The 144,179-nt window shown below is 39.4% G+C and overlaps 2 protein-coding genes across 5 annotated transcripts in view; both read left to right on the top strand.

Moving 5' to 3' along the window:
* Positions 1 to 45,695: 45,695 nt before the first annotated feature.
* On the top strand, positions 45,696 to 140,985 carry EXOC6 (exocyst complex component 6; the record flags this gene model as incomplete). 4 transcript variants are annotated; one of them, XM_082002596.1, is made up of 22 exons in its annotated part: positions 45,696 to 45,778; positions 64,504 to 64,675; positions 65,953 to 66,000; positions 66,119 to 66,209; positions 67,117 to 67,162; positions 75,009 to 75,213; positions 76,453 to 76,608; positions 77,566 to 77,634; positions 81,079 to 81,162; positions 81,263 to 81,309; positions 81,695 to 81,815; positions 84,626 to 84,697; positions 85,371 to 85,468; positions 86,608 to 86,713; positions 90,258 to 90,367; positions 91,348 to 91,459; positions 93,074 to 93,208; positions 97,590 to 97,769; positions 106,666 to 106,807; positions 114,983 to 115,056; positions 139,700 to 139,812; positions 140,664 to 140,985. In XM_082002596.1, the coding sequence occupies 22 exons, from the start codon at positions 45,696 to 45,698 to the stop codon at positions 140,794 to 140,796; spliced, it is 2,397 nt and encodes a 798-aa protein (XP_081858722.1). In that variant the 3' UTR covers positions 140,797 to 140,985. The 4 variants fall into 4 exon arrangements, with proteins under 4 accessions (XP_081858722.1, XP_081858724.1, XP_081858721.1 ...); XM_082002597.1 differs by lacking the exon at positions 45,696 to 45,778 and adding an exon at positions 140,187 to 140,198 and having other exon boundaries at positions 64,544 to 64,675; XM_082002598.1 differs by lacking the exons at positions 45,696 to 45,778; positions 76,453 to 76,608 and having other exon boundaries at positions 64,529 to 64,675; positions 90,261 to 90,367.
* Positions 140,986 to 141,835: 850 nt separating this feature from the next.
* Positions 141,836 to 144,179, top strand: part of CYP26C1 (cytochrome P450 family 26 subfamily C member 1) — a gene marked incomplete at its 3' end in the record, with an annotated part of 8,240 nt that continues 5,896 nt past the window's right edge. The window contains exons 1-3 of the mRNA XM_082002410.1: positions 141,836 to 142,783; positions 142,860 to 143,084; positions 143,215 to 143,490. Coding sequence (XP_081858536.1) covers positions 142,379 to 142,783; positions 142,860 to 143,084; positions 143,215 to 143,490 — 906 coding nt within the window. The 5' untranslated portion in view covers positions 141,836 to 142,378. The remainder of the gene's footprint in view (positions 142,784 to 142,859; positions 143,085 to 143,214; positions 143,491 to 144,179) is intronic.

The following is a 144,179-nucleotide window of genomic DNA, read 5'->3' as shown; positions in this document are numbered from 1 at the left end:
TTATCCTAGTCTAGACGTACTGAAAGAGCGTACTTGTCCTGGGTTACACCACATGAGGGTACAGCCATTTTAAAATGAGTCAGGACTGTCCGCTACTGTGCAGTTGTTATCTCAATGACGTACTGCAGCTATCAGGATAAAGATCACAGGTTAAAAGGGGAAGAAGTAACTTTGCTTTATACACATCAGTTCTTCCACTTCCTTCTCTATATAAGAAGGAACCCTCTTACCCAGCCAAAAACCTCCTAATCTAGCACACAGAGTCAGAGAGCAGCTCAGACCTGTTGTAGACCTAAGGTATAGAAAGACCCAGTTCTGCAAAAGGCTGGGCCAGTGGCTGAGGTTGCTCTCCAAGGACTCGTCCACCCAGTCATCACCAGATCCCTTTGGTTCTGCCAGGGGACCCCTTTCCAAACGTACCTTGAATGAAAATAGCCCAAGTTAGTGTAAGCAGTTTAAACAATGGTAACGCTTTAAGAAAAAGGTCTGCACTGACTTGGTTCATTTTGGCTGATGGATGTCAGGGCTCTGCTGGCACATTGGAGAAGGTTTTGCTAATTGAGGGAGTTCAGCTGGTTAGTTCTGGGCTCCTTGGCTAGTAAGACGCTGGATTAAATTTCGCTCTGAGCATGTCAGTGCCAGTTAGATGTGGGCAGGAACTGTGAATGAGTTGCTCTGTTGGCTGAAAAGAAACACAGACCTGTATGATTGAGGGTGGGAACAGCTGAGGCGGAGCTGTGCTGCAGGTAGAAGAGGCTTCAGGGGCTCAGAGGCAAAGAGAGCGAGACAGGATGGTGGCTCTGCAGCCCCCCCCGACGTCCTGGTGCCGGCAGTGGAACAAACCAGGAATTTCATCTGACATTTGTCAAATGAAAAAGAGAAATTTGCCAAATTATTGTTTTGGGTAAAGTGCAGAGACTGCCCTGGCAGCAGGGACCAACTGTAGCTTTCCACCCTGGTAAGATTTTGGGATAACCTAGTGGTCAGCTCACCCTGCTAGGAGATGGATGGGCTCTGTCCTGCCAAGCTAAGCCCATTTCCCTGGCTTTGGCCCTGGAGGCTGACCCAGGCAGCGTTGGCCCAGTCACCGGTATCGTGCCTCATACAATATTGTCTCCTCGGTGCAGCAACAGCTGAGCATCTTACCCTGAGGGAAGCAGCCTGATTTTATTCAGTGGAGCAGCAGCGATAGTGGCAGCAGCAGAGACATCTGCTCTCCGCAGGCTCTGCCACCTTGATCTCACCTCTGTGAGCAGGCAGGAGACGTACAGCACTTCCCCAAAATCACACCCCTGTATGGTAACTCTTTTTGGGAAGCTGAAGATTAAACCCAATGAGATCACTAGTTACTTTTGGAAATCCTGTTCAGAACTGCATGCAGGTAGTCTTCATGTTGTTCACAGTTTCCCATACTGTGGTATGAGAAGACAATGCTGACGCTGCAAGAGAAGAATAAAAGACACCCATTTTCTGCCAGTGCTACTCTCATAATGAATGTTGTTTATGCTCAGCACTGGTTTGCTCCACCAGCCAACTCCCCCCTCCCTAAACCTTCTGGAGTGTCTGGGCGGTCAGGGTGTACTTGCCGGAAGTGCAGGTGGTGAATATCAGCATGTGTTAGAATATATTTCATAGAATCATAGAATCGTTTAGGTTGGAAAAGACCTTCAAGATCATCAAGGCCAACCATTAACCTAGCACTGCCAAGTCCACCACTAAACCACATCACTAAGCACCATGTCTACACATCTTTTAAATACCTCCAGGGATGGGGGTAATCCTTTCAGTGAAGAAATTTTTCCTAATATCCAGTCTAAACCTCCACTGGTGCAACTTGAGGCCATTTAGTGACATTTCGTCCTATCTCTTGTCACTTGGGAGAAGGGATCGACATCCACCTCGCTACAACCTCCTTTCAGGTAGTTGTAGAGAGCGATAAGGTCTCCCCTCAGCCTCCTCTTCTCCAGACTGAACAACCCCAGTTCCCCCAGCCATTGCTCATAAGACTTGTGCTCTAGACCCTTCACCAGCTTCGTTGCTCTTCTTTGGACACACTCCAGCACCTCAATGTCAATGTGAGGGGCCCAGAACTGAACACAGTATTCAAGGTGCGGGAGCACCTTATGTCTTTGTTAAAAAAAACCTTACACTGGAAACTCACTGATTTACCTGTCAACATCTCCACATGGCACTGCAGTTTTTCTCCCATTTTAACCATTGCCTGATATTTTTGCTGTAAGAAAATCTGTGCTACCTGCAGATGGAAACAAACGTTTTTGCTAGATAAGTGAATTATGCTGCGGATGCTTGTGGGTGACACGACACCAGAGCTCCTCTGAATGTACCGTGCGGTGGGATACGGCTGCTCAATTTTAGAATCGTTTGTGCTTCAAGTAGTAAATATCTTACACTCACAGTTGTGGTTGGAGAGGACAGTTTATATTTATTCATTACCAACCACTCCAAAATGAGGTTGTGTTGTGATATAGCCCTTGGAAGGGGTTTCCTGACAAAATTATTTTATGTTCTTGTGCATTTATTTTTTTTCAAATATGATACTTTTGCCTCGGGACTGTCTCCTGAACTATCAGTTGCATGATTCATTAACACAACCTGTACAATCTTATTTCCTATATATATAATCAATACATCTAGCACTGCCAACTGAAGCACACATGATTATATTTAAAAATGTAGAGTATTAAGTTATTTCTTGGCTGCACCAGAACAAATGTAGGATAAATAATGCCATTAAACAATAAATGAATTAAGGCCTTACTTTTCCTTAGTTGCTTACGGAATCTGCATTACTACATACTTTCCATTATTTGCAAATTACACCAGACTGATTGAATAAATGCTTTAAAATGGGTCCTGAACACTGGTTTAGAAGCACAGAGGAAGTGGTTTCTTAGACAACTGCTACCCACATATTGATTTGATAAGAGGGAGGTGGAGGGGCGAAGATGATTATGTTGATGTACGGAGCTGTTGATTGTTTAATTGAAGGTAAAATTTTTAGCTTCACTAGTCAATTACCTGATCTCATTAAGTTCTTAAAAATCACTAAAATACCATTCTGGCTGAAGCAGCTGCTCTTTGTTACTATATTGTCTAAAGCATTAGGAAAATCATTTGCTAATGGTGATTTACAAGTGTAAACATGTGATATTTTTAGCATCTGAATAAGCTTTCTCCATGTGAGAGATCTTGAACAACTACCATCCACCAGGTATGTAGAGACAAAGAAGGATATGAAATATGTTTTTATGTTTGCTTAAACAAACTGTAAACTTCTAAACATTTTAAGGCTTTGTCTAAATATTCAATCCTTATCAACAGAGTGGAAGATGGAAGAAAAAAAATCACGATTTCTCGCCATCAGAGCTGTTTCAAATATAAATGTAAGAAGTTGTTCAGTGCCTGGCACAAACCAGAGGTTGTTATAAAGACAAATGTAAATTAAGACGGCGTTCAGCATCCCTGCAGAGGAAGAAGCCCAGTGCCGTGAAGATGTTCTAGAGCCATCGTGGCAGCGCGAGGCCACGGTGCTCTGGGGACTGCCTTGGAAGCCGCTGCCAGCGGGTTTTGCAGAGCATCTCCCAGGCTCCAATGCCGCGGTGCGTGTGCTACTGACACAGCAGCGCTAGTAACCGGTGGCATTTTGTGTACTTCCAAACATCACACGAACACATTCTTTCAGCTTAATGCATTTTCATTTTGCAGGATGACTGTCCCAGAAAAGGTGGGTGATCAGTCAGTGGTTACACAGTAATGTGAGAAGCCCTTTCCAAAACCCACGTGGCAAGCGTTCTGCTTCCTTGCGTACTTTTGTTTGTTTGTTTTGTTTTTAGACCAGTTCATAGAAAGGCAGCTGGTTTCCTTGCAGAAAAAGGAGTCTGGGACGAATTTCTCCATTCTTGCAAGCAATGTGACTTCAGTCACAAGAACTTGATGAACTCTCAAAAGGAGCTAGACATGTTTTCCTCTCAGTGCAAAGATGTAACAAGAAGTTATGAATCAAGTTCCAGAATGAGAGATAAAGGGAGAATTACTTTTTTTTTTTCTTTTCTTTTTTTCTTTTCTCCACAACAGGGTGATGATAGATATTAGAAGTTGAGAAATAATTTAGAACAAATTCAGGAAGAGCAGGACTTCCCAGGTTTTGGGGTTATTCCCACTGATGTCTGGTTCTGGTTCCATGTCAATTCATGTACTACTTACAGTCTCTTTGGAGTCAAACATGACTGTCAAAATATGAAGAAAGAACAAAAGCACATAGCAGTGATGAAGAAAGGTGCCAGTTCCCTAGCCTTAGAGCACATGCCTCCAAACTCCTCAGGAAATACAATTATTATCTTCCAGTAGTTATATAACTTTAAGTTCCCATACATCAGTAGCTCCCAAACTACGTGTATGCTGGTTACTTAGGTTTTTGGGTACCTGAATTGAAGAGCAAAGTGCAAGGCAAGTGGAACCGCTGGTGTTGCATCTTGAGGTAACATAAATTGGCAACTGGATTCTGCACAAGGCATCGATATAAATTATGAGATCAGCCCCAAATTCTAGGGCATTCACAGGGACTCTTCCTTACCGTCATGGTAGGTGCCAGAAGGTATTTTATGTTGTAACACAAACAGTGGCATGAAAAAGATGAAAACCGTTTTTCAGTTAGACAACATTGATTTAGGTCTTTCAGACTGCAAAAGTACTCAGGGTCTGGGTTTGGGGGCTGGTTTTTTCCTGGGTTTTTTTGTGGGGTTTTTTTTTTTTGACTGGCTATTGCCTTTTTAGGGTGTGGGGAGGGAGATGTCTCCGTCCTGCACCACTCTGTATTGACTGTGGAATAAGGCAGGAAGAGTAGTAGCTGTGTAGAGCCACTCCTGACTCACTCGTACTGTCAAGCCAGACAAGTCTGTTATGGCAGTGTTACTGTCATCAGCCTGTCTGTCCAAAATGATATTGAAACCTTTAATGAGCACAAACCCATTTTCGGAAGGCGTACAGCCACTATAACTTGGTTTACCATCGCAGTTTCTGGAATTACAGCACATTTGGCTGTGATTTGTTTACAGGAACAATTAAACCATTTTAAACACTGATTCAAAGGCATTTCTTGGTGATAGCTGCTATCAACAGTGGGTTGACTTCCTACTTGGTAAGCGGGCCAGGAGAGCCATCCCGGTGGGAAGGGGAGCCTGGGAGCCCTCCTCTGAGCAGAGCCCTGTACGATAGGAAGCCCTGCGGAGAGGAGCTCTGGGAATAGCCAGCTCAGGAAAGTGCCCAGGGCCAATTATTTGCAGAACTGTTCTGAACTATCGTTCTGCTTAAGGTCTTTGTGGTTTTGAGATAAGAAACTGAGGAAACTGAATAAAGGCAACTACCCACCAAAAGAGTGAGTTGTATAAGAATATCACTTCTCTGTGCAACCTCCTCCGCCGTGCAGACCCGTGCGCTGGAGCAGGCTGCCTCGCTGCTGTTAGTAAACAACTTTTAAGGTGTTTGACGGGCATTAAAGTTCATACTGCTTCTTAAACGACAAATATCTCCAAACCTGCACCACGAAGGACGCGTGCTGATACATGGCTGTACATTTACAGAAATCCTTTGCAGCATAGAATGGCGGGGAGGAAGCTGGGTAAAATTTTCTGGAATATAACGTCTTTAATTCTGAAGTATGTTTTTTTAAGCGCTCCTTAATTTTGTGTTGGGGTTTTTTTCAGTTTTGCTTTTTTTTCCTTCTGTGTTTACATTCAGTGATTTTCAGTTTATTTCCAGAATACAAAGAACTATGTCTCTGGTACCATGAACTATGCCAAATCCCACAGGTTGCACTTAGTATTGATATACATGGAAGTCTTAGCTAGGAGTGTCAGCCTAGAGAGACATTTTTCCTAATCAATAAATCAACATATTTCCTAAAATGCAGGTGGTAGGTGATTATTTATTTTGTGTGTTTCATTCCTTTTTTATTTCAGTTGAGCTTATGCTGTCTTACAAAGCACTGGATTTAATTTAAGCTTTCTAAAAAATGTTCTCTAGAAAAGGAGCAATTACAGTGTCGTGTATTTTGAAACTACAAGAGTTTGAAGTCGTAGTATTTGACAATAAAACATATTTCTCAAACTTCTGTCTTCGAAGAATCAGCTCAAGCATAATGTTGGGAATATAATACATGATAAATGAAGATACTTTAGTGATTTGTGAGGATTTGCCTCATTCTATTTCTAGATATGCCTACGTAATTAGATAGCCTATAAACATATACATTTAAAACTAGAATTTCCTCATGCCTGTTAAGATCAGTAATATATAATACAAAAACACTAAAGTGTTTTATTTTATCTCAGCGGTAATCTTTTCTCTAATTAGGTACATCTTATTCTCAGGAAAATAAACTTTCTGACAAACCTTTTCATAGGGTCACTCAGAAATATTAAGGCTTTTAATAGCGATATCATTCAACGCTTACATTGCCTAGCCAACATTTACTGTGAATCTATTCATGTCCTGCTTTTAATTCCTAATGATACTAAAATTAAATTAGCTATGATGTGCTCTCTTACAATGCCTGTCTCCAGATCTAGAAGACTGTTTATACAAGCAATCAGGGAAGTTAGCTGCTCACTGGCAGGGCAAGTGTCTGCAAATAGTCTCTGCAATAACATATTAGCCATTGCAAATGGAGAAATATGAATTAAGCATATAGATTTTGCACTTGTTTCCCTTGTGCCTCCCCCCTTTCCTTGGCATGTTTGCTAATACATTTGTAATGTCAGAAACGGCTCCGAATGTTGAGCATTAATTAGACGAGGGAACTGGAGCATAAAATAACATCTACATTTTATCCTTTTTAATCAAGAGGAAATGCTCTAATGTTGGATTTAGATTTAATGCAAAACTAAATATTTGACTCAATATATATTATGTCAGTAGATTAGCTGGTATTTATCACAGTTTTCTAAAACTAGGGCTTTAATGCCTCATTTGACATGATTTTGTCAGTCCCCGGCAGAAAGCTGATAAACCGTCCATTTATGCCATTACAGCTGCCTCTTGTAGCACAGTGCTGCTATGGAGAGGGGTCAGTTGTCATTTCCTTAAAACCTTTGGGTTTGGTCATTTTATAACAGGTTGGTCTCTAAAGTTCATTTGGCTGTATTACAGTAGATAAGTTCCAGACTATAAATCAGGTTTTGAAGGTACAAAAATAGCTTAAATTGACCAAGTGGCCAAAAGTTATCTAAATACTGCACTCTTGCTGTCAAGGTAGCTGAAGCTGGAGTTAAAACTACTGCTGGACTTCCACTTCTTCCCTCATTTTCTGTTTCTTTGTATGGATTTTTATTTTTTCGCTTGGGCATTTTTTTGTGTGTGAACAGGTGGCAAGCAGAAAGGTTTTCCACACAAAATGGCAAAGCTGAAATGGACCAAACTATATGGTCTCTGCTGCTCAGACAAGAGGATTCCAGAGGATCCTGTAGCTCTAAACCCCTCTCCGGGCGTGTGCTATTACCCAGGTGGGGTTGTGGGAACGAGCAACACGTTACCCTGCGACCCAACTCTTGGAGACAAACGTGGATATGCCAGTGCCAAGTACCCTGGGCTCAGAAGATCTGCGTCGGGAATATCATTAGTCCTGCTGACTTCTATTCTATTACTTGCCATTTCCACTGGGAAGAGCTGATAAACGCGCAGGCCCAGCTATAGGTGTGTTTGAGATGATGAAAGCCACCGGCATCGTCTGAGGTGATGTAAGCCCAGGGACGAAACGGCTCCAGCCACTCCTCTGGTACAAGGCGGATTCTCAGGTCATGCAACTGCTGCACTACACTCCTCTAAATGGTATTTATTCTATTAATTACATATAAATAAATAAATAAATAAATTTTATTAATTACAAATTATATCAGTAATTTATAACAAGCAATAATTTATAACAAGTAATAACTTATAACAAATAATTTATAACAAGGTGTTATATAAGCTTTGTTGTAAATGCAGCAAAACTATTTAGCATTAATTACTCCCCCTCTTCTTTCTTCTTGGTTTTAGAAGTGGATACTTTATCACTCACCTACTGATGGGGCTGCAGCACCGCCAGGAGAGCTGTGACAGACGAGGAGGAAAAAGAGAGCTGGGGATTTCTGTTTTCCCAGTGATACCTTTCACTTCATCAGCCTCTGCTTACTGAATGAGAGCTTTACTAGTTTTATCAAAATTGGTGAAATAGTAATAAAAAGGCAAATGCAATCCTAGCAAGAAGTGCTGCTCGGACAGGCAGAGCTCGGTCTCTAACCTGCACTGGCAGGTGAAAGGCTTCCTGCGGGGAGTGGGCGAGCTGCACAGCGGACTCCGTGGTCAGTGTCATTACCTCCGTTAGAAATACGAAATGTGTGGCTGTTTAGGAAGTCAGTCTGGCACATTTTTACAATTATCTAAATGAAATGAATTGCAGAACTACAAGTCAAACCTGAACTTTGCCCTGTCTCCAGAAGTGCAAGGACAATCAAGCCACCGACTTGGAAAGAGCACAACTCGTCCTGCCCATTCTCTTTCCTTTTTATTCGGTTGATCCCATTGAAGCCAATATCAGCATCTGCATGAGTTAAACGAGCATTTACCTTTGGTGACTGGCTTTTGGTATGGGAAGTATGTGGAAAATCAGCTGCTCAGGAGATTGAAAACAATGCCTTTTATTTTGCAGCCATAAACTAATTTTTTCCCCACCCAAAACAGAAAGAAAAATAGCTCCAGCACTGAGAGTTTATATTCTATGGAGATGTCCAAAACCTGGGGACACAATCTGTTTTGAGAACTTCAGTTGCCACTTATCTCTGTGCCTGGCCAGTCCTGCCCTTGCTGACGGCTCAGCAGCCCAAGGGTACAATAATCCTTCGCTGCGACCAGTGGCGATTTCAGCAACAGGGCTTTAGCTTCTCCCTCGGCTTTGGGGAGAGCAGAGGGTGGGGAAATAAAACAATTTCCCTGGTAAGACCCACTAGAAGGTGGGAGGAGAGTCAAACGTATTTGTGCCTACTTGCAGTCCACCCACTCCTTCCTTCCCTGGGCCCACCCTTCCGCCCTCCTTGCTGTCCCCAGGGGCGCAGAGGCTCTGCCCTAACTGGATGTAGTGGCAGCATTGGGGGGTGGCAGAGAGCCCTTCCTCCCCGCAGGGCCTGGGAGGGGGGCAAAAGCTGCTGGGGGAGGGGGGAAGCAGTCCAGTGCTCCTCTGGCTAGGAAAAGTATTTGTCTGTGCATCTAAAAGCGATAAAAAGAGCTTGCCTCCCACCTACGCCAACTTGCGTGGTATGCGTTTGACAAGCCTAGGTAGCTGCCTTGTTCCTGTGCCCCAGGGCTACCAGTTGGAGCTACCAATTCTCTAATATAACTGGTGTTGCTGGGTCGTTACCAAGGCAAAATTACCTGCGTGGTGGGATGAGGTTAGCACTCGTGGTAGCGTAGAGATTAACATTCTCATGGGGACCTGCAGAGGTGGCATCAGCCTCTGGGACCACTGGAACAGCACCTTTTGTTTGCTGACCTGGCGTGAAGGCAGCTCGCCTGCTCACTGCTCGGCAGCGCCAGTCAGCAGAGGCCTCCGAGCTTGTGGGATCAGCACTTTATTCACATGAAAGACCTGACGCCTTTGATTCAGTACTTCTGTCTTTCCAGGATGATGACACCAAAGCAAAGGTCTCTGTGATCTCACTGTCTCAGCAGCTTTCATGTGTGAGGTTGGTACACAGACAGTCGCCCCTCTGGCATCTATTTACTCAGCGGAAAGGGAGCAAAGAGGCACAGACTTGCCCAGGGTCGCACAACAGAGGTGTCGCCAACTCTTCATAGTGCACTGTTTATTGCACCAGGTTTTAGAGTTCATTTTCAGCCTTGGTTCTTGCTGTTGTGTGATAATATGAGCTTTCATTAAAAAAAAAAAAGTCCAAAGACCCTGTAACTGTGACATCGTCAAAGAAAGATTAGAAAATGTGCAGCTAAAGGACTAAAAGATTCAGAATGCAAATAAGAACCTATGTGATATGCGGAACAAATGTGCTTTTCTCAAATTTCTAACTTTTCTGGAGCAGGGGAACTCATAGTTTTAACGCTGTTAACAGAGATGGTGAAGGCTGTGCTTTGAAGTCCTCTAACTTGCTGAAGATGCTCCTGCTCACATACACGGTTCCCAGGGTTGCCCTGGCCACAGCTTTAATGGGACAATGGTGTGGGTGGAGCTACCCAAAAAACCCATGAACCAAGGGCAGGAAGAATTCTCCTAACTCATCAAATTTAGTCTTCTGTTCTCACAGGCATCATGGTCTCCTTATATAGATCACTGGAGAAGGTAAAAGGAACTGCACTAAAGTCACACAGCTTCTTTTTCCGCTCCTTGACCTGTTTCATTTCCCACACAACCCCTGCTGGTGGTGGCATACTTAGTAGCTGGTGGGCCAGCATGTTCGTTGGCCAGTGTATTATTTATGTAACTGCCATTTAGATGGGGCAAGTGCAGTACCAAAACCCAAACTTCTATGTACTCACCTAATAGAGCATAACAGAAGTTGACATACCCTGACTAGGATGAGATCTTCAGAAGTATTTGGTGTTGTCCTAACTGCATCCACTGAATTTTGGAATAAAATGCTTCCCTGCCTCCATGGTGGGACAAAGCCATCCTACCCTGCTCCTGGAGATGTGACTGTCAGTGATGTGTCATCCCTGTTATAACACAGCTCAGTCTTACAGTCAGAAAATCAAAGGAAGGGACATTCTTAGGTTAAGTCTTAGATTAAGTTTATAAACTTAGGTAACGATTATAATCTCTGGCATACTCATAAAGAGTAAAGAAGCAACCATCAGGCTGTTTTACAGATTTAAATTTAAAAACCACGCATATTTGGTCCAAACTTTAAAGCCAATCTGTTTGAAGCAGAAGAGTTATTTTTGTTTTGCTTTTCTAGTTAGATGCTGAGAGACACTGCTCCCACATGCCTCGATCTTGTAAATGCTTACTGTTTTCCCAGGCAGATGGAAGGACTGAGAAACAGATAGGATTATGTTCTTGTAATCCTAGGCTGAAAAATAAAACACACTGTTTTTGTTACAAGGAGAGATGTAGTATGGTTGTCTGATATGGCATAAAGTACCTCAAAACACTCTAGATTAGAAATCTGCAGGTCTAATTTCTGCTGTATTTATTTTTTTAAATCTCAGATGCTACTAATTGAGACCTAGAATTAGGGTGAATAACTATGCAAGGTGTGAGAGTGATGTGAATTATGATCTTTGTACTTGAAATTTGTCATGTCTGATATAAGATGCCAAAGACTTTCATTAACCTTCCCAGCTGAAGCAGAAATATCTGTTCTACTAAACTGAATAAAATAAGCTGAATTTTAAATACTGCATATATATATTACAATGCTGGGAAAGCAATGAGCATATTTTTTTTCCATTCAATGTGAGACTCAATTAATCCTGTTCACATCCGTTGCATAACTATGTTGAATACTGGCTTGGAAGGGGAAAATGCTGTGATTTTTAACACATGATGTAAAATTCGAACTGCTAATTTTGTATTGATTTAAAATTAGAGAGACATAATGATAGCACTTGTCAATAACATATGTAAGGTCACAACCATGTACCCCAGAAAATAAAAATGTGAAATATACAGTGCAGGTGAAGTATGAGGATCTAATAATCGCCTCACGTTCCAGCATAGAGAAAGAAAAAGCTAAGCTTAATAAAGTTACAAACCCCATGATTTCTAAGGAATCATGGTCTGAATTCTGCCTCAGGAAATGACAAGCCTACTACTCACCTACCATGAACAAAAATAAGAAACACCTGTTGTCTCTGTGTTCTTACTTAATTTACTTCCTCTGGCCCTGTTTGCTCCCTTGTCTTCCTTCTGGAGACCTGGGAGGACCAGTAGTTAGGTCTTTCTTGCCCTTCAGTGTTTCTGATGAAAGAAATAGGTAAGTGTATACAGTTGTAAGCGGCTGTTTCAACTTGTTCTGTTTTTTATTGTTTTGTTCTTGCTCTCTTCCTTAATTATCCAGCGCAGTAGGTAACTGCTGGAGGATACTTGCTTATGTGGACTTTTGGTCTGGGCCACTATGGCCATGTTTATGTTCTCAAGTTCACAGAATTATTAAGGTTTGGAAAGACCTTTAAGATCATCAAGTCCAACCATCAACCCAACACCACCATGCCCTCTAAACCATGTCCCGAAAAGTTATTACTTACACGAGTATAAAGCCTAATCACTTGGAGAAACTTACCTGGTTTGTATTTTTTATCATCTTGCTGTGACAGGTATATTCCTCAGGAGTTTCTCTTCTTTTTATGCTCGAGTCAAAGAAAATCATGTAGATGCTCTATAATTTTGGGGGCAGGAAAATCAAAGCCCTGTGTCTTCAGTCCTGTGACTGAATGTGTTTCAGCTGATGATACATTGGCTTCTTCTCCTGAAAAATCTGCTCAAGGTTATGAAATAAAAAGGGGAAAGTTCTGTCCACCTCTCACCATAGGTTTTTTGTAAAATAATTCAACATCAAATTTAGAATGAGTAACACTTCCTGTTATGATACAACCAGCTTAAGGAAAATGGAGCTAGCACGTACCTGTTTGTCCTTTCTGGCTGGAAAAAAACCCCACCTAATTTGGATGCTTTTCTTTTGTCAAAGAGAGCATTCACACATCCGAGTGGTGTTCTTTATGGTCATTTAAAAGTCACTGTAGTTGTGTAAAACTATATATCCTCTAGGCAACAAGAACAAAAGCTTCTATATGCGCTAAATATTGTTTCATTCAGGAAGTTATTCTTATGTGTATGTTTCCACAATTATTATCAGTAGAATCGAAGGGTAGCAGCAATATCCACAAGTTGTCTGATTTCCTTCCCACACTATCAAAGATTGAAACAACAAAGATGGAAATGTTGGGGGAAATGCCTGTAACTATAACATAAATTGCTTTCCAGAGAAGATTTAAGGAAGTTGCCTTTAATATATTGTTTGTGGTACGGAGGAGGCACTCCTGCCTGAAAGAGTTTGGTTGTGGTGGCCTCAGGATGTTCTTCAGTGGGTTATGCTCTGCTCTTGGTGATGGAAGCACAAAGCTCCTCCGTTGTTTCTAGGATGTTTATTCTGAATCAGTGCTAATGCACCTGAAATTATGCTGTAGCAAATGTCTATAAAAATTCCGGTTCAACCAAGTCAGGAAAGTTCAGAAGCTAAAATCACATAGGAAATTATTATTCTGGCAGTGTTTATTTTATAAGGTTCCATGATTAATGCAGATTTTTTTTTTATTATTATTGTGACTTCTCTCATGATGTTTGCTAGTGCTTGTGCCTGGGGTATACGCAGTGGGAAGCTTAAAGAAAGACAGCAGCCGCTAAACCCTGTGGCCCTAGTGAGATATTGGAGCCTACATTTCCAGCTCCTATTCCTGTCTGGGAAAAACCCTCCTAACATACGTCACTTCCAATGGAAATCCATGCCCAGTGAATGGTTTTGGCTTCACTCAGCTCCCTTTTATGGCCTTATTTTGTGTAAATGTCATGGGTCAGCTTCATGCACGTCCTGGTACGGGAACTGAGGGGAAGCACTTGGCATGGCAGTTGGGTAGGAAAGGCTGTCTAGCGTTAAAATCGGACACCTGGATGCTTCCTCGATTAGGATATCTAGACTGGCGTTCCTCTGGAGTCTGGGAAGCAGTGAAGAACTGAACTGTCTGCCTAGGCCACAGGTTACCCTTCTCCAAAAAGCTTCTGTTCCGACCCTTGTCACTGCTTCCGCCCCAGGGCTTCTGCTGAGGCAGAACAAGAACGACCAGAGAGATGGGCGTCCACTGCACGCCGCTCCGAACGAGCTGAACGCAGAGACCCTGAAGCAATGCTTCTCCGGAGCCTGCGGGTCTGTCGGGTGGCAGCGTCCCTGTCCTCTGCGGCTGCCATAGCTATCGTTCTGCTGCACCGTCCTTGCAGCCAAAATACCTGATTCTGATGAGTCTCTCAACTTCCTGGCTCAATAAAACAGCTTCTCTATTAGTGGTTAGAAATGCTTCTGAGGAAGAAAAGAAAGAAGCAAGCCTTTGCATAGATCAGCTAGACAATTAGCGAGACCAGATATCCGAGATATGCTGGGGCAGGCAATAGTGCTTGTGTTGGGGAAGACCTGCCTGCTCACACGCAGCAAAGGGTAAATGCCAGAGAAATCAAATCTGCCCCTGGTATTAGGGGAAGGAGCTGGATTACACATTTTTTAGCTGCCTCAGTTTTGCCCAAGTCTTTCTTGTATGTGATCTTTTCCAAAAATGAACAGTGGATGTTGCCCAAAGTCTGGAGGAATGAAATGTGGCTTATTTGGAGCTTGCTGAAGGAAGAGGTTGGATCTCTTTTAAAATTAAGCTTATTTTATAAATAGCTGGATTGCCAGCTGGAAATTTTGGAGAGGTGAAAACAGAATTTAGTACACTCTAGGTTAAGATGACTTCTCCAAAAAGAAAAGAACACTTATAAGCACCATTATTAATATTTAAGGCAGATGAAAATGAGTCGGTACACACCAAATCTCCCTTGGTGGACCCAGCTGCTTTGTGGACATTAGCTCTTGCTACCTCTCTGATGACACCTCAAAGGCCATGCTAACTGCGATCTCCATGGTTTCAAGGGCAGAGACATCTTGTTCACTTGCTGTAGTGGAGACTATAAAACCACAAGATAAAAATACTTAACAGACAACTAGCAACTGCTTTTTGAACAGGGGAGATCTGAATATCCATTACTCCACCGTGTGTGCCATCATTCATGTCAATACAAAGTGATGTAAAAGAAAGTCAGAAGTGCAGGGTCAGAAACTATGCTAATTGGGTGTCAATCTGGTTTTTACCACTCTACAAAAGCATTTTTACCACTCTACAAAGCATTGCTTTCTCCATAAGGCTCAAAAGAACACCGGAGGCTACAATATATAATTTTGCATGGTTTCATACAGGCTCTGAAGCAATGACAAAGATCTTCCTACCCCATATAATGTGTGTTTTTAAAATGGAATAAAATGAAATATCACCACCTCCTTCAACAGCATTATAGCTGGGGTTTTTCCCAGCTGGGAGTGGTATAATTTAATAGGCACATGGGGCTATGCACACTCTTCTTGACTTGCTTGGGACAACAAAATAGTGGCTCCCTCCTGTATCTCATGGACAGCAAGATCCTGTGCAGGGTGCAGAGCACCAGCACAGACGAGACAAGGTCAAGACCAGCCAACACTCTGCACCTTCAAGAACCTGCTGTTAAAATCTGCTGGTTGTGTATCCGCGTCTAATTCCTATCTTGGGTCCTTCCCGAGTTGTCTACCCTCGTTGGCTCTCGCCAGCCTGAGGAGACGCCTGCTGCGGCAGAGCGCAGAACCCCGCAGGCGCCGGTCCTGTGCGCTCCGCTGTTCCCTGCCTGCGCAGCCGAGGCAGCCAGCGCTGGTGCGGCCACGCAGCTGCTCATCTGCCCAACTCGCTAGCAAGTGCTCGGGGGGCACTTCTGAATGTTCTGCATGTTGGTCACAATTGATTTATGAATTACCATAGCGGTGGGAAGCAAGGATCAGTGGTTTTGTTTTTCCCTTCTGTCTTCCACTAACTTGCTTTTTGCTGCAGGTAAATGATCCAAGCTCTGTCCACATCCTCATTCTTGTGAAACGGGAGGGATAATACCTACGAAGGAGCTGTTTGTGAGCTTTGCTGAGCTCTTTAGCATCCTCAGCAGGAGGCGGCATAGAAGCATATGGACAACATACGATTTCAAAACAACCCATTTGTAAGCCATTGCACAAGCCTCCTGCTAGCCCCACGGTAGCTCGCAGTCCCCTCCTGATGGTTCCACCATCGCTTTGAGAACTTGCAGCCAAAAGGGTTTTTCTGGCCCTTCTCTCCCCAGTCGTTGTTCCTATACGCTTTGTGAAAACTCATGCTAGTGAAAACTAACCACTTTATTTGTATTTTTTCAGGTTAATTTTCAGCAGAAGTTCCCTGATCTAATGGGCCACATAGTTTCATGACTGCTCAGAGAAGAGACACAGTAGGAACACACATCTGAGTAAGGGCAGGGCTGCTGCTTTCAGTCGCAGCACGCATTTAGATTAGCTTAGATTTTTTGGGAAACCCAAGTTTCAGCAAAGCTTCTCCAGGTGATGGTAGGTAACCTCAGCAAGCCCTCTGAGGCACGTAACCCCACAATGTTTCAGTTAACAAGGCATTCTAACCTTTAGCACAGATAAAAATTTGATGTTACGGGTTAGCTGAAATTCAGTGACCCACCATGTTCAGGAAACAATGATTTACAGAAATCATATAGTCAGCCTTTTCCTGGCTAGAGGTCGTAGAAGGGAAGCGTGTCTAGCTTGTGCTCCGACACAGTCGTCTTTGTATCCCGGCCGGAGCCGTGGCCTTCCAGGGGAGGAGCAAGCTTGGTATCTCAGCCCTGTGCTCTGCCTAAGCTCATTAAAAGCTACGACTCAGCTGAGGTCTTCTGTAATCCCCAGGTGAACTGGAAGATAAATGGGATATATAAGTTTGTGAAAGCCACAGAGTTAAGGCATTTCTGGGATAGTGACAGACTTCACTTAACACCTCGGAGACATAGTGAAGTAAGTTAAACAGAGTATCAAGAATGTCTCACATAGTTTTCTCTACGGTTGAGGACCCCACTCCCAGATAACAGGGTAATAGAAGCTAAGTACTTGAGTTGGCATTCCTGGCTGCTAAAGTAAAAATCTAGTAAATAGTGCCCATTACACAAAGTGGTATTTCTGCCATAAAAGATGGGAAAAGCATTAAATTGTCTCTTCTTTAAATTACTGAAGTATCTTATGCTGTCAGATCTTTTGTTTGTTTAAAGGTATGTATCCCAACAGCAACGGGCAATCTGCATCATAAAGTAATGCACCATTAAACATAAGTAAATGTGGAGAAAAAATTTAAACAAATGCTAAGAGGTTTCTGAAAATGCAACAGATGTGATGGGTTTAATAAGTAAGTGTCCCAACCCAAATAAGACGTTAATGTACATTCCCTAGTAAAGTAAGAGAGAGTGCTAAGGGGTTTTTGTTTCAAATGAGTCCCGTATCCTTTAGGTGCCTGTTTGTGTGATGCTCGCTAGCTTTTTTTCAGAACACAGCTCTGAATACGACCACCTACAATAATGGGAGCTGGAAAGAAACGGTTCCACGTCTGGTTGAAAAAACTATTGCAGATGCTGTTCCTGCTAAAACAGTTCTTGGGTAGTGATGGCTGTTTTTTCATAGTTAAGTGTGTCCATTAGTGTGCACAAGGAACAGCTAAAGACATTCAATTATGCTGTTGAGGGGCTAACCTTCTGTGACGGGACTAATGTGGTGCTTGACCAAGAATTGATTTCCTTCAGGTTCTCTTCAGGTTTCAAAAAAAGAAGTAAAACATGCTAGAAGATGCCTCTTATGGCAACAGTTGGTAGATTTTCACTGAAGTTTAAAGAAATTACACTCAACTGATCAATGTCCAGAGAATCCCAGAACTTTTCGATTAGGCATTAGAAACAAACCCTGCCACTTCTCTTGGCTTTACCAAAGTCTGTAGTAACATTATCAAAGTCACTGCTTAGGAAGTGTAGACAAATACATCGGTTTTGGAGTATGCTTTTCCACTGTGCTGAATAGTTCTCTAAAACCGCTGGAATGACATGGTCCCAGATGTCTAGCTTACTTCAAGGAAAAAGTTCAAAAATTGTGTGTTACTTTGTAGTTATCAGGAGATCCTGCCATGTCTCACAAAGTATGTGAATCTTACTCAAGCTCATTTTTATAATATTTTGTTCCCTTTTCTGTACATATCTGATGGGAAGAAAGAACACCCAACTGAAGGGTCATCTTAAAAAGACCTTTGGAAAAATGTAAAATGCTCTTGTTTCTTTGGTATGATGTAATTAGGTTAGGTTTTAGTCCTGAATGAAGATACTGGAGAGCCAGATTGTATCACAGTTGTTTGCATTATTCTTTTACGTTCTTGATTAGGAAATAGAGTGTCTCCCCTGCGAGGTTCAGACAGAAAGTGCTCTGATAGACAAATACACTGAATTCTGTAGATGGTTGTTTTTTGCCCAAGTGAGAATGTGTGGAGAGATGAATCACTAGAGCAGATGATGATTTTTTTTTTTTTTTAACAACTTGTACACAAGGCACAGGTTTTCTGGCTTTCTTTAAAGCAGCTTATTCAGCTGTAAAGATTTGGGGTTGCTGTTTAATTAGCTGTTTAGAATTGTACACTTTGCATAATCACTATTTGACTACACTGAAAAAAGGAAGTTCAGTCTATTTGTTACTCAACTAAAACAATCTAAACGGCGAATCATACTTTCCGATTTCTCTTCATTGCGCTGAAGTTTTGAGGTAACTAATTCTTCCAGGGAAAGACACTGTGATTTCTGCCTGATAAGTTGTTATTATTTCAGCCTTGTGCATAGTCTTATCTTTCAAGTAGAATTTCCCGTAGGTGAAAGTCAATATATTCCAAGATACTGGGATGCGAATAGTTTATTTGACTTGGGAGTGGTCAAAGCAGTAGGCTGCTCTGCAGTGTTGAATATAAAAAAATCAAAATGCAAACTGATACATGAGTCAGTATATGAGTTTTTTCATATCCAAGATTTTCCCATATTTATGTACAGGGAAAAAAAATATAAGCACACGCAAGTGTATGTGTGTGTATGTACATAAAAACCTCTTTAAAATGTTTTGCACCGGTTACTTTTCACACTGTAGTAGGATCTGAGCACATTTGTCGAAGTTCTTATTTTATCATACTAGACCAGAAAATGAATAAATTTTTTCCAAAAACTTTTAAATGCATACATATCTTTTGTAACCGATAGCATAGCTAGCTTTCTATTATCAGCATTTCTCTTGCATTCTCAGGGGCTCTGAAATGTGCAATTAGCATTAGCAGGCCAGATCTTGCAGTCCATTCCGAAATCCTCTGTCAGATTGTATTTGAAAGAAGAACCTTCCTAACTATAAAAGCTGACCAAAACGGGCTGGGGCGTTTCCGGGAGACATCCTAGCAGAGCTCTTCTCCTGCCGTCCTTGCACCCAGAGTCCCTCTCCGTGCTGTCCTCTCCTCCCCATCTCCCTTCGTCCTTCTGCTTCCAGACTCGCTCAGTGCCTCCTGCTCGGCCCTCGCCTCCTCCCAGAGGGGCGGCAGCGGGGGTTTGGGCCCCGCCGCCCTCTGCTTTGCTCTCGGTAAGGTTTAGGGTACCGGCACTTGCTGAAGATGTGGGCTGAGGGGGGACGCAGGGGTGGTGCTGGGGCGCAAGCACTTCCAGGTAGGTGCTCATGAAGTTTGCAGCAGTATTCCCGGATTCCTGTTTTGACTGTTGTCTATAGATATTGATGAAAAGCTCCTTTCATGACAAAGGCAGGAAGCTTTTAACATGAAAACGGTCAAACTGTTGTCACAATTCAAAGCAAATATGAGGCCTGGATAGAAACACAATATAAACATTCCCAGGAGAGCTTCTTGAGACTTGTTATGCAGAGCAAAGTTGGCACAGTGTCCCACTTGCAACACTAAAAATCAAATGGGGTTTTTGTTTGTATGTTTTTACAATATGTAAGTGACATTTTATTTGTTTTGAGAATCGGTTGCTGACGCACAAGACTTCTCTGTCCACTGAATCACATCAGATGAGCACTCTTTCTGTAGGCACAAGTATCTGCTTGGCTGACTTGTTTTTGCAATTGAAAAATCAGTAATTCATTCATAGCCAAGATAAAGAGCTCAAGCCCATTACGAGGTTACCACCACTGTGAAGACTTCCAGTTGTATTCATACTAAAAGAGGAGGAGACTGAGAGTGTTTGCTACTTATAGTTTGGTCTACTACGTATTTTCAATTTTTCCAAGGTGCCTATCACTGGGCTATCTAAGTAACAATAAATTAGTCACTCAAGTGTTATACTAAATATTACTTTCAAGATAAACTAGTATAATGAAAACAAAACTTGTTTTGACGATGATAAAAATGTTTGTTCAACAATTTCTACCATAATTCCCAAGCAGCCCTTGAGTTCATGAATTGCTATTCAATATCATCTTGCTTTTGAAGAATACAAAGTGCTGTCTAACTCATTACATTAATTTATCTGCAAGAGGAATCCTTCTAGGGGAGGGAATGTAGAAAAGCTCGGAATAAAACTAGCAAATGTGTAAGAAAGATTAAAGGGAAAGCAATCAATGCTGAATTGGATTACAAATGAGCAAGTTTCCATATTTGCAAAATATTGTAGAAACAAGGGAAATAGGCCAAAATTGACAAACATTTGTGTATTTATCATTTATTTAAAAACCCTTTACCTGTTGCTGCCACCATGGTAGTTACTGTCTCTTAAACGTAAGAAGCCTGTAGTCATCCACAGCGTTTGGTTCTTTGCCTGAGCGTGCGGCTAAGAGGCTACCAGAAAAGCGGTCATTGTTAGCTCCTGCTATGGTGAATCTACTGCGTGTGTGAAAAAACACAGTTTTAGGCCTGGGATTTTCTGCAGCCTGTTACTCTGACTGCATAGTCATCAGCGATCACCGGGCTGTGTTTCCACTTACAGTTTCTTCAGGGTCAAATCTGATTCTCTTCTCCTTCCTGCCTGACACAGAGCTTGCAGCTGTGGCTGCTCCCCCATTGCTGTGGCTCTGCTCTAACCCAGCCTTCTGAAACCATCCCGTTAAAAAGACTGCTGAAAAGGTGTTTTGTTGTTGTTGGATAAATTGGTATTTCACAGACGGGGAGCACCGTGTAGCTCTGGCTGGGTTTGCCTGGGCTCAGCACAGTTGAGTGAATGGCATCCTCAACCCTGCTCTGATCGTAGCTCACCGCATGGCTCGTGGTAAGGTTTAGGTCCGACCAGCAACGTGCAAGGTCCAAAAGGAGCCAGAAGAAATGATGATATTGGGGCTCTCTATGTGTCAAGAAACACTGTACAGGGCAAATCTCTGGGAATATCACCACAGAGCTGTCACATGTAAGGTTAGAGTAGATGTCTGCATAGTAGGTGAGCTGCTGTAGAAGTACCTGTGGAGTCTCTTCCAGGCGTCCGTGATTTGCCTGTGCTTTTGACAATGAGTAAGTCTATTTTGCAAGTGTTACTCCCTGCCCCCCTCTCCCCCCCTTAGCAACTGGTGAACAGTTTATTACGAATTCTTGATATTTTGCCTTAGAAATTGCATGTGCTTTGGACCTTTAACTTCCACGGATTTTTATTTTGTGGTCTAGTCAGTTCGTATATGAAGAAATATCTTCATATTTCAATCATTTTCTAAATTCTAGTTCAGAAAAAACCTTTTGGTGCATGCTAAGTGCTCACATTTGAAGCTCATTTCCCCCATGACTTCCAGTGTGAGGAAAACTTGGCTGCTCAAACATTCACAAAGTGAACTCAAAGTAATTATAAATATATTAAGTTTCTTGGAGTTTGAGGTGACATTGATGCAAAATCGAGAGGAAATTCCGTGAGAAGGAATTAATCATGTTTCCTATAGGATTTTTTCCCTCGTTGGAGACAATCTAGCCTTATTCTTTAAACAATCCCTCCTTATTCCTCCATTTGACCAAACTTTTTAGTTTAGCTTTCTTTAGAACTTTTTTTAAAATGTAAGTAAAAATATTAGCTGGAAGGTTTCTGAGTTGCAGGGCTCCAGCTGCAGCCCAGGAGCCTTCGGCAGAACACGGATCTGCAGCTAAGAATTAAGTGTAGTTCCTCAAAGAATCATTTCAGACATGTGTGAGTAGAACCGCTCCGCAGCGTACCGAATCTTAGTCACTTGTGCTTTGGCTTTTGCAATAGCCACGTGAAAAAGAAAGGGTTATTTATTAAGAGCAGAACAGTTCCCTTTTAGTTCTGTAGCAATCATGTCTCTTTTTTTCCAGTCCATGGAAAGTGTTATCTCAGGCAGCTTTGTGCAGGAAGTTCTGTTTATCACTTCCTCACAGTTGCAGTTTGTCTAGGACTTAAATATATGATATCAGATTGCATCAAAATGTGGGCCTTTGTGTGCTTAACTCATCAAAGGAGTGGACCCTCAGGACTTGATATCACTTTGCTGCATATGCAGTCATGTAGCAAAACAGTCTATCTAAACAGGACAGAACTATTTCTGTTGGTTGGGTAGCAAAGCTAGCCGAATCGATGTAGTTTCAGGTATCTGCACTGTTTCACTTCTTGTTTTTAAATTTATCACTTTTTAAAAAGTGACACGGTTTGCCTGTTTTTACTATGTAAACTACGACAAAAACCAAAATATTACTTGTACAATCAAAAAAACAAAAAAACCAAACCCAGCTGGGATTCACTTGGTGCGCACTGCTGCGACGCCGGCTTACGTTACGAAAACACACTAAAATTTTGAATCCCCGTGTTTTTGGCTGGCTATTGTCCCAGCAATCTGAAATGGTAGATGGTTATCTGGGCGGCTGTGTGTCAAATAAGCTTGACGAGACTCTAACAACTAAGAACAACAGTTACCGTAGGAGGTTGGCTGCAGCTTATGAACCTGCTCTCCCACCTTTGTGGTTACGTTTCTATTTTCTGTACCCTTGATAAAGGAGTTCCCTCTTCGGTATAGCAGGCTGCGTTGCCAGATGTTAGTCTTTCTGGGCAGCCACAGGAAGCCTATTTAAGCTGTGTAGCAATACTTCTCTAAGCAACAGCTCTTCTACGCTGACTCTGGTTTTTAATACCACCCTCTCTCACGCCCTTGGCAGTATCTTACTTAACTGTATTGGCCCTTTTACGTTGGTTTCGTGTTAGCTGATAAGTGTCTGGCCGTTGCAGAGCCCGATACCCGCTTGCCAGTCTGGGAAGCTGCAGCTTTGGGTCCATTTCTGCTCCTTCCCACATCTTTCTGGTGCGTGCTTTAACCGTGTGATAGGTGCAAAACAAAGAATGGAATTAAGCTGGTACCCACCCTCAGATCCATGATGTAACATGCTTTCTGTTTGCTAAAATCTGGTAGTACTATAAAAAGAAAAAAAAAAAGTTTAAAATATTCATCAGTAAAAGACAAAGTCAGTCTATTCTCTCTTGATATATCTTTTCTTATTTGTGGGGGGAAAAAAGGGTATTACGAATATGGACAGAAACTGGTTGGGGGCGTTTCTTCTCCTTTTTCTCCTTATTTTAACTGTTGTATGGCTTGATGCACATGATTAAGAGATTACTCCAAATCTCATCAAGCAACTGCTGGGGGAGCCAGTCAGCGACGTGACCTGAGCAAAGCCACCCCCCTGGAAGGAAAGGGCCCCAGAGCCCAAACCTGTAGGGATGACTCGAGCTTCTGGCAGACCCTTTCCTGTCAATCCTTGAGAGCGAGCTGGGAAGTAATCCAGTTTTCTAATTCCACTGTTTTCCGCTCTGTCTTGCTATGCCACGGAAACCCTAGGAGGCATTTTATTGTGTCTTCCTGCCTTCAACTGCTGCCTCCCACCACTTCTTCCACAGGAGGGGTGGTGTTAGCAATCACTCGGTGGAGCTAAGGAAAATTTTGAAAGGTGCAAGTCGTGCTACTCTGTGCTGCAATTTTGAGCATTGTCAGTCCTTTGTGGGGAACAAACTCTCACTGCTGGGTGGAAAACAGGAAAGTGCTTAAAACCAAGGAATTTTTTTTTTTTTTAAGAAGCTGAACTTTCCTCTCCTTCTCTTTCAGTTTGATTATATAGCAAAAGTGAAAGTCAGGATCCTACCTCAAAAAGCATCATGTTGCTCCAAAATAGTTTTACTTTGAAAATAACAACATTTTGTAGGAAGCAAATGCATGCTGTTACCTCGTGAAGAATACTTCCATTTTCACTGGAGCAGGGGGAAACCCTGCTTTTGTTAGTCAATATGGATAGTCAGTGCTGTGAATCAAGTTTACAGGTACTAATCAGCCATATAGCTTTTCGCATGCACACATTTGCACAGTGAAAACTGGAAGTTTTGTGTAGTTCTGCTTTGTGAAAACTCACACCGCCCTAAAACTGCACTCTACAACTCAACCACATTTTTTGGAGGGGATGGGGGTAACAATGAGGTGTTGGCACTTACTGTCTCGATAATGTTGACCTTGTCTTGATGTTTGTAATTGTACATGTTGCTGTTGTCTATATTGATTAATACAATATTTATGTGTCACTGAGGATGACTAGAGGGTCCACCTCTCCTGAGAGTCGATGGCTGGTGGACTCTAGTGGGCATGCAAGGTCTAATCAGCTGAATTACCAGATTCACTTTTCCAATGGAGGTGATGCTTTTTAAATAGAATTCCTTCTGTTTTGGGTTGGTTTTGGGTTTTGGTGCATTGTTTTGTTTTTATCCTCCTTCTTTGGTCCTAATTCAGGGCCCTTGTGTCCCTGCTCAGAAAAGCATGTAAGATGGTGTCAACTTTAAAGTGCTGCTTAAATCCAACCAAGGATGAAGAAGTACCAGCTTAATGATTTCTTGGCTTGGTGCTGCTGTAGGACTCCCAGGGATGCTAATGCATGTTAATTTAAACTTATCACCACACTAGCAAGACCGTTCACACATTTTCCAGAGACACCACAGGATTTAGGCTGTTGTCCTAATTGCTATTGTTCAGGCTGCTAGCTATTATATTTACCACAAGCTGTTTTCATCTTGTTGGGAGCCTGGTGCTAAACTGAAAAACAACACCTATCTTAGCAATTTGTTGCCTTCTGGAAGCTGAAGCAATTACACTGTAGTATGCAGACGAGCTTCTATAAAATGTGTGTAAATTTTTGGCTGTGGTTTGAACAAATGATAAATATAGTTTTAGGGGACCTCGTACCTGATTAGAAATGCAGGGCTTGGTGACATAAAGCACAGCACACAGTCTTCCTGCAAAAATATTTTTTAAGGTTAAACATAGCTGTTTAACCAAGTTGTATGGGATCATGGTTTTGATGCCTAATCAGGTCTGAACTTATCCTACAAGATAGTCTAATAGTGGATCCACAACCTCAGTTTGTGTCTGTTTTGCATCAATGACTGACAGAGATGGGTTTTTCTATCCCACAGAAGTTTTAGCTATTCAGAAGACTACAATATTTGTACAGTCATGGTGGTGCCAGTCTGGAAAAATACTTCAGGCAAGTAAGAGCAAAGGAGAGAGGCCCTTCTTCCTCTCGGTCCCCCAAAAATGGCTACCTTAATCTGTGACAAAATTTTCCTCACTTAATGTGGTTTGGTGTTAGATTAGCTTTGCTGTGACAGCTATTTGTTGCTGAAAAGCAGAGTCCCACTTCTCTCTCTGTGCTGTAATTTTCTGTCCCTTTTCTTGCACCAGGAGCGGTGGTTGGCTGACCTGGCAGTCAGCCAGTTAAAAGAGACAAAACAGAAGAAAGGTAATTCTATTAAGAGAACAAATTTATTTTCTGCCATTCTCTTTCCTTGGTCCAGTTTGGGGAGAGATCGGGAAACTTGTATCTTGGGCAGTAGATCCAGCCTTTTGAGCAACAATTCTCTGTAAGACTATCCTCAGTAGTAAGTTAAGATTGAACCTCAAATGTCTGACTTTCTAAATTGCTTTCGTATTTTTTAGGTACAGTCACTAGCCTGCTTTAAAAAGGAAATTCAGATCATAAGTCATAGACCTTTATTTAGAGATTGATTTGCTTTGGAAAAAAATCCTAAGATTAGTCCTCAACTTAAACCAAGTTTGAGGTTGAAAAAAAAAAAAAATCTTGTTTATGCTTGATGCTTGTATTTGTTTCATTTTTCACACTCTCCTCCACTTCCTTCTTTTGCTGGAATACTTCCACCCCCATCAGAACTTGGAAGTACCAGAAATAAACCAGAGGCACCCATTTTTGCAAAGCATGTGTCTTCTTGTGCTGAAGGTCTTGGGCTGGAATTTGGGAAATCTCGATTCAATTTTCTGCTTTGCCACTCACTGCAGTTTAACATTGGGTGAGTTATTTAGTAAAATTAGTCTATGCCTCAGACTCCCATCTGTGAAACAGCTGATATTTCCTTACCTAAAAGGATCGCAATAAGTTAATTCGTGGTTCTGCGATGCTCTGATGCTATGGTGATCGGAGCTGTTGGTGAACAGAGACTCTTTTAGAACAGCAACAAAATGCTGTCCCGTTTAAAGAAACATCGGATTTGGTTTTGTTTCCCAAATCATTATTTTCATCTTGTTTTAACCTGCGGGAGAACAAGCTATTGTGTTTATTTCTGGAGACATATTATCGCAGTCCTAAGCAGCTCTGTGTGTGTCTCTTGTGACTGTGTCACTCCCGGCCAACTAACCTGGAATGGGATGTGGTAGACTTCTTCAGTGGGGCTCTTGTAGGGCATTACTGAAGACATACTATTTTCAGTAATGCATGCATAAAATGTGTTTTCTCTTTTAAGATGTAAAGGTTAGCAAATCTTGAGCAATAAGCAGAGTCATGCTTTTATCTAGCAGTGTGACTTGTTGGGCAGTGCATGTACACAGTGTATGTCTGGCTCCGTATATAAGCAGGCAAGGAAGGACTTGACTCTAAGCTTAGGGATCCTAGCTCTATAGATCAACTTAGCATCTCACATACATACTCAGTTTCTGACGACCCACTCTGACACTTCTGCACATGCAGAACTGTATTCCCAGATGCAGAAGAGGATGGTGCATTTGAAAGATGGGACACAAATGACTTTACCTGAAGGGCAGCCACAGGTCTTATCAACCTTGGCTCCAGTTAATGATCTGAAGACTATGCTTGTTAGGCTGGGGAATGGTGAATCAATTCACTTGCCAGTTTTAATGATGGATTTTTGCTCCCTAGATCTTTTATTCACAAAAATGAATAGAATAAGTGTAGCACAGGGCCAGGTGTTGACAAGGATTCTTCAACGCTACAAGAATCCTCGGCTATTACATTGAGACCACAGGTCTCACGGTCCTTCTTCAGTCAAAAGATATTAGGAGGCAATGATGTAGCTTATCATATCATTATAGATAGTAGGTATGAGTAACAAATTACTAACACGTTACCACTTTTCATGACTTAGCACTTCAAATATGCTGCAAAATTTCGTAAGTCACATTTTTGAATGAGCTAAATAGGTATAAAAATTAAAATATTTAATCCTGGATTTGGCGTATGTGCCATTAGTTAGAAATGCAAACCATATAAACAAAACTATTTGCAGCAAACTACTCAGCAAAATACATTGCCAAAGAAAGCCTTACAAGTAATTGGATTCACAGGAAGAATTTCATCACAGCTGCCAGTTCAAAAAAGACAAGTATTGAAGTTTATTAAAACATTACTAAGTAATAGTTTACATATTGGCTTCTCCATTGTGCTTAACAGTAACCCAGACTTTTAAAATTATTTTCAAGCAAATGACTAAGCTCTTTATTAAGTAGCTGATGTACTCACTGAAAGATAGTAATTTGCCTTTGCCATTACTCAATGAGTAAGCTGTCTTTTGAATCCTAGCTTTATATCTATGTAAATATATTACCATGATACAGATACTATGTTATTCTATTTTTAATTTTTCATAGTATTCTCTGTTTTATATTAAGTGGACATTGAAAAGACTGTCTACAATCAGAAAGAACATCTGTATGCACATGTAGCCAACTGGACATCCAAAAGTAAGTATTTTTTGTTATAGATACAAAATCTGGAAAGTGGAATTTTTGCTAGCTGCTTCAAAAGTACTAAGAAATACTGAGTAAGTTGGAGTAATAAGATGTAGCTTTCAGTGCTTGGCACATTTATCGTTCTTGGATGAATGTTTGCCAAAGGCAGGTATGGTTATTGGGTACTGTGGTGTTATGACATTGTATATAATTGACACAACACTTTTGAAAACACATGCAAACTGTTTTTAGGTATGATTGGATATGTTAGGTAGGCACAGTTTTCTGGACAGTTGCATTGGATTAACAAAGTAAGTGGTGGATGAGGTTCTAAGAGTGGATTTAATATTGAATATAAACCAACTTTAAGGAGTTCAAAGTTAGTTGCACAGTTTTAAAGAGCTTGTTAGTAGTCCTTATCCAAGTAAGTTCATGTCTAAGTCCTTGCCTGGTGAACTGTGCATTTGATTTAGATAGGCCAGTTCTGCTTTAAAGGACTTGTAGAAAGGAGACCTATATCTGTATGGTAGTGTAGAATCTGATTTATGAAAATGTGGGGTTTTATGCTAAGCAAGAGTTTCTGTGGGTAACATAAAAATGTTCTTCACACAAATAATTATTTCAAAATCTTCTTGTAAAGCTGTTTTGAGGGATTGGGATGGGAGGTTGGTTTGGTTTTTGAGGGTTCTTCTCATGTTGGAGTAGATCTCTCTACTTTCAGATTGTGAGTAGGATGCTCCTGAGACTATAGGAGGAGGGACTCTGCTAAACACTCCCTTCTTTACAGCCTGCCTAGATGTCTAGAAATTGTGAGTGTCTAGTGACTTCTTAACACTTTAATAAGTGGTGGCTGAGTGTATGGCTATAGACCTTGGTTAACCGCGTAAATGCCATAGGGATAGACAACTCATGATTCTCAACTCTGAATATTCGACAGTAGTCAATGAATTATTGCACTTGTTGGTTAATCTAAGTCAATGAGGAATATCTCACCAGGTCTGCTGTACTGTGCCATTAGCGGAAGGTAAATACAAGTGTACCAGCGGGAATGATGTAATTGTCTTTTGCTATACTTCATTATATTCAGTGTAGGACTTTCTTTTTTCCCTCCAGCTATGAGATACCAGCTGTCTCCTCTTGCACAACTGTGCTCAAGTATGACATCAAAATAATCTAATTAAAATACGCTAACGGGTTACCTGTAAGGGACATAGCAGAGTGGAATAATTCTGGTCTTGTCTAAAAGATGTCAGCTCTATGTATATACCCTAGTCTGTTTGCTAAACTCCACTGCCTTCTAACCTGTAGAGTGTTAAGCATCTTAATTTTTAATGACAGGTGCTTTAATACATTTGAAAACATGCATAAACTTTAATTTTTGGAGTTTCTGATTTGTGATTCCGTATACTGCAGTGTATGAGGGGGGAAGTATTATGAAAACTCCACGTGCAGAAAGAATGATTTGATGAATCCTGAAAAACATGGGATCTCTTGGCATGACTTCACTGTTGCATGAATCACTACTAGGACATCACTGATTCAGGCAACTAGGTAGAACAACTTCTAATTTTTTTTCTAAGAAATGTTATACAAAAAAGGCAGTTAGAATAGGTAAAGAATGGTATTTGATACCAGTTATATTACTAATGCAATCTGAATGTTTTATCTCAAAATTATTTCTATATGTGCAAAATGCCCTGGATGAATTTTAACAGTTGTTCACCAGTTTTCACAAACGTCACTGCAGTGTTTTGCAGAGATCATCACAGCTACAGTCTAATACAGTTGGGATCCTCACAAGGGAGCAGAGAGGGAGTGGAGAGGAGAAATGTGACGTTTCTACTTTCTTAACCAGGCATTTCTGAATTTGACAAAGCGCTTCTATGTCACAGAAATTAATTAACCAGAACAGACCAGTGGCCTACCAATGTGAATTCCACCGTCTCAAAATCTGTAAGTTAAAATAAGGGAGAAATAGATGAGCTAATTTTACAAAAGAAGGGACATACGATGAGTACGTTCCTTTGCGTTTGGTGCCCTAATAACATTGCTGAATTCGCACATTTACTTTTGGGAACATCAGATGTGAGAAGGCACGCTTCTAAGGCACCAAGAAGTCATTTAGCAGCTTCCTGGCAGTCACACAAAATCAGAAGGCATTACATCATTGTTACTCATGATAGAAATCAGAAGTGACCAAAAATTCTTATTTTCAGTATGAAAAACAAGAACTTGTCCTAACTTCTAGGAAGAGCTCCAGCAGAGAGAGTAATTTCTCTATTGCCGAGTCCTTCAGCCTGGGGAAATCCACACGATTCCCAAACCCAGCTCGAAGGCATGCCCTGCCCAGGCCGCAGCGATGTGTCACGGGCGGCCACCTTGGAGGTTTGGCTTCCCCACCCAGCGAGGAGGGGGCTGCTGCACTTCCCTTTCCTGCCCCTGCCTCACAGGCGTCTCTCTCTGTTGGGTGGGGGGATTTTAAGTATTGTGGCAAACATTTTTTTTCTTTTTTTGCATGGCTGGATTCTGCAGTGTTTTTGAGGAAGAAGAGCCTGGTCACTTTGTACTGGGACCCTGGAAAAGTTCTTGACCCGGTGGGATATTTAGGGCCAGGGGCTGTGAGGGTGCATCCTCAGCAAATCCTTCCCGCTTCACCCTTTGGGAAATGGTGCCTGTCATTTTCTGACCCTTTGAAAATTTGTACTTGTGTGGGACAGCGGTCACACCACTATCCTGGGTGCGGTTGTGTCTCAGGGTGGATCACAGAGCCCATGGTGACCTGCCTGGCTGCATCCGTATGGGTGAACACGGGGACAGGGCACAGGCCTGTAGCGTCTGTTCCGTTTTTATTGGCAGTCGTCGCCTGTAACAACCAGCTTTCCTCCTTGCAGAGCCCGGGCATGCCCCAGGGCACGGCAGCAGCCATCACTTGGTTCCCAGCAGTCAGAAAGAACCGGGCCGTGCTGCTGCACCGGGGAGGTTGTCTGGACGCGCGGGTGGGAGCTGTGCTGTGCCATCTGCCCACAGAGCCACCGAAAAGGCTCCAGCCCCCGTCAGTGCAGCCTCTGATACCCTACCGAAATAGAAGTCAACGGTGCCCTGACAGTGAGGGAAGCCAAAGGTGCAAAAACAGGGTTCCATAATTCACTATCTGAAACCAGCAAATGTTAAAACAGCAGCATGTGTGTCCCCCCCCCCAAATGTATACCTACCCAGATGGAACGTTTGTGCTGGGAAAGCCCAGGTACGGTACGCTCATCCCGCACACGGTGCTGCGATGACCCCTGTAGCTGAGGCAGGAGAACTGAAAGGCGCAGTAAAAAGTGCTCCTGAGGCTATCTATCTCAAAGGTGTTGACTGCCTACGTCATGGGACCTTAAAAGACTCCAACAACAAGCAGGTCCGTGTTGTACTCGACTATTTAAAGTGATCTTAAAACGCTTGCTACCTTGCAACCTGTGGGAATGATGAAGTAACAGGCAGGGAGCCTGTGTCCCTCATTTTTCTGTAAGTTTTGGAATTATCTGGGCTCTGACAATGCAAATCCTGTTGCGGATCATGAGCATTCTTTAACTCTGCTTGAAATGACTCGTCCTAAAAGTGAGCAGTAATTCTGTCTCTAGCTTTCTGCTAAGGTTTGCTGTGCTTCTGTCCAGTCACACAAAAAAAAAGAAAAAAAAAGAAAAAAAAAGAAAAAACTTTATCAAACTTCTTTAAAAAACAAAACCAAAAAAACAACCAAAATGGTCAAATGACTTTTTTAAGCACTAAACTGTCTGGATTTGAACTAGCTACTTAGGGGCCAAGGGACTTTTTTTCCTTTCTCATTTTTAATCCCACTGATGCTGAATTATTTTAAGCAGTATTGGTTAATGTCTTCTTTCTTATTGAACATTAAGTAGTAATTTCCCTTCCTCTTCCCCCTCTTCACCTTATGCTTTATATTTACTGAGAGTAGCAGGTAACAAGGCAGGCCTGGCATCTGACCAAAAATGTTTTTTAGCTAGTGATTCATTAGTGTGTATAAAAATAGTTAACCTTGTTTAAAGACACTTCTTACACAACAAGAAAGGGGTTCAATTACCGTATCTCATTTAAAGAGAAGATTAAACAACTTTACCAGGACAGTGCACTAATCCCATGAATCCTATTTATGTTGAAATGTAGTGCTATTGGCAATAAACAGCAATTTGAGAAGTCATAACCCAAGAAAATAATTGTCAAGTGACTTTAGAGCTCCCTATAAATTTCTTCTTCATGACTTTGGCAGTAGTGTTCAACAGCAGAGTTAAATATTTGTATTAGGTGCTCCTGCCTTTAACAGACTAATTAAAAAGATGGAATTCTTTGATTCTATCTCAAATCATTTTAGTTCTAATCTCTCTCAGGCAAAGTCAGCTCTATAAATTGAGCTAAATGTATTTTTTTTCTGAATAGAGACTTTACAGTGTAGCAATAAATTCAAGCACTGGGAAAGTAAATGTAACTGAAGTACCCTTAATGATGCTATTGTGTAGTTGTTATGGTTATAATCCCATTACACAGACCTTTACCTTGAAGGCTATAAATTCTTTGAGAAATTATTCTAATGGGAAGGGGCATTACTTAAAGCATTGTGTTTAAATATGACAAAGAGGATGATTTAAGTTTGAAAAACCAAGTCACACAAACTGAAGTAGTGATAATGGAGGGCGATTAAATTTTTGCCTATCATGCAGACCTTCTCAATTTGTATTTCCTAAGAAACTACCCAACGTAACTATCCCTGGGGGTACTTCTTGTTATTTGCATCACAGGCATGCCTGGAACTTGCCTGTTAAGGACCCTGTTGAGGATCAGGACCCCATTCTACTCTACACCTGCAAACTTGAAAAACAGTACCTGAATAAAGAATTGTCAGTCTAAAAACCTGACCCAAAACCCAGTGAAGTCAATGGGAGACTTTCCATTGATCTTAATGATTTGGTTCAGGAGCTAAGTATTTCTAAGACAAAAATCAATATTGTCCCACAGTGGTAATGTTTTCATGTGCTTCTATTGATCGTTTTGTCATAGATTACAGGATACCTTGGCACTGTCCACACACAAGGTTTTAACAAACTGATTTGATTTATTAACACTATTTGATTAACATCTGCAGTAGCAAGTATTTATCAAATGTCAGCAAACCAAAGTTCAGCAGAAGGATCACCACAAAAAATGACTCTGCACAATGTGAGCTGAAGTTCAATAGGCACAGGCTTTTCTTAAAACAAATGTATGTCAGAGCACTACCTGATGTGCTCAGCTTAAGCTGGGTATTCAGAAACTTATTATTTTTTTTTTTTACCCAAGTATATCATCAGGTCTAAGAAAAGCTCTTACTTCTCTTGGAGTACCTTAACTTGCCTCCTCACGTGATCATGGTGAAAAGAACATTGCCGTGACAGTATGGTTATAAAAATTATGCCAAAATTCTCAAATCAAATTGAACTTGCTTAGTCTGTCGGTTATGCTTCATGATTTAATAACCCATCTTCTAAATAATTACAAGGGAAATGCATCATTCTATTTCACAAATACACTGCAATGCATTGCTGCATTTATAGCATCTGACTTGCAAATGCAAGTCCTGGGGCATCGTCAACAGGACTGCTTCTGTGGGTAATAGTTACAACGCGATCGTTCAGCCGCGGGCGGGCCCTGTCGTTTAGCTTTGCCACTTCATAAACCAACAAAATCTCCTCAGTCATTTCTCGAGAGGGATTCTTCAAAGTCTGGGCCTCTAATTCAACTTGATTTTTGCATGGTTATTTGAAAAATAAATAGTTCATATGATTTAATAATTATATAGCAGAAGTCTGGCGGTGTACCGCTTTCCTACTACCTGACCATAATCTACTATTTTAGTATGTCAAACTCTTCCGCATGATATTGTTTCTCAGTTTACTAACATCCACTAGAAAAATCTCCAAGTTTAAAATACCATTTCCTCCCTTTGAAAGAATCTTTTTTCCTGGAAGAATCCTTTCAGAATTTTCCCGATTCAAAACCAAAACTGCAAGTTATATCTGACACAGACCAGAATGGGTTACATTCATTCACGTTTTCCAAACCAATGTAAAGCTTAATTTGCTATTTGAATTTGTAATCATTTATCACATAACCCGTTACAGTATGAATATCTCTAACAATTCCATCAATCATAACAAAAATGTGGATACCATGTAAATCTTATCAGGATCACTAAAATAATGGGACTTTTGTTTACAAGGTGTCGATTGGTTTTAGAAGCTTTGATAATGAGTCCAGACAGTCAATAAATAGAGAGACTTTTACATTGCCAGTAGGAGCCGAACTAAACTATCTAATCTTTTTAAAATGACAGACAACACAATGAACTCTGAACTTAATCCCCTCCAAACATTAAGGAGACAGTTTAGTGCTTAAAGTACTATTCAAACTCAGACCCTACATTTAAAAAAAATAAAAAAAATCATTAAGTGTCTGCTTTAAACACACAGGGACATTCAGAGTCTGCAGCTGTGACGTGCTTTTCCTTCCCATTGTGCCTGGGCAGCGGTCTGTGGTGGACTCCAAGTCCACCGGTAGCTCGTCTTGAGCAAGTAAAACACCTGTGTGCCTTTTGAAAACAAGTTTGTAGTCAAAGCACTAAAAAAAAAAAAAAAAAAAAAAGAAGAGCTGAAGCCTTAATTACTTTGTGTCTCTGTTGTGCAAATTTTCCCCTAAGGTTTTGAAGAACAGATGGGGGACAATGTTATAAGCTACATTTCAGGTGACAGAATTTACACTGCTGGGCTCACAACATCTGAAAATGACACATGGCCTTTGAGAGGAAAAGGGATTTGTAAATGTAAAGCTTACATTAGCCTGAGAGATGGGGGAGAAGGGTGGCAGGCAATGGCTAACATACAAGGTTTACCTTTTTTTTTTCCCCCCTCTTGTGGGATAGCATCTCCAGGCATAATTAATCACTAAGATGATTAATCATGGAAGGCACATTTCTCCTTTACTCGAAATCTATGAAGTAAGCCAAGGCTTGTTTCAGAAAGTGATGCCCACCACAGCTGAACATTTCTCTAATGCCTCTTAATAGAGAGAAAATAATTTTTTATTATTATATTAAATCATCCTTTATTTCAGCTTGACAATATTTTAAATAATAGGACCATCTGGCTGCAGGACTGTTTCTTCTATCAGTAATAAAAGTAAGAGGAGGGAAAATAAAAATATCCATAAGTTATTCTTCTGAGTCAGACTATTTTTTGCTTTCTAACTTCATTATCATCACTACGTGCAGTGCAAATCTGAATCTTCCCCATACTGGTGAAGGTTCAGTATTATCCTATTTTCCATGATTGCATCTTGCATGTCTCTCTTATTGGCTTGTCTTGTAAAAGTACCTCTCTGGCTCATGAACAGAGGAAAATTAATCCATTCTAATCTTTTCAATACATTCCTCTTGTTGCCTAGTGTAACTCTCGATGTGACAAATGCTTTGGTTTAATTCTTAACATGGCCCAGGTATCTTTATTATCTTTCCTGGGTAACTGGAAATGAGTTGTATTAAATCTCTGCATTTGTTATTAATTATTTCCACTGAATAGAAAATATTTCCTGAGATCTTTTCAGTGCCTCTCTATATCTCGGGTAGATTGTTGTATACAATGGGAAAAATACAATTTAAATAATAATTTGGACTTTAAATCATAGATTTTCAATTATCAAAATTTATTTATATTGTTGAATACAATTTGTTGTTCTGCAATTTCGTAAATTTTATTCGCTTAAGGCATCCTCACTGTATTGGTAAGTATTTGAGTGTGAATGGGCTCAAATATTTTACGTTATTAACAACTGATTCTGAAGTCAGGAATTCCTGAGGCTCCCACTATCTGAGTTTTGCCATGATTAACTATTTAAGCTTGTCTTTCCTGCAGTGCAGCTTGGGCAGACTATAGTTACATGTTGGTTGAGTTGCCATTCGGATGAGCTACGTTACCAGGACAGACTAAATCTTGTAATGGATTGTTATTGAGAGATGTGATGTCCACGTTCTCGGGATGAGATCAACCCGCAGAGGTGACAGAGCGAGTATTTATCTGGCATCACTTTCTGATGTTTTAAACCTTTTTCTGAAGTCTGTATTTATGTTGCTTGCACAAGCTGTATTTTCATTTCAGGCTCTGGTTATGTTAATTTTGCTGATTAATTACCACAACATTTCAGGATGTTCTAATGAAAATCTCAAAATGGTTTCTTTAGAATCCTTTTTTGTATAAGTTTGACTGACAGGATTTTGATAACCTAGTGGTTGTTTGTGGTAAAATTAGGGGAATTCTTTATTTCATGACACTTTTCCTTTGCAATAGTATATTTCTATAGTTGCCTGAGTCAGAGAAAAGCTATGTGTTTTATAATGAAAAAAAGAAAGATGCTGAACCAAAATCCTGCAAGGTGCTGTGCTGAAGGAAAATCCACGACTGCTAGCTTATTTAGATTCTGTTTTTTTCCTTCTTAGTTTCATTAAGTCATGAAACTTTTATTAGTCATTCTAACAAGTTTGCTTTCTAAATCTGCCCCTGTTCAGTTAATACCCATTTAAGGACAAATATTGTATAAAATCTTGTAATAGGAAAGTTTATGTTAAAGAGCCACACCACAAGTGGTTGTGAATAACATCTAATGAGCATCCAATTAGAGCAGAAGCTACAACAAGTGCCTATAAGATGTACTGCAGCATCTTTTACTCTTCCGGACTCCTTGGTACATGCTCTCTCCCGTCCTCTTTTCTCCACCACGTGCTCCCAAAGGCGTTGTGTTTGGGCAGTCCCGTCACAGATCAAGTTATAACTAAGATTACAGGCATTTGTATTTTTTGGTCTATTTGCAATGAAAGAGTTTAAGAAAGCTGAATGACCCCGCTGGCACTGTGGGCAAAGCATCCTTGGTATGGGTCAGATGGCATGGACTTGTGGGCTAGCCACGTTCACCCACTGCGGACTAGCTACAGTGCAATATATGTAATGCAACCCCACCGACCTCTCCTCGCGCTGGCGGGGTGGCAGGGACCCGTTGGCTTGGCTCGCTGTGTTGCGGTTGTAGCTGTCTCACTTGTAGGGCCAAGCTGCCACCGTGCCGTGGTGCACGCCTTGGGAGCGTGCTGGTGGGCTTGGGGCTGGCTTGGTGACATCTGTGTCCTGGGGTGCTGGACCCATCCTGTTGTGCTGGGTCTGCCCACAGAGATTCAGCCTCAATTTCTGAAGCAGTAAGCTCCGCTGTCGGTTCCAGCAGCCTCCCGGCACGGTGCTAGCCCGCAGCGTGGCTCAGCTTTGGGCTCCATGGAGGTCTTGGACTCCTGAATGGAAACCAAGTTCTGCTTTCTGGAGGAAATCCCAGCCGTGCCACAGCAGTGAGCTTCCTACCGAGACGGCAGATAAAGGCAAAGACTTTTTTTTCCTCCGAAAAGAATAGCAGTTACCGTATCTTTAATTCCCAACTGTGCAGCAATTTCACAAGGAGTACTTACCAGCTTTCCAATTTTTTTAATTGATCAGAACCTTCCCTTACTTTGCCAGACTGCATGTGTATTTATAGCCATGTAACACTAAACCAGATCTGCCTTTGTTTTTGTAATTTATGTTTTTTTTCTTAAACAGGAAAGCATTCATTATCAAATGTTGTGAGAACAATACAGTAACTGGAGGTTATTTTATATGAAAATATTGTTGATTGTTCCTCCCCTAGAAATCTCTCTTGGCAGCTCACTTCCTGCCGAATGAATCAGCAAAAGCTGCTCATGAAAGTTGTTAATATATAATACAATCATCCAGCACCGCACTTGCTCCTTATCTATGAAGTCCTTTTGTGATCAATGATTCACATCACCTTTTGATTATAGTCTCTGAGCACAAACAGTTTCTTAATATAAATTAATGGCCTTGGAATTTCTAAATAAACATTCCCTTTTGTTCAGCATCATTTCCTATTTTCTTACCAAAACAGAGTCTTATTGTAATTGTTCAGTTTTCACTGGAAAAAGTGTTTGTGGACTGGAATGTTCTCAAAAAAACAAGCGGTTCCTTTCAGAGCTATTAATGTTGATTTACAAGGTCTAACCTGCTATGTTAATTGAATATAGATAGGAAATATTACCAAAAAGCAGCTATTATGGTGTGATACTATAAGTAACGACTCTTGCATTAACTTACTGGAAAAAAGATTTTCTCTTGAAGTATAGAACTACTTGGCAATGGTTGGGGTTTTTTTTGTTTTGTTTTGTGTTGGGTTTTTTTTCCCAATCTTTCACAGTAATAAATCCCAGGTTATCTAAGCAGGAGATATTGTCAAGATACTTCCTCTAAATTTCCTTATTGTTGTTAACACTACTAAATAGTTAGGCACGGGCTCTTCAGCAAAATTAATTCTGAAGATTACCTCTGGCCAGCTCTGAGTAGTAGGATAATTAAAATACCAGCCGTCACGCAGTGGTAAGCTAATGTTAATTATCCCCTCTTGCAAACTTCAGTGAAGCACAAGTGGAGAATGTAGCAGAAGCCTGACCTGCAGAGAACTGGTGCAAAAATCTATCTGATAATTTTCCTTCTTTTTTTTTTTTTTTAAGTCAGAGTTCTTTCACTTAAGTCAATTAAGTGGATTTCTAACTACACTGGAATAAGAACCTGAGAGACTGAAAATGCCTATGGAGACAGTCAGTTTAATTAATTGTTAGCTAAAGTGATCCAAGCTTATATTCAGACAAGGGATTTTTTTTTTCCCCCCAAGCATTTAAAGAATATAGGCCAAGATAAAAATGATCAAACTTCTGAGTGGGTTGTTCGTCGTGGCTTCAGTTAAAGCATTTTAGGTTGCAGTGAGGATAGGCTCAGGGCGGGCACGGTGTCTGTCTGTCGCCGTGGTCCAGCTGACAGAGCAACGCGCCAAGTTGGGGTCGCTTGGCCATCGCCTGTCGCCCATCATACACTCGTCCTAACCTCAAAAGTAATTTTGATTTCTGACTCGTTCATACCGTAAAGTAGAACAGGGCTGGTTTTCTCAGAAAAGTTCTCCTGGGCTATGTAAGGAATCTAAACGCTGTGGCTATCTGAGACTAGCTGCTATTAATGCGGGGAGAAAAACAGCCCTCCTGTTCCAGAAAAGCAACGTCCTCCAGAGCAGCGTCTGTACTACAGCTCCTCACTGCCTACAGGGAAGCAAAGCCTTCAGGCTGCTGGGGCACTTCCTTGACTCAGGGTTTTAATTGATACCTGTTCCTTAAAACCACTAGTAAGCAGAGAAAAAAATTTTTTATGTGTCAGTGTTTTGTTCTGGAGAACAATAAAGAAACTATGTTGTCAGCTATTATCCGAGGTTATTAAGCAGTGTCTCCTTCAAATCTGAAATTCAAACGCTGTGTTAAAATATAGTAGATGTATTTATTTAGTCTGAACTTTCCCTTACTTCTTGCATGTGCCCAGAGCTGGGCCTGAGCATTATTTCATGGTCTGTGTGTTGCAACGAAAACGAAATAGTACTTGTTCCCCAGTGGCACCAAGCACTATATGAACAAGTATGATGAGAGAGATTCTCCTCTCGTTCCCGCTGCTGTCAGACAGAAGTGTCTCTGTTCAGCCAGTAGTTTCGATGGCTCTGTTGACTTTTACAAAGATAACATCAGCACCAGCTGAGGATCTCTCCTGATATTTTTAGGCACTTGTAAGATGTCATTAAAATGTCAAAAGTAGTTAGTGATGCACTGCCCTCCTAATGGGAGATGTGTGTTGTTTTGAGTAATTTACTATAAAAATAACAGGTGTAAATGTGCAATAGAATGTTATTTCCTCAGTCTTTTGGTGAAGATTTTTATACACCCTGTCCAATTCTGAAATCCAGTGTAATTAAAGCAAAAAGCAATGTATTTACAGTTTTTTACTCCGATTCAGGAAGCATAATTCACTTAAACGCTCTAAAAAAAAAAAGTCATTTGCCTGACAGTATGTAATATACTGGCATTACGGAGTGATCCTTAAAAGAATTTTATCAGATGCTTGCTAACATGACCTTTTAGTAGCAACAAGTTGTGGAGAGACAGTAGCAATTCAGTTCTAGAAAAGTCAGGTGTTAGTCATGGTAATGCTTTTAAGCACTAAAACAATTCCTAACACATTTCCCTTGGCTTATAGTGTGTATATGTGTATGTAATACCTGACAATAAATGCTATTTTTAAATAGAAATAACAATTTTCTATGCAATAACCCAAAGCATAGTTTGTCCTGCAAACCCATGTCATAATGAAGTGCATATGGGAAAATTTAAAAAACCATCCATTTGCAGCAAATTTGTAGCAGGCTGTGAATCATACACCGAGGCCGTCTACCTAATCCAAACCAATTTATGCATGTGTCCAAGATGTACTTAATCTGAAAAAGCAGTAGATTATAAAGATCAAAGCATAAGAAATAGGTAACCACTATGCCTTTTATTAAATTATTTTAAAACTCCTAGTTCATACACAATTTCATGGTTTTATCTCAAAAAATGAAAAATTCCAAGAATAATTTTTTGTGTATAATGAATGAAGGGGCCTAGAAAGGTATCAGAAGTCCCTTTTTATAGAGAAAATATTGCTGCTAGCTCAAGCTGATACTCTCTAAGTACTCAATTCAGCCCAGCCTATGTTGTACACACGTTATACTGAATTATCTGTTCCTGTGTAGCTACTCTTGCTATACTTACTTGGGCAAAGGTGCCTGACTCCTAGCAGCCTTGAGCACCATATCAGTAGGAGCTTCTCATTCCAAACTTTAAATGGCGTATTTGAGAAAATGCATTTTGTCCTGATCAAATGGGCCAGGCTGAGCTAGATGCAGCTGTACCGTTGATGGTGAGGTACAGGTAAGTGCGTGTTGGTGACTGCAGGTATTCAGGGGGTAGAGAAAGGAGCAAGAAACAAGTTGGAGTTCCCGTATTCCTCCTGGCAGATCTCTGATGGCAGTAGTCATCAAGAAGCTCAGGTGGCTATTCAGTTTACAGGTTCAATAAAATTTCTTAAAGCACACCTGCACCAAGGCAAAAGCTGGCAGTGGTAATTCCAGCAGCTCCTTATCTGTCTGTCCCTCCCAAGAGCCATTTGACAGGGGTGTTGCTGCCATGCTTCATCCAGAGGCAGGCAGAAATGGGTCTGGCCACCAGAAAAGAAGTAGGCACAAGGGGAACAGGAGCAGCCAGTGCGGGTTCTAGGGAGAATGGGCTGGTTTGCAAGGGTCCAGTTTGGGGATGAGCCCAGGAAAGGAGGCAGCACCGGATCAGGAGATGCCAGAGAAATGACTAATGCCATTGTTGTCCTTGTGGAGGGATGTAAAGAGGAGATATCTGGGCAAGGACCAATGAAGTCATTTGTTATGGATGGCGCTGCATGCAAAAATTATCTATAGTAATTCCATCTGGGGGTTGGCATTTTCCCCCTTCCCTCTTTTCCATGAATCATTCAAAATAGATTTCAACTGGGAAGGAAAATTAAACAAGCCTCTGATGAATTGATGCCACTAATCTTGCATTGATAATTTAAAAGAAAAAGTAATCAACACTGGAATTACGTACCCAATAGCTTGACTCTGTACTACCAGTACATTCTGCTCTTTTTGTAAATGTCATGTGCGTAAACTGTGTTTTTAAAGCATTAACATGGGCAGGTTAGATAAAACCAGCAGTTCTTGGCCCCCTGGTATCCCACTGGGGCTGGGGAAGAGCAGGAATTGGGGAAGGATCCAACTTCCTTGGAGAAGGCAGTTCCCTAAACCCTTCTGAGAGGGGCCCAGAACTCAGCTGGAAAAAGTAAAAGTTCACATATGGCTGAAAGACGTTGACTTTGGGCATGTCTAATCCGCACTGGGATTATGGAAGAGGTGGGGAGGAGCAGAAGACAGAAATGGAGAGGGAGCGCAGGTTGGACAGACAGTACGGGGAAGGAGCAGGATTGGCGGCGGCAGGAAGGGCTTCTGGCATTCACAAAAGCACGCTGTATAAAGCGTCATGCTCCCACCGCTGCATCCTGTTTTTCTTGCAAGCCAGGGTGTGTGATGGCTGGGTGGAGATGTCCAAGGCGTCTCCGATTTATCTGGCCTGCCTGTGCTCTGCCACAGTGGCAGCAGATGTACTTTCTTCTACCACGGGAATAAGCTTAAGTTTCAGCTTATTCAGTGTAATAATTTTTGCGGTTTACATTCACAGTGTTTCCCTATAACTGATAAATTAATACTTAATCTGGTGCCGTTAAGATGAGAATGAATAGTTACGATATCTTTCATCTGCATTTGTGTGACATCCAGTGGCTGGATGGGTCAACCACAGGCTCCCATTTCTCACCAAAGGTGTATAGATGCCTCACAACTCAGTTTAGAACAGGAAAGCAGGAAATGTGTTGGATATTAATGCTAACAGAGCAATTGCTTAATTTTGGTTTAAAAATAAACAGGCAATTAAAGCAGATTGTTCATGGGAACCCGTTACAGAGATGTACGTGTGTAACTCATCGTAGCCTTTGGGGCTCTTTCCCACTGCTACTGACAACTCGTCCCCTCAGTGTTCCCGCTGGGCACGGAGAAGAGAATAAACAGTATATTGCTCTAGTCAGAAATGAGTAATTTCTGTTTTCCTGCATTAAGCTCTTGACTGCAACCACGTGTGTCAAGACTCTCATCAATTTTGTCAGGAGATAAGAGTAAAATTTTGATTAAAATCTTTGAAATATCAAAAATTACCAAATACAGTAAGACTATGTCACATAACATTGAATTAGGCTTCTAAAACGTTGTTTAAATAGAAGGATCTGGAACTCCAGTCTTGTGTTTGAAATAACTGCCTGAAATTAAAGTAATTGGTGGCACTTGTGCAAAGTATTTTCTTTGCCATCACCAAAATGTCAATGACTTCACAGTGTAACCACTCTCCACATCTGTAGGAGTTTATCCATGTCCTTTCCTTCCAAGATTCCACATAGGTAATGAACTAGTAACCATTTTGTTTATTGCACATGCATATAAAAATTACAGTTATTCCAGACCATTTTTTGCACTCTTATTATAAATTGCTTATACTAATGCTGAAAAGAAAAAGACGACAACATAAAAGTTTCTCTGCTTTTCCAGTCTTCTTTACAAGGTCCATAAACCTGCTTAATAAATCCAGCTAATTTCTTGTGTGTGCAGGCTTTTTATACAGCAAAAGGAAAAATACAATATTTTAAAAAACATAATATTTTTAATCTCATAAAACTTAGCAGAGAAATTGAGTATTGATGTCTAGTGTCTGAAATGACTTTAAAATTGTGTTTTCAAACTGACTAGATTTCAGGCGTAATATTTATTACTGGTGAACTATTAAAAGGATGTAGAAATATTATTTTTGCCAGTAAATTTCCTGTTAGGATAAATAAATTGGACACACAGATACACACGAAAGACTGTGCAGGCCTGGGTACTGCATACAAGGCAAATGTTACCAGCAGAGACAGGAAAACAGCAGCTGTGCACCATTCTTGGACACAAAGTCCTCAGGAGTCACGAGGTTAGCGCAGGATCTGTTTTTTCATGCCTGGTTTTGCTGACTACGGAGTCACTTAGTCAACGATAATAATCAGAATAAAAGTCCTCTCCTTAAAGTTAGACTAGTTCTATGCTAATCTATGGCAAGGAAAAGCAAGTCAAATCTGGCAGAATTGTATCTAGAAGAAAACAAAGATCAGATATATGAAAATGCCCTTGCTGAGATCCAGTCCTTTGAGCTGCCTCTTGGAACCACCTTAAGGTATGCATCGTTTCGATAATACTATATTGTTCATGATGGATTTGTTCCATTCTATAGCTGCTCTTTCAGTCAGCCCAATATATTAGAAACTTTGTTTTCCTGACCCTGAAATCTATAGGAAAGTTGAATTTCATTTCAGTGTGATTAGCCCTAAATGAAAAAATACAAAGCAAGGTCACCCACTCAGCTCGTTCTTTTCACCAGGACAAAGCTATCTGTTACTGAAGGCTGGCTGCAGATTCTCTGTGAAGAAATAAATTACCCTTAAACATAAAAACAAGGGGAAAATTGCTCTTTCGTGTAGCGGTGTTTTTAGTCTGATGTTAACAGCTACATTTTTAAACAATTAATTGCTTCTTATTCTTAGATTTTTAATAAATGCAACTTTTTTTAATCACTAAAGTCACAACTACTTAAGGTTTTACTGTTGATATTCCTAAATATCTGAAGATTTTAGTATTTTTTCATTTGCAGCTTATGGGAATTGTTTAATGGTAAAAGTGCAACTGAAAAAGATTTCCTCTGCATATTCATCCCTACAAAAAAGTAATACATAAAAAATTATGATGTTCTGTGTCTAAGTATATTGTCAGTATCTGTAGGTGGCGTTTAAAAATAGCCTGCCTGGCACTGTAGGCGTCAGGTTGCAGTGACTGTCAGGCTAAAGAAAGAAAATTTAATTTCCCTGAAAAATGTATTTGTCAATCTATTACTTCAGCAATTTGGTGACTGGAGGGGGCGGGGGGGAAGGAACATGGGAAGATTGTTACTGCATTTGAGTGATTTCTTGAAGGAAATACAGCAGTGGTAGCCTGTAGGATTTTTCCTATTTTCTTTCTGCAGCATGCACTTTGTAGGCACTTGTCTACATTTGGAATAGTCCGTGTTGATTTAGGAGGTGTCATCAATAACATAATCTGAATCAACACTGAATATGATAAAACCACAAGCATAGACAAGATGTGCAGAGTCTTCGGTGCCATTTACTAACTAGCGTCCAGGTGTAGCTGCACCAGGGCAGGAGAGATGACGAGTTTGATTACAATAACTGGAAGGGTGCCAAACACAATTGTAGCTGGCTGGTGTCTAGACTTTGATGCATTCAAGGTTGTAAACTGCTGTCAGTTCCTCACTGCAGAAGCAGCCGCACATCACCCTGAAGTTTTACACTTTCAGGCCCGTTTCTTCACGTCGGCTTCCCACTTGTTCGCAGACAACTTTGCCCAGAAAGCAGGTGTATCCTGTCTCCTGAGCATGCAAAACCGAAAGACTAGCTCGTCTTTGGCCACAAACCACAAAGTGTATAATTTGAACAGAAAATGGGCTATTCCTCCTTCATTGAAAAACGAAGCTTTGCTGTACCCATGCCCGAGGGCACCAGGAACCAATACGGCGGTTTCTAGTGAAACACAGCAAGCCAATGCACAAAAAGGTGCACTTCTGGGGTTGTTCTATTTTCACACCGACCCCCAAATTTCTACCACCTAAGGAAAGGAAGGACACACATGGCTGACCTCACTCGAATGCAGAAACCCCTGCAGAGCTTCCGGGGCCGCCGGCCGGTGCCCGCCCCGCCACCGCCTCCCCGCTGGGGCGGGCCCCGCCCGACTGTACAGCAGCGGCAGCGCCGAAAAGCAGAAGAAAACAAGTAAATAAATTAAAAGCAACCCTCCCCCCCCAAAAAAAACCCACCCCGAGAAACAAACCAGAACTAGCCTAGAGGAAAAAACGCCGGTTTTGAACCTATAAAGCTTCAAGGGGCCTTTGCAGCGAGGTGCAACGCGGCGCGGGAAGGGCAGCTGGTCCGTCCGTAGCATAGGCGGGAAAAGGGTCTGATTTTGTGTGTCCTGTCACAGGACACTGAGGGGCGCAGAGCGGGTGGCGCCAGGCAGGGGCAGCTGCCCGCGGTCTCTGCCGGACCTCAGCGCCCGGAGATGCCCAGGGGATGGAGCAGCTTTGTCGGGCTCCCAGGGCGCCCCCAGCCCAGCCCTTCCCCTTAGAAGGGCCACGGGACACCGGCGAGCTGGGGCGAACTGGGCGGGCATCGCCCGGTGCGACCTGCTCCTCCTCTCCCGCCCCCTCCCCTCCCGCTTCACCCCCGCCCGGACCACCGGCCCCGCTCCGCTCTGGGAAGCCCTCCCCGGCGGCTCCCGCTGCCCCCCGCCCGGCTCCGCGGCCGCCTCCGCCCTCGGTCCCTCCCCGGCACCTCCCGCAGCGGCGCGGCCGCCGGGTCCCTCCCATCCAAGATGGCGGATAGTCTACCCGAGCATGATCGTATCCTGCAGGAGATCGAGAGCACTGACACGGCTTGCGTGGGACCCACCCTGAGGTAAGGGGCGGTGGGGGCCGTGGCGCTGACGGTGGGCGAGGGTCCCCCGCCCCGCCCGGGCTGCCTGCCTGCCCGAGGAGCCGTGGCCCGGCCCGGCTCGGCCCGACCCGGCCCAGCCGCGCTTTCTGACAGCTCCTCCCCAGGGACGCGGCGGGGCCGCCCGCAGCGCCTCCGGCGGCAGCGGCCGCTCCGGGCCCGGGGGGGGACGCGCAGACCCCGAAGTCGCCCCGCAGAGGCCTGACGGCCCCAGCAGCCCGCGGGGTGGCGGAGAGAGAAGGGATCGGTGCGGTGCGGGCTGGGAGCGGGGCCGGCCCGGTCGCAGGCGGCTGTCACCCCCGGGCCGGCGGCGCTGACAGGGAAGGGGGGCCGAGCGGCGGCTGCGGCCGTGCCCCCGCCCCCGGGCTGGCCTCCCTCTGGCATTGTCTGCCGGGGAAGCGGGGCGCTGCCCGGCTTCCGGCGGGGGTGGGCGCGGCGAGGCCGGAGCTGGGTCTCGGGATGGGGCGCCGGGGGCGGCCGGGCTGAGGGCGGCCGGGCTGAGGGCGGCCGCCGTGTCCCGCTGCCCGTGTCTCCGTTGCCCGGGCAGTAGGGGCTCCTGTCCCGCGCTTGGACCTCGGGCATCTGCCTGCGGTGTGCCGGTAACCCCCGGGTCTGTGCTAAGAACGGGACCGAAACCCTATTGTGTGTGGGTGTTTGCATCAGTAACTACAGGGCTCCTCTGTGTGCAGCCTTTCCTAATGCAGTCTCAAATCTCCTGCCCCGGTCGGGTTCTTTCTGGAAACGTGACTGTTCAGAGTGTTTCTGAAATGCTGTGACTTCAGCAGCTTTTTTTTTTTCTTTTCCCTCCAATTCCACATAATGCCAAATGGCGTAGCCTGCATGTTGAAGAAAAGGTTTTGCTTAATCTTTCCTGTTAGAGAGGAACATGTCAGTGCCTTCCAGTTTGAGCTGGGGAGAGAAGAGCAGTGCTTGGAGGGAGCAGATCAGTGTATGGAGGAGGTGCAGGGGGAAGAAGCATGAACGCTGGCCAAAGTGGGGAGAGAGAACTGAATTTGCACGTTATCTCTTTGGGAAGATATGGAGAGCCTGTGTGCAGGGAACTGGAAAAGGCGGTTTGTGTGGCAGCATGCTGCAGGGCGGTGAGCATGGCGCTGCTGGCTTCTCCTGGGGAGGGCATGGTGCCTGCTGGAGAGTGAGGACAGGGCTGGGGAAGGGCAAACACGGGGTATGCAGATGGGGAACCTGGTACTGAGAACAGACGGAAGAGAAATGTACGTTGCACGTGAAATGGGTCATTTTGCACTTCGCAGCAAATGATTCTGTAATTGGCTGCGTATGTCTGCAACGGGTCCTCCAGCACTGAAGGGTCTGTGGGAGGTAGCAGTGGGGGCATTTGTGGGAGGCTGGAGCTAATCAGTCCTCAGAGAGCCCAAATGGGGGGTGGGATGGCCCAGACATCATCACCCAGGGACTGCTTGTGGGGTTAGCCTGGTCTTGGAGGCCAGGTCAGAGCAAACTGTGCTCTGATCTCCCCTTACTGTCCCTTAAACACAGGCAGTATTGGGAATACAGTGTGGAGGTGTCAAAGCTGAGCATCACAAGCTTCACCTGTGAGAGTTTGTGATCTCAGGTTCAGACAAAGTAGCTGAGATGCTTTCAGACTTGACTTGTCCCCTGAGGCAGTTTAGCAATGTTTCAGCTAACAAGCCCAGGCAGTTTGGAGCTGATGTCTGCAAAAAACACACCAAAACAAAAAACTTAGAAACAAAATATTAAATATAATTGCAGTTTCGCTACTGTCTCCAGTATAGAGCTTATATCAGAGGAACCTATGTAAAGGACATACAGAGAATCAGGCTGTACAATGGAAGAAAGCATGTTTGGGAACCACAGGTGTGGATGGGGGAGGGATGTAAAAGGAGGAAGGGATGATATGAATCTCCATATTAAACATTTAAAATACATCAACATTATTTATAAGTATGAACATTTAGTTTCTTAATTTCTTTGCATGCTCCTATCCTTCCTTCTTTTATTTTTATCACATCTATCTTATGTGGCTTGTTATTTTACTTACTTTTCAGTAGGGGAGTTTTGCATTGCCAACTTTCAGAATTTTTAGAAAAGAAGTTCACAGTGGTCTGATTTAACCTCTAGTGTTCATTTACAAATAAAAAAATGAGGCTAAAGAATGGTTACACCTGTCGGAGTGTTTTGAAAGAAGTCTGACGAACACCACAGAAATATGCTGCTACTTTATAAGAACAGTAATGTTTAAAATCAAAATGGTAGCTATCTGTTCAGCTATGCCTGTTAAAATGTGTGAATTGCTGTGTGAAACTGAAAAGTCTAAAATCCCACATCTAATTTCAAGATCTGTTTCAGTGAACAAAAGCGTGACTGTAAAATGGAGCATTATTTTCTGCATAAGATCTAGGTTTGACTTGCTAAACAATATAAATCAAAGAAATTAGTTGAGTAATTCTATGTGCAGTTGCACAAGGCAACAGCATAAAGTGATCCATCGATTTCCAGTTGTGGAAGCCATTGATACCAGTTGTCTCATGTAATGACTGAAATTACATTCAGTTCATGATGTGAAATGGAGTATTTTTGTCATCTGTGGTCTGTAATGCTGGGAGAACATTTATAGCATTGTGACATGAAATAAAGTACCAACATACGCACTTAAATAGCAGAATAGAAGGGGCTTGGGGTGAGCGGTTCGGGTAAGTAGCATGAGGTAATACTAAATGCTCATAGGATATGCAAGATCTGACATATCCTTAATTGTTCATATTAAGATCTTAATATCTTCCTCATGCATCCATGCTTCACAAAGGAAGTGTGTTGTTTTTTTTTTTTGTGGGCCGTACATTGATTCCATGGAAACATGTTTCTGTTCTTGTTTTTCTTCAATGTTTTGTTTGCTAGTTTGGTATAGCTGTCTCTGTCAGCATGCTGTTTCCTACCCCGCTAGAAGAGTGGCAGCACTTGTGCTTATGATACAAAAAATAGTAAAATATATTGATATATAGTGTTTTTCTGTGTAATTTACAAGTAGGGAACAACATACAAACTGATCCAGCAGGTGATCAGGCTAGAAAGTGCTGAGACGCACCCATGTATAGGAATGTGAAATGCAGGTCCTTTATAGGAGGAATCAAGGTACAGCTAGTAGAATTGGGATTATTTAGGAAAGTAAGTTAGCTCCTAAAGATTGCTCTGCATCTCAAGAAGTAGAAAATGAAGAGATTGTATTTGATTAAATTAATTTGTATTGTATTTGATTAAATTAATTTTCTTTTTAAATTTTAAGTGGATGAATTTATTGATTTAAAATTGCTGGTACTTAACATGGATCTCTAAATTTAGTGACACACACTGAATCATTATAAATGAGACTTAAATCAGCTGTATAACATACCTTTCATTAAATAGGCAGACTGTGTATATAGCAGGCCAGGAATAATTTTTTTTTCAGCAGGCTCTGTGAAACTTTTATCAGCATCTTTCTAGCTTTAATGGCTAACTAAATGAGATTAATGACAACACCTGTTAAAGGCTTGTCACTCTCACCCTTTTATATAACGTGTTAATATCTTATAATTCATGTTATATACATACTGTTGGACTTTGCAAAACCAGGGAGAGTTGTCAGCGCATTTCTAATCTTTGCAAAGGAAAAGGAAAAAGGCAAAAAGGCAGGCAATTCCCATATACCTCTCCAAGAAAAGATAAATATATTTAAAAAGTTAGTAAGAAAAAACTTACAGGCCCTCACTGAACTCCATATAAATACATGTTAACAAAATGTCAAGAGTCAATTTTTAAGAGTCTTCACACTTCTTGAATACTCTGTTAGACATGCCAGGCAAATTAATAAGACAAATTCTATTCAGAAGAAAATAAGTGACCTTATCTGCTGGTTAGTTAGTTTTATGTTGGTTGAAATAGATCAAAGTGGAGCTCAACAGAGTAGAAGATGCTGTTCTGCCAGTGTCCTGATACACTATACTTATGAATCTCTTTGAGCTTGTCATAATGTATAATATTTCAAAGCCCTTTTTTAAAAATAAATGAATTAACTCTTAAACTCTAGCTTGGCAATGTATTGCATAAGCATATGGTAGACTTTTTCTGAACACCTCATCTCATGAGGTTCGCATCACTGAGTTTGCAGTGTTCTGTGATCCCCCATGCACAGCCTGTCAGAAGAGTACCTCCATGTCCACAATCGGTTGACTAAACAACTAACACAAAAGTAAAATAAAATTTTAAAATTACGGGGGAGTCAATGATGGCAATTTTGTAGCCAAGGTGAAGTTGATAAGGAGGTGCTATGTCTATTGATGTGTCTGTAAGTGGCATGTACCCTGTGGCTTCGACCCACAATTGCAGCTCAGAAGGTCAGTGTGAAAATGCTTTTAGGCAACTTCTCTGTTCCTCTGCTCCTGAAACCTGTCATCACCAAGCTGTTGCCCGGTAGATGTTAGAGCATCTTCTAGGTTGCTATAAGTTGTGCTGGCCATAAAACTTTTTTGCAGAGTTATTAGAAGGGCCTCGTATGAAGTCATATCACTGGCATGTTGTCTCTTGCTATGGGGTTTACACAGACGAGCTGTTAGGTCGATGTGTTTCTGTCTGATGCTGCAATATGCTGTGGTGACCTTCCACTGCCCTAGGACTGCATTGCACTGGTAAAAGCAGCACTGAGCCACCCTGCTGCAAAGCAAAATCACTTCTGCATGGTGCTGCTTTTTTCTTATTTAGGTTGAACAGAGTTTGGAGGTAGGATGTACATTTGTTATGAGCCTCATAAATGAGTATGGGTGAAATGTTAGAAACGATTGATAACCATTCATTCTGAACTTCTGTCCTTGTGTTGCAGAAAAGCTGAAGGTAAAAGGCACACTTCAGTAAGGCATCATTAGAGGAATAAATTGAGGAAGCAAAGGTAGCAATAGTAGTCCAAGCAAGACTGTTTTGTCCTTTCCTGATCAAGGTTTCCAAGAAAATTTAGAGGTAGAAATATGGAGTGAGAGTCTAATTCTGCTGCTTTTACTGACTTGTGGTGCACTTTGCAACTGCAGGTGCTTTGCCCAGACTGGGGGCTATAATTCATTTTAGAGATATTCCTATATCCACTGAGGGGGCCTGTCCAAAGCCAAGTGAACAAAGCACCCCTTTGGAGTATAATGGGATGCTCTGAAGCCTCAATGTAACTTGCTTTACCAGAAGTATACTCTATTATTACTAGCAGGCATGATTTAGTTATATGATTCTGTATCTTTAGCGCAATAGTTAGTAAGCAGTAGCATAGGCAGTGTGAATGGCATCTCTAGATGTGGGAAGATAGTACAACATTAACACAAGTCACAGCCTGGGAACTATTTTTTTCTGAGCACTTGCCTATGGGCTGTTGGGATTTGTGATGTGGTTATCCAATGAGAAAATGTGGTTGCCCTCATTTTTGCCCTGTGGTCTTACTTGTCAGGTATGATTGTCTAAAGGCATTTTTCTGTGTTTTCATTATTTTGGTTTTGGATTATGAGCCAGCAATTCACATTTTTGTCAACAGCTTAGTTATGTTTTAAATACGGAGCAAACGTAAGAGGTCTCTGAGGTCATCAGCCAGTGCTTAGAATCAGAATTGAAATGGTTTGATCATGTATTTCAATTTCAAGTAGTACAATAACATTTTGCAATACTGTAAGCTATTTTTATGGTTTGAGAATCAGTTGTCTGTATCTTCATTAATGGCTTGTTTTCAAGCCCTGCTCAGTTTTCAAGTTAATGTGTTTCATTCCTGGTTCCCTTTCAAACTGAAGTTACAAAGTAGCCCGAAGGAGCTAGAAATTCCTTGTGTGTTAGCTGTGGTCTTTTTTGGATCAGGTCGGAGTATACTTTGATGTATATTTATATATCAGTTTATCTTTACTATTTGCTAACATTTTGCAACTGCGTTGCTATAGAGTAAGGGGATGGCCTGCTCACCTAGAACAGTGTAGCCTGAAAAACCGGTGGCTGGCTTGTAGTGTTAATTGCAGGTTTTCTTATTCAGGTTTTGTTACTTGATGCAGGATTTGGTGATATTCTGAGTGTTTAAGTTGAAAGGCAACAGCCAGATAAAGCAACTGTCTGTGTGAGCAGGTCTATCAATATTTTTTTATCGCTAGTCCATAGCATAAGAAGAGTGCGAGCTGTAGACTGATTAATCTGTCATTTACATATTCAGCAGAAGAACTGCAGTTCTGATTTTTCTGTAGGCTAGCCTGATATTGCAGGCAGATTTGCCATTGGTGGCAAAAAATATTTTAGTAGAAGGTGAGGATTCACTTCCATTGCTGCAAGTTTCAACATAGCACTTCTCTATTTTTTATAAAGCCTGAAACTGTTTGTGGGTAATCATATCTGCACTGCATTTTTCTGTTGTGCAAAAAATCTTTAGGCTCAATGCTGATTAAGTTTGTCATGAAATATGTGTCTGTATCAGGTAATCTTGATCTTTTTAAGTGTTCGTGCATCAGCTTCTGACTCAGTTCTTGCAGTATTTTCCAAATGGGCAACTGCCAAGGGAAGCTTTAACCTGACTAGTAACCTATGTGAGTAATACTTCTGAAATAGCGCGCTCCAATTTCACAAGCATTACCAAAGAGCTTGAAATTGTTCCCATGTTTAGGAAACATGTTTCAAAATACATTAAAGCTTTTAAAAAAGAGGGATGGTCTGCCGGGAGATCCAGAATAGTGTACTTTATAGGTGGTTCGTGCAGTTTGTATCATTGTGTCTCATCTAAATTTAGCCTTCTGGTCGTATGAACGGCTTATTCACTGTTACATCAGTTAAAATCAGGAAAGCCAGTTGTTATTCATGTCATTTCTTCATTGACTTGTTCCTCAAGCTGGTTTCATTTAGTGTTGACCCAGATTTTGGACCTACCATATGCATAGGAAATGCATAATTTTACATCCTTCACAAATGCCAGTCACATGGGTACTTACTTTCTTGCAGATTTTTTGGGGAAACCAACGGCATGCATTGTACTCTAGCTTTCTGTGTGTGTTGCTGAACCATTGCTCTGTGACTTTGAAATTTCCTCAATACAGACGTCTACCTGAGGAGCCTTAGCATAATTCAATTAAATATAAGCCTGTTTTTGACCTGTAAGTGCTAGAGCATTTGCACCTACAAGGTTGAAATTACAGTTAAGCAAGTTTTGTCATGTTGTGTTTTATGGATTATACTACTAAAATGAGCTCATAAAAATCTATGAGGATTGATATTTCTTAAACAATGCTTCTAAGATAATGCCAGGAATGGGTTCGCAAATAGGGAACTGTTTCTATGGGTTGTAGTAAACTATTAAGTACTAACTTGTTCAAAAACATCAACCTAGCTTTGCATCAGCATCAAGTAATCACATTAGATTTTATCTCACCGAAGGGCTTGCTATGGCTAGTTATTAAAGTCTAGCTGTTGCCAGTCTTTCTGGCTATTATCTGGCGATGGCTGAAATGCCCAAACGTAATCCCTGTCGCCACAGACCTTGGTATAACAATGACATCATGTTCAATTTGATGTTCAACTTAAAGTATGCTCAACAACACATCTCTTCCTCGTCTTGTCCATGTCTACCAAGGAATTATTTGTATGCCTGACAAACTGTGTCCTATGCAGGAAGGGGTTAATGATCTCTCCTGGAGCCTGGCTGAAGCCCTTCATGTGCCTCAACCTTTGCCAGTAATACCAAACTAGTAGGGAACTTAATCACTGACAGAGGTATTAAGAAGGAAAGAAGCAGGTTTTAGAGTGTGTCAGCCTTGAGGAAAAGACTTGGGTTTTGACAGAGAGAACCTAAAAGATGTCTTTGAACAGTTCTGCACTAGGGATCTGCAGAGAGGGCTGGGATATTTTTTTTTTTTTTTTTAATATAGCGTGAGAAAGGTGTTCGGCACTCATACCATGAGTGGGATTTTCACTATGTCTCAGAGAAAGTAATTTGCTTGCAAAACTGCAGTGAATGTAACTTGCAATTCTCCCATGAATCAGAGTAATACAAAATTCATAATGCATATACTGTAGTATGTGTACCTAGGGGAATACTTTTGAGACATTTCAACTTCAAAAAGGAGTGTTTAAACTTTCAAGTATTGCATACTTCAATTTTAATACACTCAACTCTCGTTTCTATTACAGGCATTTAGATGTTTCTGTTGGTAGCAGCTCTCACTGGGACTTTCACAGTTTGCACACTTACTTATGTATAGAGTGACTTTAAAGGATCTCTATCCACTGATTTCAGTGAGGCAACGTTTTCTTCCAAGTTTTGTTTTTAGTTAATCTCAACATAAAAGTAATGTAGTTGATACTGTTTTATACTGTATGTTTGTTCTGGTTTGTTTCTTAAACTTAGGGAACTGTGATCGGGTAGCCAGTGCATGCTACCTCTTCTTGAAATGTGGAGTTTCTGTGGCGTGCTGGAGTGTCACCTTTCCCTAAGGCATGAACAGATTTTCTGCTGCTTAATCTATTTATTGAGAAGGTAGAGGACTGGAGTAAGGTAACAAAGAGTAGTAAAAATCAGTTGCTTCAACACTGTTAGTTGCTTCCCAGCAGAAACACTATGAGTTAGTTTTAGTTGGGCTTTTGAATTAAAACAAAATTTTTTTTAAAAATTGTCTTTCATTTTCTTCTGTGATCCCAGGAGATGTGCAAAGATATATAGTACAGGCTGTTGATTTGCATGAGAGAAATACACGGTGATTTTCTATGTATAGGCTATGTGAGCTCATAAAGTTAACAAAAACTTATAAAATTAATGGAAAATACATGCTTTGGTTTTAAGTTTGCAGAGGAACGTGACATCAAAAATTTATCTGGTTTGATCTCTATTGAATAGAATACATTCTTAATCCAGTAGGTTTTGAAACTTTTTAATTATTGGGTATTTTATTTAATCTGGAACTTCTTGATTTCTAAAATAATATATTTACGTCTGTGTAGTGTTGGTATTCAAAGCCTATTGAAATAAGTAACTTAGACATTTGTGACATTAAATGTTCTGTTCTATTTTATGTGTCTCGTGAAGGCTCTACTGAAACAGTTGGTACATATGTATCTTGAAGATTATGTCTGAATTAAAGAAGATAAAGAAGACAGATTAGCTACAGATTGTAGTAGATGGCTAATTATTTCTGGGACATGTGTAATAGAAATCTGCTCAAATCTTTAAAAAGAACTTAGAAGCTCACAATTTCATTTGTAGATGAATCCATTACTCCTAAAATGGAACGATTTATGTTACAGTCCATGGAAATACTAAGGGAAGAGGAATATTGCTATATGGACTTCAGTTTCTTATTTTATTTTCTATGAAATAACGTAGGTTCCAACTACGTCCGCTGTATCTGTTTAGGAATATGAAACAGATGGCCAAACTTGGCATTTTGTTACGTGGCGATAGCTGGTACCAAAGTGAGTGAAGCTGGCATTTTCTTTGCTGTCTTTTTTATCTGCTATTACAACGCAAAATTAGAAGGGGAAAAAAAAGTAGTGCAGCACTTGTTTTTCAGTTTCTTGCTTCATACATCAGTAAGTCGCACAAAGGCTTAGCAGGAAGAGGCATCTCCTTGGTCAGCAGTGTAAAAACAGGAAGGAGGAAGTCTATTGCAAATCTGGGTTTACTGATTATCAGTTCATGTTTCGCTGCAGAGGATGTCCATTAACAGCCATCAGCGTGATCCATTGCTTATCCAGCATGAACAATGACTGCTGTAGTGCTGCTACTACAGAATATGGACCCTGCTTATAGGAAGTAATGTTAACTAACAAACTGTACTCAGCCCTTTCCTGCTCATAGAAACAGGATACTATTAGTGAGAACAATTCACAGAAATTGCACATCCAGGAAAATCAGGCAGGCAAACTGTAACAGCTAAACTAAGATTAATAAAATCTGTTTTCTGATTAGGCCATAGCTTGAGTTCTACGTTGTTCTGGCATGTAATGCGATCTCTTAAATAGGGCGGGGAGATATAATTGTGAATAAGGATGGCAGAACTGGACCCCAGGTAGTGCCTGGCATAGAAAGGCTGCCTAGGTTTTAAGAAATGTGCTTATTACCATAACTCCAGTTGAATTACAGGAAACACCTGGACATTATTTTATAAACCTTTTGGTGTATGCAGCAACCTATATGAAATTACTCCATGGAAAAATCCCTACAAAGTTTGCAGTTTGTGTAAACAGAAAATATCTTTGTATATTGTAGGACAAAGGAAGTTTCTGCAGTGTTTCCTGTGAAATTGCAGCTTAAATGGAGTGTGTGATACAGTATCGTGGTTAGGGACACCATGGTTATAGTCACAATGACAGGTCTTTTTTAAGGGCAGGATCTTTATTTGCATGGTCAGTGTTTTGTGCTTGCATTGATCCCACCGAACTCATAATGCAAAATTGAATTGTAAATCTTATTTTATAACTTTATGTAATATCTCTCTTTTTTTGTTTTTAAATCAAATAAGAAATAGAGGGAGAGGACATACATCTACTGGGCCACTTCTTGCATTGTGTTTATGGGAGCTAGTTGAGACCATCTCTAGCCTCAGTACAAAATTGGCTTTGGTTGCAAGATATGAATTCTAAAAACATGATTTTCCACAAGCACAGTTTCTTCATTTGAGTTGGTTTATTTGTGTGTTTTAAGTATTACTTCAAAAAAATGGAATAAAAATTGTACGTCTGAGTTTCTTTTTTTGTGACTTGGTTTAACTGATCAAAGTGATCAGTTAAAAATGTATTTTTTCCCATAATGCTAAATCTGAAGCTCTACAAATGAATCTTTTTCTCTTGCATCCCTTGCAGTTCAGAAGTTGTGTGGTCAGGCTTACATTCCATGTCAAACTTGTACAACTATTGTGCAGATATGTGTAACTCCCATCATTGTCATAGCATTCATGGAGATGTGACTGATTTGCACTTACTAAGTGGTTATCAGTTCCCTGAAAGGAATGTGTGTATACAGTTTTTAATTGCTTCATATGTCTTGTGTAATCAGGAAATGAAAGACTTTGTGGCAATGTAGGGCAGGGGTGGGGAACCTGCAATTCGTCCTAGAAATGGGACAGAACCGAATGGGTTGGGGGTGTGTGGAAAGTAGTGGAAGGTGGCAAGCCATCTGTGTGGAGCTACTTTGTCTTGTACAAAGATTGATATATTTTTTTCTATTTTCTGACATGGGGTTTTTTGCTATTTTTAAAATAGATGATCTGTTTTAAGAGTCTTTGCTGCTGTTAGAACCTGTTATTATAAACAATTACTAGGAAGAGAATTGTTCACGCTAAAAATTTACAGTAATGCTCTGTAAGCTCAGAGATATTTCTTATGAATGTGGGTTGCAGCTAAAAATCGAATCATTGCTTATTTAAAAAAATGAACATACATACAATAACAAACTCCAAATCCTTTGAGAAATAATTGATTTATTTTTTTTTAATCCAAAAGGGATTTATTAAATACTGGGTTTTTTTTCTCTTTATCTAATAGACTGTTTTAGTAATGATTTTTAATTATTTATCAATTTATGACAATTTTATCATCTGGGAATTCATTTTATCTTCCAAATCATTATTTTCTTATGAAAGTATGGAGCTTTTATTTTTAATGAAATAAACTCTTCAAGTTAATTTTTGCCTGAAGCCTCAGTACCTGAGCAGTTCTGCTTTCCATTGAAAAGTTACAGCTATTGCCATAGATATAAGGGACAAAATTACTTTAGTTCTCATCCTGATTACTCTTGCCATTCACTTTTCCATGCTAAACACCCACCAACTAGATTACAGTGGAAGCTGTGTTCAGGTTTCCAATTATTCTCATTTTCTATTGGGAAGATGACATAGATGTGAAGACTGGGGAAGAGGAGGGAAAAAGCAAATTTGGGATATTGGCTGAACTCTCAAAAAATATTTTTAGGCTCTTCTCCTTTTACACTTACTAGTCTGTACTCATTTCCTTTGCCTACCTTTCCAGTAGTCTGGTCAACGTATTGAATTAATTTCTGGGCTTAGGATTTTTTTTTTTCGGCCTGTAGCTTTTTATTTCCTTCCTCCTTAGTGAATTGCTGATCCTCTTTTAATCCCATTTGCACTCAGACATTTAATGTCATGTGTTCTGGTTGCATGTGCAGAAAATATTTATATGAAATTATAGCAGAAATATATTTTTGAAGCTGTACTGTAACCATTTGTGAAGAGGTCTATGGTAGTGGCTTAGAGTGATAATGCCTATGTATGGAGTTGTCATTATAGAATGGATGAGATGATCTGAGGATAACTGATTTTTTAAAAATTATTATTATTTTGTGAAGGGTCACGTGGAATTCATGGTAGGTTAGGTTTTATGATTCTTGGCTGAATTTTAGTTCTCTGGAGATTAGCCTTTTTTGCTTACTAAATGGCTAGTATTTTTGTGCATAGAATGGTGCCCTCTGCTGCTTCAATAGATTCTTGCATGTAAACACAAAATAATAGTAAGACGTATTAAATACGTATTTTTCATATTGTGTTTCAGTTTTGAAAATAAAAATTTTAGGAAGGTTTTTTATGGTATAAAGTAACATTGATTTTTTTCAATAGGAAAATGGTTTCATATCTGAAAATTCTCCTTCATTTTTCATTGAAACCTGAATTCAAATCTGTTTATGCTTGTCTTTCCCCCTTCAGTCCATCTGGCAGGAAAAGATCAAGGTAAAAACATCCCTATTGCAATAGAAATGAGCCAGTGACTAAGACATCTTTCTCCTTTAGGTTATGCTGTCTCTGACTATTCCTAATTTTTTTTTTTTTCCCCTTTCGAGTACTTTCTGCACTATCTTGTGTTTACCTAGACTGGCATTAATATGACTCATTTTGTTCAGTTGTTGGGATAGAATCATAGAATAGTTTGGGTTGGCAGGGACCTTTAAAGGTCATCTAGTCCAACCCCCCTGCAGTAAGCAGGGACATCTTCAACTAGATCAGGTTGCTCAGAGCTCCGTCCAACCTGACCTTGAATGTTTCCAGGGATGGGGCATCTGCCACCTCTCTGAACAACCTGTGCCAGTGTTTCACCACCCTCATTGTGAAAAATTTCTGCCTTATATCTAGTCTAAATCTGCCCTCTTTTAGTTTAAAACCATTTACCCCTTGTCCTATTGCAACAGGCCCTGCTAAAACGTCTGTTCTCATCTTTCTTGTAAGCCCTCTTCAAGTACTGGAAGGCTGCAATAAGGTCTCCCTGGAGCCTTCTCCATGCTGAACAATCCCAGTTCTCTCAGCCTTTCTTCATAGGAGAGGTATTCCACCCCTCTGACCATTTTTGTTGCCTCCTCTGGACTCGCTCCAACAGGTCCATGTCTTTCCTGTGCTGAGGGCTCCAGAGCTGGATGCAGTACTCCAGGTGGAATCTCACCAAAGCAGAGTAGAGGGGCAGAAGCACTTCCCTCGACCTGCTGGCCACACTGCTTTGGATGCAGCCCAGGGTACGGTTGGCCTTCTAGGCTATGAGCGCACATTGCTGTCTCATGTCCACCTTTTCATCCCCAGTACCCCAAAGTCCTTCTTGGCAGGGCTGCTCTCGTCCCTTCATCTCCCAGCCTGTATTGATACTGGGGGTTGCCCTGACCCAGGTGTAGGACCCTGCCCTTGGCCTTGTTGAACCTCATGAGGTTCACACGGGCCCATTCCTTGAGCTTGTCCAGGTCCCTCTGCATGGCATCCTGTCCCTCAGGTGTGTCAACTGCACCACTCAGCTTGGTGTCGTCTGCAAACTTGCTGAGGGTGCCTTCAATCCCACTATGTCATTGATGAAGATACTAAAGAGTACTGGTCCCAGTATGGACCCCTGAGGGACACTGCTCGTCACCAATCTCCATCTGGACATTGAGCCACTGACTACTACCCTCTGGATGTGACCATCCAACCAATTCCTCATCCACCGAACAGTCCACCCATCAAATCCCTCTCTCTCCAATTTAGAGAGAAGGATGTTGTGAGGGACCGTGTCAAAGGCCTTACAGAATGAATCAGAATGATGAGTCAGAAAAAAAATGTCTCTTTGTCTATATAAAGAGTTCTGGGAAATGTAGGCAAATAACCATTACCAGAAAAATCCTTCAGCTATGCTTGTGCTTCATGGGTGCCCTGCTTGCCCCATCAATTAGGAATGAAAATAGTACCTGCCCTGTCACTGACTTCACAGTACTGCTCTCTAACTAGTCACTCAAGTTAATGTTCTCTCATTCCAGATTGAAAATTAACATGTTGTGTATATTTTGTCTTTGTGTGCCAAAATCAAGTACAAACTTCTGTCTCCAGCATCAGTGATTTTCTCCCTGTTTTTTCAGTTTGAAGACTCATACTGAGCAAAAGCTTGCTCTTTCATGGTGTGAATCAACCACTAATGGTCTATAGGTTCCTATAGCTGTATAGATCACAGGTTGAAAGCAATTGTAATACAAACTGATCCTGTCTTTCAGTTTGGCTCAGTTCAGGTTTGTGCTGTATTTCAGACCACCAGTATCCACTTCAGGGGCCCATAAAGTTGAAGAGGATCCTTGGGATTCTTCATGCAGAGGTGTATAAATGTAAGCAAAAATTGAGAGAACTATGTATTACCCACGTAAATTTTCTCTTCATAGCCTAAGCATGTTTGCCCCTTTTTATGACACTTTCCACTTACATACGTGAAGCAACGGAAAGCAAGAGAGAGATTTTTAGGGTAGACGTAATTGTATGTAATAGTCATCTCCTGAAGAAATGCATCTGGAAGGGTTACAACTTCCTCAGTCTCTTCCCAACAGAACTGCATGTGTTTGTGTTGTAAATTGTGTTAACTTTGTCTGTGTAATTTGAAAGAATTAGCTATAGGATGCTTTCAGGACTCCACGTCTCTCTCCAACATGCAATATGGCGATTTGTCTGCCTGATAGTTTAACTCTGAAAAGTGCAGAATTGCTATCAGGATTGCTTATGGTGCCATAATCTGTTGAAATGAACACCTTCAGGTAATTATTCAAATACACTTACACAAAGGCCAGTGCTTCCTTCTGAAGCCTCTGAAATAGCGTGTACAGCATCTTAAGGAAGTTAAACTTTTTAAATTCATGTTCTTACTCCTCACCTAGAACAGATAGTTGTGATACAAAGTGTGAATTTCTTTTAAATACCGTGATGGTTTGTTTCTTTTAAAGGTAAGCAGTTCTGCCTCAGGATTTTTTTCACTAGTGTGCTGCAGAGGGTTGATTTGTTATTGTTCCCACAAGATGGAGCTGTCTACATATGTATTTATTATGGAATTTATACTACTACTACTAGTGAATCTTAAGGAGCTCTGTCAAAATACTGTTTTAGATCCCATTATTGCATTTGCAGAAAACAGTACAATGTAGAACATAAAATAGTAGCTATTACTTTAATAAGGCAGGGTAATCTTGTGGTTAAGGTACTGCATTGGGATATGCAGTGTTGATTTCTTCCCTCACAATTTTAAACATTTATTCCCTGTATGATTTTGAATTAAATATTGTGATAAAACCCCTGAGAATTACCAATCAGTACTTTATTATCATTAAACTGACATATAAGTAACTTTAATATTGAGGAATAATAATAAATACTGATTTTTATAACAGTGAATACTGTACTGCTTATGCTACATGGTATGTACTTGCAGCATCTGGCTGTGTTGTCTGGAATTGTTTGATAACGTTTTAAAGAGGAGTGTCCTGATCGCAAATTGTTTCCTTCCCTCAGTATTTTAACAGCATGTCTGCCAGTGTTGGCAGATCTGAAATCGATAAAAAGGTATCAAGACAGCCATGCTGAACTGCAGCTACTGGATACCCCAAAATAGTCAGGCAATAACTAAGTCCAAAAAGACAGTGCATTGCTACCACCAAAGAAAGTTTGGTGGTACTAATTCAAGTATGGAGTTCCTCTTGCACCATCTTATTACAGTCTTGTTCTCATTTTAGGTATATTTAGTCTACTGTGTTTTACTGCTGTTTTCACTTACGTCTATGTTACACAACTTACAGTTGAGTACACACTGACAGATGGAAGTCTCCTATCTTTGTGATAATGATACTCCTTTCTCACTTCCCTTTGAGAGCATTGGAAGGAGACCTAAACTTGGAGACTCCTTCTACCCTTAAATAAAAGGCTCAAGGAAGCAGTAATAAATTGAACTTTTTTTGTAATTCTTCCTTTAGTATCCACTGCAGTATAGATGGTGGGTGCAGCCCATTCAGAGGAAGCTCATGCATGCCTGATGTCTGTGAAGGCACTATCTGATGCTCCTACTCCTCCTAATCTTTTTATTTTTTCTTCAGGGTCGGTACTCTGGAGGCAGGTGGATGTCCCTCTGTGCCCACTCTGTAGGTTCCAACATCTCTGACCCTTTTCTTACAGAGACAAAGCAGCTCTCCTGACCAGTTTATACTGTGTATTTTGGAGCACTACAACATCAGTTGTTGAACGTTTTTCTCATCCCTTTCCCATTTCTTAACAGGTAACAGTGATACGGTCTACATACTTCCCCTGTGTCTTCATATGCAGAACATTAGGTTGCCTTATGAGTTCCCACTCAATGCTGGCTACGTGTCTTGCGCCTGCCTTTCCTCCCAGGCAGGTTGCTGCTTCTCCCTCCAGCCAGCACCAGGTTTTGGGTGCAGGTGTTTCCAATGGCAGGAGTGGTTCACTCATGATCTTCCACCACAGCCCTTTAAACCTCAGTTGTCCTGGGCAGCTTTGAGGGATCCAGACAGGCAGTCTGACAGGAGTCTCAGGAGGAGAGACTGACTGTCACACATTTGCTCCTTTCAGCTGTCATTTCAAACTGTGATGGTGGAGAGGTGAGGGGTATTTTTCCCTTTGTGAACTTCTTCATAGGTTAACGATCTTATATTTTTTCCCCTGGTGCACTTTGGAGGAAAGAGCCTGACTTTCAGTACCATAGCCTTATTTTGCTTTCACAAGCAAAAGGGGCATACTCTAGGAATATTTTATTGAATAGATTTTTCTGAGACTGTCTATCGCAAGCAGGTTATCAGGAATTGGCTTTCTTCCTTTGGCATGTAGGACAGCTTACTGTCCTTTCTCATTTCTCTAACTTCAGTTGCTTCTCTGAGCATATTGTCCAAGGTCAAAAGGAACTCAGAAAGGATGAAGGATCTAGTTACAAGAGTCTTTTCAATCTCTTCTATACCCTTTTCTTCCTTGAAAGGTCAAGTTCTTGTCAGACGCTCAGCTATAGGTTTGTTGAATGGGTGATGATGACCCCAGATCTTGGCAGACCCCAGCTGTCTGGTTAGAAAAGAGGATCTTGAAGAATATGGGAAGTCATACTTCTCTGAGAAGACTCGGAGGGAAGTAATTTCTCTCTATTAAGGAGTTTTAGAGGCTTTGACTCAGTGTTACTTGGGTCTTGAACTTAAGACTGTACTTCTACAAGCAACACTGAGACCATTGGAACTTAATCTTCACCCCCACCCCCCGGTCTAAAGATTTTAAATTTTTTTTTTTTTTAAAGCAACTTCTCCCTGTGGATTTTTGGAGAAAACTTTGTAATTATGAAAGGAAATTAGAGGCTGAAAAAAGCAACTTAAAGATTTTTGATCTCCTGATTTTTTTGAACACTTGTAGTTTGCAGTACAAACATGTTTGTATATGTATGACTATCATCCTTGTATTGCCACTCTCATTCCATCTGAAAAGCTGGTTCAAAAATTACCTGTCTTTGCTGTTGTTGCTGTATCAAGTTATTAATCAAATTTTGGAACTGCCTTTGCCTTACCTTTCTTGAGAGACTTCATACCTTTGATTTCCAATACAGTTCTCTGTAATACCTCTTTTCTTGCTTCCTCTGCTAAAGTCTAAGGCTTTAAATTGCCCCTGTCTCCTTTGCTTACTCTCACGCTTGAGCATTTTTCCACGCAGCTTTCTATTTCTGATGCAACTCAAGAAACTACGCCAGTAATTTCTCCTGGAGTCGTATTTTCTGCTTGAGTTTATAAGTGTGCTATTCAAACAACTACTAAAATAAACCATAAGACCTGATTTTAGCCATTCCTGAAAGTTAGGTCCCATTGAGGTAGCAAGCAGCCTTAGGCATGCGCATGTCATGGTTTTGCTTTGGGAGACATTGAACATGGGCAGGAGGAGGCAGGGAGCGATGGGGATTGCCTTCTGCCAGGGGTTCGGCTGCTGCCACACAGTGCTCCAGTTGTTCTGGCTGGAAGCATCCAACCCTGATTTAGTTGGATAACTCTGATGTTAGGAATACCAGAAAAGCAAATTTGTGTGTTTGCACTTCTTTATATTTAGCAAAGAGTGGAATTTGATGGAAAAACGATCCATGCTATTTGAGGTCGTTGGGGAAACTGATTCTTTTGTACCCATATTTGAGCATTAGGGCATAAATAACAGCCCAGTGAGGCTCAGGTCAACCATGATGTAACTGGTTAAGCACCTGGATTAATGCCATAAGGGCTGGGTTCAGTTCTCAGTTTTGCACAATCTCTTTCTTTTAATGCTGATTTTGGTGGAGTGGATCACAAATGATGCCACTGTAACATCAAGTTTGCATGCTTTTATTTTCTTTTTGAGAGAGACATTTCAATAAAGATCCTTGCACACTATTTTTAACTGGGGGGAAAAGTAAACTTTGATTTTCTTACTTGTATTTAACAGGTCTGTATATGATGACCAACCAAATGCACATCAGAGGTTTATGGAAAAACTAGATGCCTGCATACGTAACCATGACAGGGAGATAGAAAAGATGTGTAATTTTCACCATCAGGGCTTTGTGGATGCTATTACAGAACTTCTTAAAGTTAGGGCTGATGCAGAAAAATTAAAGGTAAGGAAATAGTTTTTCAGAGTTTCATATTCATTGTCTTTGAATTTAAAAGAAGGAACTTGACTGTTTTGCTGAAGAATAAGAATTTAGTGATTATCTCGTACACTCTGATGTTTGCAACAATTTTTTAAAAGTAGATTATTTAGGATTTGTGTTAGAGCTGTGTTGCCTGATCATTTACATTTAGAAAGCTGAATATTTTATTAAGTATAATCCTTTTTTTTTAATGTGTGTTTTCAGAAAATGTTACCAAAATTATTTTGCCCTTTTTAAAGGTTTTCTCAGAATGTAAAGAACAACAAATGGTAAAAACAATATTTCTTACTGTCTTTTTCTAATCATGTGTTTATATGTCAGACGTTAGAAAAATTTAAAATCTTTATTAGAAAAGTAAAAGTACTGCAATTATGCATGAAAAATAAATTTTCTTTATTCTGTAATGATTAGGAGAATAGGTGGAGTTAGTAGTTTTCATTAGAAATGGGAACTAAGATTTACTCCAAGTCAGAACACAGAATAGTGAATTATGAGATCTATCCCTTTTAGCTCTCTTTACACTTTTGAGAGCAAAATATGCACACCAGACAGAATGAGCATAGTTCATCAGAGGTTATGATTAGAAGAGCATTATATAAAGGATATTCAGATAACAAGAGACCAAATACAGCGTCAATGAGGTCATTGAGCATCTTTGTTCAGAAATTAATGAGATTTTTAATAAACTAGAATGTGCTTCCTTATTACGATGACCTAATGAGTCACTTACTATGTGGGAAAATCTGAGGTCGAGCTTTGCCTGCACCTGCAGCATTAAAATGTTGCTGTGGTTTGGAGATTTCCACGTTTGATGTTAATCAACCACCCAGTGTTTGCATTCAGCAAAGTATGAATGTTTAATTACCATAAAATGCAATCACCATTTCTTACAGACAATGAATGGCCCATAGAGCTCATTGAGGTTATCAAAAAGGGACCAGTGGTCAATTGGGTCAATGATTTGAATTGTTTGACAGACCTACAGAAACAAGGAAAGTTCAAAAATCCCAAGTAAATTTGAGAAGTTTGCCACAGGATCTGTTAGAAAGAACTGTCATAAGTAATTGAAGTTAACAAAAGCCCTTTGCGATCAAAAGTTCAAGTTCAAGCTGTAGAGTTAATTTGAATTTGCATTTCTTTGTTCTAAGTTTCTCATGAAGCATGATCTGATTACAAGGGTGAGCAGTCACATCAGGGCAATATATGCATATTTGTCTAACAAAGGTGAAATTATTTTTAAGGTCCAAGTTACTGATACCAACCGAAGGCTTCAAGATGCTGGGAAAGAGGTGAGAAAATGGTGCTTCCTATATGGGCATTATGACTATTTGTAGCAAATTAAATTTATTTGCATAATGTATTTTATTTTCTTTCTTCTTTTCTTGTTTTTTAAAAATCACTTTTAAGGTCATAGCTCAAACAGAGGAAATCATCCGATGTAGAGTTCAGCAACGGAATATTACAACAGTTGTGGAAAAACTACAGTTGTGTCTTCCAGGTGAGTGACCTGTAGCTAAACATGATGGCAAATTAAATAAGGTAAGTCACAATAATCAAGTGGAAGATAATTTTATTTTTTAGGTTGTGGTCCTGTAACATCCAGTTTAACAAAAAAAATTAATGGGTTTTAAAAAGATGTCAACATGTAGGTTCCATGTCTTTTAAAATATTTGATGTAGAGCAATTATGCTGCTTCGTGAGAAGACAGTGAGACAGATCTAAATGATGCAAACAATGTAGCCACATACAGCTTTAAATTAAGTAATATTTTTGATATATAAACAATGAATTTGTTGCTTACAAGGGTGTTTTTTGCTGTTTGAATTCTGGGGAAAATACTAATGATTCTATTTTAACGTTGTACTTTTAGCTTTGTGTCATTACAGGCTTTTTTTAAAAATAAAACATAAAGGCTCTAAATGATGTTTCATGTAATATTACAGGATTGCACACAGCTCTACAAGAGTTTTATCCTCTTTGTGATATTGGTGTAAAACAGATTTGAAAAATTTTCTTTGTAAAGTCGTCTTGTTGACTTATTAATGAGTACAGTAGGTGGTACTGTTGCCATTTAATGGAGACAGGTCACAGACTGGTAATGCAGATAAAGTTATGGTATATAGTAAGTGAATGAATATGCTTGATATATATAGTGTATACTGTTTTGTTTAATCTTAATTCTTTTTCATTTAAAAGATGTTGGGTTCAGGTATTTTTTCTTTTTTAGCTACATTCTAGATTTTTTTTTTTGCTAGTTTTGTCACATGTTACAGTAGGAATTAAATAAGGTGAATTTAGCATATCCTTTTTTATGGTTTATTTTGTCATTTATAGTATATATTTTCCTCTTTTATTAACTAAAGCCACAATAAGATCCATGGGTTAATCTGCTTGTTTTTATGCAGTGCTGGAAATGTACAGCAAACTAAAAGAACAGATGAATGTAAAAAGGTGAGTGAACTTATTTCTGTGAGTAAAATATAATATTTGTAAGTAAACTAATAGAGTAGCAAACCCTGATGTAGACAAGTAAGTATTCCGAATCCTGTAGTTTGGTACGTATAGTCCTCTTTTCATAATACCTTGTCTGTGTTTCAAGCACGTCACTGCAAGTGAACAAACGTTATATTAATATAAAGACTTTAGGAGCTTAGTGATTGCCATGAAAAATTATATTTACTTAAATAAGCATGACATGCAGTGAAATTGTGATTATAAAGTTTGAAATAAAGTGGGGTTTTTTTTAATACTTAAAAGTTTAAGAAGCAAGAACAGTAAGAGTCCCAGGGAGTAAAGATCTTTCAGAGTACATTAATACCTGATTAATCTATCAACATGTATTTAAATCAAATTCATAATCCAAGAAAAAAGGGCATTTCACTCCGTATACCTTTCTTTAGACCTATGTGGTATCTCTGTGCTAATCTTTTGTGTACGTGGGACTATGTGAAGGAAGTGCAGAGAATGTGTTGTGGTTTGTTTGTTTTTTTTTCTCTGTGATGAACTTGTTAAAAAAATTAAAATGATACTTAAAAATAAATTTCTAGAACAATGGTTTTGAAACTGGTATGTGACCAGTTGCCCTTTCTCTGTTGTGTCTTCACTGTCTATCTTCTCAGAGAACCACTCACTGCTGCTGTAACCCCAGTATCCCCAGTCCTCTCTCTGTGGCAGCTTAGCTGCCCCTGCCCCGCTGTAGCTGTCGTCTTGTCCCACTGGGGCTGATGCTGCTGCCTCGCACCTCATGCACACCCATCCCAGGAGTACTGCTGCTTCTATTTTCTTCTTCCTGATTTCTACAGCATCATTGCCACCTTCATCCCTGCCTGCTTTTGATACAGCTTCAGTCACACCAATTGCTCTGTGTCTTCCCTTAGTGGATTCATGATCATTGTCATTGCCTCCTTGTGCACCTGGCACCACCGCTGGGAGCTCCTGCTACCAAGTCTGTCTGGACCTGACTGTTCCCGTTTGGAACTAGCTATGCATAGTCAGGTGTCTACAGGGTTACTGTGTAATCTAGGTTTACTTTTGGACTGTTTGTCTGGATTTCTGTTGTCTGGGTAGACAACACCTCTTGCCATACGGCTGGACATCTGAAAATCCTCAACAATGACCACTGTGTATGAGAAAATCAGCTCTAAAGCCTGTGTGCAGACATGTCCAAAATGCATCAGATCTACTGTACACATCAGATCAATCAGCACTGCAGCAAATCTGATGCATCTTTGACAGTGGTATTATGTGCTACACGATACCTGTGTACACATGCTGTCTGGGAGATCTTCTGCAGAAATAGAAGGGCTTTAAGAATAACCTCACTATGCTGTCTCCTTACTACCATTAAAAGTTGGTAGATGTTCTGGAGCAGCTCAGCTGACAGATGTAAACAGTCCAGTGCACTTGCTTCTCTGGTCAGAGAACAGTCTGCACGGTGTTGCTGTCTGCATTGCACCGTTTCCTTCTGCAAGGTGGTTTGTAGAGTGTGCTATGTTTAGCATGTTGAAAATATGGAAACACTGGGATCAAGTGTTCTGCCATTCCCTTGCTCTTTCAGGCAAGACAAGCAGTGTCCTGGTTTTAGAATTACAAGGGAAGTTACGGTTCTTAATATCATCTCATGGAGAGATCACTTAAGTGAGATAAAATCGCAGATGGCGTATAGCATTTTGGCTCCATGTTCACTAGTAGTTTTGTAGGGTCCACTGGTGGTTGATGTGCTTTCTGAGAAATCATCAGTACTCTTTAAATCCAAAACTAAATTTCTATTACTTAAGAGACTCAGATCTGATTATTTTCCTGTGGAAGGAGTTGCCAGACAGGAAGCCTTAAAAGTCAAAGGACAATAGTACTGAATTGAGGGGTTTGGACATGTCATTGTCATACCATAAGAAGATCTAAGGGAGAGGGGAGATGCCATAGCTTTGATGTACCATACCTTGAAATCACATGAAGTGCCGAAGGTTTAGACTCTGCTGCAGGCTACTGCTCCAGCTCACATATCTCTTTCATTAGCTATGCTACAGTTACTACTTTGCCTGTGACTTACAGTTCCCTGTAATACAGCCTAGAGATGGCTATCCAGTGGAACTTGCAGATAATTCAAATAGTAATTTCCTTATGGCTTAGCAGGCAACAAATCCAAAGGGTGAGTGTATTAAGTGATTGAGCAGCATCAAGGGCATCCATAGCATCAGTGCAAAGACCTGATAGCTGATGTGTGGAGGTACAAGGAATTTCAAAACTGACCTTCCCAAGTTTTGCTGCAAAGCCTTCATGAAAGAGTCAGAGAGAGGAGCATTCACAATCCCTGTCTTAACAAAACAATGAGGAACGTTTATTTTAGGAAAAGATAAGTTTTCTCATAAACCTTTACTGAGGTTTGTTAATGCAGTAAAACTTTCATTGGTCTTTTAAAAAAAGACCTCTTTTCTCTTGAGTTGCTCTGCTTGCAGCCTTTTAGAATATATTTTCATTATTCCATTGTCTCACAGTCTCGCACTATGAGTTTCTAATGTTTAAAGAGAGGGAAGAAGAAAGTGTGGATATTCTATATTTTTGGAGGACAGTTGTTTTAAGATGGAGATTGGAGTTCCGTTTTCTTTTCTCTATGGCAGACACCTATTAAGATAATGCAGGGTTTTGGGTCTGGAATACACACTGGTTTATGCAGATGGAATGGAGATTTACTGACGAGTCCAAAAAGCCATCTCTTGATAGCAACTTTTGGTCCCTATGAACATGGGCTATGTTTGAACTGATGATCTAGAGGTGAAAGGCTCTGTATCCTATTTATCTGTCTTCTGAGCCATGCATAACACAAGTTGACAAGAACTATAGTTGTGAGAGGAAGTAACTGTGGAATCTACTCTAAACAGACATAGTTGGCTGGAAAGACTTGTGGAGGGTTTAAAGTCTTAGCTGAGGAAGCGCAAGGGGTAGGTGTAGCTTCTCCACTGCGCTCCAAAACACCTAGTGGGGGCTATGCATTTAGACTGAACTACCTAGATGTTTAATTTTAAGTCGGAGGTAAGATCATCACACATTTTATACAGCTCTGTTATCATGGCCTGTGCTTTTGTATTTTGATATGTGTCTCTGGAGAAAGTTCCCAGATGCTTCAAGAGATTGTGGTCTAACTGGGAATTGTTAGAACTGGTGTTTTTGCAAGTCTTCTTCCACAATGAGTATTACAAAAAAATCCCAACCAACCTGCCATACAAGGAAAATAATTAAAGAAATCAATCTGCGAAACTTGTTGCTGAACCTTCTTGAATCTACTTTAGAAGGACTAAAGAAAGGGTATGGTCTTTCAGAGTGAACTTTTTGCCCTGAAAGGCTTGGATTTGTTTTCTGACCTTACTATAAGCTTTCTTCGGAACTGTGGGAAAGACAGAGTTGATTAGTTATTTAGGTTACTAAGTCTCACTGAGACAGTCATGCAGCCTTTCTCTGCATAAAACTTCCAAGCATTCAAATAAACCTGAAGACATAAAGGATGCAAATAGGAAAACTTAATAAATTATATCATTTGGTTCTACTCATGTCTGTATGGAAAGGTATTAGAACAGATAAAACCAATGGTGATTTGATTTTGTTTTTCTGCATTGTTTTGGAACCATGACAAAATGAAGCACTGGATTTTACTAACTGCAAATCAGTATTTCCCAGGTATCATGCATCTGGTAGAAAACCCATGAAAATATATATTTGATACTGAACTGTCAGCTGGTTTCTTTGTCACTGTTCTCATAACCCTATTTGTTTGTAAATTCTATTTAAAAAAAAATCTCCTATAACATCATTATGGATGAAAAAGGTATGCCATAGATCTTGTGTTTTTCACACAGCAACTCTTTAATCTGATTTTCGTAAATATTGAGCTTTTGACTCACGTTACAGAAGTTTTAAGAGTTTTAACAAAATAAATAAATAGTTTTTCCTGTGGTGAAAGGTTTTCAATTGCAATTTCAATATATCATCTTCAAGATGTCTGGGAATGTGACTTTTCCACGGTATTACTGAAAAATTCCAGTGAACTCCTTTAAATTTGTTTGAAAAATGTACTGTACTCTACCGTATTTACTTAATGGAGATGTAGTAAGCAGGAATATACAGTATTTGCCTCTAAGGGAAGCACAAAAGTTGGCACACTATTTTTTCTTTGTAAGTTAAGTTTTTTTCCTTAATCAAAATAAAATGATAATTTTAAGGTTATTATCTCTCCTCTTGTTTTTTTCAGCTAGGAATTTTGGGACATGACTACACGTTTCTTTACTCAAAAGGCTTGTGTACAAATGCATTATTCTCAGTAAAATTCACAGCCTTTGAGTTCATCTTCCGCCTGTTCTGCGTAATTTCTTGATTGCTCTAGTTTAACTTGATGGGGCTTTTTTAGTAAGTTACTACATTTTTTTTAACTGTCTCCAAATGACACTCCGCTGCTTATCTTAAAAGTTCTCTGTCATTTAAAACATAAGTTAGTGCAGTAAAGTAATGGTCACTTTCTTTTTCTTTTGGATTTGTTGTGTGTTGATGTTTCAAATTCTAATGCAGATCTGTCTACTCTGTACCTGGGACTTGGACATTTTGTAAAACGTCAGCTCAATTTTAAAATAAGATGATGCTAAACACAATATTAGTCTCTGAGTTTTTTTGGTTGGGTTTGTTTGCTTGTTTGTTTTCCCTAGTCCTGCTTCTTGCTGACTTTAGAAGTTTCCATTTTTATAGTTTAGAGATACTAGCAAAGTCCATCTTATAATTTTCTTGTTCTGATGACAAGATAGATCAGTTCTGGACAGTTATCATATGACCTCTATTGATGTTTCAAACTTATGTCTTCAATTTCAAAGCTTACATTATAAATTTTGCATTGGGGAACATATTCTTACAAGATTAGCTCAGAAGAATAGACAGAGAACTACTATATTTGTATGAAAAAAACCCACATTAAAGATACTTCTTTAACTCATTTATAGTCAAATGGACAATCTTTATCTTATATGATTGATAAAATATAATGGGAACTAATAACATTGTTGTCAATCTTCAGCATTGAGTTAAATCCATGGAATGTTTTTAAAGCAAAATACACAAATACATCATTCCATGAAATGATACGCAAAACTTTTTAGTTTAAATCCTGACCTGCAGATGACCTTCAAATTAATAAGACTTCAGTGTTTTATCAGAACAGATGTTAAAAGGGGAAGGTCTTGAGCTCCATATATATATAAAATTAGCAAGGGACTCCGGAATGGATTTAAAATGGATTATGTTAATTCTGATCATAGAGACAGCAGTCAAAAACCTTCCAGATGAACTAACAGTGTTCTGATAAGCCAATCCATATAATTTAAACAAAAACCTTTCATACGATTTTGATGCTATTATGGTTTTATTCCCCAAAAGTCTCACCATGTGGCACTCTTGGTCATTTACTATTTAAAAAAACAAAAACCACACGCACAAAACCCCCAGACCTCTTCTTATCTGCAACATTCCTGTCACCTTATGTATATTTTATATAAACCAAGTATATAATAAACAAAAGCTCCTAATTTACACTTGAAAACTCTTTATTTGCAGTCTCCTGAAAGCAGTTGTGTTCTGGAATAAAAGAGAAGATTTTTCCCATCCTCCAGCTATGCTGAACTGTTAGCTTAGAAATGTCTTGATTGAGAAAATTCAGAACAATGTGTTTGTTTCAGAATGGAACAAGAAGTTATGACTAAAGTATTAATAATTTATTATTGCTTGTCTCCAGAAGGGGAGCCAGCAACTTGATTTGTATTTCAGTTTGAAAGTGTTTACTCGCTATATCTACAAAGTAATATCCAGAAGCAAAAGAATTGGAAAGAACACTTTTATAGGTTTTCTTGAACATTTGAAGGGACTTTGCTCATATTCGGCTTTTCCCTTTCAAAATGACTTGGTAATTTTCCTATACTGATTGTATAGGACTTTCAGGAAGAAAAAGGAACTAAGGTTATAATACAAAAATCTAAAAATGGTCTAAGGATATTACTTTGTATTTGTGGAAAGAAAGGATTGGAACCAACAGCAAGTTAACTCAGTCTGATCTCAGTTTTTCTAATTTTCCTGTTCAAGACCAAGCTAGAAGGCATCGGTTCTCCTTATTCTGTTACAATAAGCCAAACTAAGTGCATTTTTCCAAAAGCCTCCTGGGCTGAGTGGCTGGTAGGAATACTGCATAAACGAAAATTATTGTCACATCTACAACTAATTGCTGTCCTGTTAATGTTTAACCTGTTTGCTGCACCTCTCTTTAAAATGTTTTTGACATCACAGATTTGTTGATCATGGTGTTTGTTTATTGCCACCTTACTTTAGCTGTCTATCCCACAACTGACCTGCTTCTATTTTTTTTTATTTTTTCAAGAAAGTAAAAATTTTCAGTAGTATTCTGCCTCCGGACCCTGTGTGACATTTGCAAATAAAATAGAGAAGGGTATTGACTTCAGGAACAGTCGTACAGGAGCCTGATGCAGTTCTGAATCACCTCCTTGTGGTGTTCATCTCTCTACTGATTATAAGAGGAAGCATGGAAAGCCAATTTCCCTCAATTAAAATTTCCTTTTTTAAATGTTTCCTTAACTCAGCTGAAAGCATCAAAATTTTACTTATATGCTACAGGCCTGAAGTTGATAAATGGTTTTAGCAAGTAAGTCTTGGCCCCATAACCCCTGTAATCTATGAGAGAACTGAGAGAAGACAGGTAAGTAACTGTAGTAATAAATAGAGTTGATGTCTCAGTATTTGGTAGCTTTCTGTTGTCAAAATTGTTTGAGTCTTTCTGTATTTTTTCTTTTAATTTTGCAGTTAAATCACTTTTTACGCTTAAGTTTTAACTTGAGTATTTCTTTTAAACTCATTGTCCCTTATGTAAAATTTCCCAACATAGTTATGAATTTACTGTACAACGTATGCATAGTGTATAGATATGAAAGGAGGTATTTCGTGGTGTTTTGTTTTTTCCCCCCTCTCAGGCCATATCTTCCATATTTCTGCTCCAACTAGTCTGTAGGCTAACAGAACACGGTAGAATAGAGAATATTATGGAGCCTTTGTTGGTTTGTGGTGTTTTGTTTTTTTTTTTTTTTTAAACCCTCTGACCTTAGTGCTTGTTCAAAGTAGTTGTTTTCTTGGTGGGATATTGTCAAAAGAGTAAATAGATTAATGGTTTACAGCAAAATATGATATACTGCTGGAAAAAATACTGCTTGAGATAAGTGTATATATGTCCTTTCCAGTTAAGGATGGTGGAAAGAGAGTGGGTGTGGATGTGTGTATACATTCATGTATACCTACAGAAGGCAGATACATACAGGCACACTTTTCCAAGATTTTTTGTTTTTCATTGTTTGGTGCATATACTGCGATGTGGGATGATTGGGAATTTGTGTTTCAGAAAAAAGAACTCCTAAAAAATCCTATTAAATTCAATCTAGAAGGGAAGATAATTGTTATGACTTCAATGCCTCCAATCTGCAAGATGCTCTGTGTGGTGTTAGGAATCTATTCATCAGAACAGCTAATACCATAAGAGCCTGCTTAAAATTTTTACTTGACTGAGTCACTCTGACAGTTCACTGTTTTTTCCAAACTAAAGCATTATATGGATGACCTTTTGTTTCTTAATTTTTCTAAGAACGGAGTAATTTAATTAGGTATATATTGATTGCATGTATGATATTGATATCCTATATTTTATGAACAAAGTATTTTATTGAAATTTGATAAGAAGCTACATAATTTGATTTTAATCTCTTTGTAGATATTATTCTGCTTTAAAAACAATGGAACAGCTAGAAAATCTGTATCTTCCCAGAGTTAGCCAATACCGTTTTTGCCAGATAATGATAGAAAATCTCCCAAAGCTGCGTGAAGAAATAAAAGAAATATCCATGTCAGATCTCAAGGATTTCTTGGAGAGTATTCGAAAGCATTCTGACAGAATTGGGGAAACTGCCATGAAGCAGGTAAGCTGAGCTAACAGGATGACTTCAGTCCTGTTATCTACTGAAAATATCAGTGTTGATAGTATCAGGTTAGCCCAAAAGATTTGTCTAAGGGTTATAGTCATCACATAGACCTTTGAGTAAAGGTTGAGAACTGTGAAATGCTAGCTAACATCTTGGGTAGTTTCTTCTCCTGGACATGAAGTCATCAATTCTAGAGATTTCTGTCTGACACAGGAAGCAGCAGCGTGACACCTCATTAGCATCAAACTTTCCTTCAAAATTTGCATCTGTGTCCTCAACAAGAAGTGGTTTTCTCCCTGGGAAAGGAAGGAGAAATGCTGTATATCTGAAGTTGGGGGGGAAAAAAAAAGTTAAATACTTTGAGTAGTCAACTCCTAGACAACCTGTAACTACACAAAAATAAAGAGCAGCCCATCTGGCCAGCCAGGAAGGAAGAATAAGACTAAAAGAAATGTTGAGATAACTGCCTAGTTCTTTCTAGAGTACAACTAATATAAGGCATGGTATTGGCATATTACCCTCGAGAGAGGGCAGAGGACTGAGGTGAGAGCCAGGGTGAGATTGGGACAGCTGGAGCACATGCCTGTTCCATCACAAAATAATCTGCCACTTCAAAGCACTGGAACTGGGCAAGCTTTAAAGTAGTTAATGCTTTTAAAATTTATTTGGAGAGTAAATAAGTTTTCATTTGACTTTTTGTCGGGCAGAGTTCAGGTTGGATTGCCATTTTGTCATTTAAAGTTCTTGTAAAATGCATAATTGATTATTATAAATTAAACTTAATCACAAGATTATACTGTGCTACCTTGTTGCATTTCTTTCAGTAGTAAGAGCAATGTAGTGCATTTGGCTTCTGCAGCTGACTACTCACTAGGACTTGACTGAAGGCTATTCCACAAATAGCTGGAAACTCTGTGATAACTGTACTTAAGTTAAATATTGATTCTCTGTTTGCAATTTATGATCAGGAAAATTACAGATTATTTTAAATTTTTTTTTGCTTCCTTTAAATTGCATTCTGGGGATTAGGGAAAACTATGCAGAAATTAGCTATTGAACTAATTTATCATCCGAAATCAATTAAGGACTAAATCATCAGTGTAGGCTGAGAACAGACATCTTGCACTTATACTGATGTGTGTTCAATAGCACCACCTGTTTTTCATGTCATAGCATACACTCATCAGTGATGAAATTTGCATTACATCCCTCTTTATTGGTATTACTTTTAAACAGGCACAGCAGCAGAAAACCTTTACTACCCCTCTTCAGAAGCAAAACAATGTAAACTATGGTCGGAATATGCATTTAGGTAGAAGCAGAATTTTGGAATCCAAGAATGAAATTACATTGAAGCGAACGTTTGAAGATGATGATGAACATGAAGAGGAGGTAACTTTATACTAAACCGTACATCTTATTTAAAGTGTTTTTTGTAGGTTTATTGAAAAAAAACTTGTAGTATGCTGTCTGTAGATGGTCAACATTAGTTAGGAAGGACCAGAGAACACCTTCAAGGGACAGCAGTCCTGAGCAGCATTTTAGGGGGAAAAAATAGTGCCAAAATATTAGTTGTATTAATGATAGCTTTAGCATCGTGTTTGGGGACATTTAAACTTGTGATTATTCTGGAATTCAGTTGCAATTTACATTATACAGTACCTGCCCAGTGTAAATGACATGTGGCCCACTGGAATATTCTGCTATTGCTAAAGCCAGCATTTCTGTGTTGAGGACTTCGGCTTGTGTTAGAACTCTTTCAGCTATCAAATACCCAGCATTCATAAATTAAATAAAACAGTGAGTATTTAGACCTTTAAATCTGGTGCTCTGAAAACACAGTGAAAGGAGTCTGGTCTTTTAACACAAAATCTGGTACTGTAATACAAAGGGAAGGGAGAGTTGAGCAATTAATTTTCTCTTTTGTGGTAGAACCCATCCATTTTTGGGTCCTGAAATTACTTCTACCGCTTTATATGAAAACAGTAGTTTTAGTAGCCATAAAACCTGGCAACCGAGTTGGCTTTCGCTGGTCCCAGTTTGGTCATACTTTTGTATTCAACCCCAGTGTTTTTCCATATGATGAACTTTATATTCATCAGCCTACTAACTTCACACCCTACTAAACTACTAATTCTCACCTAAATATCCAAATTTTTAAGAAACCAAGTTGAGCAGTTGTAAAATTAAGGGCAGAAAACCAGAATTTAAAAGGAAGGGATAATTTCTTACCAGTAAGATGTCTTATGAAGTATTTATTAATACATGTTCTGCTGGTAATGTATCACGTTTGGCAGATTATATGGTTTTTATGTTTTATATACTTTTCATTTTCCTTTTCTTCTTCAGGTTTTAACTGCTCAAGATCTTGTAGACTTTTCTCCAGTCTATAGGTGTTTGCACATCTACTCAGTTTTGGTATGTATTAAGGTGACTTTAAAAACATATTTTACTTTTTGAAGTTGAATGTTCGTTTTCGTATTGTTTATACTCTAATAGTTCCCAAGCAAACATAGGGCTTCTGGTAGTAGTAGTTCTCGATGAACCAGCTGAGATGGACAGAGTATGGATACTCAGGGCACAACTACATGTTTTATTGTATATGCAATAATAAGGGACACACTGCAAGACAATTATGTAAGTGTTCTTAAGAACATATGTAAAATATGCATGTCTGCCTCAATACTGGTATCGGCACTGTTGCAGTTCCCCCAAGTGTTCCATGTTGCCTAAATGTTTGGGGGGATATGATCAATATTACAAAACATAGGACTATTCAGTTGGAATCTTGTGGAAACCAGAAGAGTAGAGCAAAATTGCAAGCAAAAACTGGAGATTGTGGCAGATTGTGCTCAGGCAGATGAGATTGGATTCAGTGGCAGAGGCACAATAGCTTGTTTTAGCTGCTGTGAGAGAGATACAATGCACAAGCTAACAAGGACAAAAACTTTTTTGGGGAAGCTTAGTAACAAATTATTTATTATTTTCTCATGTTTCCTATATCTCAATTACTTTTTAAGTCAGATTACTTATTCTACATAGATTAAGTACTTTTAAGTATTGTTAATCCTACAATCTTGGCTGGACCTGGCTTCAAGCATTCAGGCTGGGTTATCTTCTTTCTATGGAATTCTTGCACCTATTTAACATGAAGTCTTATATCTTGAAATAACTTTGAAAGTGTTATTTCACTGTTACTTTTTTTAAGGAAGGAATCCAAACAAAAGTATCAGTAATTACGTCAGTAATTAATGAAAAGAACAGGAGGGACAGAAAGACAGGCTGCCAGAGCTATTAAAAAAACATGGACCATTTCTTTTTACAAAGGAAGTAAGTGTGAAATAGCATATAAAAAAGAATGTGTAAAGTTAAATACACAAGTTGACAACATCGGCTTATTCTTCCTTTAGTATAACAAAAGAACAGGGAGTAAAATTGATAGCTGACATTTAAAAGTAGTACATGATTATGTTTTTCACTTTGACAAGGATCCTGATGTTGGATCCTTGATCCAAGGACATGCTTTTTGGGTTTGCACAGAAAGTTTGCCAGCTTCCAAATTTACTGGAGACAGAAAACAACTTGGAGTACTCTCTGATATCAAAGTCCCTTACCACCTGAAGAAAAAGGGTTGTTGATGCCTTCAGAATAGGGCTTCTGTCTTTCTGCCAACATTCTCTCATTAATAAGCCATGGTAGCGTTATCAAGAGTTGTGTATTAATCACTTCTTGGAGTCCTTCTCGTTTACCTCCTGTTGTAAACCATCTTTTTTTGAGTTTAGCTAACTTCCATGATGACATCAAAGGAGAGAGGTTGATAAAAGGTGGCTATTCATTACTTTTCTATATCAAGGACTTATTTCACAGCAAATGTCACCTTCTTAGTGGACTCTTTCTCTGCTACAAAGCTGTAGAAAATATTCTGGTTTTATGCAGGACAAATGTTTTCTACTCTGCTTCACATTGAAGAAGAAAGCAGGATTTTATATACCTCAGAATACTACATGGTTTATGATTGCAAACTGATGATTGCAAGATACATAGTTACCAAACATAGACTATATTTATTGATGAGTAACCTTTCTTTAGACTAGAACTTCTGGGAAATATATATATATATATATATATATATATATATAAAGAGCTTTTTTAAGCCCGTATATTATGTGAAGTGCTATATATGTAAATTCTGCTGGAAACACCCTTGATCCCTTTGGCATGTAATGTTACCTTCTAACTAAATGCTATATAGCAGTACAAAATAAATATAACTATGGTGTACAACAACACTATTCCTAGAATTTATAACCCAGGTGAACTGATTTATTATTTCTATTGATATAAATTCATAAACTTTTGGAAGCTGGGCAAAACAAATGCATTGCTTCAGTATATTTTATCTTGCCTTTCGTTTGCTTATTCAGTGAGTGAATCATCAGGGTTGTTGCTGTGTTCTGCTGATTGCTTTACAACGTCTGTTTAAAATAGTTGTTATGCCTGAATTGCTGATCTTGATTGCATAGGATAGAATGGCCTATAAATAATCATGAGAGATTTTACATCTCCATTTTTGGTGTGCATTTGACAAGAACAGCTACTCTTTTTCACTTGAGAAGCTTGTGTCAGGACTGAGTAGGGATTTGGCATTGGAAGTAGAATTCAATAATGGCTTTGTGCAGCTTAAAACTGCATTGACTATTTGGGCTGGAGGTGAATGGTTAGGATGTCTGATCAGTATGTGTTAGTACGAATTACAGCACACTGCGTAAAGTTCTGCTGTAACAGAAAGTGTTCTAGTAAATTTGCATCTCGGTTTCAAGGGGGTTTTTGTTTTTAAGCCAAGTTTCTTCTTTACTTTTAGATTTTGTTAGGTTAGCAGTATTTCTAACTATGATGACATATTAATTATGAACTTTAAAATATTAAATTTAAACTTTCTTTGTTATATCTTATAAAGGAGTTAGGCAAGTAATGCTGACTTAGTAATATATAATCTCTGTAATAATTTGATTTGAAGATTTTTGGAAGCCCAAGTAATGGAATTCTGAATAGCACTGGCCTAATAATAGGCTCATGAGGTAAAAACAAAGCTTAAAAATGCTAAGCTGCTTTATTCTGCTTGCATACAAATCACATTGCGTTCAGTAGGTAGATAAGTCAATGTAGCACTGATTTCAAATGGACAGATGGTTTCTACTGAATGGTCATCTTAATGAGATGGGTAGGATGTTACTTTAATTCCTCACAATATAATCATTAGGCACAGAGGGTATTCTATCTTGAAGGACTGTGATAGGAGAAAAAATCCAAATCCACAGACATTATATTTACCAATTCCAAAGAGAATAAGAAAATATTAAATAAATCTCACATGTTTTTTTTTTCCTCAGGCAGAGCTAATGCAGGCAGTGTTCAGATGTATCATATATTCACGGAAAAATTTTTGTAACTTAACTTTACAGTGCAGTTAGTTTCTTGAATAAGCTAGAGAAACATTTTATGAGACAATGTGTTTCAGTTATAGAGTAACAAGTAATATGCCTTGTCTATAAATAGTAATATACTCTGAAAGCTGTAGCTTAAAAACATAAATATTGCTTAAAATGCATAATATTGTTTGAAAAAATGTAGGCACATGAGCAAAATTTTTATTTACAGTACATTCTGTAGGCTACTTTTAAAAAAAGATAATTTCTGCATATTTCATGCATGCACGATTTTGCTGGTGTCAGCTGGAGGTCCACATGTGGCATAAGTGCAAAATATGTGGTTTCGTTTAAGAGAATTCTACCTTTAATTTAACAAGTGTTTTTTTCATATTGAGACAATGTTCTTGTTTTAACTATTTTTGTCTTGTTTTAGGGCGATGGAGAAATATTTGAAAATTACTACAGAAAACAAAGAAGGAAACAAGCAAGATTAGTTCTGCAGCCGCAGTCAAGCATGGTAACCAATAACCAATACTTTTGTTTTTGCATTGACTTGGGTTGTACCTAATACTTAATGGTATTTTTATTCCTAAACTTATTTTCTTTTTCATTGCAAGCATGAAACAGTAGAAGGCTATAGAAGATACTTCAATCAAATTGTAGGGTAAGTTTTCGGAATGGAGATTTATTTCAGTTTTACTATATTGATTCTTAATTCACCCTCTGTTCTCCCATTGTCCGAAAACTTCCTTCTGCAAGATGCAGTTTCCACACAAATCATGCGGATGGTTGTTGCTGGATCTGAGTGGGGAAGACCATCCAGATCCTGCCAGTCCGGTGCCCCACAAGGACCCTCCAGCAGCCTGGGCTCCAGCTGGCGTGAAACAAACTTCACACTTTGACTTCATGCTGGGAAAAGCAGAACACCAAACCTACCAAAGTGTCAGTGTTTGATTGGGGAACGGTTTAACTATGCTAGTGTGTGAAAGGGTAGAATTTGCTCTAATATTAGAAAACAACTTAATAATTCAAGCATTATTTTGTTTTAGTTTCTTTGTAGTAGAGGACCACATTTTACATGTAACCCAAGGATTGGTAACTAGAACGTATACTGATGAACTCTGGAACATGGCCCTTTCGAAGATCATTGCTGTTCTTAGAACACATTCAGTAAGTGAGAAGTCGTATCAGTATTGTAGTTTATATCCTCCTACTTCAGAGCTCTGTATATTTAAAGCTGGAATAGTAACAAAGTGAAAAATTACACCTCTCGTGTTCTTTTCCTTGTGATTAAAAATTGCTCAGATTTGGGAGGGAGCCTGCCAAGCTTTTGTTTTTCCCAACAGTATCAGGCTGTGATCCACAGCCATGGGCTATTTGCATAATCCTCCACTGATTTACAACTCACTGGGTCTTCCAAACCTTCTCTTAGTCCAGCAGTTTAGAATATGCAGAGTTAATCTGCTGTTATTATTGCAATCCTTCCTCATTAGTCTCAACTGACCTCTTCATTAGATCAGATTGAATAGTTCAGCACTGAAAGCACCACCAGGAAATAGTTCCTAATTATCATTCCAAATGCTGTGTTTCCAAAATAAACTCCATCAGCAAAACCCTTGGAGCGATCTCTTCTATCCTATAGTAGTAATATGTTTATGTTGAAGTAAAGGTATTAGAAAAATCTTCACAGATGTTAGAATGTAATTCTGTATCAGCTGAGTATTTCAGTACATTCAAAGTGTGTCTCCTAAAGTTACATTTCTGCCTTAGCTCCAGCGATGCTGAATAGCTGCATGCTATTTCTTGTTCCTCTGTGAAAACCAATGGAGTACCATTGTTCACTCAGACTGACTGATAGTAAATTGCTTCAAGGTTTACTATTGGTACAGCTTTTACTATTGGAAAAAATATCATAGTTTTATCTTTACCTTTTTAATGTTTGCTAGAAGCAGTTCCTTTATGTAGTGTTGTTATTTTTATTAGGATTGATCTTTAATTCAAGGAATATTTTACATTTCATATATACTGAGGAAAAATGGGGAAAAAGTTCAGATTGCAACTATAGTTTTATTATAGGCCCTTTACTGATCAGTGGTACATGAGATGTTCTCATACTTTTTAATTAATTTTAGAGGATTGGTATAAACTGAGATATAGTCAGCATTTTTTTAAGCTAAATACTTTGCAAGTTAATTGGCTGTGTATGGATTTATACACTTATGTAGGAATATGGTAATTTAAGGAGTAAAAGTAATGTTAATCTCTAAAGAACTCTTCAATGTCTTGTCATGTAGTTGGTCACTATTTCTTCTCAAAAGGCATAACTCCCATCAAAACCAATTCTATCACAATCTCTTTCAAACATCATTCTAGTACAGACTAATGTTTAGATAAGTGTATCTTGTCTTATGAGGTATTGTAAACCAAACCCTTACTTTATTGAAATATGCTAAGAGCAAAAATTAAGGAAAAGTGAAACAGGTGTATAGAGTCTCTAAGCAATACTATATTCTCATGCTACTTTAAATTATTTTAATGTTTTTTTTTTTTTTACTTTATCCAGTATTGCAAATAGTGAAGCTGAGGTGAGAGCTGAGGGAAGGCTGAGAGAACTAGGTTTGTTCAGCCTTGAGAAAAGAAGGCTTAGGGGAGATGTTATCACCATGTTCCAGTATTTAAAGGGTGGCTACAAAGAAGATGGAGTCTCCCTTTTTTGCAAGGAGTCACATGGAGAACATGAGGGGTAATGTTCTGGGGAACTCCTGGGGAGATTCCAGTTGGTGTCTGATTGGACACAAGAGGAAAACTTTTCACAGTGAGAACAATCAGCCATTGGCATAATCTCCCCAGGGAAGTGGTGGATTCAGGAGGTGGTGGATTCCCCAGGACACTTTTAAGAATCTAGACTGTCCTCTTGCCATGAAAGGTTGGACCAGATGATCCTTGAGGTCCTTTCCAACCTGGTATTCTATGATTCTATGAAAGCCGTAGTTGTAGGATTCCACACCTCTGAATTTCAGTCATTTGGTAGCGTATATAACTTAATGTCTTGATTTTTTACCATCAAATTTGTAATTTGAATTTATTTCACAGAATCACAGAATCACTAGGTTGGAAAGGACCTTTAAGATCATCAAGTCCAACCATTAATCCAGAACCACCATGTCCCCTAAACCATCTCCTGAAGCGCCACATCCACACGTTTTTTGAACACTTCCAGAGATGGCGACTCCACCACCTCCCTGGGCAGCCTGTTCCAATGCCTGACCACCCTCTCAGTGAAGAAATTTTTCCTAATATCCAATCTAAACCTCCCCTGGCGCAACTTGAGGCCGTTTCCTCTCGTCCTATCACTAGTTACTTGGGAGAAGAGACCAACACCCTCATCGCCACAACCCCCTTTCAGGTAGTTGTAGAGAGCGATAAGGTCTCCTCTCAGCCTCCTCTTCTCCAGACTAAACAACCCCAGTTCCCTCAGCCGCTCCTCATAAGACTTGTGCTCCAGACCCCTCACCAGCTTTAGAAAGTATTTGACAGTGTTTTTCCATACAGCTGGGAGACTGAGGTGGCACAGTTAGCACTAGTTAGACCCGGGCTTAGTGTTTAAAAGAAGGTCCTGTGGAAACCTCTCTGGTGTTGATTTAGCAAAGCATTTTGATGTGTGCTTATGTTCCACTGAAATAAATGTAATCTGCTGATTTTGAATCTCAGTACAACATAGTAATATTTGTTGAATTTCATATTTTAGTTTGCTTTTTCTGAGCTTTTATGCTACTGATAGTTCATATAAAAATTTAACAAATACTTTTATGTAGCTCAACTAAGTGAAGACAAGTGAATCTAAGTTGTTTTTTACTAAGGTGGTCAGTCAGGTAAAGGAATAAGACTGGAGAGTTTTAACCCTCTGTGCTAATATTCTTTGAAAACATATGTCCCATACTTTAAATCCTTTTAACAAAACCAGAATTTCTCACTTTCAGTCGTATTGCAGTGATCCTGACCTTGTTCTGGAACTGAAGAATCTGATTGTAGTATTTGCTGATACTTTGCAGGTACATATTATATTAGTAATTTAACTGAAATTCCCAGAGTCAAATTTTTCCTTTAGGTGAGTAAGTGCAATGCTTTGGGTTTTCCTGAATCATATATACAAATCAAGAACAAAATTACACAATAATATTTAAAAAATATATGTATTTCTTGCCTTGGTTCCTCCTTTTCAGTATTACGAATTTGATGTATGTATTCTGGGCTATCCAGCTGTCATCCGGTTATTAATAACTGTGCAAAATTAATGTTAGCATTGTAATTTGTGTACATTTTTGTATTTTTATAAATGCTTTGCTTCTGATCTTTAGCAAGAATAGCATGCCAGTTATCATTAACTCTCTAGCTGAAAGACCAAATGAACATAATTGGCAAGTATTCTTGCAATGTTTAACAGACTGATAAAAAAGATTAGTTCTATACATGAATAGCAAGTTAAAATGCTATAGAGAAATGGGACAAATTTCTGCTTGAAAACTGAAAGCACAGGATAAAGTATTTGGTAAGAATTTAATATATAATCTTGTAATTGTAGTGGTGTGTTTAAAGTACTATAATTTGTTTTCTAGAAGTGACAAGATTGAATAATAAGTCTCCTCTCAGAGTCCTGAAGTGATGTGATAGGAATTGAATGTATTAGCTCTTGAATTATCTACCCTTTTAATTTTTATACCTTAGGGCTATGGTTTTCCTGTGAACCGACTATTTGATCTTTTATTTGAGATAAGAGACCAGTACAATGAAACACTTCTTAAGAAGTGGTCTGGACTCTTCAGGTTAGTATTTCAAAATAATTGTGCCTTTTGTACTGCATCTAGTGTTTTTGTCTACAATTTTTTTTGATAGACTTGTAATTCTGCAAAAATTTATTAACTCGGTATTATGTATGAATTTCAAGTTGGATATGGCTAAGATACTCATCACATGTAACTCATACTTAGGAGAAGAGCCATGGAGTACTGCTTCTGTAGTTAATGGAGAGAAGGAAGGTCTCCAAAGGGACATTATTGGAGAAACATGCAGGAGAGAGAAGTGTGGTTTTCTTCATTAGGAACCTAATAACTCTTGGCTTTTGCAATAGGGCATTAGGTTCCTAATTTAGGTTGTCTTAATGTTTACAGTTAGCTGCTATGCGTATCTCCCTGACAGACTACTTACATTGCCAGTATGTCGTGATGGTATTTTAATGCAGGTTGGTTTCCACCTATTCTTTGGAACCATTTGATTGAGTAAATTGTAAACCCAGTAATAGGGCAGCCTGGGACTGTACTCCAAAGCCTGTTTGCAGATAGGGTGTGATGTCTAAATGTGCAGAAATTGTTTACCATAAAATATGTTACATTGTATTACAGAAAACCTTAAAATTAAATTAACCACTTAAGGTTCTCAGGCTCCTTAGACTCCTAGTATAGTCACTTGACTAGCAGAAAAGTCCAGAGAATATTTAACACTGTGGCCGTGTGCCTAGTTGAAGTTCTCTGCATCATCTCTATTGACTATATGTAGCTATGGTACTTAAGTGAGACACTCTGAATATCTGCTTCAGTGTAGGCAAAGTTTAGGCTACTAGGTACTTTAGTAAATATCTCATGGTTTACTCTGGAGTGTACTGGTTGATCTAAAGTTCTTTTGCTGTAATATGCTTTGAATCATACATATTGAAATGCTTTCAGCTATTTTTTTCTCTGTGATTAGACACAGTGTAAAGAGTTAGCATGTACAAGGTACTTTCAAATTAATCTAAAAACAGTTTGGATGTCTGAAATTATGATGATTGCAGCACATAAATTTTTGAAGGTGCATGCCTAAGTGTGGTAGTAAAATTTATATTCATTTACATGTTTTAACACTGGTAAATACTGTAAATAAGTTACATGTCCTAATTTTTTTTTCACTTTACTAACTAATTCACCAGGGATATTTTTGAAGCGGACAACTACAGCCCTATTCCTGTAGCAAATGAAGAGGAGTACAAAATAGTTATAAGCAAATTTCCTTTTCAAGATCCAGAACTTGATAAGGTAAGTAAGTTTTATGTTATCAAAGTTTGCCAAAATCTAATTAAGGACACATGGGACAGTAATGATTTTTATAATTAAAAAGCAATTAAAATTTGAAAAGCTAGGTAGATTAAGAGGCTAAATCACCTTCTTTGTGTGTAATTATCTAGTTATAAATAAATATGAAAATGAAAGCTTTAGTCATTTGCTCTGATGTTTGAGCGAATAATGAAACCCATTGTTTTATAAACAAATCAATAATATACTTTAACTGATACAGTCTTTATGTAATTATTATACAGTCTGTCTTTTGATTAGTTAGATTTTCTTGCAACTCAGTGGGTTTGTAACTCATAGTATATTGTATGCTGTAGTATTGCAAAAATACGTGTAAAACAGGGATCTGTTAGAGACAGAAGCTTTTGTATTTTACTTTTAAAGTTAATTATTTGTGTTTGAGTATGTGGGGCAAAATAAACATGAAGACACTGTAAATAGTTTTGCCGTACTAGCATTCCAACAGGATATTCTTTCGTAGCCTCAGCCATTCTTTCACTACGAACTCCTTTCACAGAAAGGTGATTAACATGTTCTGCTCATCAAATATGGTTTTGGTAGTACTGATGAAGAAGTAACAGGCCCATCATGGAATCTGTAGAGGGGAACTAAATCTAAGAACCACATGACAGTAACTGTTGTAGAGGGAAGCTGGTTTATACACGATCCATCACTGCAGATATCTGCCAAAGTAAAAAGATACTCTGCTTCTATGATTCAGCACGGATTTACCAGGCAAATTTAATGGCTGCATCTCATTAATACAGTATTGCAGTGAAGATGAAAAACTAAAGGTGGGTTTTATGCTAATTTTTGAAGAAGACTCCAGAGTGCTTGCTGGACGCTTTCCTCCATCACATTAATTTCCTTAGCCATTATAATACTAAGATAAGATAAACAGAATGGAAATCCCTTACAGTGTTGGAAATATACCACACCCTGGATACTATTTAGCATGATACATTTTGCTGATAAATTGCAGAGATTTTTAACTTGTCCTAAATAATTTTGTCTGTTAGCCTCTCTCATTTTCTGTCTCATGTATCAACATGCATGTGTAGATGTTACTTGTGTAGGCATGTGTAGTTACATATATGTATGATTAATACAAAGCTTTGACTCCTATTTCAGCAAAAGGGAAATGCATTCTTTGTACCCAGCAATTTTCATTTTGGTTTATGACACAGAGAAGGATTTCTATTTCATAGTGAGCAGCACTTTTTGTAGGTATTTTATGGGCAGAATCTCACTGATTCTTAGTTTTTGGGCTGGTGAACTTGAGAATAAAGCTGGGAATCAGGTTGGATTCTGTTCTCAACTCTATCATTGACCAGCTGTGTCGTGCTGATAAGTCGCTTCACATCTTTCTGTCCCTGTTAATTCATCTGTAAAGCAGGGATAACATTTTTTTACATGTCTCTGAAAAGAGCTTTGAAACCTGTATGTAAATCAGAAGGACATCATTAGAAATAAGGCAGTCTGAGTAGTTTTTTTCTTGTCTTAGCAATTTTTGAAGCAGTTCAGTTGACTTCAACCAAATTTAGCAAAGAGGCAGAAATCTCAAAGATTATTGAGTTCCTAAAAGTTTTGTCAGCTAGGCAGTGGAATAGAGGAGAAAGAATCATTAAGTATCCTTACTAAAAGAAAGACTGCAGTGTTACTTTATGTGTTCTTAAATAGCAGGGAATCCACATGGAGGGGAAACTTTATAAATGCTACAACATCACTTCTATTGATTGCTGTTTATAATCTCATCCACTTCACCTCTCTCTTGTTGCCTCAGGCTATAAGGCACTGGGAGGCCCTATTGGGTGGGTTATTTTAAACTACATTTTGGTGTTTTAAAAAAAAAATAGATGTGTAAGTTCAGGCTAGTAGCTGAAGGAGCCTGTGTAGTTGATAGAGAGGAATAGACACCCCAGAGGGCTAATTCCATTTGATGCATCTCTGATGCCTATAACATATTAAGGGGAATTTCACCTTTGAAAATGTCTGTTTCTCTCCATTTAGTATAAAGAGAGACAAATGTGAGTGTCTCATTTTTAACTATAGGTTAGGATGAATCACCCTCACATTTTACAGGCAAGTTTATCATAGGAGTTGCTTGCAGCACACTAGGCAGAACTGTGACCAGAACCTACTACATACTTAACATCCAATCCAATCTGACTGGATGAAGCAGTCTTGTCTGCACGCTGCTGTTTAGATTGAATGTGCCAAACTATCATGGTTTGATTGTAGCATCTAATTTTAGTACTTTTCTGTATTCAGAAGTGAAGCGATTGGCTTGTAGCTCTGGGTCTTTTTCTTACTGCCTGCTCTAATAATCAGATAGAAAGTGTTGGGTGCTCCTGTATTGGCCAGACCCTGTAGAGGATAAAGAATTGCTTCTCTTAGCTCATTGAATATGTGAAGGTTGAAACTCAAGCCCTGCTGACAGAATATTGTGATGATCCAAAATAGTTGTACGTAATAGCACTTGTTTTATCTGTTAAAAATAAATTACCTAAATCAGATGAACATGTATTTGAAGTAAATTTTATTGTTTAAAAAATGCTTGCTATCACTGTTGAATGACACAAAAACCTGGCACTTACATGACACATTTGTCACACCACTTAATCTTAAATAAAGAGGTATGTTTAGGAGAATGTCAAGGTAAACCGTTTTGTCTTGTTTTTTTAATATATAAATGTTGAGCTGCTGTTGATTAATGCTTTTTTTTTTTTTTTAAAGAAATGGAATTCTCCAGGTGTAATACAATTACAAAAACAATTGTTAATTGTTTTTCTCATGCATTACAGAGTAAACAGAAAATTAATTGTTTTGCAAATTTCAAAAACTATATATTCAGTGCAGAAACACCTATTTGGTTTGTGTAGATTTAATTGAATTTGGTTCTTTCAGTCCTCCCAAGTACAATATTAGCTTTAGAAGTGAAGTAAGAAGCACGATTTTATTCTTACAGACTACTAGTATTTTCCACATATTGATCCAAATTGTTGAAAAGAATTCAAAATGCTTTACTTCTGTGAACCATCAAAAGAAAGTAAATATATGATAGTAAATATACATGCCTGAACATTCTGAAGATGCTTTGAAAATCCCACATGTATTGAACTTCTGAAACCCTTTTTTTACTGCTTGCTTTTGGCAAAAAAATGGTTGCATTTCTGAACCTCTCATCCCACTTTATATCCGTCTTGTTCATTCAGATTAAGGTGGCTTGCAACCTGTTTTTTAATGTCTGTAAGTTTCTTTCTATGGAAGGATTTTAAATTACATGAAGTTTCCAAACTTCATTGTAATTTCAATAAGTACTATTTTGCGTATAAGCTATTTAAACAGATGTAGAAGTCAGCCCAACGCATACCACTGTTTGATGAAAAACTTAAGATAGATTAAAATATTGATAGTATTAAGTGTCTTTTTAATTGTTGCGTTTAATACCAAGCTCTCCTTAGAATCAGTTTCGAGTGTAAGATAATGCTGTCTTTTATTTTCACAGCAATCCTTTCCAAAGAAGCTTCCAATGTCTCAGTCAGTGCCTCAGATTTATATCCAGGTTAAGGAATTTATTTATGCAAGCCTTAAGTTTTCAGAGTCACTTCACCGCAGGTAAGCTAAAGTATCAGCCATGTCACTATAAGGTAACCTATAACTTCCAGGTGGCCTAAAAATATATATTCAATTGATAATATATTGTGTACTTTCTAGCTGTGCTTCTTTCATAATTTATGTATAATTTACATCTATAAGTATTTATATTTAATCTATGATTCTCAGTGCATATATTTCATATGTGTATGTCTGTATGGGTGAAGGTAGCTTGACGTGGTAAGTAGTCTAAAACTGGCTGGTTTGAATAATCTAGAGATTTTATTTAATTAACAAAGCATGTAAGATTTGAAAAATTAATTTCTGACATGATCGGTATCAAAGTATTTGTGTAGCACCCCTGATTACTTTGAACGGTCTTTCCCTTCCAGTGTTTTGAGTTTCCTTACCAATGATTTCTCCTGCAACAAAATGTGATGTCTGCATGCTCATTCCCTCTTCCATCCCACTTTTTTCTAATGGAAAACGTCACAATTTTCCCATTTCCTTTCCTCATGTGGCCTTCAAAACTTAATTTTAAATACATAAAATAACATTCATAGTTCTAAGGTCTGGAAGATATTCGTGGCTGGTCACCCACTTCTGCACTGTGCAAGATGTAAATGACTCACTTTCACACATTCTTAATTGATACTGTTTATAATTTACACGTACTAATGAGCGCATGTTGACCTCCTTAGTAACTCATTAAAACCCACAAATTACTCTTTCCGAACTGCTGTGTCTATAAACATGTCCAAAATCTAAAAATAACAGGTTTTGCTTCAGTGTTAAAATTCAATTAATGGATAATTTGGTAAGCAAATGAGGTGTTCTATGTGATAGACCACAGAAGTCTTGGATCAACCAGAAATTAAATGCACATAGGGAATTCTTAACATGAAAAGTTCCCTTTGCAGGGAAAAAATAAAAATATTAAGTATTACTGTCAAATTATTGTAATGCACAGCATAGTTATAAAAATAAATATTTTTTTTCAGCTCAACAGAAGTAGATGATATGCTCAGAAAATCTACAAATTTGCTGCTTACAAGAACTCTAAGTAGCTGTTTACAGAACCTAATTAAAAAACCTCATATAGGTTTAACAGAGGTAAGTTTTAAAACACACGCTCAAAGCTGTGTTTTTTAAGATAATTAGTGCTAAAACTCTTCTTGTAAATGTAGATATACCATGGTATTAAGATTTGTGTACAAAAAAATAGTAGTGTTTGCTTTAAGAATGAAAATTTAAAGAGGTGAAAGATGAAATCTAAAAAAGCCTCAGTCTCTGTTGCCTAAATAATACAATACAGTGCTGGGTCTAGCTGGAAGTATATTTACACAGGAGTGCCTTTTGAGAGATGACAATGAGAGAGTTCTGTCTCCAGTATGATAAACAGAGATTTGCAAGAAATAAACCAAGGACACACACTACTTTGGTTGCATACAGAGAGAGCATGGTTCATGTGTTCTGCTTCTGTCTAGCAATTAGGAGCACATTGTTGAGTTTCTTTTTCTTAGTGTTAAAAAAAGAGAGGGATGGGAGGAAGAAAATCTCTCTCACATGAACTGTGTAAAGTTTCAGAGTGAACCCCTACCACATCAAGAAATATAAAATCTGAAGTTCACTCTAACATGTGAAACTTCTTCCGCAATAATTTAAATTAAAATATTTTAGTAGGTATTGTGCATATTCTTTCTTCATCAAAACTCTTGTTTAATTTGTTTATTGGACAGAATAAGACACGGTGAGACAGTGAATCACTCTAAACATTCGCTGCAGGTACATGCAATGTCAGGAGACAGCAGGTACCTACTGAAACATGCTGAGAAGGACTTAGACTGTTACCGTTAGAATGTTGTTTTTAAACTACAATAACATCTCATATAGATGAAAAGATGATGATGATGACGAAAAAGCTCTGTAAATCATATATTGACATGTTAGCAAGACAAGCCATACAATTTTTCTGAGACGTAGTTTTCTATGTTCTTGAAATTGGTATAGGAATATTTTCAGGGATATGAAAATAAATTCACTAGTGTTTTTTGAGGTGTTTCATTATCAAGTCAATATGTTTTATGAGAAAAATGTTAAAAAGAGAAAACTTATTTTCCTAAGCATTACATTAGCGTTCACTAAAACAGACAGTATGGAGTGAGAATTAAGATATAATATACTGATATTTCAGTTGTTATGCATTATTTACATTGTCTAATTTGCAAACTGAATGCAAATGCAGGTTCTGCTTTTAAAAACATGTATCATGTACAAGCAGATTGTTACTATTGGTTTGTGAGGAGTTCACAACCTTATTTTTGAAATTCCCTAATTTGAGAATGTATCATTCTGCAGACAATTTTTTTTAATAGCAGTAATTTTTTAAAAAGTTATTTTTGTGGTACAAATTAGTAATTAGCTTTTGGCAATATATTTTCCTTTATTTTCCTTTTTTTAATTCTAAAATATCAGTTGGATTTATTTCACTGAGTAGGTATCTGCAATCTTCATTTTTAAAATGGCATCATTTGTATGTAAACTGTAGTCTTACTCATTAGTGGTATTTGAAAGCGAACTTGAAAACTAACAGTTAATAGGTGGTAACCTGAAATACTGTAATTAATTTCTAGTAGCATTGTTGCTGAAAGAAGTAACCATTTATGAAATCAAATGGCAATGGGTGATACAAGAAGGATTTTTACAAGAATTTTTTGTCTCTTGTAGCTTGTTCAAATCATTATAAACACAACACACCTGGAACAAGCCTGTAAATACCTTGAGGATTTTATATCTAACATTACTAATATTTCACAAGTGACTGTTCACACTGCAAGACTTTATGGACTTTCTACATTTAAGGTATGGTATATGTCATCTGCTATATGACTGTGTCTGAAAAGGTACATTAAAATCACTATAAATGAAGCCTTTTAAAACAAAAGGGAGTGATGGCAAAGCTGCATTGCTTTCTCATTTTTGACTGTAAAACAATTCTGAACTGTTAAGAATTCAGTTGTAACACTGAGCAGATAAACACTGTTTTGTATATTATCAGTATGATCTGAAATATGCCAGTATGTGAGAAACATGAATATTCCCTTTCAGATGCATCTTTTATTAAGTTACAAAATGACAAGGTAAGTTTAACTGCACCAGAAGCTTTCAATAGATTAAGTTACAATGTGTGTATCCTCTCCTCTTTCGAATGGAATTGATCAGAACAGCTAGTTTAATCTAAAATGTTTGTGTTGTTTATTTGTTTTTATTCTACAATAGAACTATTTTGTGATATATTTTCAAATTGTGTAACTTAGTAATATAAAAACAGTATTAAGAATGTGCTACAAAGCATAAGTTATTAAATTATCTTTCTAGAATTCATATTTTGTTTACATGTTCTTTAAATTTATACACACAATAATACTTATGACATTGATCACTAGGAACATGACTGTATGGCAACTGCTTATCTACATGAACCATCGAAGAACCAAATTTTGGTATTCATATACGTGAAATATGGCAGAAACTATTTCATTGACTGAGTCTGGCTGAGTTGATTTTTTTGTTAGAATAGAAGCAAATGTGTGTATTTGGGAGTGGTTTGGGGTTTTCTTTCTGAAGAAAATATGCTCACAGAAGAATAATCTTGTATGGGCTACCTTATGATATTAATTAATCCAGTGCATTGCTGCCTTAGTCATCTGGGGCTTCTAAACAGAAATTTTTGAGAGAGAAACAAAAAACCCCTCAAAATTCATCAGGGATCCCAAAGCAGCTGCAACTTGAACTTTAGGTATTTGGGTTTTTTTCAGTGTGCACTGAAACAAAGGAGGGTGATTTCTTATAGTTATGGGATAAAGAGGACTAATCCTATTGAGACTAGTTCTGTTTTCTGTACTTCATTTTTTCTCTTGATGCAATATGTAGCCTATCCTATTATAATATCCCCTCTGGCATAGATGTTAAAAGGTGGGTGAGGTGGAATAAGACATCGTCATTGTAAGACACTTCATATTTCCAGTTTGCCAACAATTTTCCCATTAACTGTCATTTGTTTTGCTAAGGATTTAATGAATAAGGCAGGACAGGTTCTGGCCTAGCAACTGCAGTTAGGTTACCATTGCCCTACCAGTAATTTTACTAATTTTGCTCTGTTCTTAAGATCCAGTCTGCCTAGTTTGCTTGTTGGTACCAATAATGCATGTGGCTCTTTGAATTTGCATATCTATAGGTATTTTCATGTAAGGTCAGTCCATAATCTTTTTAACGTTCAAACAAAACACTTAATGAAGCCATAGTCTCTGATCTCATTAAGAGGTATGTTCATTAAGATGTTCTTTATCCTTGAATTTCATTTAATAAATGCAGTTGAAAGTTTGCATTATACTTTGAGCTGATTGCTTATGCTGTAAATTATGTTTAACTATCCTATAAACTCTCTAAGTTCTATTGGAGGGGATCACAGAATATTAAATCAGTGTTTAGTGAACTTAGTATCTATGCACTTTGGAAAAATACAGAATGAACACTGACAAACAAGTAAGAATTTTTTTAATGGTTTCTCTCCTCTCTCTTTCTCTGGAGAACGTGTTAGCACAACGTTCTCCACTTGTAGTAAAAAATTCTTTTCTCATTAATCCCTCTTTTTTTTTTTTTTTCTTTTTTCCCCCTTTCTATTTAATGAAAAACTGCTTGCAGTTCCCCAACTGGGCCCTCACAGAGTTTGGTATGTTCTACTGTTATTAAATTAGTCTCCTGGTGGCAAATCATGTCACCTCCATTCTTCCAGACTGGTCAAAAATCTCCTTTTATTAGCAGCATTGATCACGTTTACATTCCATGAGATGATCTTATAAATATGTCTACACTGTATTTTTTTAATAGAAGCCTTCAGACCTATTTCATGGTTACTATTGTAGAGGGCTGGTTTTTTTCATTTTAATTTTTTATATAAGATCTCATTTTAAGATGTCCTTTAAACTCTCCAAGCATTGTTTCACATGGGTGGAAATAAAAAAAAACCCACAAACCAAAGCCAAACAACAAACTTGTCTCATTTTATCATATTAAAAAATTTTGTCGCTTTCAATATTTATAGCCATGTTTTCTGGCTTTGGATGACCATTGTTTTCCTTTGCTTAAATCAGCAGTCACGCTAAGCATGAATACATGTATTTGCAGATCTAGTTAATAGAATGTTTTGAGCCCAGGGTCTCAGCATTAAGCTGCGTAACGGCTTTTTAAGAACCAGATACACAGCATCAAGTCCTGTGCAGGGCTTCAGGACATCCTCTGAGAAAGAAGCCATTTAATAGAACTGTGGCACTTTCCCTTTTCACTTTTATAACCAGGGAAAAAATCTGGTGAGCTTTCAAAAGGTTTTTGATGCAATACTCTCACCACTTTAAAAGAAGAGATGGAATTAATTCATCTGTCTCTAGGAGTCATCCCAAATCTGAATACTGCTAATTCACTCTTTCTTGACTTGTGCATGGGATTCACAGTGCTGCTTCTCAGAAGTAACTTCAGGGTTTGAAATCCAATCGCTTGGCTGTTCACAGCTGCCTCAGGGAATGGAGCAACAGTCCTTGCTTAAAGTACTGGCAGCACACTGCTCCAGTTGTAACCCAATAGCCAAAACAAAATAAAAGGTAGCCAAAAACAGCCTTCCAGAAACAAAACCTGAAGGACTAGTCTTGCTATTGCCAGTTACTAGAAACACTTAACTGGTGAAGACAATACAATCACTCTGTAAATGACTTTGTTTTTAAACAAACAAAAAGTACACAAAAAAACAGGCAATCGCACTAAACCTAAGCAGATTTATTTGCAAGTCTTTTTGTTATAGATTATTGAAACTGAGGTGTCATCATTAATTAAAAACTTTAAACATAGACTTGACTTTAACTGAGGCTTTTATAGTCAAAGCCATCTACAAAACTGTGGATGTCAGCATATTCCTTTATTTGACATGGTAAGAGGTTGCCAGATTCTTGTGTGTTGGATTGGGAGAGCTGTTCAGTGGAGCCTTTTACAAGTTGGTTTGGCAGCAAAAATGCTATTTTTAGGGAATTGTACTTTGATATTTCTCCATGGCAGGGCTACACGCTTGCTTGCTTCCTCCTGAAGTGCCTCGCGGCCCGAGGCCTGGCTGAAGACCAAATTTGACACACTCAATGTGATGCCTCCTTTAACCTCAGATAATTTTGATTTTTTTTTTTTCTTTTTGCATTTCCTATTTACACCTTTCCTGAAGTGCCATGTTTTTGGATCGCTTTCTCCCAGAGGAAACTAGCAATGGGAATTTAATCTGCTTTTGTGTTGCTCCAGTATACCCAGCCTATTTTTACTCTCTAAAAACCTTCAGCAACTGACCAGTTCACTTAAAATTAAATGTCTGTCTGTCTTCACTGATCTTGAGAAATAATTAAAGTTTCATGTTGAGCCCAAACCAGAACATAGTATTTATCAGGTATCTTTAAACTCCAGGATGGCAAAAGAATGCCTTTCCAGCAAGATACACCTTATCAAGCATCTGTACGTAGATCCCATTGTATCTATAAGGATGTCCCCTGACAAATAAGGCAGATTGATAGCATCATAAACTAACTTCACAGAAAATGTTAGACTTTACCTCTTTACTGTTCCAAAAAGTAGAGTGTATGTGGTGGCAGAACAAAAAGAAGGGGTGGGAGGAAGTAAGGGAGTGCTCCGAATCATGGTGTGTAGTGATCAGGATATTTAAAGGAGGATGAAAAATGACGAGTATTCTTCAGATGTGCAGCTTTAAGACATTAATTACATAAAAAGCATATGATTGCTGGACCTTCAGCTATAGTAGATAAAATAATTAGGTTCTTTTGTTGTTCTCTTTGTAAAAGAGGGGAAAATAAACTTTGTGTCTGGGTTGATAAATTTGTAAGGCTGAATTAAAGGTGATTGTTGTGAAGAGAGTAAAGCCATTCCTTTGTTTCCAAATTCAAATGAATTTTGTTTGTCTCTGAGAACTTAGATTATTCTGTAGACATTCTGTTATAAACACTCTTATAGTATACATTATGAGAGTATTTTAAAAACCACAGCCTCAGACTTACTGTAAGATAAAAGTTAAAATATTGATTTAAATAAAATATTTTTTGAATCTAAGAAAAACACAAAGCTTCAGTTTTGTTTGTAATTTTATCTGCATCCTAATAATGTTTTAGGATTCTGACAATTGCAGACAATTTTTTTTCAGGATGCAAGGCATGCTGCAGAAGGAGAAATATACACAAAACTTAACCAAAAAATAGATGAATTTATTCAGATTGCTGACTATGATTGGACGATGTCTGAGTCGGATGGAAGAGCCAGTGGATACTTAATGGACCTTATTAACTTCTTAAGAAGCACGTTTCAAGTTTTTACTCATTTACCTGTAAGTGTTCAAAATTAAGTTCAATTTCAAACTACTGCATTATTTTATTTTAAAATACTAAGATTTTTGAAGATAGAAGTTATTTTTTAATTGTATACATGCTGGTAGTTGTATTTTTAAATGTGTTTCTGTGTGATGATGCTTACCCATGGTAATACTTAGAAAATACTTTCAAATACTTCAGTAATATTTTTAACAACAGCTAAGGGTGTAAGAACTCATGCAGTTTTCTAGAGCATCAGATGGCCTTTTTAATTAACCATATTGGCTCTGTATATACATGCATTGATTCAAACAATGCAGAATTGGTGCAAAACCTGCATTTGTTCATAAGATTATGGAGGTTTTAGATTCTCTAAGCTTGTTTTTAGCTAGATAGTTTTGATCATAAATAGTTATTTGATCCTAGTTAACTGAGCTTCATTGAAATTAATCCTTGTTCATACTAAAATGTATCCTGTGTTATTTTGTCCTGGGTAAAAGGGTACTGTTAAGCTGTTTTTTGTACTAACTGTTACATTCTGTTGTCTGATTTTCGTTTGCTTTAAGACAAAAAAGACTATTTCTAGTTTGATTTATCATCGTAATAGTTTATAGCTTTTGTAGGTCTGGAGTAACTTCAATAAGGCTTTCAAGCTACATCTGCTTTTCATCAGCTTGTCCTTGGTTGCTACTGTCACACTGATGTCTGAGTGCTTTAGCCACATACAATGCCTATAAAGAATAAGTTCTCAATACATTGAATGTTTTGAGGCTCCAGACTGGAAATAAAAGATAATCTCCTTTCCTGCACAGCAAGGTTTTGAAATTGCTGGCTTACCTGGTCTTCCAAATCACATGTGAATAGGCTGTGATTCTTCAGTCTCCTTTTTTTTTTAACTGAATCAAAGACACAATCCACTCAAAATGTGTCACGTAATATTGATGTGAATGTGACGTGTGAGGCACGTGCTTCTGTGCCAAATCAGTTGAGTGTTTTATGATAAAGAATAACAAGTTAGTTAAATTCATTGTAACTTAACATACAAAGCAGTGTGAACAAATGTCACTGCTCATCAATGGTCATATGCATATAGCAGTTAAGGAATGTGCAATTTCTAGAGAAAGACGTACAGAAGTCTGTCATGAATGTATGTTGTGATATAACTGTTTGGAAATGAGCCACTGACAGACTGAAGTAATGTGTTAAGAGGCATGGGAAGAAACAGCTGTGGCATTAGGACTTGAAAAGTGTGAAAGGAATAGAAATAAGTGCCTGGGAATACAAGGCCACCTTTGGAGACAGCTACTTCCTATGAAGAGGTTATTTGGTAATTTCAAACTCTGGTCAGGTCACAAGCAGGATGTAGAACTATATGGATGACTAGTCTGATCTGGCAAGAGGTTCCTTGTAATTTTTGACTTATCCTGTGTATCACTCCCTATTCTGGCTTGGCCAGTTGTAGAAACATACAGTCCTATGAATGTTGTTGTGCATGACCTGTGGAGGTTATATGAAAATGTTTCATTTTGGTGATTCTGGTTAGATTTTTAATAGTAAGTTATTTTTGTTAAGAGAAAATTTATAGTAAAAGCATTTTCAAAGATAAGCACAGAACTAGGTTCTATAACTCTTTAAAATAATAAGTGCTTTGGAGTGCTAAACTAAGCTAGATTCTCATATGCCATAGTTAAGATTTGGAATAGTTTCAGTATTCTTTTTCATTAATGGATTATTCCATTAATGTCACAGTATCATTTCCATAATGATTTTTGTATGGCTGGCAGAAACATTCCATTGCTCAAAATAGTTTCTCAGAACCTTTTCTGTAATTAGAAATTAAAGAACAAAAGTCCTGGTCACTAGTCATAATTCTACTAAGGAAAAGAGCAGGACAGGTAGAGAATTCTCTTCTCTTCCTACCTTAGCATATCCGATAATGTTAGAGAGCATTGTACTAGGGCTAGGGGCACTAGCTGGCCACACCAGTTCTCCATAGTCTCTTTAAAGGGTCACTGACTTTCTCTTTGATATTTTTTCAAACTGTAGTCTTCCTCTAGAAGTGTTATGAGATGTTCTTTAAGAATTTTTTGTTGCAGTCATTGGGTTCCTGTTGTTAAGAGTCTTGTTCTATTTTAGCTGTATGTGTAAGCTCTGTAAATGCCCAGGGACGCGTCTCCTTTTGTGCTTCTGTGTGGGGCTATACTGAAGTATTTCTGTACCAATAGACTCTTAAAAAATGCATCTTATGTTACATATCTGGTTTATACAATTTGTATTATTTTTATTGGAACATTAAAGATCTAAATCATTTAGACCATGATCTCAATTTTACTGAACCTGCACGCTTCATGGCACAGCTTAGTTGGGGTCTGATATCTCTGAATCGCTGGGTATATCTTGCGTCTCCAAAGCTTTTTCTCCTCTTAAGTTTTACATCTTAGTTTTCTCCTCTGTGTTTGTTTACTGTACTTAAGAAGCAGTTTTGGAAAAGAAAATATCTTTATTCCACCCTGCAGTTTTATTACCATTAGATTTATGTTAAAATTTATTAATGGATCGTGTTATATTTAGATTCTTACTGTCCTGAGCAATTCTAAGTCTTACTTGAACAAAGTATGTTGATGACATACCACTAGCCTCTCGAAGTCAAAATGATAAACATGGCATTTATTTTTTAACCTAAGTATTTTGCAATATATTGCTTCTTATAATGAAAACTTTCTGGAAAGGAATAGCAACAGATGCTTCGTCATTTGAAGTTTGCTACTTTGATGTTTTGGCATACAATTCCTTATTACAGAAAAACATTTTATTGCCAAATTAGTGTTATTTAAAACATAATCTCTTTGTTATGCCTCAACAAAATACTATGTAAGTTCGCAGGTTTTAAAAAATAATTTAAGGAATCATGTAGCTGAAATTGTTCTTTTTGGAAGCTTTTCCTTACCTTTTGTTGCTACCAATTTTTATTCTTTTTTTTTTTTTTTTTTGATGTTGACAGTACATCTTAATTTTTTTGTTTTGATTGCCTTACTGGTTTCCTTCTCAGAATAACAACAATGACCATGCAGCTATGTCGGTAAGTAGACGCAAGATGAAGAAAAAGCATGTGAACTGAAAAACTATGAACTGCCTGCAGGCTTATTGCTTCAATTTTTATAATAATTTAATAAAAAGACCCTTCTCTTTTCCTGATGACTTCTGTGTACCTTGTGTAGTTAGTTGCATACAGGGATCATGTTAATGACCAATATTGGTCTTCCATACACTGGGACAGCAGGAGCCCTAAAAATCTTGCAGAAGGTTGATGGGGTGTGCCTTACATCCCAAATGAGATAATTCAGAGGAGACTATGAGACCTTTTGGAAGAGAGGTCAGGTGTCAAAATGCAGCTGAGACACATGCATACACAATAAGAGTAGAGTGATATAACAGAATAAAGAATCAGTGAAAGTTCCATCGTTTCTCTGCTACATCTGCCTGGGGTCATGGGAATGTGTGTGCTCAATTTTTATTTATTTTTTTTTTTTTTTAAATAAGGTGATGGATTGTTTTTAAGAATTCTTCCAAGCCACAATTATTTTCAGGTCATCAATTTTTGTATAAGGACTTTATGTTGGTTTGGCATAAGCATTTCCATAATAATGAAAGTGTTGAAATTTAATATTATTCTGTTAAGAGTGGCTTCTGAATACTAAATCTCTGAACTTACTTTTACTCATTCAATTGGTTGAATCTTGCTCACTTAAACAGTGTACAGCAACAAATGTACACTGTGCTGTTCACTGTTTAAGTAAACAAATGTGTAAGGCACTTCGAGTCCACAGTGTAGGAATAACCCTGTTCATTGCTACAGTCTGGAAGGCAGTTGGCTGAGCAGTAGCTCTGTGGATCTGGAGAGAAGTGGGTTTCCAAATTGTCAGGAGCCTAGAGCACATGACTTACAAATAGAGGCTTAGGGAAGTGGATTATTTAGTTTGTTAAAGAGAATGCTGGGGGAGAGCTAGTGGCAGCCTACAACCTCTAGAAGGACAGACACAATGGTGATGGAGCCAAATCCTTCTTGGTAGGACTGACAAATTCACATTTTGCTATGGTCAGAGTTAGAAACTTGGGAGGTGAAGCTTTGACGTTAGGGAAAAGGTTTGCTCAAAGAGACTAGTGCAGTGTTGGAGGAGGTTACCCAGAGAGGCTGTGGAATTCCCATCCTCAGTTTTTTTAAGGCTCAGCCAGAAAAACAGGGCAATGAACCTGAAGTAGTGTTGGCAATAGCCCTACTCAAAGTAGGAGGTTGGACTAGATGACATTAGTGGTTCAGTCCAATGACCATTTCTACGGTTTGAATACTAAGCTTTATGTCAAACTATCAAGCTAATAAATGTCATGAGCGCTAGGAATATTGAATATTTTGTGTAGAAATTTTTCCTGTTAATGTTGAATAGGTGTCAGTGTGCTAGTTATGTCATGACCAAGCACTAGCAGAATTTCAGAGATGCGGAGCACAGAGGCTGCATTGCTTTTGGAAGGTTATAATTTGTGAGTCATGCAGGTTTTAACAGTTCTGTTATCTAGAATCACAAGAATTTAGTTGTTTGAGATTATTGCTGTTTTCAGATTCTTCTACGTCCCATTTTAAGTTCGTATTGCAGTTTATAGTGCCACTAGATACTTTGAATCAAAAAGAAAATTAAAATTTCATTGTACAGCCATCAATCTCATGAAATCAATTGGATGATCAAATTTGTTCTTAAGGACCTACATTTTTTTGAATTTTATTTTGAACAGTTACAGAAAAATCATACCTTCTATTTTTAGATCAGTTAATTTGAAAATAGAGGGTGTATATATATGTGGTTTTAACCTAAGTTTAGAATTAGCTGAAGTTTTATTCTAGATATGTGCTTTGTCAGTACAAAGTTAGTATTGGACAACTCTTTGGAAAAGAATGACTATTGAAAAGTAATAGTTACAAAATACTTTCACATAGGTATTTTTTATTATTTCAGTAGAATTTGGGACAGAGACTGGAAGTGACATTAATTCTTAAAAATGCCTTTTTTTTTTTTTTTAGTATACCTCTATTTTATCAATAGTTCAAAAGTTGGAGTTTAGTCCTGATGTTAAGTAATATCATGCTTTAGTTATTATGACTGATAAAATCTGTATGTTTAGTTTCTTTTAATTTTCAGAAAGTTTTTTATTATGTCATTTCTTATTGTTAAATGAATTCTTCAGCTTAACTTCTTAGATTTAACAGATAAGTTTTGTTATTTCCTTTTATGCTGAGGATGGCAGTTTGTGTTATTTTATTGTTTCTGTGATTGGCAGCAAAAGCCTAATTTCACAGCTTGCAGTGAGGGTGAAGGGGTGGTGGGTTTCTGCAGCTATATTCAAAAACTGTCAATCAACAGCCTTCACAGGCTACTTAGAGAATGGGTTTTCTTACTGATTTCTCCAAATGCCGCTTCATGCTGTCTTTGATTGGCACGGCCTGGCAGGGAGGATGGATGAATCTGTCACTGGCCGGTTAATTGTGTTGCTGGTCTCAGCCTGACATCGGGTCTTTGACTCCTAAGTGGCTCAATACAAAACAAATTAGCAGATTGTAGTCATATTTCTCATTCTATATGCTTTGACTTTGTTGAATGCAGTCCATAAATCATATTGACTGACACCATAGTGAATGATGAAAGCTGCTTTTGAGACAGCTAGCATGGGTCTTAGCAGTACTGCAGAGGTGCTGTGGAAGGATGCATATGGCTGACCCTTTGGGAATTTCCTAGGAGCCAAATGTCTCTTTACTGCAATTGTTCTTTGGAGAAAAGCTTTTGGCTCCTATAAAAAAGGATTTAATATGTCAGCAGATTCTCTTTACAGGCTCCTTTGAAATATAAGAAGTTTGTCTAAGGGTTTTCTCTTTTTACAAACTTGTATTTCAGCAAAATGTGTAGGCTGGGTGAAAAAAGTTGTCTTTAACACTGTTAGCAGGTGTTTTTGCTTATAGAATAGAGTCCTTGTTTCCTAAACTTTACACTGGTTGAGTGGAAGAATAGGTTTTGTAGATAGCAGCAATTAGCATAGGCACAGCAGAGATAATAGTGGCATCTCCAAATGCGAGGCAACTGGAGCGAATGTGAGAAGCCTGCTGAATCTCCGCACGCTATTGAATATAGGTATTTAATTGCTAGATACAGTAACCACAGCCACACCTCCTAATAATAATAATAATAATAGCTGACAAATAATAAACATTAAGAATGTTTTAAAAGCAACTGAGATTTGTTTCATTCTGGAAAAGAAATGCATTATTGTTATGCTCACGAATTTCCTCTTCAAAATGCATTAGCAAAAAATGGCACGGAATTGATTAATTGGTGGAGGGTGGAAATTTGGAGAGAGATTTTTAACCAGATCTCGTTTGTCAAACATGAATTTGAATTTCATTCTTTTCTGAATGTCATACATCCAGTGTATTTTGAACTGTGAAGCACCGAATTTTGAAGAGGATTTCTCAGTTAAATTCCAGCATTTTAATTTATATACTGAGCTTCATTTTTCCTCTAGATTTATGAAAATTCAGTGATTGTATTGAGTAATACAAATACATATAAACTATGCATAATAAATGTCTATTATTTGTTGGTGTGCCATGTGAACAATAAGCCTGTAGTTCAAGTTACATAGTTGGAAATAGTTTAAATGTTAGGATTTTCCATTTTATGAAATTTAAAAATAAGCATTAAATGTACATGTATTGATACGTTATTTAAAGTCCAAGTGGCTTTTACCATGTCATTTCTGTATTGTAACCATTATCTTGTGCTCCAGTGCTATTGATATTTGCCAGATTGTGACAATTAATTACAGATGCTTGTTAGGAATATAAAATTCTGGATTTTATTTAAACTAATAGGGTATACATTGTTTGCATATGAAATAAATTGAATGTTAAAATTTTTCTTGACAACCTATTAATCTGGTTGAATTTTTATTACATTATAGTGGCAGCATAAATAGGACATGGAGCTGATTTGATGGAGCAGTACATTAAACAGAGATGCACTAGTTGTTCCATTAAATCAAAATGACATTTCCATTAAGTCTTTCAAACCTACTACACTGTAATTAAATAAACTGTGTCCCATTGATTCACTTTCTCATCTCCTTTTTTCCTTCTTTTTTCCCCTTTTTTCCTCTCTTCTCTTTTTTTTTTTTTTTTCCCCCATTCATATTGATATTGTTCTGCTTGGGAAATAGAGCTGCATGTCTCCCAGTGTAATTAACATTGGGTTTGGGAGACTTTTAAGCATGCTGTTCTTGCATTGTTTCTTACATTCCTCGTTGTCAGTTCATCTATTTTGGTCAAAAATGTTACTTGCTTTTCTGAGACTTTCAATTAAGAAACTGACATCTCATTTTAGATATAAAGCTCCTAACAGTTCAAGGTGTCCTAACGCTAAAGAGGTATTAGCAAGAGCCATTTACTGTTGCAGTGTGACATGCGAGGAAAGTGACCGCTTTTCATTGTATTGTCTACATTTTAATTACATTTTAACAAAGAATTGTTTTTTATAGTACAAAATATTTAGGGCCAAATGTGCATTCTGTTATACGTATACATGAAAATTCAATGATAAGAAGAAGTTGTCTTATTAAGGATAAGATCTTCAGATGTTGGAGCAGAACTTTCCAAACTTTTTGGGACAGTGAACTGCTGTCTACCCTTACCACTTGTCATTGCTTATATGTGTTTCTGTGAGTCAACAGTGAATTGATCAACCTGACTTTGCAGAAAACAGCTGGGGAACCATTGCTTTAGAGACTAGGCATCATTACTTAACTGATGGATATAAGTAAAATGATAGTGTTCTGTGCTCCAGTACATGTGTTGTGTTACTATGATTTCTTCCATGTAAGCGTGTTGATAGGTACCTTTGTTACAATACGTGTTATACCATAGACATCAGCTGAAAAGCATGGTTTAATAAGTACATTAAACTACAGAGATTGCTATAATTGCATTTGAAAGCTAAGATCACTCTGCTTTAAAAGATTGCAGTGCTATGAATATCTGATTGGGTATCTGGTCTTAATTGCTGTTCTTAATTCTAAGGTAGAATTTCCATATCTTTCAAATTTTCTGTACTAATTTTTAAATAATTTATCAAATTAATATCTGATTTTGTGCTTTGTTTTTTGGTCTCATGTTTGGAAAATTTTTTGTCTCGTCGTAAAGAGAAATGTTATAACTAGACTGTGATTGGAAAATTATTTCTATTTTGTACAGCAGAGGGCTACATTTCATTTTGTAAGTAGTTGATTACTGACAGCATTGATTTATTAAGCACCTGAAAAGATGATGGATAAGCATGAATATTTTAAATAATTTGGCTACAAGCTTCAAGGTGGAATTCAAGCAATTAAAGTGCCAATAATTAGCACAAGCTATTATGAGGAACGCCCCAACTGAAAGCAATGATTTTGGTTTCTATAAAGTTTGGGGTTTTTTTTACTGACTATTGTTAGAAATATGCAGCATGTTGATTTTCATTACGTTCTTGCTTTCATTCTATTTGGGTAAAAAAAAAAATTTAAAATCCACAAATCTGTTCATATGCTTCAGCAACCTATATTGTTATTAATTTGGAAATGTCCTTTTATTTGTGAAGATTGTGGAATTTCCAGAAGAAATATCAATAATTGTTTTAATATATGTTTAATTTAGTTCCCCAATTGTTTATTAAAAACAAAGCTAACAGGTCAAAGAAAAAACAGCAAGTGTCATCTTTCCCCTTCTAAGCTAAGTCCTGCATCATTATGACTTTGACTGTATATTAAAATCAAATCAGATAAGCAGTTCTTTAGTGACATATCATTTGTTTCTATCTGAAAACCTGTTGCTCTTTCTACTAGGGAAAAGTGGCCCAGACAGCTTGCATGTCAGCCTGCCAGCATCTTTCAACATCCCTAATGCAGATGCTGCTGGACAGTGAATTAAAACAAATAAGCATGGGAGCAATTCAGCAGTTCAATTTAGATGTGATACAGTGTGAATGTAAGTAGATGTTACAGAATTCCTATCTATATCTGTCTTAACACTGCAAAAAGTTCTTTAAGCCATATAGTGATCTTTTTCCATAATCTACTAAAGCTTCATCTTTAAAAAAAAAAATTATTACAGTACAGCGTCTTGTAAAAGTATTTGTGAGTAAGTATGTTAACATTTCTGGGAAATTTTTTTTATGAAACTTTTTTTTTTTAACTCAAGTATCTGATTGAAACATACATCTATTGTTACTCCTAATGGGATCATAATCACTATATGCAGCAAAGAGACTATAGTCTAGTACAAAGTTGCCCAAAACCACTACATAAATATTATGCTTTTATAGTTGAGGGAAAAAAAGTCAAATTCTGTGAAATTTTAATTTTCCCTCTTGAGTTTTTTTGTTATAATACAAATTTTGAAGTGCTGCTACGTAGGACTAGAACTACTACTGCATTAGTCACTGTGCAGAATAATAGTACTTATTTAATAAACATCAAATGCTGTTTTATTCTCACTGTTCAAAATATGTCATTGGAATTATTTTATAAAGCTGGTTCAGTCCAGCACTGAAGGCAGTATTAATTTCCTCATGTTTTGCATGGAGCTCCCCATTGAGAGGGTGAGTTGTTAATCTGTATGAAGGAAGTTACTTCCCTAACATCGTTGTGTTATGAATAGGCTTTAGGTCTGATTCCATAGTTGATGACTGAGACACAGTGAAAAGTCTCACTAGCATTTTTTTCAATGCATATCTTTAGATTCTTATGCTTACGTTTTTTTTTAAAGTCTTTTTCCTCATATATGTTTGAAGCATGGATCCCAATCATTTTGGTGACAGCTGTAAAATGGGGCAGTTCTGCAAGTTGTGTCCTGAGGTTTGTTGTATCCTGCAGGTTGTATCCTGGAAATTTGATTTCAAGCAATTGGTTAGCATCGCAAAAGGTTCTTCTGGGGGTCCAGGGACAGAGTTAAGGGGCATTTTTGACATTTTAACCATGTGCTTGTCTTTCCTTCTCTTGCCTTATTTGTTACATTCCAGCTAAACTCAGTAACAGATAGAACAGGCATCTTTCTGACATACCTTCATTATACAGCCTTAAGGCCTTTCAGTGCGTAGAATGAACTGATGGGATTATCAGGGTCCAGTTGAAAAAATACTTGTGATCACGACATGAAAGTTTGTCTCGTGATTGCACAAGTTGGCCAAACAAATGAGGGCTGGACTTTTTACTTCTAGTATGCTTGATGTTGCAAATTTAATAGTGTTCTTTTCAGATAGGTGGGTAGGGGTATGTGTATGTGCATTCGTATAGTTTCCTAGATGCAAAAAAGATCGCAATTGTAAAAACAGAAATTCCATAGTATTGATAATACTGACAGTGTAATCATTCATCTAGACAGGCTGAATCAGTGCACACAGTCATCTGCCTTCTGAACAAATAGTGTAACAGCAAAGAAGGCTTGGCCACTACCTTATTATTCTATTTCTAATATTTAAAATATAATCTGTGAACAACACAGTACTTCACTACTCTGTATACATTAACAAATTCACTGTTTCACTTGGGGATTTCTAGCAGTACTGGGGATAAAATTCATGCCTTGCAGGTGATTTTCACAGTATGAACAGTATGTTCACAGCAAAGTAATGAGAAGTCCCAATGAGTCCAGCTGTCATCTGGTCTCTGGGTTGTTTTCAGACCTTTTCCTTCTCAGCCTTTGCCCTGTTATGTACCATCCTGATTTCTGTTACCACTCTTTCTACCATCTTTGGTTGTTGCTCAGTGGAAACTTCAATCATCAAAAAGATCTTAGTAGAGTTTTATTTAATCTAACATGATAACATTTCATTATTTTAAGATTAAAATAGAACCTTAATACAGCATGTTTTGTTATATGTAGCTGTTATACTGAGCATATGGCAGGGACAGGACATGGGAAACCTTGGGCCAAGATGAGAAAGTTTCAGAAAACTAGTAACTTAGATTGAAAAATGCATTCTTTCCACCATGGCATAACTTCTAGCGTTGGGCTGTACAGATGCAAATAGAAGAAACTTTAATTCTTCCTTTCTGCAAAGCTTTTAAAGCATGTTAAAAAAAAATTTAGTTTTGCACAAAAACCCTTTGAGTAGTTTAAATATAATTATGGAAGCTTGTCGGAGTAGTATGTTGCAGCAAATGACATCTTACAATCTATGGAGTAAGGGATTGACACAAGATTTTGCTCAGACTGCTTTGCTGTTGTGGCTTCATTCATAAGGTCCATCACAGACACATTCCAGGCCTCACTGTGATGCCTGTGATTTATGTTCTTGCTCATCACCCTCCCCCAGCTTTATTCTTTGACACTTTGGGATTAATGGATACGACAGTGACATTTCAATTAGTATTTAGAGTGTGCGAATAATTCACGACGTTGGGTAGTTTCCTATCATATTGTATACATGGGTTTGACATTTTACTTACAGACACAGTGGAGTATACTCAGATGCATTTTGCACTAAGAAGTTATGGAGATCTAGAAAGTTATGAATATCTGAAGATACACTTTTAAAAATTCTTGGCAATATTTTAGGTATTTATTCTGATCTTTAACATTGTGGGGTTTTTTTTCTAATATGATCTGGAGGAGATCTAAATAAAAGCAGGAAAATGTGATTACTTGTCAGATTTTCTCTTTTCCATTTAAAAAGCAATCAACAATCCAACCAACAACCCAACAATCTGTTAACATGCAGTAGTCTGTTAAACTCAATAAGTACTGAAGTTCTTTGTTGGCAAATAGGGAGAATGATAAGTGGACTTCCAAGAAAGAAAGGTAGAAGGAGAGGGGGTGATCTTGTTGTGAACTCTGGGATTTCATTATCCTGCACTGCATTTCTTTGCAAAGTACCTAACTTTAAAAAGCAGAGCAGAAAATCTGGAAGTATCTGATATTTTGCTCAAGAATAGTAATGGTATCAGGTGGTGTTCTCTGATTTATTAAAAAAAAAGTTATGCTCTTCTTGCTCTGCTTCTAATAAGTTTTTTGGTTTTCTTCCAAACATTCCAAAAGTTTTCAGTTTGATTTCAGTTCTAATTGAAGTATCTCTCCACTCTCTCTGCATATTTCATAACTTAGAGCAGTGTATTTTACACCATTCTTTCTCAGCGGTAATCTTCCACTAGGATGACTGGCATTCTTGCAAGAGTATTCAGAAAAATTGAATGTATGAGGTCCCATTGGATAAAACCCAAAGCATAGTCTTTTGCTCAGACATTGCATTTCAATGCCCTAAGAAGGGAAATGGGTTGGGGAGCAGAGCAATTTGCTATTTTTTGAAGTTGAAATTCCAGTGTGGGTTGCTGTATCTCACTTTATGAGAAGCAAGGTGTACATAATAGAAAATGAGCTTTTCAGAGGCACCGTCCAGGTCTAGATACCTTACATCAGCTTTTTATTAAGGAATTAGAACTTGTCAGAAATCGTAATTGCTGGAAGAGCTAAATGTAATGTTTATAATTTATGTCTTTTAACATAGCTGAATTGTGAGACAGGATTAATTGGTAGAAGGAAATGTGGTTAAGTGGGCATCCTGCTTCACCCAGACCTGAATCTGTGCAAAGATGAAAAGGTTTTGGGTCCTGTCTATAAATCAGCATGAGTTAGCTGATAATTAGCGCAAAGCAGGATGCAGTATACCTTCCTACCCGGCCCTATGTAGGGCTTCCTGCCAGTCCCTCCTTTTTCACCCACTCTGTGGAGAGCTGCAGTATCTGAGAGCAAGAGAGATCTTGACCCAAGTGCTCTCTGTTGAGCATACATGAAGGTAATCTCCAGGTGCGCATGCCAGAAGCTGAGGAACCCAAATTCTGTTTTCCCTTGAAAAGGCCTTGTATTCATTCTCCTCTGGAGTCCCCTCACTTTACCTGCCTCCGCTCCCATCTGGGAAGTCAGGTTAACTTAACCCACTGGAGACCATCCTTCGTCTGCCGGTCACATATGGCAGCATGGGAGTGGGGGGAAGCAGCGAGGTCTCGCTGGTGCTGGGGCCTGCTGCCGGCCAGCTGGCAGCTCCCTCAGCGAGGCTTCCCTCCAGGGAGGGGCCAGCTGTTTGAACAGCTGGAGCATCCCACAGGGCTGCAAAGTGGCTGATGGCTGGTGAGGTAGTCACCTGATTCTCCGCTCTTCCCTTAAAGATACGTTTGTAGCTTTGCTGTCCTGCCTGTGAATCAGTGCTATGAGGCTGAAGTAAAACTGTCCTAATTTAGCTTTTGATCCGAAGTCTGGACTTCGATTTTTAATTTCTGCTGTTGAGCAGCAAAACTATTTGTCAGGAATTAGGTACTGAATTCCCAGACCAACAGAGGGGCACAAACGGATGATGGCTAAAAGATGGGGTTTTGAGAGAATTAAATGAAAGACCTGTTACTAAATCTAGAAGTGTGTAGAAATTCAGTACAATTTACAGTTAAAGATGACTTAAATTCCATTTTAGCAGACATAGCCTTTTTTTTTTAAGATATCCATTAACACATATAGAAATCAATTCACATATATCCTGTATACAAAATGTAGTGAAAAGATTGAAGCGAAGTATTCAAAAGGAAATGGACTGAGGTCATCTTTACAATATTTAAATTTACCATTCTCATGTATGTGTTGCCTCCCAGCCTGTTTTTGTGTTCAAAAAACGTGTAGACACGACACTTCAGGACGTGATTTAGTGGGCATGGTGGTGTTGGGTTGATGGTTGGACTTGATGATCTGAAAGGTCTTTTCCAACCTTAATGATTCTATTCTATGATTCTATGTATTATTACAAACCTTTTTCATTAGATGCTACCTCATGTAAACTCCCAAACTGTCTGCTGTAGGAAGTACATTGAGATTGTACATATTGTGGATGCACATTGTGCCAAAGATCCCATTCTATATACACAGAAAAGGTCTACACAGTGTCAGCAAAGTGCAGGAAAAGAGAATGTTAACAGAAACCTTGTGAATACCAGAGTTATGTAATGCATATTTTCAACTTATTTTCCCAAAAACATTGAAGTTTCTGATTCAAACTGCCAAGCAGCCAGTTGTTTGCCCCTCTATGTGACAGTTTAATGGTGATCTTTTCATTTCATTCTCATATATTATGAAATTCCTGAATGCTCTTATGCACACTAAAACAACCAACCAGCCCCCCTACGCCTCCAAATCCTCTTTAAGCCTAGAATGAATGTAGGGGGTGAGTATTTCAGAAGATGTATATATGACAATGTTTCATTACTATCTGGAAAAGGACCCTTAGGACAAAGACATTAAGAATGTTAATCCTGTTCTTATAATATCTTCCTAAAATGCTGTGCAGTAGAAAATATTTAATTAGCTTTGTAAAATTGTTAGCAAAACTTAAAAGCCCTGAGCTGAGGGCGGAGGGGGAACTGTCTGACCGTTACCATAAGTAGATTATCTTTTTGCCCTTTGAACTCATGAAATGGTAATAATGAAACAGATTCTACTGTAGACACCTGTCAGAAATGACCCAAATGTGAGAATAAATCCTTGTGTTATAATGAGTGTCCCTGGTGTTGTAAATGCATTCATAATGTAAAACTGTAGGTAAAGAGAACAAAGCTTATACAATAATTAAGTTTGGTACCTAGTGTGCTTCTTGTTCTATAGCTGCAATGGCAGTAGGTATTATGTAGAGAAACTAAATCATACTGCATTATTTAATGCATTAGGATAAATTCCAAACTATGTGAGCCTGATGAGCTGCAAGTATTTGCCCTGTGGCAAGTAAAAGTATCCCACTATGGGAAGGTGCCTCCCAAAGTATAAAGTGACAATAGTTAACTGCAAAGTTTTTCTGCAGGTCACAATTTTCAGTTATATTCACTTTTCAGTTCTGTCGCCGTTCCTTTGCCGTGGAGCTTCCTTCTTCAGTGCCACCATTGTGGAGTGGCTGGAGGAGCTCAGATTCTAGTGGGAGAAGCTGGTCTCAGTGCACTGTGTATGAACGGAAAGTCCTACAGGCTCAGATACACATGGGCCTTACCTTTCAAGAATAGTACAGGTTCTCCTTCCTTGTTTAGGGGATGTAGAAAAGACCCCTTCTGACCATCATGCTTACCTTCCTTTATTAGTGTGCTGCCATAGCTCACAACCCATGTATCTCTTGCTCAGAATTGCTCAGAATTCCCTGCTATGGTATGGTGTTCCCATTTTAAACGGGAAGTTTGGCTGACCACAGGGGCCTGCATCATAGGCCTGCCTGTCCCTGAAGAAAGGATGGTCCCAGTGGCCATGAAATACCTGCAGAAGACAGACATGGAGCCACCCGACCCTTTAGCCTGGGGTGTTCAGAAGGGTGCTTTCATAGGCCTGGAGATCTTTTGTTCTTCTGGAGGTTGGTGGTTGTACAGCCAGCTATCTCTACTGCTTTTAAAGAGTTCATTATTAAGCAAACTCTCTCCATAAAATGCTGGGTTTAAGATACGCTTTTTCTACTTTGTATTTCTTCTTTTTTATTTAAAAAGCATCTTTGTGTTACATTGAAACTCACTGAAAACTCCCTAGAAAGTTGGTGTTACTTGTAACGTATGAAGACCAGCCAATTTAAAATTCAGACTTGAATACAGTAATCAGTGAGCATTTGCCAACCTTTGCCAATACTTGTCTGTGACATTACAGTGTTCTCCCTAGGGTGTTTGATTTTTGGTTTTTATTCCTTTAGTTGATGAAGAATCAAGTCATATTCGAGTTTAATTCATTCTCCTATTACATGACCATAAAAATTTTTGCACTACAGTAATGCAAGAAATAAATTCTGCCTCTACTGGTAACGCTGCTACTCTGATACTATATTAATCTATTACTAAGCTATTCTTGGATATTCTGAGGTGGTCTTAGTAGCTTCTTGTACCAGTTAAGTAAGAATCTTTATTATTTTCATTTGCAATTGCATTCCATGTAATAATTTTTAGACTTGTGAGTAGTCTATCTGAATTCATTAGTCTGCTTTAAGGTAAAACTACGTTCAGAAGTAAATGATTGAGCCTATTATTTTACCATCATGTTAGATGAGACACCAATGTCTTTCTGGATGTTACTTTCACTTGATCCAAATTTTCTAACTAGACATTAAAAGAAAAATCTATTAAGGATTTCATATGACTTTTAAATGTTAGTAGGAGTCCCTGTGGCACAGTTGAGCACTGGATCTGGAATTTTTTTGGATACGTATGCTTTGTTTCCTCTACCATTGAATGACCCATTTCTCAAACATGTAAAAAAGAGTTACCTTTCACTGCCTCAGATGATCCTCCCTGAAACTATTACAGTAGTATCTACTTCGTTTTATTAAGAGCTCTAACCGAAGAGCATAAGAAAAGTTCTCTTAAAGTCTTTTCAAGTAAGATGTCCAACTTTAGTGGGGATGTGAGGCAGTGGGTGTTTCTGTAGGTATCTTTGTTACTAACGTGTGACTGGGTTAAGAACAACAAAAAGTATATTTATTTTTAAGTTTGACAATTCGGGATTGTTTTGTAATTTAAACAAATAGCTGACTTTTTTTTTCATTACCATGTGTTACTAGTTTTTGTATTTGAATATAGTTTTGCCTTCCAGTTCTGACAGCCTATTTTTGGGTTCAAAAAGAGCAGAAGTTCATTATCGATAAGCCAGCTAAAAGGCGTGAACAGGCATTTCAGCTCTGCTCTGGCTGTGGCACGTAGAGCTTTCCACCTGTCATCTACGCATTAAACTAAGTCCCACCTTACTGTTTGTCTTTTATTGCTGGAGGTGGGGTTTTTATAGAGCGGATGCTATAACAAGAGCAGATGTTTAAAAACATGTTGACAGCCATGGGATTTGTATTATTTTGAAATTCTTCAGTAATCATTCACCTCAGGCCAAAAAAAGATGTTGGATTCTGTGGTTGTAGTATTACTACTGGATTAGAATTTTAAGCAAAATTCCTAATAATACTCCTAAAGGTATTATTCTTTGGTATTATTGGAAAAATGATGGGAAAGTTTTTTTTGTTGGTTTGTTTGTTTTTAATCACTGAGTTATTGGTTTAATCTATTTATGTTAAACTAGTTTTATTTTAATGTTAGCTAGCATTTGTATTGCATAGGGCTTGATTTTCTGGTAGATTTTTTTTAAATCTACATCCGTAATATTTTTAACCTTTCTTTGCAGTGTTTGCTAGTTCTGAGCCTGTGCCAGGATTCCAGGGAGACACCCTGCAGTTAGCTTTCATCGACCTCAGACAAGTAAGACACTAGTTGTTGTTTTTTATCCTACTAATTTCCCCTTTTGACCAATGCTGAAGTTATTAAATTCAAGAACCTTTCATGTTTTTGCATTCCCATGTAATTAGTTTTGAAAAGCGGTTATTTGAAGTGTTATTAGTGGCACTGTTCCCTGTAATTTAGCATAAAACTGTTTCTCCAATGTGTTGTTAGGGGGCACTGTGCTACTGGTGGTACTGTTTGGGGATATAAGATTGAATTTTGGTCCTGACAATTTTGTAAAGATCCTGTGATGTCTTTTTGCAAGAGTGTACATGTTACTCTGGTGTGTGCTGGCCTGATTACATTTTGAGCAATTGCTTCTGTCTGCAAAACTACTCCCTGGAGAGCAGGATTGGGCATAGTATTATTTAGCATTTCCTTTCCTTAATTTGTTACATAGAATTCTTTCAAACTGTTAGAGGGCACCTTTATTCCAACTGCTTGATCTTTATTCTATATCAAATTTAATTTTAAGTGCCTTAATATCAGAAGCACAATTCCACAGTTCTTGACAAAAGGAAGGCTTTTCCAGACTAAACTGTACTTACTGTAATTTCACATAGTTATTTCTGTTCCCTGATCTCTGAAAATTCTGACACTATATCCACCCATAGCAATTCATTTTCAAAAACTTTTCATAGTTGAGGTAAGCTTTTAGGAAGGATTTATTATTTCACAAAATTGTGAGTATGTGTCATTTAAATAGTGAAATGAATTATTAACTGTATAAGGAGGGTCTTTAGCTTTCTGCAGATGTTGGTGATATTTTTAAGCACCATTATGAGCCTGTCAAAGTCATCAGAAAAGAGGAAAAATATAGAAAGAATTCCATACCACATTATCTATATAGTAAGAATATTTTTGCTTTTAATAATTTAGTAGTTTTTTCACAGCAAGATAATGAAAAGTCATTTCAGAAGGGAAAATTCCTGAGGCAAAAGTATTCCAGTTTCTCCTAATAGTTAGAAAGGCCTTCATTAAAGTGTATTTTTAAATGAAAATGTTAAAAGGTGGAATTGTGTGTTACATTCTCACAGTAATATAACGATGAGCAATATCTATGATGGGATAAGCATGGACTACGTGAGGAGGATACAGGATCGTGGCCATAAGATTTGTTCATGTGATACACGTACTTTAGGAGTTCCAGAATTCAGTACGTAAAGATGTACTCTGCCAGACTTCAAATACCACAAGTCTTGCCTTGACTAGCAGCCTTCCTCTTTTGGATTCTTTTTTATTCTCCTTTTATTATCAATGTTAGAAGTGACTAAACATCTTCCCTTTTGTACTAGGTCAGTTTAGTTGAAGGGAAAGGATGTTGAGAGATTTTGGCACCATTTCTGCCATCCACATAAGTGCTATAAATCCTTGCAGAGCCTCTGTTTGTTTCAAGGGCAAACATGATTTCCAGCTATGCAGGAGGGCAGGGTGTGTACACACTTGCTACAGGAAATAAATAATATTTTTGTATGTTTTAAGCACTAGCTGTCGAGTATGTCACATAAGTAGGGATTATGTTGCTTATGATAGCTCTCAGTTTATGTTAGCAACTTACAATTTAGAATTCTCTTGATGCAAGTAATGCTTTATAAAGAATGCTCTGTATGCCATGGGAATCTAATCCATTTCAGATACTTTATGAACTGCAGAAGTGTGGGAAGTTCTCTTTATTAGGTTGCAATTCGAGCTTGTAGATGTAGAGTAGTTCTAGTATATTTGTTTTGTTTTTTATTATATTTTTGTATGCCTCACCAAAAGGCATTGCAAGTGCACATTAAAAACAACATTTACCATTTAGTAAGGATTTGCAGTGTTTTCCCTTTCTTCCTTATTTGTGATCCATTTCTATCTTAATAGTGTGGATGACAGTTCTTTTCAAGCATGCTTAGAAAGGCAACAGAGCCTTTTTCAGAAAGTTCTTATAAAAGGTCATGCTTCTGGTTTTTAGTTTGAATTTGATACTTCTTCATGAATTGCAGGATATGAAAGATAAGGAAGTAGGTCCAGTGGTCAGGTTTTACCTGCCCACCCGGGCTGTGCCCTGAGGTCAAACTCCTGATATTGGCTGTTTGGTACAGAGGAGCTGATGACAGGTAGGGGCTGATACAAGGGGGAAAGCTTGAACCGTATCAAAGCTAAAAGGCAGGAGATTTGGGACTCAGTGAGAGACTGTAGCTAAAAGATGGATCAGCAGGATTGCCCTCTTCTTAAAAAGCAGCTGACCTGCAAGGGAAAAGACTTTATCGTCCTGCCAATCACATGGTTACTAATGGAAGCCAGTTATCTCAACAACAGCTTACTCTCTCTCTGTTGTACTAGGGCAATGTGTAAGATTAATGAGGGTTGGGCAGTAGAATATTGTAGCACATTTTAGTAAAGAAGTAAAGTCACTTACAGAGACCCAGCTTGGAAGACAGAGAGGGAAGAGCTGCACTTGGATGGTTATGACAGGGGGAGGAGCAGCTTTGAAAAGAATTGCCACAGGTATTTTTGTCCTAACTGTTCCTGATCCTGCCTCTTTCCCTGAAGACAGTGTATGGGCAGCATGTTGTCCCCATCAAGCCTACTTCTTTCCTTCTTCCTTCCACAGACATACAAGAGCAAACAGAAATAGAAACAGTTGTCATGAGAGGGAGTTACTTCTAAGAAGAGAACAGTAGTTAGCAGCAGGAAGCTCTAAGAGGCCAGGAATCATGAAGGGACAGGCACATACCAATGTCCCCTTTAATAAGCCACCCCTTTCTCCTTATACTATCCCCTCTTATGTTCTTGTCATACTTAACATGCTCCCTAAAGATCCTAGTAATCTGTAGAAACCTTAGTCAATAAAGATTTTTGTGCTATTCCCATAACCGTAGTATCTCAGCATCTTACAGAGGTGACTTGGTGTGGTTGACTAATCACATATAGTGCATTTGTTCTCTGTTCTGCTTTCTTCTGCCAGGAGAAAGGCTTTTATGTGCATAGGTGACTTTCTGATTTTTATGTCTTGACTGTGCTCTGCTATATATGTTTGGCAGACAAAACAGAAAAGAACTTTTGGAGGGGGCACAATTTCTGAGAATCTTAAAAGCTTATATATCACATGGAATAACCTAAAAAAAAAAAAAAGAATGCAGGATAATTTCATGTTCGGACAGTCTTTTCTATGTGAGTGGTTTACTTCAAATGGAAGAGTCCATTTTACTTGCTTCGTGCTGACTGGTAGGTTATAAGCATAGTCAAAAATGTACTTGGCTTTTGCATCACTGGAAATCTTTGCATCTATAGCAGCCAAAGGATATATGTACCCATGTAGTTTCATCCCTGGGCTGATAAGAGGGGATTATGTTTCAGACCCAGGAAGATGGGCAGTGGCTGTAGAACCACAGAATAACACACAGCATTTTCTTGGAGAGATCCCTGAAGTTTACTGCATGGAAAACACCAATATATAATTCCCCATACTAACAGAAAATCATGTGGCTATGATCCTCTAGAAGCTTGCAGCTCCAGCTAGTTTAGCAGCTCCTAGAGCAGTAAGCAGCTGCTAAGAGAATTGGGATAGATTCATGCTTCTGTACAGCTGCAGTAATTGTATCATGCCTCATGCCACTTTTCTTAGCTGTATGACCTGAGGTCATACCTACGTGCACCTTTTCACCCCACTTACTTAAAGCTGCTGAGGGGCAGGCCAGCTCAGCAAGGCGATTATCAAAGTGGCATGTGTTGCTTTTAAGGAGACTGGTCTCTGGCATCTCGTGAAGATGACCCAGCTCTCCTGCGACCTGCATCGCTCCCTGAAGATAATCTCTTGCTACTGTCTATATAGGGAGCCTGGGTAAATAGTGCAGTGGCCCAAAGTGATGTGGAATGAACTTTTGGGATTTTGCTACCAATTCACATCCTAGGTCAATTGGAATTAACCTTCAAAAGTAAACAGGTCTTAGTTCGTCCTACTTGAATTAGTCTCTGAGGAAGCTCAGCCTCCAACATGAATTAGTTTTGCCCTGGTTACAATCCGTTCTTTAGTGCCTAAAGACTAGGGTTACAGTTCTGGAATGTAAAGCAGTTTCTTGGATGTCCTGAACACTTAAATACTGTGAGGGAAAGGCCTGAATCTTACAATTTGTGTGTTATTCTTTGGAGAGCTAGTGTAGTGTGCAGTGAACAAGAACAATAACCTCGTGGTAGCCAGAGAGGTCAAGAGTTGCTGTCCTAGGGCAAATTTCCTGATTCTTAACCAACTGAGTTGGTGGTTACAAATACCTATTCTTGAAATCAAATCACTGCCTGCAGAGTTATAACCTAAGCTGCAAATGTAGATTGGCTTTTTTTCACTTCAGACTTCACAAGTTGTTTCTAATGTTTCTCTCTGCCACCAGCACTTACTTCAGTTTCAAACAGGCCATCTTCCTCTATTGTCTGATCTCAGACAAGTACTTAGCTAGCTTGATGATTGTGGAATTTCCTTGTTTTGCCAGGGGTGAGGAGAACCATGTCTCATCTGTGTTCTTTTGGCACTTAAGTACATGTTGTTAATATTCTCCAGTTGCTGCCAGTGCTGGTCCTGCAATAGGGGCAGCCGTCTCAAGTGAACATAATCATATACTGTCGGTAACCCCAGAGGTAAGCAACCACCATAGCAATATCTCCACCCACACGGCAACATGGAGTTTACAGTCAGATAGTGATGTGTCCCAGTCTGTGAGAATGAGGGCTGTGAACAAAAAGTTCCATAAATCCTGCATAGGTATGGGAGAAAATTCTCAAAGATTTTCAGCAATTTCTGTTAACATTTTGCTAACATTAGAGATAAAGTAGACGTAAAGTCATAATGCAGTCAGTGTGATTAATATACAGAATAATGTACCATGGAAACATTAGAAGATACGTTTTTGTCAGACTTTTGTTTAGGATAAGTGGATAAGCACTTCTATAAGATCAAGTTATGGTTAATATACAATATGTATTCCTCCTAAAAATGGATACCTGATATTTAAGAGTATGATACATTTTCTTCTGATTCCAAAGCACAATGGAAAGTACATTGATAGTTTCTTGCATGCTTGTCCATTTACTTTGTAATGCATTTCCTGGTGTATTGTTGGTGAGAAATATTGCTAACCTTCTGAACTGTAATGGTGTATGCAACAGATGTAAATTTATTTCAAGTAGAAAATTCTTGCTAGTACTTAATATAGTACTCCTCTTTCTTCTTTGCTTCCCATTCATCGAGGGATGACACTGTCCTTCTGATAAACTCAGAGGTAACTCATGGTAGGTAGGAACTGTGTAACAGATCACTGGGCTTCAATCCCAGCCATGGGATAGTCTTCCACTAAAGGCAGGCTGTCAGCTCAGTCTTCCCCACTGTTTTGTTTGCAGTGTTTAATTTGAATTCATTTCCTGTGGTAGTATCTGCATTTCAACTCTGGCTTGTCTCTGATTCCCCCAACATGCAGCATGCTGAAGCTCTCGCCATCTGTGTTCCCTGTGGAGAATGCTCTCAAGCCCTTCAGTAGACCTCAGAGAATAAGTTGCAGCCTGTTGCCAAACCTATCCACCATGACTGTTGGAGGGTGAGGACTCTAAAGGTGTACTGTGGCTTCCTTCACAAGCTGCTAGCCCATATAGTGCCTAGGCTTTGAAGTGAGTAGGGTACACCCCTGGCCTCTACTCCACAGAAGAATCTTGACCTGAAAAAACATCAGGATTTTCCAAGAGGGAGAAATCCCTAACAGTATGTTTAGGAGTAAGTCTTAAAAACTTCAGAGTTTAAAGATAAAAGTAAGCCTCTCTTTCATAAGGCAATAGTTTGAATTTTTAATTAGGAAGTAGTATAGAATATGTCATCCTTCACTTCCTGAGGGAAATGGTTGTTGAGACTTTCATCTTCACAGAGGCTCTTTCACAATGCTTACTGATCCCCTCCTGAGCCCCCCCCATGCACTCCCCAGCTTCTCTGAACAAGCAGAGGAGCATGTTGCATCTGTAACATGAAGCCCAGCCTCAGGGTGCTATGTAATGGGATTTGTGCTTCTCTGGTTTTCAGTGCAATGCTGCTTATTCAGCTAAAGAAAGGAGCTCAGATTTCAGACAGCAATGAAACAGGAGTTGCACCTCTTTGGATTTCAGACCCTAGATCCTTGCTCTGCTGGGGAAGGAAGCAATACCCTTGCTGGCATTCCCCTTCTCCATGAATTGACTCTGCACTAAAGCAGGAGGAGGGCTTAAGGCACACTATGAGCAGAACAAGGACACTTCAAGGCTTGATATCTCATGTATTTGCATCATACATGGGTAGCATGCATATGCATACCTGTGTTCAAAGTCATAGAATGACTGCATGCTAAATGTGTGTTATCCAACTTGCAGGGGACACACAATGTCTTTTCAGAGTACTGTATTCTTACAAGTAACCGGGACTTCGTCATATGAACATGACAATTTGTAAGCACTTACGTTCCTCAATGGAATCTCTTAGTTTTGATTTCTCCTTTTCAACTAGATTCTGTGATGCCTGTAGGTAATCGCAGTGGGCCCAGATCACAAGTTGTGTGTGATCTATTTAGTAATTTCTATGATGGTAGTATTACCTAAACTAAGTATTTGTGAGGAGGATCTCAATCAGTGCTCTGTACACAGAAACAAGCCAGCTCATTACTTGGATGGGATTTATACCTGCCAGCTGGTAAGAATTAGGAAGCTTTGGAAACAAATGCACAGAAATTAGCAGCAGGGGGTCAAAAACAAGCATGGCTTTGGATACACTATGTTGATAAGGATTTGCATAATAAAAGCAAGGTGGCAAGTCAGTCATTTCCTGGCAGTAGGTATTGCTACCCTGTTACTGCCAAGAACTAAGAGCACACGTGCCAGGTATTAGGGGGGTGTGTGTTCTTTGGGACATTAAATCGTTCATCAAATTCAGTGCAAAAAAGATACAGATTGTATCCAGTTCCACATCTGAATGCCCCTTTTTCAGCAGAGAAGTGCAGATAACGTGCTGATAGTATACCAAGTTTTTGCTCTAGGTCCTGGTTTACTGACAATGAGGGGGCATACCAGAAAACAGGTTTTAAAACCTCAGTGTACAAATGCTGTTACTTCACTTAAGTAGCCTTATCAATACCTTACTTAACTAAAATGGTATACATACGGTCATTTAACTACAAGATACACTACTCCATCTATGGCAAAAACTGTACCAGTTTCTGTGGAGGAATGTGTAGTAGATTGTGCACAAAAGACTATGTGATGGAAGGTATAATGCTTAAACTTGATGTCATCTCCTAATTGGCAGTAAAGAATGCTGTAGGTACCTAAACCATGGAAGTTATCAAAAATAAGAAAATAATTTTCTTGTTTATTTAAGCTAATTCATTTAAGGGGTATAATTCTCCTAGTTCTCTGCTTACCGAACCAGATATATGCAAGAATTAGATGAGCTGACAGGAAATCTGTACTGTGTATTTAGAAAATGACGGAACTCATGAAGCACTGGCTCAGCTTGACTTAGAGCCCTGCAGATAACAACCTTTGCATAAGAACATAAGCCTTAGTTGAATAAGAGGCCGGGGGGTTGTTGCTGTTAGGTGAATTTATAATTTTTGGAACTGTGACAGGAAATTGCATTTATTGATCTCATTTGTCATGTGCAGGTGAAACACTTGACTTCTTAGAGCAGTGCAGGGGAGTTCCGTCTTCTAAATACTACCATCATGGAAATTACTAAAAGTTTCACTGGAAAGGTTGATCAAAGCAGGTATTTAAAAAAAAAAAAAAAAAAAAAAAGAGTAGGCAAAAGCTGCTGTCAGGACTATTTAGATGGACATATCTGAGTCCCTATCTGAATACTACTGTCGCATTTAATCAGCTTTCAACTCTTCTTCTTAGTCATCAGGACTTTCACAAGACAAGGTTTAGAAATAGTTAATCACATCATTCAAAACATACAGAGATGTTATGATGAAAACTTCATATCTCCGGAAAACCTATCTGTTCAAGAAAGCTCATCCCATACTTACAGAGGAAATTCCTGTAAGATCGTGACCTAAATGGCAGTAAAATTGTATCCTTGATAGTTGAAGTGCATATCCTGATTATACCCTGTCCATGATGCCAGAACCCAAAGGCTTCCATTTTCTTGGGCAAGATACTAAATTTCTTCAGTAACTGGCATGCTACATGTGCGGGAGACTATTTATGAAGCAGTCATTTCCAAGGACATTATGAGAGAAAGCACAAAATAAGCTTATTCTGGAGAAGGTTTTATTCTTTTGCAGAAGGACCTGTTAGTAGAAATGTTTCAGAAGGCTCACTTTCAGGTAATTTCTCAATTAACAAAACTCTTTCTTGAATTAGAAGAAATTGATCCATGTGCCTGTTACATTTGTAAACTCCTATTTACCCTTTCCTTGAGTCACTGATATACATCCCATTCAGTGGAATGAAGTTTCTCTCTAGTTTTCTTCTGCTAGCAGTTTTGCTCCCCATCTGATCCTTGCCTTTACCTTTGTCACGTAAGAAATGATGTAAATGCAAGGAAGGAAGATTTGGGTACATGACTTTCCTGAAGTTCGTGAATACATTATATCAAGCTGTTGTCCTCCTGCTGGCAGCCAGTTGCTGCAGGATCGCTACCATTGTGTCTGGGCCCTTCAGTAGCCCTGAGCTGATGGATGGAGTTCAGTTTTGGAGCCTCCAGCTCCACAGGACTTCCTCTGAATCCTATGGGTGGTATGTGGTTCCTATGAGTAATGAATAAGCATTGTTAATTGAACAACACAAAGGAAGACAATTACTGTTTTCCTTCAAGTTACTTGTTATTTGTGTTGTCTTAACATCTATGAGTCCTAGTCTCCCGTCAGGGAGCCATGGGACTGCTAGCTGCATGAGTGTATTCAGTAATTTCTGCCCCAAAATTGTTTACATCCTCCAGCCTTGGCTAAGCTGGTAGTTTCACTGGTATATAGTATATATTGGGCAACACTATAAGGTTTGCCTTAATAACCCTACAGATTTGCCTTCAGTATTTTTTCAGTTGCATCAATCAACATATTTAGGTTCCATTCCTTCTCTAAATTATCTGTCAATCACAGGCAGCAGGCAGAATATCCCATTTTTTTTCTTTTGCTAGCTTCGTCTGTGAAAAAGAAAGTCCATCTGTTCTTTGGAAGTCACTATGGGGCAAATTCAAAATTCAGTAAAGTCAGAGGAATCTTTTACAACAAGAATTCAAGGATCGTTCTCTGCTTCAGAACAATAACAACACAAGGAAGGAATTACATGGACATAGTATGGCAAGGACTGAATAAGTGTTAATGAATGTTTATTAATTTGGATCATAGTGTCTTAGGAAAAAAGATCATATTTTCAAAAGTGTTTGTACAATATATACCATAATGTGACACTGATCTTCAGCTGGGTGTTTTAGCACTGCAGAAATACAAATTAAAAAATACTATTCTGACTAACTGACTCCAGTCAGTCAGTGAAATTTGGAGATGAAACCCTTGTATTTTCTTACTGTTAGTACAAAGATACTAATAGGTGGCAAAAGAAATTGCAGTTCGTACTGTTATGTAGATAACTGGTTTCTGAATGAAGTGAACTAATTGTACTGTAAGCAGTATGACTGATCCAGTGTGTTCTTAGGCACAGTTTTATATCACACTGGCTTATACCATGTTAACATATATGACTCTTCTGGGTGTGTCAGGTTTGGAGCAATTTATCATCTTAAAAATTGCACTGTTTTAAAGAATATTGAAATAACTAATAAAGTTTACATACAAGATTCACATATAGATTATGTTTTAGAACCTAAAGAAAAACTCTGGGAGAGGACTTTCATAGCAAAGGAGCAGTGCAGCTTAAAGACCCTGCAGTCACAGAGTGAGTGATGGTGGGAGAAAAAATGAATTAATAAGAACAGAAATGCAGAGAAATAAATAAATTTTTTAAATGTCAAAAGATGAGTAGATGAAAGCAGTAGATGATGGGAAGAAAATAAGAACTTAGATATGTGATGAAGCACACACACACACAAAAGTCCATTCGTGTCTGTAAATGTATTTTATTGTCCTTATCCTTTTCTTTCTATGTTTAGCATTTTCCATGGTTTATACTGAGACCCATTAAAAACATTTCTTCTTTTAAACAGTAGGAGTTGGAAGAGATGTTTTTACTCAAAGGAAAGAAAGGACTTTCAGTACACAGTTAATGGTGTATAAAGTCCATGAAGCCATCAGGTTGCCTTATTCCCAGGAGAACGCAAGCTTTCCCAGTTTCGGTGGCATGCCTCCAGGAAATCGTTCCAGGAGGACACACAATTAGCCCACGCTCTTCCAGAGTGCACATTGTAACATGATGCAGTTAAACCAGAAGACAGTTTTTATCTTTTGACCCCATGTCAAACACGTCAGTTGAGTAGCTTACCTGAGATCTGTTAGAGAACGTAGGCCATCAGATATTTTCCCATAGAAAGCAACAGGTAGTAGGCGTGCACACACACACAAAAGCAACTTTAAAAACTGACTTATTTTCAAATTAACAGAAGTGCTGAGCCAGCCTTTGCAAGTGGCACAACTCAGTGCATTCAGGTTCTCCTTTCTTTTTGCCAGACTAAAGTTTAAATAACAATCTTTGCCCTTGCTTAGTGTGTGTGAGAAGGACATTAAAAGTGGCTCTTTCATTTTAAGCACTAATAAGATACTGAGTCCTGTGGAAGTATAGATCTGATAATGTCACTGAAATGCACATCCAAGTGATAGTTTTGGGAATAGTAATACGTTCAGTATAGTCTTGCATCCATTGACATAGAGGATAATTTTAAAAGTTCACAGTGAAACAGAATAATGTTGAATAATTCCTAGACAGAAATACACAGGTAACCTGAAGGGCAGGGGGAGCCTGCGGAACTGATAGATTGAAAAGGTACAAGCTGAAAACTCAAATGACAGTGTAAAACAGTCCCCATAGCTTAATTAAATAAAACCAATAATGCGATTTAAACTTCTTTGAGTTAAAATTACTTTAATAAGGGTGTTAATTACTAGAGGATTAACACTGCTTACATGTGATAATAGATGTGGTCAGTCAATAAAAGGTGAGAATAATGTTCATTTAAGAAGCAAAAGAATCTAGCACAGGATTACTCACCAGAAAGGGATAACATTTCAAAGTGGCAAGTAAAATCAGGGGAAGAGGTTTTCAAATTGCAGGAGGCATTGGAGGCTGAATTGTGCCATCATTACTCAGCAAAAGTTCCATGTATATTGGGATCTATTTGAACTAAGATATGAAGAGTAATTATTACAAATTACATATTACATAATTTGGAATTTTTCTCTTTTCTAGAGCAATTGTAAAAATAATTTTTCAGATGAAATATTTTAAGAAAATACAATCTGAGAAGTGATGAGAAAAAGCATATTCTAAGGAAAAAGATCAAATTCTAAGCAAAGTAATTTCTTGAAGATGTGTTTCTTAGAAATGACATAATAGTGGACTATTGACATTAAACAGAAAGGGGGTTTCCTAAAATATTTGCAAACATAGTAGCAAGAGAAGAGAGATCTTTTTCACAAAGCCAACAAAAACAAATTACGAGTTATCCGGGTTTCTTGTTACTGCAACTTACTGGGCTCAGAAGCCTTTGCTAAACCAAATTATCTAGACAAGAAAAACAAAAACAAGTGCCAGGATTTTATACAGGATGTAGTATTTACTAAAATGTTTTTAGAGTCATTTGATAGAAATAAATGTGGACATAAACTTCTTGTAGTAACTGAAGAGGAAAGTGAAGGTTGTCCAGGAAAGAATATGAAACTTTTGTCTAGTGATTTTTGGCTTTGCTTTTAACTTGTCTATATTTACATTCCTGAGCTACTGATTGTGGAATTCCTTGTCCAGTGGTTCCCAGGTCTAGTATAGCTTTCCCTAAGGGATGTAACTTCATCTGCTATGAAGGGTGGTTATGCAGCCGTACCCTGAATGCACTACTTTGGAAGAAATAACTATCTGTTTACAGTAAACTCATGATGAGCACATCTGTAAGTGTTTGTGTCTTATGGATTGCATTGGATTTTTTGTTTCTGGATGCAAACAAAATTATGCTGGTTTCTGGCCTATTATGTCTTAGGTTTCAATGGCTTTCCACATACTCTAACTCAGCACCCAAGATCAGCTGAAGTGCTTATTGAACAGTTGCTATATTTGTATCTGCTTCCTACAGACGTTTTTGAGAGGTGACTTGTATACTTGTATATAAAATGCTGAGGGCTTTGATGGCCACCTAACAAGAATCCGGAGCACTGAGATTGTGGGTTTTTTTTTTTTTTTTTTTTTTTTTTTTTAGATCTGTAGCTTTTTGAGAATCACACAAAGCTTAAAAAGAAACCAAACCAAAAAGTTATAAAAGAAAAAATAGTTAGACTGCTGTGCTGAAACAAACTATTTTCCTCTACCTGCTGCAGAACCCCAGGTTACCTCAGTAGAGATAATGTGTTTCAGAATGCACACTAGAGATCACTGACCTCTGTGGAGACGAAATGCTGCAGACTCAAGAGATGTTCATAAACACTATAGACCTGATGTATATCTTCCTATTAGGTTGGAAGCCTCAATGTTTGTAACAATGTAGTTTCACTATTTTTCTTAGATGTAATTTCCTCTGGTGTTTTGGTCCAAGTCAGAATATGACAAGAAATAACTGGAAAGTTAGGAGAAGGAAATACTCTGTTCTACCACTGAATCACCAATTCCCAGTGGCCAGGTCGGTGGCCTCCTGGGTCGGTTCTGTGAGCTTCAGCTTTACACAGAGCTGTCTTTGCCTCCTCTGTGAGCACAGAGGCTGGTGCCATGGAGCTGTGCCACGCTTGTCTTCTCGTAGGCATCAGTTTACATTCGCACTCCAGGGCCATGTATCTAAAATTCCTTCCTTCAATCCTAGAAGAAATCAGATTGAAATTTAAACTTGGAGTTGTAGTTTTACTGGGGCAGACCACTACGGATGTTTAGTTCTTAGGGTACAGCAGCCTGACTTCATAGGTTAGATGTGCGTGTATACAAGGACAGTTTGGATTAGTTCGTTCAAAACAGCATTTGTCAGACAATGACTTTTCATGATATAGTATATATACTGACCTCTGGTGAGACTGCAGGCATCTAGAGTCACTCACATGGATACTGCTAAATATTAAAAATGGCAGACGGGACAAGAGTGTTCAATTCCAGAACACACAATGAAAGTTGAAGTGAACTTGTTTTGTGTTTCAGTTTTATTCCAGTTACACCAAGTCCCACATTCTCTAAACCAGTTATTCTTAACAACAGATCTTAAAGTTTTTGAATACGCCTTTTTAGTGAAACGCCTCAAATGGATTTTTACAGGAAGGATTGAGACAAATGATAAAGTTGTAATCCCCATGAAATGTATTTTAAGGTACTGTGACACATCAGGTGCCATTTATGGCATTATTTCATAGACAAGCAAATACTTAAAAGCAAGTCTTTTATAAGTCTCACGCATTTGAAAAAAGCGCTTACAGAAAATGTAGTTTAAGTAAGCAAAACTTTAAAAATTACCTCTTTGGTTAATAATGTTTTTGATAAATTTAGCTGTTTAATGCTACTTCCAAATCTCTGTTTAAAAAAGAAAAAAAGAGAAGCCAAACAAAAATGGCAGGTTAAGTTTAACTGTGCCATATTAAATGCTTCATAATTTTAAAAACTGAAATAATATTTTCAAAGTCTTGTTCGGGTCAGAGGTGGATGTCCTGTTTTGAGGGGCTGCACTTGTCACCCCTGCGCACTTGTTTAAGTGCGTACGCCTCTGCGTCAGAAGCTCAAAAAAAAAAAAAAAAAAAAGGTGAATGACCTGACCATTGCATAATACACAATTTTTAATCCACACAAATTTTACCATTGACATAGTTTTATGCTTTGTCTAAAGAACTTCGTGTACGGGCTAACGGGCTTGACAGGAGCAATTTGGCCCGAGCCTGTGCCCTTTGGAGCCTGACTGTCTGCCAGGCTCCTGCTTTTCAAACTCTTCCCTGTTTCTAGACTCAAAAGACGGTTCTTTTGCTACTAGTCCAGCTTATTCTTTAATGATGAAAAAGAACACACTTCATAATAAACATTTGCACTGTAATTAAACAAATCTTCTTTGAAGAGGTATTACTTGTTGCTATATTGTGTATTGCATAGGGCCTAGCTATTTATATTTGCCTCAGTGACTATTTTTCAGTGACTTTCTTCAGATGTTCATCTTGGGCTGCTTGAACTTTTAATGGGATTTGTAAAAATTATATGTTGTGAGTGTTGTTCTGGTTATGGTAACAACAACGAGCTTGTTCACGTGACTTCAACGGCAAGCATTTTATTTTGTAGGCAGGCCTAAGTTCATTTGAAGTGCCAAAGAAAAAAAAATGTATTTGGGCTTGCTCATGAATATAACAAGACCAGGCATTTCTCAAAGTGTACCTCAAGGTCCAGATTTTAGGAAAGAATTCTGCCCTTTCAGAGGATTTAGGTTATATGGGACTTAACTGAACAGAAGTAACTTCTGTTTTTTTCTTAGCATAACAACAATTCCCAGTGGTTCAGCTGTCATAACCTCTGAGTTTATGCATTATACACTTACAAATGTGTTAAAGATTGTATCCCAACATTCATGATAGTGATGGATATGATTTTCACTTATACATTTGAAACAGATTCTTCAGAACATTTACATGTCCCTAATTTAGGCACGATTTCTAAATGCATAGCGCTTAAAAAAAAAAAGCACGTTTTAGGGCAGTGGCTTAAAAACTGAAAGAGTCTGCCTTTCTAACACAAACTATCCTTCCTTTGAAAATCCAGGGCTCAGTTTTCAAAGCATTGCCTAGGAATTTAGCCTGCGACCCCCATTGACACTAATGGGAATTGCATAGCTAAGTCCCCATAACATCACTTTGAAAACGCATTTGTTATACCAGTCCAGAAAAAGGGTAAGCATAAACTATAGGGAGACATTCACAGATCAAGAGATCAATTTACACTTTGAAATACAAGACCAATGTGTGTTATTTCAGTTATGTGATCAGTAGCAAGGATTTTAAAATTCACTACATTCACCGAATAAGTCACCAGGAGTAAACAAAACAAAATATTTTGGCAAGTGGCAGGCAGACTTGCTAACCAGGCTAACAAGATACTTATCAGCAGTAATGAACACCAACTGATTAAGGGATAATTGCATTTGGTTGGTGCAGTGTTATTCTACAGTTAGCAAACTCTGTCTTTTTTCCTTGTAAGCTGGACTTAGATATCTATATTTCAAATACTTCTGTTGTTCTGTTGTGACCAGGAAATGTTTCGAGTGAACAAGACTTGTCTTTGTCCAGTTCTGATTCTGGTCCTTGACGTTTTAGTTCCAATCTAGTAAGTGCTTTCATGGTGTGCATGCTTTATTAACGGGGAGATAACATTTGGTGAACTAATGAGGGTATTATCTTCATGTTCACGCAGGGGTTTTTTGTTAATTTGTTCAAAATAAGTGTATACCTATGTAAAGTATATTCATGTGTACTTGTACATGAAACATAAGCAGAGACTGAAAAGAAAGTGTCGTCGTTGTGTAGCTGTGTTTCTGCAGTGCCTACAAGTCCCGGTGGTGGACCATGGCCCCATTATGCTGGGCAGAGTATAAATAAGTGTTTTTAACAAAAGAAAGACAGCGTTGCCTCAGAGTTCACAAAGCAATGAGAATATTGCTCCACTGAAAGGTTAACGTTATGTCAGAAATTATGAAACAACAATGATTCTGGTTAACAGGCTTCCTCTTTGGTCATCCAACCCGTTTGTTCTTCTGAATAAAAGGTGTGTATAGGTACACAGTGAGCTCCTGGCGCTGGGAAATGTTGAGGAGTGGGACATTTGTAAGCGGCTTTTGTGAGGTTACTGTGTTTAAAATAAAAAAGTCCCCTTCATCTTTGAAGCTTTTTAGCTCCAAACCCCAATACAAATAGTAATAATTGAAATATTAATATATTTGCTATTCCCTTATCTTAATTACTTAAATGATACATAGCTAACAACAGTCACGGGGCGTTTTTTTCTAGGTCAAAAGCCATGCATCCTGAAGGAAAAAATTGCAATGTTATTTCTGTATTCTCTCCTAAGAAAAGATTGGGCATAGCTTGCAGTTGTATATGATTGGCACTGTTCATTTCCCAGAAGAGTTCACCAGTATTCTAGGCTTTGGTATTTTTTTAATTAAAGAGGTCAAAATCCATTATATCTAAATTTCAAAGAATTTACCAATTAGCTGTAGTCTGCGATGCCCAGCAGGTGGCTTTTATACTATTAAAGGGAGATTGTTTCCATCTCTGATCAAAGCAAAAACAAAACAAAGGAAAATATAGAATATTTTGCTGTACAGAGTGCAAACACGTGCTGTGTAAATTATAGGTGAAAGCTGTATGTGAGAGACTGTTCTGTCGTACCTCTTCAAGAAAAAATTCTGTATATTTTCACACTGTTCCTCATAAGGATTTTAATGGTAATGTCTAAATCTGTTTAGACTACTGATTAGCTGAGAAGATTAGATGGCTTGCTATTTCCTAAAAAGAAGATTATAGCATTTTCTTATTTAAATTAAAAGTAAAAATGCACAATTAAGTAGATTAATAAATTCACTAGAAGTAAAATTAGAAAAAGCTGAGGGTCCTGGAACATCACAAGATGCAAAAAAGCTCCAATTTGCACTTTTCAATGAATCTAAACTTCCCCGATTTTTACCTACTTAACAGAATGTTTGTGACCTTTTGACCCTTTTGTTATCCCTTACTCAGAAAGGCCTTTATTCTGTAAGGCTTAGGTATAAAAAAATAAAAAGAGCGTTAATGGCATAACAGTCCTTTCTGATCACCCTGTGTAAGATGTTTATGCAAAGTGTCAATAGAAGCAATTGGCCTAACAGTGTGACAACCTGCTTTGCTTGGAAATGGGCTAATCTCCTGTTTGGGTTATCCAGAGGTCAGGTAAGGATTTCTTTTTCTGCACTCCCCGTAGTGCGTGGGTACATAACCTGCAAACACTACAGGGCAGAAATCAGAAGCAACTGAGACCAAGAATGCCACAAAGCATTTTTTTTTTTTTTAATCTTGGGGTTTTTGCTTTTCCTGATTTTTTTTTTTTTTTAACCTCTTCCTTCCTTTAATTTGTTGGTTCCTGGTCCAATCCCAGAGAGTCTACTTGAGTGTATGAGATGTAACAATGACAGGGACTCTGCCAATATCACTACCTGCTGCTTCACTTTCTGGGGTTTGGTTTTTTTTTTTTTCAGTTATTTTGGTTTTGTTTTTTTTTCTTTTTTTCAAACAGGTATCATCCCACTCTTTTTTTGAAGTTCACGTAGAAACCTACTTTAAATCTCAGTTTTTCAGGGCTGCCCCTGTTGCCCTGTCACAGCAGGCTGGAACTCAATAAGCGCTCAGGCAAGCATAGCAGGCCAGGCAGTGGGCCTTGGCAGGCTGCATGCTGTGAACTCCTGCCTCACTGAATCAGCTTCTGTGTGTTTTTATAACTGCCTTTTTTTTTCCCTGTTAATTATGCCCCAAGGCTGTGGAAAGACAGCATTTATCTGTTTCAACGGACTAAGCAGCAAGTGTTCTGACATGTTTATCAGGCAAATTGTACCTGACAAAAGGTAATTACACGTACAATCAAGTGCAGAAGTAACTGGATGATTAGGGGTTAATAAACTGTTTAGCATAAGAAATACTCAGCTTGTGAGCGAGGAGAGTGGACCAGAGGGACATAACTGACAGTGATACGTTAAAAGAATTACTTTTATTTTGGTGGTGCATTTGACTTTACAGAAAGTTAAGCGGAACATTAAGTGTACAACTCCTCATTTTTATCTCCAGCTCCTGAATCACTGGTGCCTATTGTACAACCAAAACTATTTGCTGACACTCTTGCTACTTCAGAAGAGAGGACGGCACAGTTCCAACTTGTACTAAGCTACCTTGATAATTTACAGTTAGGATCTTTGTAGTCTAACCAACACAACTGGTGTTGTCTAATGGACACTGCCCCCATTTCCTTCTGCAAAACCCTCGTGTCCTCCTCCTGTCTCTGTTGCTGCATTGACTCTGTGCATAGCTAGTTCCCAAAGTTGCATTCTCTTCCAAGATTATTCCTGACAGTTGCCCAAAAGTAAAAAGGAAAGAGCATCTGTATGATATTTGAGGATGTGACAGGAGGCTCAGATGACATTGAAAGGGACGGATGGTCGATTCCAGCAGTTCACAGTGCACAAAATTCTCACGTAATTACAAGATGGCCTAAATACAGGACTATGGCTGAGCTACTCAGGACTTTAGGTAATATAAGACAAAGCTTTACTGAGCAATGATTACCAGTAATTTCTATCCTAACATGGTCATATCATCTAGATATTGGGGAAAAAGCAAGCCTACTGACATTGAAAAATAGGTGCAAGTGCCCTATTTTATTTCTGGAGAACAAGTCTTAGAGGAACGGCTGAGGGAACTGGGGTTGTTCAGTCTGGAGAAGAGGAGGCTGAGGGGAGACCTTACCGCTCTCTACAATTACCTGAAAGGGGGTTGTGGTGAGGTGGGTGTTGGTCTCTTCTCCCAAGTAACTAGCAATAGAACGAGAGGAAATGGCCTCAAGTTGCGCCAGGGGAGGTTTAGACTGGATATTAGGAAAAATTTCTTTACGGAGAGAGTGGTCAAGCATTGGAACAGGCTTCCCAGGGAGGTGGTGGAGTCACCATCTCTGGAAGTGTTCAAAAAACGTGTGGACGTGGCACTGCAGGGCATGGTTTAGTGGGCATGGTGGTGTTGGGTTGATGGTTGGACTTGATGATCTTAAAGGTCTTTTTCAACCGGAATGATTCTGTGATTCTATTTGAAACCAAAATTATCCCCCTAAAATCTTACGAACTTTTTTCCTCCCATAACATCAATATTGTAATGTTTTGTGTTAACCAAACCTGTTAGATATCAAGGCCTTAAAGTAGGACCTCTTTTAACCAAAAAATAGTTTAATATCTTTTACAACAAAATTGTTGTGTTTAAAATAAAATTCTTCTAATTAAAAATAGCAGTTATCTGTATAATGTAAGAGATTACTATAGCCTTTTATATAAGTATGTATAAGCACCTTTTTTTTTTCCAAGTGGTGTTTATTTCAAGCAGAAGGAGCTACTGTTAGATTTAAAAGGCATTTAGAAAATACATAGACAGGAATGAAAATTTAGAAAATCAAAGTATTGAAGGGTGTCATTCAAAATGCAAATGCAGAACAGCAACCAGAGGCTTAAGTTATCTATAATGGTAAAAGTATGTATGTGACTAATAATGTGGTGGTTTGAGAAGGCAACACTGTTTCATATACAGTAAAAGGAACATGGTGCTCTGATCATCAGCCCTGATGGTTCCAAGATGTTGGATAAAGGTTCACCTTCTATCACACCTTTAGAAGAGGCAAATCCTCTAAATAAGGCAGAAGTGTATACCCTATTTATCTTGTAAATGTAAGTGGACAGTCTGTTGGACACTCTGTCTGGTATACTGGAAAGGATAAAGCTTATTCCCTCTTTTTTTTTTTTTTTTTTTTGTAATGACACACACAGGTACACACACTTCTCCGCACATTATTACTAGTAAGAAGGGCTTCCCTTGCTCCTAGGGAAGCATATTCTGCTTCATTATAAAATTCTCAAGTATAGCATTGCTTGTCTTAGCTTATTCTTATTTTTCATGGTTGTTACGGGATAAAGAGAGTACAACAGTGCCATTGTTCTTGCATAGTAGAGTATGTATATCTAGTTTATTAGGTGCTTCACAGTGTTTCAGATGTGTGATAAGCTGGTTCTGACAGAACACCCCCGGGTGGCTCCTCAGGTGGGGCTGCGTGGCTGACTAACAGCTAAAGGTCTGCACTGCTTCCAGACCCTGAGAGTAGCGGGAGAGATTGGCGCTCTCCCTGGTTTGAAGTATTTCCTGTACATGTTAACTTTGGAAAGATGTGTGTGCAAAATAAACATTTTTCCTATCGTAATTTCAAGGCAAACTGCACAATCTAACCCTGAAAAAGTTGCAGCCAGCAGCGCCAGTGTGATGTGCTACACTCTGTGGATTTTGATTGATTTTTGAGGCAGGAAAACATTTATTGCCAGGACCTACTCTATGTACATATTTCCCCTTCTACAGTGCATGTCAGCGTAGACCATTCCTTGCTAGACAATACATCTTATTTTCAGTTATTGTCTTGGTAATAGCGACAGTTTTAGTGGATAAAATAGTAGTAGGGAAATGTTGCTTTAATTTGGCCTGTAATAGGTTGATTCTAGTTGCCACAATAAGAACTACTGTCACAGAACCAGCAAATTCGCCTGTACTTCATCCTTCACAACTGAGAAGCTGTGGGGTAAGCTCACCTGAACTTAAATCCCCTAGGTTTTTTTTTTTAATTGTAGCTGAATCTCTTTCTGGCAAAATTAATGCTGTTACGATTAGACTTGCCTTTGATACAATTTTTCTTTTTCCACATTAGTACTAATCACTGTATTTAAAACTGCAGAGATTTACAACGTTCTTTTATTTCAGTGGAAACTAACATATCCCACATGTTACATCTCTGTAGTATGAGTCATGTCAGCATGTCAAGCCAAATCCACAATCTATTTCCATTATATCTTCACCTTGAGTACCATGTAACACTACCAAAGGCTGTTCCCTCTCCTTGTGGTTTTGCACATACCTAGTCCCTGTCACATTATAAAATCATTTATGCATCTGATCATCAGATATGCATCTATGGTGAATGAAAAGACAGCAAAAATATAGGGGAAAAGTTGGGGTGTTTTTTTTCTCTCCTCTATTGATGGAGTTGGCCAGTTTTCATGATGAATTTCATCCAGCTGTTTGCATGAATTAAAAACCAGACATTTTGCATCTTCGTGTTCTCTTATTTTCAATAATCTTTATATATAAATTTCAAGCTAACTTTATCCTTTACTAAAATAAAAACCATCTGCCAAAGGATTAGGTAGGCCAGTGCTTCGTTATCAGCTTTGTCTTTCCAAGAGTATGTTCAAATCACATGAAGTAGCCCAAATATTTTTCTGGGTCTTTGAATGGGTGGGCTGTCTTTCAGATCATATGCCTGTGGCCAAGACAGTTCCACTGCAGTAGAGGTCTTTCTATATGAGGAAGAGGAATTAAAGTGCTTCGTTTAAATAAGGCACATATTTTTTACACTGCAAAAGGCAGTGTAAATCAGAAAAGAGCAGAGTAGCAGAAGTTGAAGCAGACTGTAGGGTTGATACCTCTGCAGCATGGCTGCAGCAGTGAAAGTGAATTCAGGGATGTGCTTGAGGGAAGCTTTGTATGGGTGGGTTGAAGTTATTTCCCATACACATGTGATGGTCCTGGGACCAGCAGCTTATTTCTGCTAGACTGTCCTTGCTGCCGTTGGCTGCTCGCCAACCTGCTCCCCTCGCAAAGTGCCTGCATCGACTGTACATCTGCCAAGTGCCAAGTCCGATGCAGGTGATACGAAAGGCCAGGACACGGATCCGAAGAGCTGCACACCAGGGCAGCTCTTGCCCACCCACAGCGTACAGTACGTGCTGTCAAAGCCCATTATGTACAGCAGTATGCCACAGCGCGGAACTGCAGCTGTGAGGGGGACAAAACACACAATGCATAATTGTGCACAGCACCAGTCTGGTCTCCAGCAGTGTCTGCAGCTCTGTCGTGTTTACTCCAGCAGCAGGGCACGTTTGTCACACTGCAGCCCCGAACACATGCGCAGAAGGAGGGAAGTGAGCTATGATTGAGTGGCATATGTTATTTGATTGCATGTCTCTGGTCCTTCATGTTACCTGCCACATGTCATGACAGCTGCCTTAGGAGATTTATTAGCATGAGGCTGGTTGTGTACAGCTCTTTGACCAAGTGTGGAGCAAGGAAGGGGCTCTGGGTCCATCCCCCTTGCTGACAGTGTCTCTCAGGGTGTTCACTCGTCAGAGCCAGGAACATCTTGGAATGTACAGGATATGCTTCATGTTCTCTTCAGACATTGTTTTACCTCACATGTTGAAAAGCAACAGACTCCATAGTCTATTCAGAGCCCTACATGCCTACCTATGTTTGATCAGGGGACAAATTAGGTGTAGTGTTCCGCCCCAGCTGTCACTATCACTAAGATGTCCCGAACCCACGACACAATCAGACTTCTGAATCAAGCACTGAAAGTATGGTATGAAAATTGCTCATATGATATTGGCAGGAAAGTTTCTTTGAACTGGTTAGCACTGTAATTGTATCAGTCATCGATGGCTTTGGGCCGCATGTGGCTAACAGGATACAGAGCTTCAGGGTTGTTTAGGACTTACCCAGAATCCTCAATTTCAATGTTACAATGGGGATAAGAAATGAAATCTTTTACCATTGATATACTGAACACAACTGCTGCAGGAACATTCGCATGATCCTTTCTTAAGGGCCATCTCCCATGTGGAGCCCATGACAAGTGGCATTGTAATTAGTAGTAGTTTATTAATACATTGTTTGCTTCTGTGTGAGAGAGAGGGAACACGAAGTCTCTAGATTATATAGTTTGGATTCCTGTGGTTGTCAGCTTTATCCTCCCAGCTTGGGCTGTGTGTCTACTTGTCCTGTCTTGCTGCTCTTTTGATCATGCTTTTGAAGATACCATACAGCCTCTATGAGGACTGGGCACTACCGACTATTGTAATGCAGGTAATAAGAAATGATGAGTAACATGCAGCAGCAACTGAGGCCGTGGGTTTCACAAATGCTGCCAATTCCTGAGTCATCAGAGCCTTCCCAGGTCTGTTTGCTTTGTGACTAAAGGCATGTTCTCTTCTCTCCAGCCCAGTAGGAGAATTGATGGTGCCCACCCTGAGAAAGTGCTTTGTGAGAAAGAACTATTTACACTTGACCATGATGACTATCATGGATATGTAGTCGATAGAGAATGAAATAGCATCCTTGCCTTTATATATCTTTCACCCAAATGAGATAGTCAAATGCAAAGTCTAGATGTCACTGAGGTTTGTAAAGGTCCCTGGAGGACTTTGGAACGACAGAGCAGTAACTGTGGCAGACGTCCATTATAAGACAGGAGATGCTACTGTGTATTCATAAAAGACTATACTACAAATATGGAAAGAGTAATTAATTAGAAAATAATTTACTTAGATCAGACACTTTATTGGAAAATAACAGAAGAAAGGGGTTAGGAAGTGGAAAAATTTGGAGGAAAAAAGCATATAAATGTGAAGCTGTGAAGACTGAGTATATGCTTCTATTTTGTAATTAAGTTGGTGTTACAATTTTAGGGAGGAGCATTACTAGAGATTGGTGACATTTTAGCAGGCTGAGGGGTCTGAGTAAGGCAAGACAGTCAGAGCTGCAGTCCTGCTCTTAGCATACCCTGAGGAGCCAGAGGAGCGGGCGCCGACTGCATCTCTGCCTGCGGGAGCAGGGGCTGCTGCTGGTGTGGCCCAGCTGTAACAGCTGTGGTCTGGCTTAGCAGAAGCAAATGTTTAAAGTGAAAAGGGTTCGTTATTTAAATAGCAAATTGGCATGAACTGCAGTAGTCTGTTTTGTTTCTTAAAGTGGTTTTGTTACAGAAAATCCTGTTCCATCCCACCATTCTGGGCATTACTGATGTAGCAAGGCCTCCAGGCAAGCAGGGGCTCTAGCTTGTGCTGAGGACCCAGCTCAGAGGAGCCACCATGGGCACTGTGAGCCGAGGTGAACTGTTGCTAATGGTTCCCCACACTTGCTGTAACAGTAGGTTTGGCTAACACAGGGCAGCTGGAGAACAAGCCTGCATTAACCTTCAGCAGCAGGACAAGGCCAGGCATCAGGTGTGGAGGGAAGCTGGGGCACCCCACCATTGACATCAACGGGAGCGAGGCCCGCAGGTAGCCGTAGGAAGGCTCCAGTGAGTGGGGCCGCCTGCACCCTGGCCCCGGGCAGCCTGGGCAGGGCGCCCGGCAGTGCCTGGCCCAGCACCCGTGGCGCTGGAGGGGGAGTTAGGCTTTGAGGGCGACAAGGGTACTGGCTGCTGGAGGCCAGGCATCGCCTCCGCCTGCGCTATTGAGCTGTGAGGACCTGAGTCCAATTTGAAACTGGCCAGATGCAGGGCCGTGCTTGGAAGCTTCTTGTTCCCCCTGTAAAGGTTCGGGGTTTGTTTGGGCCAGAAGTGTGCCCAGGGCTTGGGGATGGGCCACGGGGACCAGTCACCATGGAGAGTGCAGCAGGGGTTGTTTAATTCACTTAATTGAGATTACCTGAACCTCTGGTTTAAATTACTGTGAGCAGCAACAGGCACGAGTGTCCCCATCCCACTCCCCACGGTAAGGCCCGCGCTCGAAAGAGAAAAGCGTGAAGCCGTTCTCCTCCCCGCCCGGGGCCGGGCCTGCACCGCCGCCTCCCAGCGCAGGAGGCGTTAAAGACAGACACGGGCAGGTGAAGGGGCCGTCGGCTCCTGGCGAGGGGCTGCGGCCGGGCCGGGCTGGGCCCTCCTCCCCGCGGAGCCGCTCCGTGCTCACCCGCTTCTCCGCCCCCCGCAGCTCCTGGACCTCTTCATGGTGTGGGACTGGTCTACCTACCTGGCGGACTACGGGCAGGCCACCTCCAAATACCTGCGGGTCAACCCGAGCACGGCCCTCACGCTCCTGGAGAAGTAAGCGCAGGGGGCCGGGGACTGTGGGCGCGGGGGTGCGGACGGGGCCGGGACCGGCCGCCCTCCCTCCCGCCCTGCCGGGAGCCGCGGCTGCCCGGCGGGCAGCGCGGGGCCGGAGCCCCACTGGCGGCTGCACGGGCGGCCGCGGTAGGGAGGGGAGATGCGCGGGGCTCCGCCGTGGTGAAGCCGGTGAGAGCGTTTGGGCCGCCCCGGCGGCAGGGTTGGGTCTGGCAGGGCTAAGGGAGGGCGCGTTGCCGCCAGACGAGCATCAGCCTGCTTTTAAAAGCCGCATCAAAATGTCCTGTGTGACTTAGAGGCGTTTTCTAACGGTGTTTTCTTTCCCCTCCTGCCTGTGATGCATATGTATTTTGCAGAGTTCACAGAGGGTACGTATCGCCTATCTTGTTACAAAGTAGTGTTGCTTCAGTTTATTTCCCGAATTTCGTTTTTCAGTCCATCGATACGGGCGATCAGCAATAACGGTATTGGGTAGTTGCCGGTGAATGAAACATGCCCGTTCGCCGAGTCTGAACTTCCCACAGGAAAAGATGATCCTAACGGGTGCTCTGGCTTGCGTCTTTCCTGACGCAGTTGGTAGGGACCAGGTCTCTGCCGGAGCGATATCCTCTTAGTACTTATGGGTGGTTTGTGAAGTAATATTTGTTAAAACGAGTTCCACATTACGGAAGTTTAATTTAAGAGCACGTAGATAACAGTTTTAATAATCTTTCGTTTCTTATTAGCAGAAAGATCAAAAGAACAAAAGTAAACCCATCTAAATAGTCGGATTTTTCCTTTTCGAATGAGGTCTCTTAACATGTCTGTGTCATTTGCTTTTTTTATTTCTCCAGAATGAAAGAATCTAGCAAAAAGAACAACATTTTTGCTCAGTTCAGGAAGAACGATCGTGACAAGCAGAAGCTAATAGAGACTGTAGTAAAGCAACTTAGGAGTTTAGTGAACGGGATGTCACAGCACACATAGGCCTGTTAAATCGACGTTGTCTCATCATGCCAAGAGGTGTTTCTTAGGCACTATTTCTACTAAGCAAACAGTGCTATCGGTTAGGACATTTGTATTACTGAGTAAAGGAAAAATGCAGTAGATGGCTTGTACACAGTCTTCAGCAAACAAATTATTTGTACGTATTTTTAATGGATCGAATACTATTTTGTATATTGTAAACAAGTGGTAAAAAATGAGACTGTACAATAAAACCCAGCTCAATCGTATTGTACATGGAAAAGCTGAATGAACTGTAAATACGTTATTTAAATATCAGTAGACATGGTGTCCAAAATTTTGCTCTGGGTAGGAATTCTTTGAGAAATGATTCCTTAGTTGCTGTTTTCTGGATTAATAATAATTTAATGCTTTTTTAAAGCATTTAAATACTTGCATTTCAGATGCCACCTATCGTTTTCCTGCATTAAATGTATATTAGCCTTAAAGTGACTGGACATAATTTTGTATACCAGATTTTATAGTCTGGAGGTATGAAAAAATCTTCTGATTTTTAGTACCTTTGAAAACTACCTGAGAAGTAGACTTGATATTAGGGGTTATAGGCTTTGTTCTCCGAAAGGGTTTAATCTTGAGGTTGTGACTGTAAATAACCATTTGAGTTCTTTATAATGTGATGTTTTGGTTTTGTTCCTCAGGGTTACTATTTCTAACTGTACTTTTCTAAGATCCCGGGCTCTTTTCCCCAGGTTGCAGTAAGGAATAGATTTGCCACTGTGGGTTTCGTGCCGCATCTGTTTGTCAGTATGCGCTTCCTACAGCCTGACCCATCCCAGCGATTAGCATTTCATCCCACCGACGGTCACTTAGCACTCTCTCCTCCCGGCTCTTTTAGACACAAAGAGAATGTCTAACAAACGCAAACCAAATGGAACGTGTAAAAATAATGTACATTTTCGCTGTATTTTTAAGTTATTGACGGTCTAAATACAGTAATATAAATCTCATCCCTTTTCCTGTTTAATTTCACGCACTGGAGCGCGCCTCAGATCGGGGCTTTTTGGTGGCTTACCCCCGGGGCAGGCGGGCGAGGGTCCGGGCGGCCCCGACGGCGGCCTGGGGGAAGGGGAGAGGCTGCGGGATTCCCCCCCGGGCTGCCGCCGGGCTCTGGGTGGCGGGGGCTATCGGGCAGGGCCGCGCCTGCGGAGTGGGGCTGGGGGGAGCTCGGGACGGGACTCGCTGCCGTCCCCGGCCGGCGGGAAGGACCGGCCTGAGGGGACGCCTCGGGGATCCCGGCGGGGCGCGGGGACGAGACCGCACCCTGCGCCGGCGGACAGCCGTCCCGCCGCGGGGCCGGCGCTGGTTGTGGGGACCGTGCCGTCGGGGGGGCGCCCCCAGGGACCGGGCGTGGGGGGGCGGAGAGCGGGGCCGGGCCCCCGGCCACGGGGAGAGGGGGGCTGCCCCTGCCGCCCTCCGCGCGCCCCCCAGTCACTATCCCCGGTTCTCCCGCTCCAATCACCGCACTTGGCCGCGCTGCTTAAATATGCAGCGGAGACGTCATCTCCGAAGGTGGATCGGGCGTAAGTAGCCAATATCTATATAAATGTGGCCGAGGGGCGAACCGGCAGCAGCAGGCGAGCGGGGCCGGGCGGGCAGCAGCCGGCAGGGCCAGCCGCGCAGCGCCCGCAGCGGAGTCGCGGGGCGCCCGGCCCCCTGCGTTTGGCAGCCGCCGGGGCTGCCCCCCGAGCCTCCCGCGCCTTCGGCCCCCCGGGGCGGGAACCCGCCGCCGCCCCATCTCCCGCCGCCCGGGAGGAGGATGCTGGCGGGGCTCTCCGGGCCCGAAGCGGCGGCGCTGGCGCTGCTGGCCCTGGCGCTGCTGGTCGCCCTGTGCCGGCGGCTGTGGGCGCTGCGCTGGAGCCTCAGCCGGGACCGCGCCAGCGCCCTGCCCCTGCCCAAGGGCTCCATGGGCTGGCCCTTCTTCGGGGAGACCCTGCACTGGCTGCTCCAGGTAAGGCGCAGGGGGAGGGCGACGGGGTGGGAAGGGACTGGCGGGAGCCCCGGGCTGACCCGCAGCTCGTCCCCAGGGCTCCCGCTTCCACAGCTCCCGGCGGGAGAGGTACGGAAACGTCTTCAAGACCCACCTCCTGGGCCGGCCGGTGGTGCGGGTGACGGGCGCCGAGAACATCCGCAAGATTCTGCTGGGTGAGCACACGCTGGTCAGCACGCAGTGGCCCCAGAGCACCCAGATCATCCTGGGCTCCCACACCCTGCTCGGCTCCATCGGTGACCTGCACCGCCAGCGCCGCAAGGTGAGTCTCCCGGCTGCCCCGCAGGCCACACAGCCCAAGGCAGCACCTCCTGCCCAGGCTTGGGCCTCAGTGGCAAGTGGGACCTCCCGCTTTAACCACCTGCCTCTGTTCCCCCCTCTTCTCCTCCTAGATCCTGGCCAGAGTGTTCAGCCGTGCTGCCTTGGAGAGCTACCTGCCGCGGATCCAGAAGGTTGTGAGCTGGGAGCTGCAGGGCTGGTGCATGGAGCCGGGCTCCATCGCAGTTTATTCCTCCGCTAAAACCTTAACTTTCCGCATTGCAGCTCAGATTCTGCTGGGGCTCTGCCTGGAGGAAAAGCAGTTCAAGGACCTGGCCAAAACTTTTGAACAGCTGGTGGAGAACCTCTTCTCCCTGCCCCTCAACATACCCTTCAGCGGGCTGCGCAAGGTACTGCCGCCTGCCCCGCTCCCTCTGCCTGGGGGCGGGGGCCTGGGCCCCGGCTGCACAGACCCCCTGTCCCCAGGCCCGCCAAGGGGCACTTCCAGTGGGCCAGGACATCTGCAGCACCCTGTTCCAGGTCTGAGGGCCTGGTGTTTTGCCCACCCCAGCTGTCTCCCCTTCTCTCTGCACTTCTCACCTGCTCCTGGTTGGCTTCCAGCACCTCTGAGCACTGGCTCCAGCTCATTGTACAGTGCAGGGCTCCTCTCCTCCCTCACCCCACATGGTTAGTCCATCATCCCTGTTCCTGTCCCATCTCATCTCGCTTGGACTCATGTCAGCCCGTGGCAGAGGGGTCTGTGGGCATGAGCACAAAGGCAGCTCATGCACCTCAGGTTAGCACTCCCAGTGCATCTCAGGGCAGGCCCAGGACTTCAGACCTTCTTATGGTCCTTGGTCCCTTGTCCCCCAGCAGCACAGAGACAGCGAGGGGTCCTGGAGGGGAACATGGCAGAGGGACAGTCTCTGCCTCTTTCAACCTGCAGTTTCTTCCCTGCTGCCCTGCCCCACTTTGCCTGCCTCCCCACACTCCTGCTCTAGGTATTGGTCCTGTGCCCCACCCCTCCTCTCCCATTTCAGTCTGCATTCCCTCCTCTGGCTTTGGGTTCTCCACCCTTACCACAGCTCAAGTCTCCGGC

This window comes from Phaethon aethereus (genome assembly GCF_964289735.1).
Source record: "Phaethon aethereus genome assembly, chromosome: 7".
NCBI lineage: Eukaryota > Metazoa > Chordata > Aves > Phaethontiformes > Phaethontidae > Phaethon > Phaethon aethereus.
This window is presented reverse-complemented; position numbering and strand designations above follow the sequence as displayed.